Below are 126,207 nucleotides of genomic sequence, written 5' to 3'. Positions count from 1 at the left end.
TAGAATGCCGAGTAGTGTGTAAACTGTAAACATTAGAGAATGATGCAATGTTAAAAAAACAAAAAAACAAAAAAAAACCCTATTTAACTGAAAAAAAATAGGGGAATATTTTCTTCGCTACCAATGTCCTCCTAGACTATGCATGTATGCATGCATGCATTTTTTTTTTGCTTCAGTGTCTCCAAGTATCCCGAGGCTACACTATATCTCACAGAAAATGGATATTGTACTTTTCCCCTGGCGGACTGAAAGTGCAAGAGCTGCAGCCACTAGAGTGCGCTCTATAGGCAGTAGCAGTGTTAAGAGTCTTGCCCAAGGTCTCATCACTGAACAGGTACTGGCTTACTGAACAGCACCACTAGATATTCCCCAGTCTCCTGTGTGAGAGGCAGAACCCTTATTCAGTGATGAGGTCAGCCAAAGAAATAAAAAGCCTTTGTATAGAAAGACCTGTTTGCCCAAACATGCTGCAAGGATTTCACGAGCACTTCCAGCCAGGGTTCTGACATGTAAAGGAGGAGAGCTGCCACATCCAAATTACTTTCCAGTAGGGGGCATGGCTGTTACATCCCCTCTCCCACACAGGTACAGTGTGCAATGTTGTGGAAGGGAACAGGGCAGTCCTGACACGCAGTCACCTGAATAGATGCTTCAGATGAAGCAGTTTCCAAATCATGCTCAAATATGATCTTAACAGGCCCCAAAGCCCACCTCCATTTTTTTCTTCATTAAATAGAAAAGCTAGACTGAAGCACAAATACAGAAGAAGTCAATTTTGGCCACATATTTAATTAAATTTAAAAATGAACCACAAAATTAAACATCCCTTAGTGTTACAGAAACATTTTGACCAAAGGATTGATTTTATTCAAATGAACGGTATATGGGATTAACATTAACTTAAAGGGATACTGTAGGGGGTCGGGGGAAAATGAGTTGAACTTACCCAGGGCTTCTAATGGCCCCCCGCAGACATCCTGTGTTGGCGCAGCCACTCACCGATGCTCCGGTCCCGCCTCCAGTTCACTTCTGGAATTTCTGACGTTAAAGTCAGAAAACCACTGCGCCTGCGCAGCTGCATCCTCGCTCCCGCTGATGTCACCAGGAGTGTATTGCACAAGTCCAGTATGGTCTTTGGACTCCACAGTATGCTCCTGGGGCCATCAGCAGGAGCGAGGACACGGCAATGCAGGCGCAGTGGTTTTCTGACTTTAAAGTCAGAAATTCCAGAAGTGAACTGGAGGCGGGGCCGGAGCATCGGTGAGTGGCTGCGCAGGCACAGGATGCCTGCGGGGGACCATTAGAAGCCCAGGGTAACTTCAACTCATTTTCCCCCGACCCCCTACAGTATCCCTTTAAGTTACTTTGATGAAAAGCTAAAAAAAAAAAAAAAAAAAAAAATCTGAAGAAAACCCCTAATACAGTAGACAATCTTTTCTTGTATAACTTAAAACACTGTTTAATACTATCCTTATTGTGGGGTCTGCAGCATGATACACAGGAATTGACTTTGTAGTTAGTAACTGGGAAAATTCCTTTATTGGAGGTCTTGCAGTCAGAGTTTCTGGAGGTAAAACTGGTTAAGTGCTCAGCGGAAGCACTTTCAGGTAGATACAAGGGGCATTTTAACATTTGTTGGGAAAGACAATGGCGTTTCACTAATAGCCAGGTAAGCCCTGCCAGTGGCTGCCTCTAGATTGCCAATCCCATGTTTCTTCACACTGACAAGCCTGATCCATGACCACATAATTACGGTTTCTCCACACAATGTCTACATCCAGGTCTTAAAAGTAATGTGCTCTCATTTCAGGATTTACCACCATTCACTTTACTTCCAATTCTGTACATAAAGAAGCTGACGAATACGAGATGGATGAAGATAGGCTAACAATCTAGACGTTTCAGCTTTCCTTGGTAATTGAAAAGGAAGGCAGTGTTTAGGACCCATTATCCCTGCCAGGGCATAGATTTCAATTACTGCGCTGCACGCTCCAACTACTTTCCTGTTGCCGCAGCCCACTTGTTCTGCTGTCAATATGACAAGAGCTCCATGAGTCAGTCAGGAGCCAATTTAATTTCACTCACCACGGGAGTCAGGAGCCAATTATAATCAGCTACTGACTGGCTCATGGAGCTCTGTTGTCATACCGACAGCAGAGCAAGTGGGCTGTGGCAACAGGAGAGCAGTGAGAGACTGGTCTGTGGGGTTGTAACATCTGTGAGCCCCTCCCCCCACAAAAACAAAACAAAAATGTAGGTCCTTAAGGGGCCAGAGACTACTAGTAGAGGAAGTGGTTATAGAATTATCAGTAATTTTCCTGAAGGTTTTAGATCAGCCCAACAAAAAGAAAAAAGGACACATTCAAATAGATACTGGCAGTAGACACTCCTCTGGGCTACCCTGTACAGTTCATAGCAGGTTTATTACCTTCCAATATGACAAGGTGAAACATTTACAGAACCAAGAGGCAGGGATCCCAAGCTTCCAATCCATGAGTAGAGTACCAGCAGAAAAGTTGGACGTGCAACTTAGCTGGCACCAGGCATTTGCCAAGACCAGGTCCATGAGGTTTAGTGAATAGAAAGTACAGCTCTGCACATAAAGGTGTGAGCAGAGAACAAGCAAACACACCCTCATTACAATTAATCTGTGTGCGACACAACTAGTGTTAGTGCCTTGTGCATGCTGAGTAGTGCCTGAGTAGAAGTCTTTAGTTGCCAAGCCCAACTGGCAACAGGTTTAAAAATAAAATGACAATAACCCTAAAATCTGTGGCAATCTATTCCAGTTTCTCCTCTGTGCTAGACCAACTGACATTAAAACCTAAAAACAGGAAAACAAAAAAAATACAGAAAGCCTCAGTGAGTATAAGTGAGGAAGCCTCTGCACAGACCAAAAGTAATATGTTCCAGCAGTGCTCTGCCTACGCAAGGTTTCTATACATAATCGTAAAATTGACAAAAAAGGTTAGTAAATGCAAATTTAAGAACAGTTGAAGTATTTCTTTAAAAAAAAAAAAAATCCCAATATACACTGTTGATTAGCAGTATAAACACGTCTCTACTGTAGAAATTTAAGGTTCATAAATCGCATCAGCTTAATATAGTTCTCCCAGAGAGTTTCCAGGTCATGAACCAGTGGTGTTTAGCATAGTGAAAGTTGTTTCGGATGGGAAAATGCAGCTGTAACACTGAGAAGTGTAGTAATCTAGACAGTCTAATTGTTTGCTGCATCAGCCTGGCGAGACCAGCCATCTTCCTCAACCCCAGAGTCATAATCATCTTCTGGTGACTCCTTATTCTGGGCTCTGTAAAAAAGAGAAAATACACAGTCATTCTATTTGGCATAAAAAAAAAACAAAAAAAAAAAACTACCTCTACACAGTAAGAATTATCTTATCTCTTCATTCCTTAAAGAGACTCTGTAACATTAAAAAGATCCCCTGGGGGGTACTCACCTCGGGTGGGGGAAGCCTCCGGATCCTAATGAGGCTTCCCACGCCGTCCTCTGTCCCACGGGGGTCTCGCCGCAGCCCTCCGAACAGCCGGCGACTGTGTCGACTGTCAGTTCAATATTTACCTTTGCTGGCTCCAGCGGGGGCGCTGTGGCGGCTTTCCGTTCCGAACTATACGGAAATACCCGATCTCATTCGGGTCCGCTCTACTGCGCAGGAAACTTGCGCAGTAGAGCAGATCCGACGGCGATCGGGTATTTCCGTGTAGTTCGGAGCCGACAGCCATCAGAGCGCCTGCTCTTTAGCCAGGAAGGTAAATATTGACGTCACCGCTGCACGGACTCCACGGAGGGCTGCAGCGAGACCCGACGGATGGAGGACGGCGTGGGAAGCCTCATTAGGATCCGGAGGATTCCCCCACCCGAGGTGAGTACCCCCCAGGGGATCTTTTCATGTTACAGATCCTCTTTAAGTTACCTCCTCTGTAGTTATTTTCACACGCAGTTAACAGCCTGTCTAACTCTGGAGTTATTTTAAGGATTGGAGAGTTAACTTAAAGACAGAAGAGTTAACTTTAGGTTTGCCTGAGGTAAAATGTTTCCTGAATACTACATGCTTTATCGCCATGGTAACAACTCTAGAAACGTTATTAAAGACGGGAGATAAGCTTAGTGAATTGAGGCCCTTGTCTTTAGGACATAGATCTGAGCCCATACAACGGGGGAAGTCCAACTCCAGTCCTCAAGGGCAAAGGTTCTCACATTTTCACACAGCTTGAATTATTGGGACTGAATCAGTAAAGGTGCGGTACATCACGTAAAATACTATTCTCCGTATCCAATGCCATTCTAAATGCTGGCATGGACATGGCCCTTGAGGACTGGCTCATGGGGTCGCACTGACGTCATCTGGACTGTACTGCGCGCGCGTGCAGTACAATCCAGATGAAGTCAGCACGACTCAAAGCCGCAAGCATCTTGCACTGGAGGGGACCCCGGGCCACCGACGGGGAGCGGAGCTGCAGCAAAGGCATAGGACAGCTGCAAGGGGTTGGAGGAAGCCCCGGGTAGATTTTTTTTTTTCTTTTTATGTAGCTTGGATGTGTCCTTTAAACACACATTTTTTTTACAATTATGTATAATTTATTTAGTCAGTGTTTGCCTATTGTAAAATCTTTTAAAATCACTAATTTACATTCTGACATTTATCACATGGTGACATTTTTACTGCTGGAAGGTGATGTAGCTGCTGCTTGCTTTTTTTGGCAATTGGAAACTGCTGTAAACAGCCATTTCCCACAATGCAACAAGGTTCACAGACAGGAAACTGCCAGGATCATGGGCCTCAGTTTGTGGGAGGGGTTTCACCACAATATCAGCCATACAGAGCCCCCTGATGGTCTGTTTGTGAAAAGGAATAGATTTCTCATGTAAAAGGGGGTATCAGCTACTGATTGGGATGAAGTTCAATTCTTGGTCATTGTTTCTCTTTAAAGGGAACCTATAGGCTTGGTGCACACCAAAAACGCTAGCAGATCCGCAAAATGCTAGCAGATTTTGAAACGCTTTTTCTTTTTCTGTAGCGTTTCTGCTAGCATTTTGCGGTTTTGTGAAGCATTTTTGGTGTAGTAGATTTCATATATTGTTACAGTAAAGCTGTTACTGAACAGCTACTGTAACAAAAACCGCCTGGCAAACCGCTCTGAAGTGCCGTTTTTTCAGAGCGGTTTGCGTTTTTCCTATACATAACATTGAGGCAGAAACGCATCCGCAATTAAAAATCTGCAGCAGCCCGGGAGTATGCGTTTCTGCAAAACGCCTCCCGCTCTGGTGTGCACCAGCCCATTGAAATACATTACCCTAGCGGATCCGCACCCGCAAGCGGATCGCAAACCGCAGCGGAAACGCTCCGGTGTGCACTAGGCCAAACTGAGAAGGATATGGATTTTTCCCTATTAATAAGGATACCAGTTGCCCGACTCTCCTGCTGATCCTGTGTTTCTAATATGTTTAGCCACAGCCCCTCAACAAGCATGCAGATCAGGTTCTCTGACTGAAGTCAGACTGGATTAGCTGCATGCCTGTTTCAGGTGTGATATCCAGATACTACTGTAGCAAGTTGATCAGCAGGAGTCAAGCAACTGGTATTGTTTAAAAAGTAAATATCCATATCCCTCTTAGTTTAGGTTCCCTTTAAGTAAGCAGAAAACGTGTTTGAACATATCAACTTCAAGAGTTGACTTAGAATCATTTATATTCAAACCTCTGACATGCACCTTTGTAATGAGGTAAACCATGCTATTCATGTCACCAGTTTAATTTGTGAGACCAGTCTGAGCTTTTGTTGTGTACACAGACTTACCGTACATAACTAGGCTCTTTCTTCCCTTCTACCACATCCTGGTCCAGCTCCACACAAATGATATCAGAGTTTGGAACCTCAAACATTGGTTCAAGAAGCAGTTTTTCCTAATTATAATATAAAAAAAAAAAATATTAGATAAGGACCAAATATATATATATTTTTCCCCCCTTTTAAGAAGCTCTGTTCATTCCCAATAGAATCTGATGCTATTCAAACAAAACAAACAAAAAAAAAAAAAACAACAACTTTATAATGTATTTCCAAGGAAGTTCTCAGGGTTTTTATTTTTAAAAGCACTTAGTGAATGGCAGTCCAACTGCCAAAAAAAGGTGCGCAGCAAACAGGGATGCTGGCCAGCATCATTGTATACATTTTTTGAGAGAGTCTTTATAAAGAATAAAGGCCATGCTGAGAATCCCCCATGGGGAGATGGACTAACCCAAATCCTGTCTGTTCTTTCAGATTTCTGCTACCTACTGCAAGTGACAGCAACATAGGAGAAAAGTAACATATGGCTAATTTTACTCTGGAAGAATTGTACTTATTTGTATGGGTTTAAAATTTTAAGAGTCTCGCGACAGTTCCTCTTTAAAAGGAGGAACTCCAGTGAAAAACTTAATGAAAAAAGTGCTTAATTTTTACAATAATTATGTATAAAGGATTTAGTCAGTGTTTGCCCATTGTAAAAATCTCTCCTGTGCCTGATTTACTTTCTGACATTTATCACATGGCGACTTTTTTTGTTTTTTTTACACTGCTGGCAGGTGATGTCTGTGGAAGTAGCGGCTGCTTCCCTTTTTGACAGTTGGAAACAGCAGTTATGTCCCACAATGCAACAAGGCTCCCAGTGTGATGTCAGCACCTCAGTGCTGTGAGTCACTGACATCACACTGTGGGAGGGGTTCCACCACAATATCAGCCATACAGAGCCCCCTTGATAAGTTTGAGAAAAAAAGAAAAGATTTCTCATGGGAAAGGGGTATCAGCTACTGATTGGGATGAAGTTCAATTCTTGGTTACGGTTTCTCTTATTGCTTATGTTTGTATAGGTTTACTTTCTTTTGCTCTTCCAAACAGAGGTTTTGAAAATAAAAATATGTGCAGCAGTACATTAGCTCTTCCACTGCCATCCAAATGCAGAGCTTGCTTTGGCGATGTGGGTGTCCATCTCAATATTTACAGATCTAGAGAGTGCTGCCAAGGTATGTAAATTTGTCAACGGACTTCAGGATTTCTCCTTCGGAAGTGACAGTTGACTGAATACATCTCCCCTGGTGCTGACTGATATAAGCCCTCTGTATTCTCTGTACTGGCTGGGAGGCTGACATTTCTGCAGGCAGTGAAAAAGATTCATTCTGCTGCATCTGGGCCTCTGTGGCAGCATTGAGTGCACAGCCATCAGCAAACAGGAAGTTGCGCTGAATCTCTTTAACCTTGGTTTTGGCAATTAGCTTTGGAGGGTTGAAAAGCCTGCATCTGATCTTGATACTAGTGTTGTCATTACAGAAAGCATCCATTTTGAACGAAAACTTCATGCTGTTTGTCGTGTCACAAGCAACGTCGCATAGGTGGTGCATTGCAGTGCGGAATGCCACATTACAATGAAACGGTTACATCGCTAGGCCACTAGTGCCATCAGAGAAACTCACCATGATTGACCGAAGGCCTCTAGCACCAGTTTTTCTGTCCAGAGCCAGTTTAGCAATAGCTCTCAAAGCCCCTTCAGTGACATTTAGCTCACACTGCAAAACAAAAATTGTATTAATAGAGTACAATATCAGTCAAAGTTACAACACCCAGTGCAAGTCCAACAGTGTCAAATTTCCTTCCATGAGATGTAATGCAGGGAGACATTTCAATTATCAAACACATCATACCTAGAAAGCTGTAGACCAGATTTGCCTTCAGTATAGTTCATTCACCCTGAATGCTTAAAAGGTTTTGCTGATTTCATCCCTGGTAGGAGACATTAGACGCATGTACTCAAACATTTAAAAAGAAGCCTTCTGGAAAATTTGGGCGCAGGGCGAAGACGAAAATCGGTTCACACTGCTGTGGCAAATTTCCTGGCGGCATTACTTACAGTTTCCCCTCCAAGGCACCGCACAGTGAAGATAACTTGAAATTCGGCTTCCAGCCATTGCTGGCGGTTGAATTGCGCCTTTTTTATCGTACTTTGGGCCCAGTTTTTTGCGGGCACCCAAATTACTGAGCACCGCTGTAGCCATAATTCCTATTAGGGTGTATGTTGGCGTGCACATGTCCTCAGCAGCACAGCACCCCTTTTACCAGACCCTGCACATACACCCTTACCATTGCATCTGCCATGCACTGAAACTAAAACATCTGCAGTAAGACCCTTAATATCCAGCACAGGTGGGGGATTGCCGGATACCAGATACGTGTCAACTTGTCAGCTGCTTGAGAAGCCAAACTGGCGCTAAATTAACACAGCTAAATTAACACCCCCACACACCAGGGTAAAGCAGTGCACAGCAGAAACTTACTGAACCTCTGTGCGCCATCTACTATACTTCCTGCAGCTCCCTGCGTCTTTTCTGTACGGCTTTCAAAGTGTGCTTGGAACCCCATGCAACACTTGGTGCCGTGTATGCATGCTGGAAACTGCAGGAAGTGTAGAAGACTGCGCCCCGAGGTTCAGAGTTGCTACTGCTGTGCAAAAACTCTGCAAATGCCATAAGTTCTGTGGGGGAAACCACACACACACAAACCTTATCCATGCTGAACAGGGCTTGGTATTGTGGAACAACAGCATTTCGTGGTTCTGTGAGGATGCGCACTAGAGTCGGCTCGTCGAGGCTGTGAAGAGGCACCACCACAGGCAGACGTCCCACAAACTCTGGGATCATGCCAAACTCTATGAGGTCTCTGGCCTCCACATGTCTCAATAACCGGTCCTTCTCCTCAATGTCCTGTACTGCACTCGTTTCAGCACTGGCATTTGCTAGGTCCGCTGCTGCAGCTGCCCGACGCCCTTTACCCAAGTTGGAGGGTATGCCAAATCCCAGGTACTGCAGGGAGGGGAAAAAAACAGATTAAAATTTGACTGTACAGACATTCTTCTGAACCTAAAAGAAAAAAATTTGCGTTGCATAAAACAGCTGTTTGTAATCATAATTATTAGCACGTCTTGCTCTCCCTTGCAGCCATTCTCCGTGACCTTGCTGCACGTACTTACTCATGCACCATGCCGTAAGTCATGGAGAACAGGTGTGATTGCTTCGCTGCCACAAGTGCTCTGCAGGAGCCTGTCAGCAGCTATGTGGACCTAAGCAATTGAGGGACCACCCCACCACCACCTTTAGAGCTAGATCTGTCCAGAACAATCCATAATTTGACAGAAATTGATCGAAAGGCCAAGTTGGGGCATTGATCTCCAGCGGACTCGATCACAGTGATCGAATGTGCTGGAGAAAAAAAACATTTGCGTATGGGCAATCGGCTATTATCAAAGTGTACCTTCTCATTCTTTCTCCTGCTTATTATCCGGTCCAAGCCACTGAAAGCTCCTGAAGCTACAAATAGTATGTTTGTTGTGTCAACTTGTACGGTTTCCCCTCGCAGTTTCCTGGAATTTTTTTCTGGGACATTTACAACGGTTCCTTCCAGCAGCTTCAGCAAGCCCTGAGAGAAAGCAAAGTCATGGAATTACGTAACTAATCCTTTTGCTAGAAAGGGATGGTAATAAAAATTCCTTTAGAAGTCACATGAAGAACTGTATAATCATACCTGCTGTACGCCTTCTCCTCCCACATCCCTCAGCTGGTGAATTCCAGGAACGCTGCCAATTTTGTCAACCTCATCCAGAAACACAATACCTGCAACATGAAGCATGTGTAGTATTGTCACAGACATTTAGCTGGAAAATATCAAGTATCTGGACCTCGTTAGACACCTAGTAATGCCTGAGGAGGAGAGTGCTATTCCCAGACTGGAAGAAAATATTGCTGAGCGGCAGTCTATGAATGCTTCCTAGAGAAAGCAAAAAACCATTGGGCTCTATTCTCAAAACTTCTCATAAATTACTTATCACCTAAGAGATAAAAATACCCTTTCAGCACATTTACAAGCAAAATAATCACTCAAAGAAAGTGGTTCCAGATTAAGGTAAATGTAATATTGCATTGAAGTAAATTTTAGCTCTTTGGGAGCTAAACAAATGCAACATAGATAAGGTAAAGAGGAAAACTGGTGAAAAAGCTTTGGGACTCATGCCCATTGTGTCAAATAGACATGCATACACCCCAATACTAAAGTTGGACCCAGTAGCAAGGTCAAGAAAGTCTCCAGGGCCCTACAAATGAAAAAAACCACACACACACACACGTCCTTCAAGGGCCAGATCCTTCCACCCACTATTACCTGTAATATCCTGACATTTACCCCCTCTTCACCACTCCAAGACAAATGGAAGGGGGCTGATGCTGCCTCCTGCACCAACTGCCTGGTGGGCAACAAGACTTGATCTCCCATGGTCCCCAGCATCAACAGTTAGCTACTTAAAGAGACACTGAAGCGAAAAAAAATGATGATATGATTTGTATGTGTAGCACAGCTAAGAAATAAAACATTAAGATCAGATACATCAGTGTAATTGTTTCCAGTACAGGAAGAGTTGAGAAACTCCAGTTATCTCTATGCAAACAAGCCATTAAGCTCTCCGACTAAGTTAGTCGTGGAGAGGGCTGTTATCTGACTTTTATTATCTCAACTGTTCCTGGACTATTTACTTTTCCTCTGCTAGAGGAGAGGTCATTACTTCAGACTGCTCTGAAAGACTCATTTTGAATGCTGAGTGTTGTGTAATGTGCACATATTATAGAATAATGCAATGTTAGAAAAACACTATATACCTGAAAATAAAAGTATGAGAATATTTTCTTTGCTGCTAATCATCTAGTAATTATTCATAGTACACAACCAATTCACTATATCATTTTTTTTTTCGCTTCAGTGTCTCTTTAAACAACATGTGTAAACCGCTTTTCTCCCATAGGTCTCAAACAGCACTGGAACCGAAAAGGCTGTAATGTTAGAACTGGAACCATATCGCTTTGGGGCAAACACGACAAGTGGCCGTTAGCTGAAGGTAAATGGGGAAAGTAGTAAACCCCCCCCCCCCCCCAAAAGGGGGATGTGTCACAAGTGTCAAATACAGTGCAATAGTTTAGATTCCCAGGTTTTTAGCGCATTACCTGATTTTTCAGCACTCCCAGAATGTATTATAGCTTTCTAGTTTACCCCACAGCATGTCCTCAGCTTTGTAGTACGTGCTACCCCCTGGGGAGGCAGAGATCACCACTAGCCATTATTTGGAACCACCTACGATTGCCAATACAGACTGATGTCTCTTGTGGCTGCTGGCCAAGGGTAAAGTGGATCAGAGATGAACTTTTATTCACTGCATAATTGTGTTCCTTACATATAGTTTATAGGGCATTCCTCAAGCCAAATACTTTGTTTTAATACTCTAATTTCCTATAAACTAAACAAGCATCGCCTACAGCTTTTCCAAAACGCCAAGGCACTCAGACCCATGCAGCAAGGGCTTATGGGAGCTCAGTCTGGGCAGGAGGAGGTTACTAGCCAGAAATGTCCGGGGGGGGGGGGGGGGGGGGGAGGGGGGGAATTAGTGAATTTTTCACAGGCTGAGGGGTGGATGCGCAGTTTCAGATTACCTGTGTAATGATGACAAACCAAACATGGCCGCTTTCATTGTATTATTACAGGAATAAATCATCATAAACTGTTGAAGCTGTATGCAGCCAGATCTGCTGTGTAAACCATCTAAACTTTAGATAACATATATAGACAAGTTACTTGTGTTATAGTTTTTCATCTCGGATGCACTTTAAGGTAATCTTATAAGTGCATTAAGACCAAGGAGCGCCAGGCAGTCTTGTCACTCACCTGACATCTGTTCGAGCATGGCCTATTCTCAAAGAGGCAAATCCCGAGAACAAGACCTTTCCAAGTCCACCTCTTCCAATCTGTTGCCCAATTGGCAAGATGGATGAGAGGTTGGGTTCTCAGGAATTGCTGCTTAGAGAGGAAGCCACACAGAAGAGATGGCTGGATTAGTAGCAGTGTGATCCTGCTAGGTTATTCAGACAGCCCCTAAACTGCCTCTTTAAGGATATATTTGCCCATTTAAATTATTTTTGTAAGATAACTAGAGTTTAACTCTTTCTGTACTGAAAACAATATAATGCTGGGCATACACGGCTCGATTTTGCCGATCGATTCCCTGCTTGATTCCACAGGCGATTCTCATCTTCAGCTGGTTTTTCTCATCTTTTTCCATTGTGTTCAATGCCGAATCGAGTGGCGAAACGATCGAGTGGGAGATCGGACATGTCGGAAATTATCGAGCCAGCTAAACGGCTCAAACGAACAGTGTATTCCCAGCATTAGACTCCCATCTCTGCTGCAAATGTTTAATGTCTTAGATGTACTACACATACAAATCAGTTTATTTTCAATTCAGATTCCGTTTCAGTGGTGTAAGTATAGGTTAAGGGACTGGAAACCGAATGGATTATTAGGCATAGTCATTTTACATGCAAAAATTTAGCAGATACCAGTAGTGACATAAAAAGTCGAGGTTATGGGATGTACCTTGCTGAGCCTTCTCCACATTATAATTGGCATCCTGAACCAGTTTGGCCACCACCGACTCTATGTCTTCTCCGACATATCCAGCTTGAGTGAGCGTGGTACAATCACATATCGCAAACGGCACATCCAAGCATTTAGCGAGAGTCTGTGCAAGCAGCGTTTTACCTGCAACAGCAAATTAATGTCAGTGGTGTACAAAGGGACACGCTGTACTGGGAAGTGGCTATGGCATGTAACCGAAAATCACAGAAAAATTCAAAGCCCCATAAAACACTATGAACTAGTAGTAGCTATAATTATAAACACACAGAGTAGGTTACTAAAATAAAGTTGAAATGTGTGAAACTTAGAACTTCTTAATCCTTGTGGTTTTTAGGTTTACACAGTTTTCTCTTCATGACTAAGCTCACACTGCATCTTTTCTCATGCTTAACATCTGTACACTGGGCATTTCTGCATATTGCAAAGAATCCCCATATAGCTGCATTAGCTACACAAAATGAGGATAATGTGTTTCAACACTAGACTGTAATTTTAGCTTCAAATTCTACCTCCCATACTGCATCAACGAAACTGCTAGTCCTGAAAAATAAGTTTACTCATACAAGGTATACGTTTGTCCCAGAGTAAAATTCACTATAAATGAATTACTTTTCCCATGTACCTGCTCCCTTCACTAAGTGATCCTGCCCTGGACAGAAGGTATAGCCCACCAGTGTAGGCTGCAAGTGAAGCCAGTGCACCATGTTATACATTTAACGTTACATGCCTAACCAAAACATACCAGGTACAGTACCTACCTTCCCCCCCCCCCCCCCTGTAATTCCTGTAATTTTTGTTGCTCTCCTGTGCTCACGTCATTCTTAATTTTTCATGTTTATCCTGTCCAAAATCCAAGATGGCCACCATCTGCTCGGGATCAGTGTCACTGTGTAAAATTCTCCATCAAATGTATGCAGCGGTAGATAAGACAAGCACTGCTGCTACATTTGATCTGTGTACAGTCAGAGCATTAGAAGAGTGCCCTTGTATGTTCCCGGCTCAGATGTGACGAGATAAGTGTGTAAAGGTATGTACACGTCCTAATTTTCTGCCCAACTTGTCCACCTACTTGTCGTTTGAACGACAAGTTGGACATGTATACGCACAGTCGAGCGACTGATTACAGCCGGTGTGTACGCACCTCAATTCTAGCCAGGACACCAATTAGCTGGGTAGATAAATCTGTTTACCGAGCTGCTCCTCTTCACAGGCACTGCTCTCTGTGATGCAGTTTTTTGCACAGATAGGGAGAACATGGGCAGAGAGGGGGGTGGGCTTGGGCAGACTGCTGTCACTGCTATAGAGCTTCCTGATAAAGCAGCCAATTGAGAGCTGTCAGTTTTTTCAAGCTCACAGGGCAGATCAGAATGAAACAGGGCAGGGTAAGTGTCTGTTCTCATGTCTCTACTAGTATATAGTATTAAAGCAGGGTGCTTTGACTGGTACACTTTAAGCAGGTGTAAACGTTCACAGGTGAATTTCAAAATATTCTGCTTTAACATGAAAGGCAATAACCCAGAACATGTAGGCCAAGATTACTGGTGTCACATGACAAGTTACAGTTACTGCAGCAGCAGTCAGCTTTGTTACCAGAGCCTGTGGGGCCTAGCAGCAGGATATTGCTCTTCTCCAGTTTGATGTCATCATGATTGGAGTCCAGCACTTCCCCTCCTCGCCTCTCCTGTGGCATCTGCTGGTTCACTTGCTGCTGCATCGAAGCTCCCAAAGCATTGCCATGTGGACTGATGCCAGCAATCTGCAGCAACTCTGATGAGAGAGCACAACACAATAAAAAGGGAACTCCCATCTCTGCATCTTATACAGCAACTCAAAGCTAAAGATGTAACTGTGCAGAAAAGCTCAAAATTGCCACTCTAAACTTAGAGCCCTGGTTTAGGCAGTTTAATTATGCATTACACAAGATTTACATGAATGTATAAAAATGTTTTTGCAAACGAAAACACAAACTCCTACTGCATATTTTCCCAGCTTCTTATGTCCTCCTCTAATCACCAGCTGTATATAGCTAGACAGGAAGGCATAGCTTCAGGTACAGCAATATAGTAGTACAAAGATGACCACTAACCATACAATATTAATTGTGCAAGATTACCACTGCTATGTCATTTGACAGCTGCGCTGTTCAGAGCAAGATTGGAAACAGAGTTGGAGTACAGGAGTCAGCAGTTTTTGGTACCTGTAGCCTTGTGGCTTCATAAACTGAGGAGTCCGATGATTTTTGCATAGACTTCACAGCCATGGTTCAGAGCATTCAAAAATCTGTTGGCCCTAAAGCCCCATACACACGCTCAACAGCAGTCTTTTATGCGGCACAATTGTTGAACAACTTTTGTTGTGAAAGAAGTTGAAACAGCTAAAGTCTTTTGCTATTGTTCAAAAAGCTAAGTCAATCCAACCATTGGATTGACTTCTTATCAGTCTTATCAGCTTTTTGAACAATAGCAAAAGACTTTAGCTGTTTCAACTTCTTTCACAACAAAAGTTGTTCAACAATTGTGCCGCATAAAAGACGGCTGTTAAGTGCGTGTATGGGGCTTTACACTACATGATATGGTAAGATTGTATAATGAAGATTGCATGATTAGTGGTCAGCTCTATCTCAAGCACCTGACAGGATCTTTGGCTCAGGTGAAACAGCAGTGCCACTAGCTCTGAAAAGCACACTGTTGCCCTTGTGAGCAGTGCACATCACTGTAGCATGGGCAATAAGTTGGCACTGCTGAACTAGAGTTCGATTGTGGAAGGCATGGCAGAGTCCCTTTAAAAGGCTAAATCTAGGCAAGCTGTCTCCCAAATAGTTTCCAGATCTGTTGCCTTCTGCTGCAATGCAACTATGAATTATGTCCAAATCTAGCTACTCTACATTATGGAGAAGGGGGTCCAGACATTAAAACCTCAAAGGATGAGCCCCATGGAGACGTTACACTTGTGAGTGACCACCCTTGCCACATCTACCCAAGCCTCATGCACATTTTAGATGGCCTTAGCCTTTACAAGGGAGGCAAAAGTACCAGTTATACAACCAATATACAAGAGTCGTAATAGGACAAATGCGAGTGTTAACATGGCTTGCAGACATGCTGTTAGTGTTACAGGGGATACACTACAAGAGCGCTGCATACACCGAAAACAATGAATCGCCATTTTCAAAGATATGGATTACGGCTCATAGCAAGTTTCCATGCTTTCTGTGATCATATTGCTTATGCTATATTCAGGTGTCACATGTTACAGACTGCACCGGTATAACAGATGGCTTGTGAGATTTACACAAGGGCACGGAAGAGAGCCTGGGCAAAGCAGTGCTGTATTATACTAGGGAAGAGAACTTACTTGTGAATCTGTACTCATCTTCCCGTCTTCTTATCTCTAACTCTACGGAGAGGGGATTGAAACAGTGACAGGAAGAGATCATAAACAACCTGTGCATAGATGTCAAAATCCCAAAGTCTGTAAGTCCAGCTATAAAAATCAGGGAAGTTTTTGTTTTTTTTAAACCCAAGTCAACAGTAACCCTCAGGACTAAATTCAGGAGCAGTCTCCCAACAACCTCTAATTTGTAGCTAGCTTGTGGAGCATATACTTATTTATTTTAATTTTTTTTTTTAAGTGGAATGGTTGGCGATCTACATTTTGTTTAAGGGTTAGAGCCTAATCAGGTTCTATTGCCCTCTACCCTGTCCCAATGCCACCCAGGACCACTGGATGATGCTCCTTCAGAAGTGCTTTGTTCAGTCAATTAGATAAACATATTGCAAAGAGGGTGAAGACAGAAGTCTAGCCATTATTGAGAAGAGTTCTATAGAGTAGTAAGGGTCTGCCAACATGGAACATTCCAGAAGAGAACTAAGGATTTCAAAGCCAGCTGTTGTCTAAATGGACGGCCAATTTTTTGTCTTTACATATAATGTTAGCACCAACTGTCACAGGAAAGTTAAGCAAAAGGAAAACCTCCACAGAAAGGATATAGAGTGGTAAAAACCTGAGTAGTAACTTCAGGCTAGGTAAGAAAAGACCATTCTGTTTTGTCCAGATTAAAGTCAACCATTATACTATGGGCATGATGAGCCACAGGGCAAAATATTGACTACTGGCTGATGCCCAAATCTGACTGAAGCAACTGGTAGAAATGTTGTGCAGTTTATCTTTAAAGCCGATGTGTAGATGGGTAATCTGCCAAATCATTTGACAATGCCAACCAGTCAGCTTCCATTTCATAATTCCCCCCCCTTCATGGATTCCACTAGCTACAAAGCCATTATGAGACTCAGAGGGGTTTATACGTTATCAGTTCTCTCTTGTAGAATCAGTATGCATAATGAACAGAAGACATTTTATTCTGAACAAAAATGACTATCCAAATGTTCATCATTATGCACAAACAGCAGAGACACCTTGTCTGACAAGAGGAAAAAGCAGAACTAGCGCTGCGTAATATGTTGGCGCTTTATACATACAATAAATAACTAAGTGGGAAGAAGCAGGGTATCCAACTGATCCATACAAAGCCAGCAGTTAATTAGTGCATTTACTAGTTATACAAAAAAAAAAAAAAAAAAAAAAAAAAAAGCTTATCCTGAAATAGTATGACAATTTTTTCATTTTTATTATTTTTGTACAAGGCAAAGTCAGGCCACAGCACAGAACAAAAGGGTCACTGACAGCAGACACGCAGGATGAGCAGGGACAGGGGTTAATAGATAGCCAGGGTTGGAACATAAAGCAGTAGGAGTATGTCACACACAAGGCCATGTACACCGGCAATGGGCTGAATGTGGATGAGAGGCAAAGCCACAAGTGCAAAAATTAAAATATGTAAAGCTTATCCTAGACAGCAGTCTCCATTTGTGAAGCTAACAAAAAAGGATCAGTGTTCATAATACTGCATGTTAAAGGAAGAAAAAAAAAAAAAAAAAAAAAAAAAAACCACATTAACCGTAGCATGAACACCTAAGCAAATTCACACCACATGACCCATTACTGTGTTATTTAAGACCAGGTCAAAAATGCAAACAGTGTGAAAAAGTAAGTACACCTATACCAATTAAAGGATACCCAAAGTGACATGTGACATTATGAGACGTGTACAGTGCCTAACACAAATAACTATGCCGTGTTTTTTTTTTTCCTCTCTCTGTCTGAAAGAGTTAGAGAGACACTGAAGCGAGAATAATTCTCGCTTCAGAGCTCATAGTTAGCAGGGGCACGTGTGCCCCTGCTAAAAACGCCGCTACCCCGCGGCTAAACGGGGGTCCCTTCACCCCCAACCCCCCCCCCCCGCAAAATCAACGACCAAATTGGTCGTAGATTTTGCTGCTCCTAGAGGCAGGGCTAACGGCTGCAGCCCTGCCTCTAGTCACGTCTATCAGCGGCGCATCGCTGCCTCTCCCCCGTCCCTCTCAGTGAAGGAAGACTGAGGGGCAGGGAGAGGCGGAGATACGCACTGACAGACGCGCGTGGGGCAGGGCTGCAGCGGTTAGCACTGCCTCAATCCGGAAGAGATCCCCCGCTACTCGGAGGGGATTTCAGGGGGGGGGGGGGGGGTGTCAGGGACCATCGTTTAGCCGCGGGATAGCGGCAGTTTAGCAGGGGCACACATGCCCCTGCTAACTATGAGCTCTGAAGCGAGATTTATTCTCGCTTCAGAGTCTCTTTAAATATCAGGTATGTAAGTGGCTGACTCAGTCAGGAAGTGACAGTGTGACCCTCACTGATAAGAAATTCCAACTATAAAACACTTCCCTAGCAGAAAATTGCTTCTGAGAGCAAGAAAGATACAAAAAGGGAATTTCTTATCAGTGAGGGTCATACTGTAGTTACTGCCTGTCTGAGTCAGGACTGAGTCAGCCACTTACATACCTGATATTTAACTCTTTCAGGCAGAGAAATAAAAAAAAGGAACACAGCATAGTTATTTGTGTGCTAGGCACTGTACATATACATATCTATCTCATCACGTCACTTCGGGTATCCTTTAAGAGTATGGGTTTGATGCACCAAACCCAGGACAACATCTATACAAAGGCTAGATTCTTGGTTTAAACAGCCCCAAAATGCTGCCTCAGCCGAGTTCCAACTGTTGTCCATCAATCTTGTAAGATACGCCCATTTCAACAAAAAAAATAAAGTAGTATGCAGAGAAGGAGGCACTCCTAAAATGTATAGGCAACGATGTGCTCAGGCAATCCGTTCAGCAAACGGAGATCATGCAGAGGAAGATGAAGCCGGCACCATCTATGTATTCATGCTCTTTTATTGCAGTATAAAGATAGCAGGCTGTCACACAAAGTGCGACGTTTCGGGGGGATCCCCCTTTATCAAGCGGATGACAGACTGACAAATATACAAAGCATACAACTTTTATATGTACCCACCCACATATCACCCAATCACAGGTCTGAGTATACAGACCAATCACAGGACCCAGTGTCGCATGCGGACCTGATGGAGAACAGTGGAAAAGGAGGCCAATAGGACCATGGCGCACTCACCCACACTCCGTAGTGGCTTAACACCGCCGCGTCCCACCACCCAGCGTACCGGACGCCATCAGCGGCAGACTCCGCCCACACTAGGAGGGCCCAGTCTCCGCATTGGTACGCGAACAAAGGCGGAGTGACGCCTAGGTTGCGCGACTGGGGTGGAGTTTGTGGGGGACGTTTGGCCGCCCTGGCGATACGCGTGCACGCCGCTTCCTGACGTGCGTGCGTTCGCCTGGCCGTTCGCGTCACTCCGCCTTTGTGAGTGCGCCATGGTCCTATTGGCCCCCCTTTTCCTTTTCCACTGTTCTCCATCAGGTCCGCATGCGACACTGGGTCCTGTGATTGGTCTGTATACTCAGACCTGTGATTGGGTGATATGTGGGTAGGTACATATAAAAGTTGTATGCTTTGTATATTTGTCAGTCTGTCATCCGCTTGATAAAGGGGGATCCCCCCGAAACGTCGCACTTTGTGTGACAGCCTGCTATCTTTATACTGCAATAAAAGAGCATGAATACATAGATGGTGCTGGCTTCATCTTCCTCAACAAAAAAAATATAAAAAAAATCTGAAAACCATAATTTTACAGCGAGCGAGGTTATTCATACGTAGAAATCACTCAAGGTAGTTAGCAGTGTAGCCAGGAGCAGACTTCTCAGAACATTCACCATAAGGACAGGCCGTATAATGTTCAGAGAAATTGCCAAGACACAAGGAGCTTCATCTTAGGTTCTACAGACCTAAGTTAGCATGTTTAATGTCAAAGGTCAGGCAGGGAACACACTTGACTGTTTGAGCACGTTTTCTGCACAGAAAAACTATGAACACTTGTTAATCAACGGGCCAATTCACACTTGGTACTAGACATACAATTCATGATAAAGTTTTTTTTCCATTCAGTGTCACGTTAAGGTGTATTTTGGCAGGAATGATGATTAGCACAAGTAGTATTAGGACGTACAGTACAGACCAAAAGTTTGGACACACCTCATTTAAAGAGTTTTCTTTATTTTCATGACTATGAACATTGTAGATTCACACTGAAGGCATCCAAACTAGGGTTGCAACGGTATGAAATTCCACGGTATAACCGTCAAAAAAAATACCACGATATGACGGTATTACAGTATAAGGTATTATACAATTATTTGGACCCGGGACCCCCTCCCCCCCCCTTACATTAAATAATGTGCCGGTCCACCCCAGTGTGGGGTTCCCCACTCCCTCTGGAACTGTAAAATGGCTCACCCTGCTCCTGCAAAAGTCCTGGTGGCGTAAGACATAGGTGTAGCCAGTAGTAGGTGGCCGTAGCATAGGTAGCCAGGGATAGGGTGTAGGCAGTAGTAGGTGGCCGTAGCATAGGTAGCCAGGGATAGGGTGTAGGCAGTAGTAGGTGGCCGTAGCATAGGTAGCCAGGGATAGGTGTAGGCAGGATAGGTGGCGGTAGCATAGGTAGCCATGGATAGGTGTAGCCAGTAGTAGGTGGCCCAAGCATAGGTAGCCAGGGATAGGGTGTAGGCAGTAGTAGGACTCGAGGACGCAGCATAGGTAGCCAGGAATACATGTAGCTAGTAGTAGGTGGCCGCAGCATAGGTAGCCAAGGATAGGGTGCAGGCAGTAGTAGGTGGCCGTAGCATAGGTAGCCAGGGATAGGGTGTAGGCAGTAGTAGGTGGCCGTAGCATAGGTAGCCAGGAATAGGGTGTAGGCAGTAGTAGGTGGCTGTAGCATAGGTAGCCAGGGATAGTGTTTAGGCAGTAGTAGGAGGCCGTAGCATAGGTAGCCAGGGATAGTGTTTAGGCAGTAGTAGGAGGCCGTAGCATAGGTAGCCAGGAATATGTGTAGCTGGTAGTAGGTGGCCGCAGCATAGGTAGCCAGAGATAGGGTGCAGGCAGTAGTAGGTGGCCGTAGCATAGGTAGCCAGGGATAGGTGTAGGCAGTCATAGGTGGCCGTAGCATAGGTAGCCAGGGATAGGTGTAGGCAGTCATAGGTGGCCGTAGCATAGGTAGCCAGGGATAGGTGTAGGCAGTCATAGGTGGCCGTAGCATAGGTAGCCAGGGATAGGTGTAGGCAGTCATAGGTGGCCGTAGCATAGGTAGCCAGGGATAGGTGTAGGCAGTCATAGGTTGCCGTAGCATAGGTAGCCAGGGATAGATGTAGGCAGTCATAGGTGGCCGTAGCATAGGTAGCCAGGGATAGGTGTAGGCAGTCATAGGTGGCCGTAGCATAGGTAGCCAGGGATAGATGTAGGCAGTCATAGGTGGCCGTAGCATAGGTAGCCAGGGATAGGTGTAGGCAGTCATAGGTGGCCGTAGCATAGGTAGCCAGGGATAGGTGTAGGCAGTCATAGGTGGCCGTAGCATAGGTAGCCAGGGATAGGTGTAGGCAGTCATAGGTAGCACAAGTGGAAAGAAAGAGTGCCGGCGATGTAATACTGCCTAAAATTTGCCCAGCTTACCAGTCCTGTTTGTAGAGCTTGGACCGGGCATTGAGTGGCAGCAGGATAATGAAGAATGGCATAGGGATATCAGAGAACATTCAGCGCTTCAGCGCGCAATACTGAAGAGGCAGATTTTAATTCAAAGGCTGTCTCTTGATTGGCCGTGATGGGCGGGACAGGAGCCCCGTTACTGAGCCAATCACTGCTCTCGCTCTTCTGCTGTGTGTGCGCGCTCCAGCCGATGGGGAAGCAGTCTCTGCGTTCCAGGTGCGTCATCATAGGACGCGCATCCCATCCGGCACCTGCGCAGTGCATCAGCAAGCCTCCCGCAACCAGGAAATGGCTTCGGGAGCTTGCTTTTCATGGAGGTAGACAGGGAAATGTGAACAGCGGCAGTGGCGGCGATGCGGAAGTGGCGGCGAAAGGCAGCGGGAAAAACCGGTATTTTGCAAATGTGCATGGTATGATTACCATGCACATTGAAACCGTGATATACCGTTATACCGGTATATCGCGGCAACCCTAATCCAAACTATGAATTAACACATGTGGAAGTATAGTACATAACCAAAAAAAATGTGAAACAACTGAAAATATGTCATTCTAGGTTCTTCAAAGTAGCCACCTTTTGCTTTGATTACTGCTTTGCACACTCTTGGCATTCTCTTGATGAGCTTCAAGAGGTAGTCACCTGAAATGGTCTTCCAACAGTCCTAGAGATGCTTAGCGCTTGTTGGCCCTTTTGCCTTCACACTGCAGTCCAGCTCACCCCAAACCATCTCGATTGGGTTCAGGTCTGGTGACTGGATACCAGGTCATCTGGTGTAGCACCCCATCACTCTCCTTCCTGGTCAAATAGCTCTTACACAGCCTGGAGGTGTGTTTGGGGTCATTGTCCCATTTGAAAAATAAATGGATGGTCCTACTAAACGCAAACCGAATGGAATAGCATGCTGCTGCAAGATGCGGTGGTAGCCATGCTGGTTCAGTATGCCTTCAATTTTGAATAAATCCCCAAGTGTCACCAGCAAAGCACCCCCACGCCTTCTCCTCCATGCTTCATGGTGGGAACCAGGCATGTAGAGACCATCCGTTCGCCTTTTCTGTGTCGCACAAAGACCCGGTGGTTGGAAACAAAAATCTCAAATCTGGATTCATCAGACCAAAGTACAGATTTCCACTGGTCTAATGTCCATTCCTGGTGTTCTTTAGCCCAGACAAGTCCCTTCTGCTTGTTGCCTGTCCTTAGCAGTGGTTTCCTAGCAGATATGCTACCATGAAGGCCTGATTCCAACAGTCTTCTCAACAGTTGTTCTAGAGATGTATCTGCTGCTAGAACTCTGTGTGGCATTGACCTGGTCTCTAATCTGAGCTGCTGTTAAACCTGCGATTTCTGAGGCTGGTGACTCAGATGAACTTATCCTCCGCAGCAGGTGACCCTCAGTCTTCCTTTCCTGGGGCGGTCAGCATGTGAGCCAGTTTCTTTGTAGCGTTTGATGGTTTTTGAGACCGCACTTGGGGAGACTTTCACAGGTTTCCCAATTTTTCAGACCATCATTTCAAGTAATGATGGCCACTCGTTTATTCTTTACGTAACTTTTTTTTTTCTTGCCATAATACAAATTCTAAGTCTATTCAGTAGGACTACTGACTTCTCCACAGCGCAAGTGATTGTCCCAACCCCATTTATAAGGCAAGAAATCTCACTTAAACCTGACAGGGCACACCTGTGCAGTGAATACCATTTCAGGTGACTACCTCTTGAAGCTCATCAAGAGTATGCCAAGATTGTGCAAGGCAGTAATCAAAGCAAAAAAAAGGTGGCTACTTTGAAGAACCTAGAATATGACATTTTCAGTTGTTTCACACTTTTTGGTTATGTACTATACTTACACGTGTTAATTTATAGTTTGGATGCCTTCAGTGTGAATCTACAATGTTCAGTTATGAAAATAAAGAAAACTCTGAATGAGAAGGTGGCCAAACTTTTGGTCTGTACTGTAGGTCGAAAGTCAACTGGTATGACAGTTTTAAGCATATGCTGCACACTACAGTATTTGTCATGATAAATTATACAAAATAGCATGAATAAAAGTCTCAATTGTAGTGATCTTTCTTGTATTAAGTAGCAATGTCCCACATCTAAAAATAGTGTGCAAAAAGCAGTCCTGCCTGTCCTTGAATACATTACATCATTGGAATACAATGAGCACAGATATCACAGTCTGATCTTTGATAATTATAAGTGTATTTAAGATTTAGCTCAGCTTCCCATTTTTTTTTTATGCATATGATCAAAATTTGCATTGAGTGGAATCCATTACTTGTCCACTTATTTCCAATAGATTTCACCATGAACTAGAGGAACTCTCAGAAGTAAAAGGAGGTGGGTGAAATCAGGTTACTGTGCTCATAGGGAGGGACAGACTGGCTGTTGACTTCTCAGCTACATCCTGACTTCCTCCTGTAAGTCATGACGTGGTACAGGGAGGAGTTTGGACAGCTGTACTCCCCATAGGATTCAACATTCATCTTACCAGGAAATAGGGCTAGAGAAGACAGCTTTAAAAATATTTATTGCAAGAATAGACGTGCAATGCACAAAATTGCATTTCTTCAACTTGCAAACTATTGTGCCAACTTTTGTCACCTTCTCACTGAGCTGCTTGGAGAGTCTTGTAGCCCTCCCAGCCTTGTGCAGGTATGCAAGCTTGTCCTTCACATCCTTGGATGTTTTTTGGTCTTGGGCACGGTGGCCAGTTTGGAATCTAATTGCTTGCTTCTGTGGACAGGTGTAACAAGCAGGGATTAGGAGCACTCCTTACAGCAGGTACTCCTAATCTTAACTTGGTACCTGCATATAGTGACGACACCAGAGCCTGAAATCTTGGATAGGAATTCAAATACTTCATTCTCTGACTACAATGCACATCAAGCTCTGACTTTAAGGCACTGGGTTTGTTATTCTGTCAATTACAGCTAAAATAATCCTACCATTACAATTTTAGACTGGTCATTTTTTGATCAGAGGGCAAACAAGCAAAAATCAGCAGGAGATCAAATACCTCTTTCCCTCACTGTACTGTCCTGTTACTATGTATTCACAGGAAGCAAGAAGGGCATTTACAGGAAACTTAACTCCGTGTACAGGCGTTTGTAAACCGACAAGGTGTTGTCATAGCTTAAAGTGAACCCGAGGTGAGAGTTATATGGAGGCTGCTATAATGAGTTCCATTTAAGCAATACCAGTTGTCTGGCTGGCCTGCTGATCCTCTGCCTCTAAAGGAGCGTGCACACACCGGATTCCCGCAAACGACGTTCTGCCGACAGATTGCCTGTGTGTACACAGTCTGTTGGCAGGCTGATGAGGCTGGTTTTGACAGATCCGCCGAGCAGACCCTGAACAAGCATGCAGCAGATAGGTGTTTGACAATAATGACAGATCTAACGAGATTAGCTACATGCTTGTATCTTGTGTACTTTAGACACTACTGTAGCAAAATAGTTCAACAGGGCTGCTAGGCAACTTTTTTTTTTTTTTTTTTTTTTTTTTAAAGGAAAAAAATATGGCAGACTCAATATTACCCTCACTTCGGGTTCACTTTAAGGATAGTAAAAAATTCAGTAATACTTTAATTGTTTGTCAGGTAGCAAAAATGAATGAATACATTTTAAGTATACAGATTTACTGTATGTTGTGTGAACACACTGGATAGTTAAATATGCAAAGCATGATCTGGCATCAGCAGCGATGCAACAGCTAATATAAAACTTGAGTCCATATCTTGTCATACTTGGCAAATAGTTGATTCTGAAACAATCCAACAACTCAAGATCTGCCATACAAGACCCGCTCATGCTCACCTCTTGATGTCAATGAAGACTGTTTTTCCACCTCTGCTTGTTGTCTGACATTCACTGGGATGTTGTTGTGTATCCGCTTGTAATGATTGTACACCGCTACAGCAAGGACCTTTTTTGCGTATGACTGGCCCACTACATATTTGTCGAGGTAGCTATAAATCTGTAAAGGAACAACATTTCAGTAAGATGTACTACATATGCCAAACCTCTGCTTACATTTTGGGATAGTATGGGCTCAGGAGAAGATTGTGAATGGAAAGGAGAGAGCCTTATCCTACACCTAACCAGCATATTACTGACCTACAACCTGGAAAACCCAACCTATATTTGAATTTGTACCTAAAACTTCATCCATAATTCAGCTTTAACCCATTAGCAGCTTCAAATGAATTATCTAGTTTGAGATAAGTGCACTGCTTTTGACCTCAGCCAGCAGAACTTGTGCTGTAAATTCTTGGAATGCTTTGATGTCTCTCTGCTAGTAGAGGATGTAGAAAAAGCAGAAATTAGTCTCACACTGCCTCCTAGGGACAACTGGCCATAAATACACATTACAGCAATACTAAGTAGTAGCAAGAAACTATAACAAAGAAATAAAATATATGTGCTAAAATAAATTGGCCTGGAGCACTTGCAAGCCTCTAAATTGGCTGTTAAAGGGTTAATACAAGCATCACATCTGCTTGAAAACAGCTACCACATGTATGGGCTTTTAGCTTTTCAGAGTAATATCACCTTTAAAAAGGGAAACCAAAAACGCAAAAACGAAACAATTGCAGCTATCCTACTCCTAAAATTAGTTTTCTAGAATCCCCAGTTAAGTTTATGTTTAAAACCTTTGAAAGTAGGTCATAGGTTTTATTTTTTCAGCTTTATGACAGTCTTTCACACAGTCTGGCCCAGTGCACACCGAGCGGTTTTTGGAGCGATCCGCCGGCCGCATCCGCCTCTAAAAACGCTTGTCTAATGTATTGCAATGGGATGGTGCACACCAGCGGTTTGCGGTTTTTGCCAAGCCGCAAACGCGCCTCCTGCTGCGTGTTTGCGGTTTTCGGAAGCGTTTCGTCCTCAATGTAAAGTATAGGAAAAATGCAAACCGCTCTGAAAAACGCTAGTTCAGAGCAGTTTGCCATGCATTTTTGTTACAGTAGCTGTTCAGTAACAGCTTTTACTGTAACAATATGTGTAATCTGCTAAACAAAAACGCACCCAAAACCGCTAGGTATGTTTAGAAAACCTCTCTGAATCGCTCTGAAATCAGCTCCCAAAACCGCTAGCGTATTGCGGATCTGCTAGCGGTTTTGGTGTGCACTGGGCCTCTGTCAGTGTCCCGGAGCTAAAATATATAAACTATTGCCCTGTATCTATTCCCTGCACTCAGAAGCGGTTCTCTTCCAGGAAAGGTTTATGGTAATCCCTCATTCAGCAAGGGTTAACCTATAGCCGGAATTGGTCCCAACTTTGCATACCTAAATGGTTAACGCTTTAAGACAGAACAGAAAAAAAAAGGGAACAGTTTGTATGCTTTGCTCTGTACATGAACATGTTTATCTCATGTCGCCTCAGGTACACTTTAAACCACACTTCTGATAAGCTGTAGCCACGTGCGGTTTTCAAATGGCTGACTGAAGCAAAGTGCAAAGAGAAGAAAGGTCCAAATACAATAATCACCAGGGAGAGAACCAGTCCACACTCGAATCTACCAAAGGTGCATGGCTCGAACACATGGATTACAGCGCAGGAGATTTGGGCGCAGTCTGCGCCACCATAAACCGTAATAGGAATTACGGCTATAGCAGAGCAGTCAGTGAGTAACTTTGGCGCCGTCAGAAGATGGAGCTGTTACTTTTAAAAACACCAATTCGGCCACCAGCAATAGTTGGAAGCCAAGGAAGAGAACTTCCTCAGAAAAGGTCCCATACCGGAAAAGGGATAAAGCAGCAAAACATGCAGCCTTACCCAAGCCTTTCCACATAAGTGTTAACACACTAACTTGAAAAAAAGGACTCCAAGCGCAGCGTCTGGATAGCATTACTGCTTATATTATATGATTACAGTAGGTATTAAGCCCAATCTACACGATACTTTATACGATCCGATTAAATCAAACCTGTCCGATCGAGATTCGATTCGCCATTGCAAAACAATGGCATATCGAATCAAATACCGATCGGACATGTTGGATTTAAAGAGAGACTCTGAAGCGAGAATAAAACTCGCTTCAGAGCTTCTATTCAGCAGGGGCATGTGTGCCCCTGCTAAAACGCCGCTATCACGTGGCTAAACGTCTTACCCCCCAAATCCCCTCCGTGGTGCCCAGGGATCTCTTCCTGATTGAGGCAGGGCTAATGCACGCAGCCCTGCCTCCATGCGCCTCTATCAGCACGTATCTCCGCCTCTCCCCTGCCCCTCAGTCTTCCTTCGCTGAGAGGGGCTGGGGAGAGGCGGCGATGCGCCGCTGAGAGGAAGGACTGCAGCAGTTAGCCCTGCCTCAACAGCAGCAAAATCTATGACCAAGTTGGTCGTAGATTTTCCGGGGGGGGGGAGGAGATTTGGGGGGTAAGGGACCCCCGTTTAGCCGCGGGATAGCAGCGTTTTAGCTTAATATAAGCACTGAAGAGAGATTTATTCTCGCTTCAGTGTCTCTTTAATCGGATCGTAAATAGAATCGTAATCGAATCGTATAAAGAATCGTATTGTGCAGATGGTGCTTTAGTCTACCACTTCTCTTGCAGTATTGTTGTAACAAACAAATCTCATGAGGTTGTGCTTTTTTTGTAGCTACTTTTCACTCATTTCTAAATTTCTTCAACATCTACTTTGTCAAAAATTCCTACGCAGTGCCCACCCATCACATAGAACCTAGTATACTTTGAGATCTAGCAACAAAAAGGGATGGTAGGCACAGAAGTGAGCAACAACATAGTGGCACTAGCATTTTATTAATATGCCACAATGCTGCAATATTCATGCTAAAAGAAAGTATAGGGACCAAGGCACCTTCTTTGGAGGAGGAGGCGGCTTCTGTTGGAAAGCTAGTTTCACAGCTTCGGCAGCAGTCTCTGGTTCGCGGTTTATGGATTTCTTTGAATCTGCTTCTGACAGTACAACGAAAAAGTGGTGGCATTTCTCACACTTTACAAAACGAGTAGAGGCTGCAGGGAGATTGATGAGAAAAAAGGGGAAAAAAAAAAAAAAGTTTATTTATTACAAGTACTTTACTAGTATTTTATGACAAGCAAAATAGACTAGGCAAAGGTAAAACTAGAAATTTAGGAATAGGAGACTGAAATAAGCATGTAAAAAGAGTACATATCAGTAACTAAGCTGACTACCGGAGGATTGAATGGATTCCACACCTTATCAGGCAAGACTCAGGGGGAGGATTTAGACACAGTGACGGGAAAGCAGAACCAGGAAATGATTGTGCTAGTGGGTTACCCACATATACCGTAATTTGAAGTTACTGATTTATGCAGCGTTCTGGCCTCCCAGAATGTCTGGATGAGGTAGAGTGGTTGACAAGAAAAAAGGCTCCAACTATCCCAAAATACTATGTACTATGTACTATGCACATAAGTGTAGATTCAATGTGTACTACAGGTACTTCCATTTTAGCAAATACACAAAAACACTAAAAGGTAACTGGCAGCCCAAATACATGCACACATTGCACCTTTGTGCTTTGTGAGTTTAAAGTGGGGAGAAAAAAAAAACAAAAAAAAAACCACCACCCCATCTACTCAGCAGCACTGAAAAGGCGTGGGGGTTTCTTTAACACTTTCACAGCATCAGAACTTTGTTTTTCTTACCCAAGCCTCATTTTTAGCTGCACAGAAGCTAAGCTCCACCCCATCAGAGAAATCTGCCCTGGCATTTTCCCCCCGATGTTGTGCATAGCATGATGGAATGTCTGATTTTGTTCTCCTTGCCTAGCACAAGCAGCTGGGAGGGGTGATCAGGACACAGGAGAGTTAAAACTGTCTCACATTCCCCCATTACCTCCTTTCAACCAAAAATATGTCTGCCCCCAGATACTGCATTTTCTGGCGTACAAGACGACCCCCCAACTTTTCCAGTATAAAATAAAGAGTTTGTGATTTACTCGCTGTGTAAGACCACCCCTCTTCCAACGCACACCAAATAACAAAAAAAAAAAAAAAAAAAAAAAAACTGGTGGTATGTATGTATAGATATTGTACGTGGTACCCAGTACATACCAGTATACAGGCAACTGACTGGTTGAATTCGTCAACTCTCCCCTAAGCGTATTGGTCAGCTCTACTAGTCTCCCTATTTAGCAGAGCGGTATGGAAGAATAGATCGTGCTTCGCCCATAAAACATGCCTCTTTCACCCATCTGGCCCACCCTTTTATCTTTTCTCTGCCCCAGATCCCGCACATCTGCGCTGCTTCACTACAGTCCTAAGCAGCGAGATCTGGATAGGGCGGGCCAGGCGGGTGGAAGAGGCGTGTTTTATGGACACAGTGCAATCTCTTTCTTCCATACCCTGGACGTCCCCCACCTTGCAGCATGAGTGGTGAGCTTAAATCTCTCCCCCCCCCCCCCTCCCAGCATATGAGGTGACCGCCAAATCTCCAGCACCCGGTAATTAAACAGCATGTCGCATACGCGCATCACATATTAGCATAGCACATCTCCCAGCATCAATGACACCAGACGCATAAGACGACCCCTAACTTTTTAGAAGTGAAAAATGAAATACTTAGTTACAGCTAGCAACGGCTGAAACTAAACTTCCCAAAAGCAAATATACTGTAGTAATTGAATGTATTAAAAAAAAAAAAAAAAAAAAAGGGGGGTAGGAAAAACACATTTCTATTGAATGTTATGTCAGTTTTATTCACCTTTACATATTTAGTAGGTGTGAGCTATTTATAATATATAGTATATATATTTATAGTTTCTGGGGGACAGTGGGATACACACTTATTTACGCAGTAGGAACAAGGCATAAGATCTAGCAGCAGAGTGGATTTCTGCTGTGACAGTGGCTGCTGCCCAGCTTGATCAGGGTTTTGAATCCCAGTTGAGAATAGGATGCCGGAACATAATGCAATTCAAGGGGATGCAGCTTCCGCCCCCCCCCCCCCAAGTTGACTAGAATGTCACAACTGCAGATCACTCTGCTGCAAGGAGACTTCTGCTAGCTTTCTACAGAGCAATACAAGCTTTTCTTTATTGTTCTTTTAAAAGCAGGGCTGTGGAGTCGGAGCAATGTTGAGTACCTGGAGTCGGTTTCATAAACTGTGGAGTCGGATGATTTTTGTACCAACTCCGCAGCCCTGTTTTTAAAGGAACTATTAATATTTAGTAGGCAAGACCTGGTTTACTGATAGTATATAATGGAGAGGGAAGCCCTGGAAGCAAGCAAGGATTTAAAGGACAACTGAAGTAAGAGGAAGATTGAGGCTGCCATATTCAAATCCTTTTAAGCAATAACAGTTGACTGGCTATCTTGCTGATCCATTGACTCAACTTTAGCCATAAACCCTGAAGAAGCATATGCAGATCAGGCGTTTAACATTTGTGTCAGATCCGACAAGATTAGCTCCATGCTTGTTTATGGTGTAATTCAGACACTCACTGCAGCCAAATAGATCAGCTGGGCTGCCTGGCAATGGTATTAAAAAACAAAAACACACACAAACATGGCAGCCTCCATATTCCTCTCACTACAGTCATTTAACTATGGCGAACATTTTTAAAATTTAAAATGTGCAAACATATACAAAGTACATTTTTTTCCAGAGGAAAATGAGCCATAAATTACTTTTCTCCTATGTTGCTGTCACTTACAGTAGGTAGTACAAATCTAACAGAAGCGACACGTTTTGGACTAGTCCATCTCTTCATGGGGGATTCTCAGGGATTTATTCATTTTCAAAGGCACTTAGTAAATGGCAGTTGCTCTGTCCAACTGCCAAAAAACAAAACAAAAAAAACTGTCTAGCGAGCAGGGAAGCTGGCCAGCATCATGGTTTAAATCTTTTTTAGTGAGTATCTTTATAAAGAATAAAAGCCTTGCGGAGAATCCCCTATGAAGAGATGGACTAGTCTAAAACCTGTCACTTTCAGATTTCTACTACCTTCTGCAAGTGACAGCAACATAGGAGAAAAGTAATTTGTGGCTCATTTCTCTTTTTTTGGGGGGGGGGGGGGGGGGGGAAAGAAGTACTTATGTTTGCTCATATTTTAAAATTTTACAATTTTTTTTTGCCAGAGTGCCCGTTTAAGCCTGTGTAGGTGCATAGATTCAGGCAAGCCAAGCTACATAAGAGGTTCAGTTCAAATTCTTATAATGTACATCAATAAATATGACCACTTTTAGAATGGGGATGGTTCATTTTTGGGTTTAGTTGGGTCTATTGCAAACTGGACTTGGCTTCCTATGAAAACCTGTGTTAGGTGTAGTGAGAAGCAGATTTGTGACGATGCTCAAATCGGCATGGCGGAGGATAATGCAGGCAATGGCTACTTACAGACAAATGTCTCTACATGGGTGCACAGGTCCCCACACTTTGGGCATCTCAGCTGATTTCCTCCTTTTCCTGAACTCCCAGAAGATTTCTTACCACCACCACCTTCACTGGATGCTTTCTGTAAGTAGAGTTTAGAAGAAAAAAAAAAAATATAAAAAACAAAAAAATAAAATAAAAATAGATGGCTTTCCTCCACCAATAAGGACATGGAACTACTACTTCTAGCTTACCTTGTTACCATCACCTGATCCATCTTTGCTGGCACCATCTTTAGCAGCCAAACACACAGCAGTTTCAGAGAAAGATCTGAATGGCGTCTTTTGCAGATCAGGAGCCTCAAATGTTCCTACTCTTCTGAAGACAGAGAGATGCCCACGGCCACACACTAAACCTATTTTGGAGAAGACAAAAACACATTCAAATGAAAGGAAAACCACCACAATACAATTTTATGTTCAAGGTCATAAACAGGGAGGTTTTTCTATGTAGGATCGCAAAAAAAGCAAACACAGATTTGGAGTGTCAGCACAATAATATGTGAAGTAGGAAGGAATGTGCGCCTTTCACACATACCCTGGCCTGCTGTTTCCAATCCCAGCTATAAATCATTAACAAACCTTTACATTTATAAATAATGTAAATGAGGCTCGTGTTAAATTAGGTTACCTGTCACAATGATAGAGATATGGTTGACCACGGAAGGTTACCATCCATGTTGAAATGTTTAGTAATGGCATACAATATAGGCTGCCAAATCGTCCCACACTGTACCAAAAACAGCTGTCAAAACAAACAGCATGCTTTGTAAACATGACCCACTTCTAGGTGCATTCTATACTGAGCAATCACAGAGGACTTGTGTTTTTTCTTCTCCTATGGGGAATAAAAAGCAAACATGCATCCCATTTCTGGGAACACCTCTCACCCAGGATGCAGTCAACCTTTTACCACTAAAAAAAAAAAAAAAAAAAAAAAAAGGGGGAGGAGGAGAACAGGGAAAAATGGGGAGTGTCATTTACAGAGTTAGCAAATCATAGTTCTGTTGTGTAATAAAACAAGACCTATGCAAATAAGTAATGTATGCAATACATGATAAATCAGTAATAAAACCCACTTCAACTCAGTGTGAGAGGGTTACAATGTCATTGTTGGGAACATCACAGACTGACCACATCCTGAACAATGGCTAAACACTATGTAAACTTGCAATGCCCCCCAAAACTCAGGGAAAACTTAGGTAAGGCAGGGGACACGTGTCAGTTTTCTGCACACCATGAGAGTTTGTATGCAGAAAAAAACATGCACTTTTTTTTCACCGCAGCTAATGTAATTGATAGAGAAAACTTTGGCCTCAATTCACCAAGATCATGCTGGAGATAGAAACCTCAATTCACTAAGCTTATCTCCTGTCTTTAATAATGTTTCTATAGTTATCACCATGGTGATAAGGCATGTAGTATTCAGGAAACATTTTACCTCAGGCAAACCTAAAGTTAACTCCTGTCTTTAAGTTAACTCTTCAATCCTTAAAATAACTCCAGAATTCTAAAGTTAGAGACACTGAAGCGAAAAAAAAAAAAAAATATATAATGATTTGGTTGTGTACCATGAATAATTAAAATACTCATTTTTATTTTCAGGTATAGTGTTTTTTCTAACATTGCATCATTCTATAATATGTGCAGATTACACAACACTCAGCATTCAAAATGATTCTTTCAGAGCAGTCTGTGAACTAATGACCTCTCCTCTGGCAGAGAAAAAGACATTTGTTCACTAACAGTTGCGATAATAAAAGTCAGAAGACAGCCCTCTCCACCACTTTGAAAGTCGTAGAGCTTAACCTCCTTGGCGGTCTGATTTTTTCCAGATTTTAGGGTCTAAAAGCGGTGCAATTTTTTTCCACTCTTTCAGACCCTAAAACCTGAAAAAAAAAAAAAAATCATTCTGGCAGGGAGATCTGCAGCAAAAAAAAAAAAAAAAAAAAAATGTACCTTCCTGGGCTCCTGTGCTGCAGTTTTCTCTTTGTCCACAAGATGGCGCTAATATACATACAAACGAACTTCTCTATATTTCTCTAATATAGAGAAGTTTGTTTTCAATATTAGCCCCGCCCCCTGATGACGTCACGCTGCCACCACCGCTCTGCTGCCACCACCACGGCTGCGCTGCTCCAACTGGCTGCCGGGTCCCCGGAAGAATAGCGGGGACATGGGGGATCCCGGCGGCCAGGGAAAGACCCCACACTGCTGTGGAGAGAGGCTGGAGTCCCGCTGCGCAGCGAGATCGCGCGCGGGACTCCACAACTACAAGTAAGGCTCTAGAATGCCTACCCCGACCTGAGCTCGGGATCACCGCTAATAGCTTATTTTTTCTACCCCGAGCTCAGGTCGGGAAAACCGGCAAGGAGGTTAATGGCTTTTTTGTATAGAGATAACTGGAGTTTAACTCTTCCTGTACTGGAAACAATTAGACTGATGTATCTGATCTTAGTGTTTTATTTCTTAGCTGTACTACACATACAAATATAGTTTTTTCGCTTCAGTGTCTCTTTAAAGACAGGCTGTTAATTAACTGGTTGTGAAAATAACTACAGAGGAGGCAACTTAAAGTGGACACACATTAAAAATACAAGATTTCAGAAATAAAACCTATTTTTTAAATTATAATAATAAATAGCAGCCTTTTTTCAGCTGCATGATGACAAATATAAAATATTTTACATTTATTGGAGGAACCCCTCCCTTCTTTTCAAATTGCCGGGATTTTTCCGGCAAGCTGGTGGAGTAGATGGTGTCCAGCAATGGAGAAATTGCTAATGGCTGCCCCCAGTATAACCCTAGATACAAAAGAGGAGGGTGAAAAGCATGCACCGAAATGCTCATAGGTTTGAAGGAGTGTTTATATTTGTATGTGTCAGAGTGGTGCAACTAAGTATTTTTAATAAAAAAAAATGTTTGGTTTGGGTCCGCTTTAAGGAATGAAGAGATAAGATAACTCACTGTGTGGTGGCAAGTTTTCTCTTGCCTTATCTCCAGCATAATCTTAGTGAATTGAGGCCAATAAGGTAAGAGATAACTTGAGAGTTATCTTATCTCTTCATTCCTTAAGTTTCCTCCTCTGTAGTTATGTTCACACAAACAGTTAAAGGGACTCCGAGCTCGGAATAAAAACGAAATTGGTACTCACCTGGGGCTTTTTGCAACCCAGCGTAGGTCGGGAGGTCCAACGGCGTCCCATCTGGCTCTTCTCCCTGGGCCTGTCCAGAAATGGTTTAATCGCGCATGCGCAGTACTGTCACGCAGGCCGCTGTGATGACGCGAGGCGGCCGGCGTGGTGACGATAGATCAGTATCTGCAAAAGATCTGTTCCTGCCAAAAATCCATTCCTGCAAATTGCAATGATAGTCTATGAGATCTGCAGATCATCATACACACATGATTTAACTGACATTCATCTGCAGATCAGATCCACCAGGATGGATTTTCAGATCTGCAGATGATTGCTTGATCTACAGATGAATGTCAGTTAAATCATGTGTGTATGATGATCTGCAGATCTCAGACTATCATTGCAATTTGCAGGAATGGATTTTTGGCAGGAACAGATCTTTTGCAGATACTGATCTTTTGTGTCTGTACAGCATCTGTGTGTGCAGCTTCTTGCAAAGATTTTTTTCTGATGTGGAGTTCAGCTCCATAGAAAAGACTATGTAGAGTATGGCTCTCATACTACATGAAGGGTGGTAAGATTGGTCTGTGATCTTTCATTTTCAAAAGACTATAGTCTGATGTGTGTATGAGGCTTATGAAAAGCAAAGTTCAATCAAATTAGGCAGGCACTAAGTTTGGTGAACTGGGATAATGTACTACAAGGGAAGGACACTGAAGGGAAATGGCAAGCTTTTAAACGTATTCTCAATCAATATTGTAGTATGTATATCCCATATGGAAACAAAATGTCTAGGAATAAAAAAAAAAAGGCCTCTATGGATGAATAAAAAGGTTAGGGATAAAATGAAGAGGAAAAAGAATGCCTATAAGGTCCTAAAACAGGAGGGGACTGAGGCTGCACTAAGCAATTATAAGGAGTGCAATAAAAATTGTAAAAAAGAAATTAGGCTGGCAAAGATCGAAGCTGAAAATCAAATCGCTAGGGATATCAAATCTAACCCAAAAAAGTTTTACAAGTACATCAACTCTAAAAAAAGAAAGGTTGACTGTATAGGAATCCTAAAGGATGAGGGTGGGAACTCAATGGTGGATGACCAAGGTAAGGCAGAGTTATTAAATGCTTTCTTTGCTTCTGTCTTCACAAAGGAAACAGCACTGTTGCAAATTACAGAGGCAGAAGAGTCTCAATCTTCTAACTGTAATATTAAATACTTAACGCAGGAAGAAGTAAAGGCAAGACTAAATAAATTAAAAATAGACAAGGCACCTGGCCCGGATGGCATGCATCCTCGGGTCCTAAGAGAATGAAGTTCATTTATAGCTAAGCCCCTTTATCTTATCTTTTGTGACTCTCTTGCAACTAGCAGAGTCCCAGTGGATTGGCGTACAGCCCACGTTTTCCCATTATTTAAGAAGGGCAAAAAATCTGATCCAGGAAATTATAGACCTGTAAGCTTAACATCAGTTGTATGCAAACTATTTGAGGGGTTACTAAGAGATACTATACATGACTTCATAGTAGAAAATAATCTTATTTCTCAGCATCAACATGGGTTTACTAAAGACAGGTCCTGTTTGACTAACATGCTCAGCTTTTATGAGGTAGTGAATGCTAATATGGATATTGGGAATGCTGTAGATGTGATATACTTGGACTTTGCAAAGGCCTTCGACACTGTTCCCCACAGAGGTCTGGTGCAAAAGTTGAGGATGCAAGGACTGGGGAAGAGTTTGTGTGCATGGATAGGGAACTGGCTAATAGACAGAAAACAAAGTTGTGGTCAATGGATCGTACTCAAAATGGGAGACTGTTAGCAGTGGGGTCCCACAGGGGTCAGTACTGGGTCCAGTGCTCTTCAATTTATTTATTAATGACCTAGTAGATGCAGTAGTGAGTAATGTTGCTATTTTTGCAGATGATACAAAATTGTGCAGAATCATCAACTCTCAGGAAGATAGTGTCATATTGCAACAGGATCTTGATAGGATGGCTATATGGGCACATACATGGCAGATGAAATTCAATGTTGACAAATGTAAAGTCATGCATTTTGGTCGTACCAATGGTCTAGCACCATACAAAATAAATGGGATACAGTTGGGAACAACAAACTTGGAGAAGGACTTAGGAGTACTCATCGACAACAAGTTAAATAATCGTACTCAATGCCAAGCCGCTGCAGCTAAAGCGAACAAAATTTTGGGATGCATTAAAAGGGAAATAAAAACTCGAGATGCTAGTATAATATTGCCCCTGTTTAACTCTCTAGTAAGGCCACATCTGGAATATGGAATTCAGTTCTGGGCACCACATTACAAAAAAGATATTGCAGTTTTAGAGCAGGTGCAGAGACGAGCTACAAAATTGATACGTGGGATGGAAGGTCTCGCTTACCAAGAAAGGTTAGATAAACTGGGTTTATTTAGTCTAGAGAAAAGACGCCTTAGAGGAGATCTAATTAACATGTATAAATACATCAGAGGGCAATATAATAGCTTGGCAGATGAGCTTTTTGTCCCTAGGCCTTCTCAAAGGACTAGAGGACATGAGCTGCGCATGGAGGAAAAACGTTTTAGCCATTTATTTAGGAAAGGGTTCTTTACAGTAAGAGTGATTAAGATGTGGAATGCATTGCCACAGGAAGTCGTTATGGCAAACTCTATACCTGCATTTAAAGGGGGCTTAGATGCTTTCCTTGCGTTGAAAGACATCCATGGCTACAATTACTAGGTTATGCCTAATGTTGATCCAGGGATTTTATCTGATTGCCATCTGGAGTCAGGAGGGAATTTTTCCCTTTTGGGGCTAATTGGACCATGCCTTGTGGGGGTTTTTTCGCCTTCCTCTGGATCAACAGGGGTATGTGGGGGACGGGCTGGAGTTGTGCTTTGTACTGGTTGGACTCGATGGACGTGTGTCTTTTTTCAACCAAAATAACTATGTAACTATGTTTTAAAAGAACAGGCAAATGTTTTGTGATTCATGGGGGCTGCCCATCTTTGTCATGGGGCAGCCATCTTTTTTGGTTGAAAGGAGGTGACAGGGAGCAGGAGACAGTTCCAACTGTCCTGTGTCCTGATCACCCCTCCCAGCTGCACTTGCTAGGCTTCAAATGTCAAATACAAAATGTAAAAAAAAAATAAAAAAAAAAAATAACCAAAACAGAACATCAGAAATCCCATCATGCTTTGCACAGCATCAGGGGAAAAATGCCCGGGCAGTTTTTCTTCTGTGCAGCTAATAATGAAGCTTGTATAAGAGAAACAAAGTTCTGATGCTGTGAAACTGTTAAAGAAACACCAGGCCTTTTCAGTGCTGCTGAGTCAATTTTTAGTCTGGAGGTTAACTTTAAAGAGAAGAGTTAACTTTAGGTTTGCCTGAGGTCAAATGTTTTCTGAATACTACATGCCTCATCACCATGGTGATAAACTATAGAAACGTTATTAAAGACAGGAGATAACCTTAGTGAATTGAGGCCATGTGCAGAATGTCAGTTTTAACAGAAGTGATGCATTGGGGGCCATGAAAGAACGGAACGTTTCTTCACACTATTGAAGAAACGGACAGTTCTAAATAGAAACTACACTTTGGGGGTGCGGTCGGTGGGGCGGGGCAGAATTTGGAGGCATGAACCGGGTCTACAGTGCACCTGAGTGGGCAGGTGGGTAACAGAGGGTTAAAACACCAGGCTTCCGTCTTCTTCATTGCAGCAGGGCGGTAGGGAGTGTTTCTTCCGCCTTCAATTATATCCCAAGTCGCATCACGTGACTACACGTCCTCCAACCCAGAAGGAGGAAACGTGGTAGTCACATGACGCGAATTGGGATGCAACTGAAGGTGGAAGACAACAGAAGCCTGGAAGAAACCCTACCACCCGGTTGCAATGAAGAAGACGGAAGCCTGGTGTTTTATCCCTCCCTCACCCACACAGCTGCTGTAGCAATGGAGTGAAAATGGATCCGATCGGCCAAAGGACCTCCAAGGCTATTGTTGTCTGTTTACTGCCCCTTTAACCCCCCCCCCCCCCCCCCCGGCAGTATTCCCGAGCAGAGCTCGGTCTGAGATTCGAGCGGTAAGCCCTGCCTTATTTGTACAGTTACATAATTTTTTTCATACATACAATTCAACAAATTTGATTTCCAGTCTTATTTATATGCAGAATGTCTACCAGGCTTTTATTCTGATATATCTTGGTAAGTTATGACTTAAGAATTGGAGGCCTAATATTCTTTGGGGGAGGGGGGGGGGGGGGGTGTTAGAGGAAAAAAAAAAAAAGCCCACACAAACACAAGCCAACTCATAATTCCAGACAGAAATGCACCGCCAGGGAGGTTAAACCCCCACCATTCCACTGCTTGTTCCTTCTCAACCTGTTTGCCAAAATAGGGATTTTTTTGTGGCCACGCACCCAGAACAGTGCTCAAGCAGCATCATTCTACTGGGCAAGCGTGGACATTCCTGCGCATGCCCAGTCCAGATTCATTCATATATTTTATGGATTGCACTATTTGGGTACATATGTCTTTCTGCTCCTTGCCTTGACAAAGGGGACCCCAAGTGGCCCCGAAACGATCATCGGCCTTGCAGGTCTGACACAGATTGCACATGTATGTGATGGGACAATAAATGTAGCACTGATTGTTCCTGCAAGTCTGTGTGCGGACTCCTTCGTATTATTGTACAGATGCATTCATACACGCTGCTGCAAACTAGAAGAGGGTCACAGCTAGCTACTGTATTCAATTCACTTTATTGTCATTGTGTAACACAACGAAATTACTTGTAGGGTCTAGGATGAGGGAAGCCCCTGGACTACCTAGGCTTCCATGTAAGTATGCTTCTTTTGAAAGTCACAAGGTCACAAAACTATCATACCACATACAGCAAGGATATCTTCAAAAAAAAAAAAAAAAAAAAAACTGGATCTGCAATTTCCAATCACCATTCCATTCACACAGATTTAGTTTAACACAACAGTAACTATTTTGTAATGCAAAACCCAATTGTAAACACAGTAAGGCCCCATTCACACTTCAAAGCGCAAAACACCGGCGTTTTGCGGGAGTGATTTTTCCGCAATGTCACGTGGGGGGAAAAAAAAAAAAATCACTTGACAGTGCAGCGATTTCTCCGCGATCGCGTTTAGTGCTTTTATAGCACTGAAACACGATCGCAGGGAAAGTCTGAAAATGGTGCAGGCTACGCGTTTGCATTTCGCGATTTTGGGCGATTTGCGTCAATTAGAGCAAACCGCCCAAGAATGGGCCCATAGGGTTTTTACACTAGCGCAAGCGTTCGAGCATTTTGCTGAAAATCGCCAGCAAAACGCAAGAGATTGCAGTTTACTTCGTCACATCAAGTCCGGTTTTTCATGCGTTTCCACACAATTTTTCCTTTTTATGATGTGTTTGCATTTGCGTTTTTTCCAACTAACAAACATTTGTGTGTACAGTATTTGTTTTAAAATCAAAAGCAACGAAATAATTTAGCACCACATTTATGTGGTGACAATTTCCAAGATAATCATGTTGTCCTTACAATGTAGCCAGTGGAAAAAGCCCCTAACCCCCCCCCAAAAAAAAAAAAACACTCTACAATCTTGGCTTTTCAGCTCCTGATGTAAATACAAAATGTAGTGTTTTTTTTGTACATCTTCTGCTGTAAGATGTACAAAGGTTACATCTGTCTGATGTCATCTTAGTGCTGATACCGTACAGTGGTAAACAAATGACAGCTCCAGGGACACACCACCCACATGACTTTGTATTCATAACAGACAGCAAAAACCAAGCTGTCCTGAACAGCACTGTTATCTTGAGCCAACTGTGCAGCATGTCCTGATGTAGTGGACAGCAAGCCCAAGCAACTGAGCTGCTGACTGGTTTTTATGCTGTCTGTAAGGGTCCATTCACACCAGGGCGATTCCCCCTAATCCCTGATGCGCTAGCGCAATTGTAACTATTTGGCAGTGATCTCACTGCCATGATTGCCGCTGATCGAAGGAGTTTCCTGATTAACGGCAATCATAAAACGTGTTGCCTGTAGCATTTTCTCACGATTCTGGAGCAACTGCAATACAGTGCTTATAAAAGTGCTGATCGCAATCGGGAATTGACAGTGTACAGTGATTTTACAGCACTAATTGTGGTAAAAATCTCCAGCACAAGATGGTAGCAATAAGTGCCCATTCGATTACAGTAAGGCCCGGTTCACAGAGGGGGGGGGGGGGGGGGGGGGAACTACGTTCCTGGTTCAAAAGGGAACCGATCCAATGTTAACTGATCGTCCAGTGATCAGTCTTTTTTTTTTTTTTTTTTGACGGATCCGTTTGCCACTTCAACGCAAGTGTGAACCGGGCCTTACCCCCCCCCCCAAGTTCCAACACAAATATCTCCCATAGGCTTTGCCTCCCAAGAGTGATAATGAGTTAATACCATGGAAAAGGAATAAGTGGAGGCGAAAAACAAACCAAAAACCCATACACACCTAGTTTCTTATATTACACTGCACAACTCCTAAGCAGCAAATGAAACAGCAGAAAGGGATGCCACATCCCTTAGCCAACAGTTTGGCGCTAGTCTCCTTGAGGTAACCCAGTTAGGACACTCATAGCGAAAGTCCACAAACGTGATTGGGTGGACAGTATCCTCCAGAAGTTTGATAGGTTGCTTAATAACTAGACCCACACTACTGGGCCAATCACAATGCTTCAAGTTGTAGAGGGTACTGTGATTGGAGAACTGTTTCCTATGAAGTTTCCTCTGAGTCATCTCCCGTAGACTAGAAAATCGAAAGAAAGACCCACACAGACTTGTATGGAACAGTCTACCCCTGCCTTGACAAAGGGGCTGCCTTGACAAAGGGGACCGGATAGGCCTGAAACGATCATCTGCTAAGATGGTTCGATATCTTACGTGTGCATTGTAACAATAAAATTTACTTTGTTCCATACAAGTCTGTATCCAGATCACTCTCAATTTAATGTATTACGCTGCTATGTGGGTCCAGCACCAGCAACCACCCTACTACGGGTGTGCGATGATTCTTTCTGCTTGAATTATCACATTCATATGAAATCGGAGCTGGTAGACTTGGGCGCAGGATACAGACTGTATATGGCTGATCCTGCTTTTGCACAAGCCCGGGTCGAATTAATTACTATTCCCCCTCAATGCCGCCATGGATAGTGAGGTAAAGAAAAGCGATTGCTGGAGGCCTAATTATAGTGTTTTAAACAGGGCTGTGAAGTCGGAGCAATTTTGGGTGCCTGGAGTCGGGAAAAAAAAAAAAGTGCACCGACTCCTAATGAATTTGTAACTGTAATTAAAATAGAAAATGTTCTATTTCTCAAATAATAGTCATTAAAAATAATGTATATACACAGTAATAGCTGTGTTCAGTCCACAAAAATGAAATAAACCAATCAAAATTAGTTACTTGTGCAGCTTCAATAAAGCAGTCCCAATATTTTTAAAGTCAGATATACATATCTGATTGTGACTGACTGACTGACTGACTGACTGACTGACTGTATGTATGCATATATATATATATACATACATACATACATACATACATACATACAGTGGAGGAAATAATTATTTGACCCCTCACTGATTTTGTAAGTTTGTCCAATGACAAAGAAATGAAAAGTCTCAGAACAGTATCATTTCAATGGTAGGTTTATTTTAACAGTGGCAGATAGCACATCAAAAGGAAAATCGAAAAAATAACCTTAAATAAAAGATAGCAACTGATTTGCATTTCATTGAATGAAATAAGTTTTTGAACCCCTACCAACCATTAAGAGTTCTTGCTCCCACAGAGTGGTTAGACACTTCTACTCAATTAGTCACCCTCATTAAGGACACCTGTCTTAACTAGTCACCTGTATAAAAGACACCTGTCCACAGAATCAATCAAGCAGACTCCAAACTCTCCAACATGGGAAAGACCAAAGAGCTGTCCAAGGATGTCAGAGACAAAATTGTAGACCTGCACAAGGCTCGAATGGGCTACAAAACCATTAGCAAGAAGCTGGGAGAGAAGGTGACAACTGTTGGTGCGATTGTTCGAAAATGGAAGGAGCACAAAATGACCATCAATCGACCTCGCTCTGGGGCTCCACGCAAGATCTCACCTCGTGGGGTGTCAATGGTTCTGAGAAAGGTGAAAAAGCATCCTAGAACTACACGGGAGGAGTTAGTGAATGACCTCAAATTAGCAGGGACCACAGTCACCAAGAAAACCATTGGAAACACATTACACCGCAATGGATTAAAATCCTGCAGGGCTCGCAAGGTCCCCCTGCTCAAGAAGGCACATGTGCAGGCCCGTCTGAATTTGCCAATGAACACCTGAATGATTCTGTGAGTGACTGGGAGAAGGTGCTGTGGTCTGATGAGACTAAAATAGAGCTCTTTGGCATTAACTCAACTCGCTGTGTTTGGAGGAAGAAAAATGCTGCCTATGACCCCCAAAACACCGTCCCCACCGTCAAGCATGGGGGTGGAAACATTTTGCTTTGGGGGTGTTTTTCTGCTAAGGGCACAGGACAACTTAATCACATTAACGGGAAAATGGACGGAGCCATGTATCGTGAAATCCTGAACGACAACCTCCTTTCCTCTGCCAGGAAACTGAAAATGGGTCGTGGATGGGTGTTCCAGCACGACAATGAACCAAAACATATAGCAAAGGCAACAAAGGAGTGGCTCAAGAAGAAGCACATTAAGGTCATGGAGTGGCCTAATCAGTCTCCGGACCTTAATCCAATAGAAAACCTATGGAGGGAGCTCAAGCTCAGAGTTGCACAGAGACAGCCTCGAAACCTTAGGGATTTAGAGATGATCTGCAAAGAGGAGTGGACCAACATTCCTCCTAAAATGTGTGCAAACTTGGTCATCAATTACAAGAAACGTTTGACCTCTGTGCTTGCAAACAAGGGTTTTTCCACTAAGTATTAAGTCTTTTATTGTTAGAGGGTTCAAAAACTTATTTCACTCAATGAAATGCAAATCAGTTGCTATCTTTTATTTAAGGGTATTTTTTCGATTTTCCTTTTGATGTGCTATCTGCCACTGTTAAAATAAACCTACCATTGAAATGATACTGTTCTGAGACTTTTCATTTCTTTGTCATTGGATATATATATATACACACACATACAAACTTACTTGCGGTAAGGTCTTTTCCAGGAGTCGGAAGGACAGCAACCCTGAGACTTGTCTCCCTCCATTTCCAACTGGACAGGATACTAGTTAAAAGAATTAACATAATTGATTAGGCAGGCAGGCACACTACATAAGGCAGCATTCCCTTACCCTCATCAGTAATAAAAAAGACCACACAGAATGATGCTTCAAATAATTTTTATTAACAATACATCAGGGTGGGTAGTAAGGGTGCTGTCCTTCCGACTCCTGGAAAAGACCTTACCGCAAGTAAGTTTGTCTTTCCAGGACGTCTCAGGACAGCAACCCTGAGATGATAAACAAGACATAATTAGGGAGGGATTACAGCCTGCAAAACTCTTCTACCAAAACATAAGTCAGAGTTAGAGGTTAAATCAAGTCTATAATGCTTAAAGGTATTGTGGCTTGACCAGGTTGCCGCTTCACAGATTTATTAATAGTAGCCCCTGCTCTCTCTGCCCAGGAAGTAGAAACCGCTCTGGTTGAATGACCTTTCGCTAGTCCTGATAACTGCTTGCCCTGGTGCAAGTAAGATAAAGCAATAGCTTGTCTGATCCATCTTGCTATCGGTTTCTTTAGAAGGCGGCTTTCCGGCAAAGAGAACCAACAAAGCATTGGACTTCCTCCAATTCTTGGATCTCTGAAGATATTCAATTAGACACCTTCTTAACACCTAGACAGTGCAACCTTTCTTCCTTTTGATTTGATGAATTACTGCAAAAAGATGGTAAAAAGATCTCTTGAGATCTATGGAATTTAGATACAATTTTAGGTTAGATAAACGTTTGTACATTTGATCAATAGGAAGAAGTCTTCTTGTTCCTTGGTAATGCCCATAGCCCTATGCATAGCTTCAAATAACTCATTCATAAATTCTGTGGAAAAGCAAATTTCTGAGACTTAACGCCTTTACCCTCAGATGCGTCTACTTCGCCCTGTGGTAACTCTTCCAATAATAGATATCCACTCTCCCTTTAGATGTCAAATTTATCTGAATCAACCTCGACTCTCTACCTCTTGAGGAGGTCTGTTAGGAGGATTTAGAAGGACCAGCAATAGGTGCATCAGAAGTAGAGGGGGTAAATGTCGGTGTAACATCTGAATTAGAAAGTATGAAAGCAGATTCTTCAATTTCTTTAATAGCAAAGGACATCTCTGATCTCAACCATCCCATCAAATCTTTAAGCTATGTAGGGGATTCATCTTTCACTACCTTTTCGGTGCATAATTGACACAGGTGTTCTGCAGAATCAGGCATACGGTCACTGCACATTTCCTAGATTTAGACACCGCTTCAGAAGACGCTGCATGCTTATCAGGTTTGACAGCTTAGTCTTATCCAACTTGCCATTCTTGGAATCCGTTTTAACAGCTTCCTAACAGTTTCTCCTTTAAAGAGAAACCATGACCAAGAATTGAACTTCATCCCAATCAGTAGCTGATACCCACTTTTACATGAGAAATCTTTTCCTTTTCTCAAATGGATCCTCATCAGGGGGCTCTGTATGTCTAATATTGTGGTGAAGCCCCTCCCACAGGAGACTGTGAAGACTATTTTCCTGGCAGTTTCCTGTCTGTGAACCTCGTTGCATTGTGGGAAATAGCGGTTTACAGCTGTTTCCAACTGCCAGAACAAGCAGCATGTACTTCCAGCTACATCACCTGCCAACCGTAAAAACGTCACCATCTGATAAATGTCAGAATGTAAATAAAAGAGAGGGCAGCTTTTAAAATGGGCAAACACTGACTCAATTTATACATAATTATTGTAAAAATGAAGAATTTTCACTGGGAGTTCCTCTTTAAGTGGAAGACAACACCCACCGCTATGATAGCTCTAGGCTAGGATCACAGTGGATAAGCTTATAATGCAAGCATAGTAATGCAACATTATGAGTGTGAACTGCACTGGAGACCAGACATGGCCTTTTTACAAATCTGCATGCCGCTTTTTAGAATAATGCAATCAGGTACAACCCAGCACTGTGCACAGACCCATAGATTTATATGGGCAGTGAATTTCCATGCTGAATAAATCTGCCACACGACTGAGCACTGCCCTTTGTGCAGATTCAACAATTACTTATAATACTGGAAAAATCTGCTGTCCACATTGCTTAAGATTCCAGAATCTTGAAACCCTCTGCTTTACATTCACCTTTGCCAGAATATAGAGAGGGGATAAAACATACAGGGGAAATTACACTCTAAATACTAAGAGTGTATCAACCTGAAAAATTGTCAATCTCTACAGCCAGTAGAGGTTTAAGTGCAGGCTTGACAAATCAAACAAAATTCAAAACAAATGCAATGCAGATCTGAAACCAATGCAGATCTGAAACAAATGCAATGCAGATCTGAAACAAATGCAATGCAGATCTGAAACAAATGCAATGCAGATCTGAAACAAATGCAATGCAGATCTGAAACAAATGCAATGCAGATCTGAACCAAATGCAATGCAGATCTGAACCAAATGCAATACAGATCTGAACCAAATGCAATACAGATCTGAACCAAATGCAATACAGATCTGAACCAAAGTAATGCAGATCTGAAACAAATGCAATACAGATCTGAAACAAATGCAATACAGATCTGAAACAAAGTAATGCAGATCTGAAACAAGTGCAATGCAGATCTGAAACAAGTGCAATGCAGATCTGAAACAAATGCTATGCAGATCTGAAACAAGTGCTATGCAGATCTGAAACAAATGCAATGCAGATCTGAAACAAATGCAATACAGAACTGAACAAATGCAATACAGAACTGAACAAATGCAATACAGATCAGAACAAATGCAATGCAGATCTGAAACAAAAGTAATGCAGATCTGAAACAAATGATATGCAGATCTGAAACAAATGATATGCAGATCTGAAACAAATGATATGCAGATCTGAAACAAATGCAATACAGATCAGAACAAATGCAATACAGATCTGAACCAAAGTAATGCAGATCTGAAACAAATGCAATACAGAACTGAACAAATGCAACACAGAACTGAAACAAAAGTAATGCAGATCTGAAACAAATGCTATGCAGATCTGAACCAATTGCAATGCAAATCTGAACCAAATGCAATGCAGATCTGAACCAAATGCAATGCAGATCTGAACCAAATGCAATGCAGATCTGAACCAAATGCAATGCAGATCTGAACCAAATGCAATGCAGATCTGAACCAAATGCAATGCAGATCTGAACCAAATGCAATGCAGATCTGAACCAAATGCAATGCAGATCTGAACCAAATGCAATGCAGATCTGAACCAAATGCAATGCAGATCTGAACCAAATGCAATGCAGATCTGAACCAAATGCAATGCAGATCTGAACCAAATGCAATGCAGATCTGAACCAAATGCAATGCAGATCTGAACCAAATGCAATGCAGATCTGAACCAAATGCAATGCAGATCTGAATCAAATGCAATGCAGATCTGAATCAAATGCAATGCAGATCTGAACAAGTTTGAAACAAGGAACTCCTTGAAACTACCCCGAGATTCACTTCCTGAAAATTTCCATAGATTGTCAATCACCATCGCTGCAGTTCAGGCTTGACATATCATCTTATTATAACCCTGGGGAAGCCTATTGCTGCAATGGCAACAATTCACCTTCGCCTCCTGCTTTGCACCCACTGCTAGATTGCATGGACACAGAGGACAAGAGAAAGTATAAACTTATACCAGGGAAACATCACTCTCAAATCAACCATGTGAGTGCACATCCCTGCATTGATTGTCAGTCTCTACAGCTAACATAGGTTTACTGCAGGCCTGACCAAATCAAATGGGAAGCAAATGACTCCTTGCAACTATCATTACCCTGAAAGTTTCCATTAGCTTACTAGATTATAGAGGAAACAAGAGAGAGGGTAAAACACACAGGGGAAAATCACACTCTAATGTGAACTATATGAGTGAATATCCCTGCTGCTGGAACAAGCTTGGAAGCTCTTGTCTGTGATCCCATCTTTCCAGCATAGGGGAGAACGTCAGGAACAGTACCATTTCTTATGCTGTCTAGTTCTCCTGTAATGGACTCCCCAACCAGCACCAGTCTCCCGACCATGGCTTGTGGCCCAGGGATTTCATGCATGAGCAGTGCTGCCAAGAGGACAGCCATCTGGCAAAATAAACTCAGCAGCTATTCCTCTTGGGTGTTTCCAGGATGGAAACCCAAGTTAAAATTGAGGAACCAGGGGAGGGTGCTTGATAACCCTCAAATAATAGCCGGTATAAAGACATAACCAAAGACACATACCAGAGAGGGAGTGGAGCTTGACTCCTCAGAACTATGGGAGCAAGAGCCTGCGGACGCTTCCATGGTCAGCATACACAAGACTGACCAGGATGCACAACCCTTGAATAGGTCACCTGAAGGTTTCCGCTCAAACATAATGAAAAGGTTTGCTTTACCTTAGAAATCCACCGCCTTACCGAGCAGACTAGCTCAATCAGCGGCTAAATGCGGCGAGATGTCCGCTGGGATGCACGCCGAGCCATGGAAAGCATTCTACTTCCTCCTTGGTCACGTAATGTGGAAGTCACATGTCCTCCTGTGCGCATCCTTCAGCGGAAACCGCTCCGGCGTGTAACACAGACTGGGGGAGAAGCCGATGCAGACATCAAGCACCCGCGCTGGCTCGCCTGACCATCGCTGACATAGGTGACACTTGTATGCCGCGGCTCCTGAAATCTATTATGGTTGGCCAGCTCTCCCCACACAACCAGCATCCTGATGGACAGGAAAACAACTGATGAGGGTAAGGGAATGCTGCCTTATGTAGTGTGCCTGCCTGCCTAATCAATTATGTTAATTCTTTTAACTAGTATCCTGTCCAGTTGGAAATGGAGGGAGACAAGTCTCAGGGTTGCTGTCCTGAGACGTCCTGGAATATGAATATATATATATATATATATATACACACACAATGTGTACACAGGAATCTCATATATACACGAAACAACATCTATGCTGTAAGTATAAAGCCAGATGTGTAGCCGTGTCACTAATAGAGATGGTCAATGAGATGGAAATAATTATGCACTGATGCTGGTTTATGCAAATGAATGCACGCTTTGCTCATGAAATCAAATAATTTGATAGGTTGTTAAAATTTGGTTTGGCGACTACAAATTAAAGGGTACCTGAGACGGATGAAAAGAAAAGTGTTATCCATACCTGGGGCTTCTTCCAAATCCCTTTAGGCTTATCAGTCCCTCGCTGTCCTCCTCCACCACCTGGATCTTCTGCTATGAGTCCAGGTAATTTAGCCAGTCAGAGCAGTCTGGCTACGTGCCGCTTCCACAGCCAGGAGCATTATGCACCTGCGCAATAGTGCTGCGCAGGTGTAGTACGCTCCCGGCGGCGGAGTGTGTGCATGCGCACTACACCAGACTGGCTCAAGTACCTGGACTCATAGCAGAAGATCCAGGTGGCAGAGGACGACAGCGAGGGACTGATCAGCCTGAAGGGGGCTGGAGGAAGTCCCAGGTATGAAAAAAAAAAAAAAAAAAAAAAAAAAAAAAAAAAAAAAAAAAAAAAAAAAACTTTAATTTCATCTGTCTCAGGTTTACTTTGTTACAAAGCAGTACTATACTCTACATATGCACTCCCCACAGAGCTGCAGGGAATCCACTGAGAATGTTGTGCACATTGAACACAGAGGTGTTGTCTATCACCCATAAACATGGTTCAGATTGTGCATGAAGAATGTGGAGGGGAATGAGGAGATTGTTCCTCTATTACAGAGTACCTGCACATCATTCTTACATGCACCCACAGTTACATTGCCTAGGGCCTGATAGATGTTCTTTGTTCCGGTCGGTACCTTTTATAAGTACTCTTACCAAGGACTAGTTTTAGTCTAAGGCTACTTACACACTAAGACGTTGCGTTTTAGGGGACGTTCTGGTCGCATAACGTGCCCCTAACGCAATGCATGGTGGTGCGGGAGAGGACGTTAGAGTGAGCCGCGTTAGGCGGCTCTATCCGCATAAGGTCTCCCAGAGTGGCGCTGATTGGCCGGCGGGACCACGATGCGGAGCGAGACACTCGGCATCACGTGGTCCCGCCGGCCAATCAGCGGCCGCCAGTGCAGTGCATATTAAGTAGCCATGTGCGCGGCTACTTTAGCGGCATCTCCCCGCCTCCTCTCCGCCCCCCACTGAGCATGTGCAAACAGTCTAACGCGGCCAAAGCTGCGTAGAACGCACAGCATGCTGCACTTTCACTACAACGTGCAGCGTTACATGTAACGCAACGTGGGTACTGTGAACAGCCCACTTGTGCTACATTGCTGTGCGTTGGGGGGAGCGTTACAGGTTGCACTAACGTGCACCTGTAACGTCCCACTGTGAAAGCAGCCTAAAGGGAATAAATATAGTAGTCTACATATACTCACTTCAGTTGTCTTGTAAAATTCCTAAGTGTTGGCAGTTAACCCTCCTGGCGGTATGAAAAATTCCGCCAGGAGGCAGCGCAGCAGTTTTTTTTTTTTACCTTATATCATGTAGCGAGCCCAGGGCTCGCTACATGATAACCGCTGCTCAGCGGCATCCCCCCGCCCGCTTCGATCGCCTCCGGCTATAGGCGATCAGGAAATCCTGTTCAAAGAACGGGATTACCTGGAGGGCTTCCCCCGTCGCCATGGCGACGGGGTGGGATGACGTCATTGGGAGTCCCGATCCACCCCTCGGCGTAGCCTGGCACTGATTGGCCAGGCAGCGCACGGGGTCTGGGGGGCGCGCGCCGTGCCGGATAGCTGCGATCGGGCGCGGGGCGGCAGTGATCGGTGTGCTGGTGCAGCTAGCAAAGTGGTTACCGCCAGGAAGGTTAAGAGACGAATTTCACGTTACATACTGTTAAACAAAATTGTAATATGCAAATTAGAGTCGGAGAAATCTTAAACTGAGGAGTCGGAGGATTTTTGGACCGACTCCACAGCCCTGGTTTTAAAAAGCAACTTCGGCTCAGTCTTCTGACTGAGCCGGTACTCACTGAGCCTGATACAAGTAATTCCTATTCAAGTCTATGGATGCGCCGGCACTGCTCCGAGCTTTTCTCACACAATGTAAGGTGAGAGTGTACAGTTTCCTTTCAGACCGAGACAACTCATCCAAAATACCACCACAAAGCCATCAATTATTACAGTGATGCATGAGCTTCAAGGGGTTTCTACAAAGTTTTTTTTTTTTTTTTTGCCACAGACACATACTCCATATATGCTCATACCAGGCCTGTTTTTCAGCAAAGTCTAGGTGACCTAGCTTGACCTCCCAAACTAGAAACTGAATGAGAACAATCATAGTAGTCATAACTTCAGAATTGCCAGGTCTCTGAAAACACAACTAGCCCAGGTAAATCCCACATGAAATCCTGATACCAAACAGTCCATGTTGCAGACTCAAACAAGTCTGTATGCACAACCCATGGCCTACATGTCAAACTCTGGCCCGTAGAACCATCAAATTTGGCTCACAAGTGGTTCCTCCACTTTGCATCATTTGACCCATGCGAAATCACCAGGAACGCAGTTTTGGGGAGAAAGGGGGCCACTAGAAATCAAGGAACTGTACACAGAAGGACCCATAGACACCAGGGAAATATATGGGGAGGGGACCATTAGACATCAGGGAACTTTATAAGTTTCCACTAATGAAGTGCGATTTCTTTTCAGAAATAATTGAATTCACATGCGAATTTATATGCGTTTTCATGTATCTTTGTAAGTTTGTGAATTTAACCATATCATTGCCTGTGTGCTTTTACACAAAAACAAGCAAATTCACACATAGCAAAAACGCATGTGAATTTTCTATTAATTACATTACATGTGAATCGCAGATTTTTCCTGCACAGTAAAACGCTCAATTTTCCTGACAAGTGGAAACAGGCCCCTTATCCATTATTGGATATGCGAATCTGCATGCAGAAAACACATGTAGATTTAATACCATAATTCCATCACTGCTACACAGCAAGCTCTCCCAGCTACACATACCTGAATCCATCTGCAAATAGGTAACAGATTTCTTAACCAACAGAAGACAGTGTGTTAGACTTGGTAAACTCACATCAAGCACTCTGACAGTCAGTACTGGTGCACCCCAGGGCTGTGTGCTTTCCCCACTGCTCTACTCACTTTACACCAATGACTGCATCTCCACAGATCCATCTGTTTAAGCCAATGGGTACCAGATTAAGAAAAAAAGTCAGATACTCACCTAAGGAGAGGGAAGGCTCGGTCCTAATGAGCCTTCCCTCTCCTCTTCCGGTGCCCTCGGTGCTGCGCTGGCTCCCCCGTTCGCGTCCGCCGCCGCAGGGACTTCGGAGGTCTTCGGGAGCACTCGGGCTTCCGAAGACGGGCCGCTTCATACTACGTACGTGCGAGTGCGTCATAGAGGGCGCTCGCGCATGCGTAGTATGGAGCGGCCGCGTCATCGGGAGCCCGAGTGCTCCCGAAAGCATGCGGAAATGGCAGTATTTGACCGAACTGGTCGAATACTGCCACGGGGGATCCTGCGCGGGACCGGGCACCGGGAGGGGAGGGGGAAGGCTCATTAGGACTGAGCCTTCCCTCTCCTTAGGTGAGTATCTGACTCTTTTCTAATCCGGTAAACATTCACTTTATGGTATAGCCACAGCAATGCTGACCAATTTAAAGGCTTTGAGCAGTTTGATAAAGGTGTAAACCGAAACAGCAGTCTGTCACTGCTGCCACTTCGGTGCTATTAAAAAAGAGCTTTGATACAAGACAGCGGTGCCGGTCCTTTCTGTTTTATCTGGACTGCACTTCCCAGGAGGCACTGGGGAGAGACCTTGGGCACGCTGCATACTCTTTTTTGGAAACGGTGCTCCCTCTCTTTTGTTTATGACCAATTTAAAGGAATCATACCTACTTGAAGTTTTTTATGCTATGAGTCAATGAGTGTTATTTTAATGCCTAATGAATGTCACACAAATGGCACATACATACTATATATGATACTCACTGTTATTATTTCTATGTAACTTTATCTCCTATGCATACATATAGCATATACCACTGTAACTATCTTCATTTACTGTCCCTCAGTACCTGCGTGTACTTGTCTGTATGTTTTCTTTTGAAACTCAATAAAATTGAATTGTTAAAAAAAAAAAAAACATTCACTTTAATGTTCTGAAGTTTTCAGACGACACAACAGTAGTTGGTCTCATACAAAACAGGGACGAGTCTGCATACAGGCATGGGACAGCTTTCCTCCTGGTGCAGCAGCAACAACTTGGAACTAAACGCTCTCAAAACTATGGAGATGATAATAGACTTTAGGAGACCTCCCCCCCAAGCACCTCCCTTTAACCATAAATGGATCCACAATAACCCAGGTAGAGTCATTCAAGTTTCTTGGGTCCATGATCTCAAACGACCTAAAATGGGACAACAACACTGCCACTATTGTCAAGAAAGCACAACAGATGATGTACCATCTACGGCAGCTGAAAAAGTTTGGCCTACCTCAAAATCTAATGGTGCAGTTTTACACTGCAATCATCGAATGCACCATATCATCATCTATGACTGTATGGTTCGGCTCCTGCTCAGCACTAGAAAAGTGGAGGCTGCAGCGCATCATCCGATGAGCGGAAAGGATAATAGGCTGTAGCTTACCTCCCCTGCAGGATCTTTACGCTAGCAGGTGCAGAAAGAGAGCGACCAAAATTGCCTCTTACCCCTCTCACCCAGCTCACTCCATCTTCCAGCGCATGCCTTCAGGAGTAAGATTCCAGTCAATCGCTACCAAAACCTCTAGACACAGGAACAGCTTTTTTCCTGAAGCAGTAGCCATACTTAATGCTGAACCACGTTAGAGCTGCTAGGACTTGATAGTAATCAGCACAGAACTGTAAGGGCCTGTTTCCACTACAAGCAGATTCTGCATGCAGAAAACTGACTCCGATGTATGCCTATGGGAAATCTGCATCAGGAAAATCGCGTTCAGTGGAAACAGGCCCATAGACATTCATTGGAGTCAGTTTTCTGCATGCAGAATCTGCGTGTAGTGGAAACAGGCCCTTAATGAACAATTCTCACATTGCTTACTGCCACTATACTTGCATAATGTCCTTGACTTGTAATATACACACTGTCTGTCCTTGTATTGTTTTTGTTTGTGTTTGTTAAGCAACTGCCAAGACAAGTACCTTGTAGGTGCAAACCTACCTGGCGAAAATAAATTGATTCTAAATTGATTCTGATTCGCTCTAGTGTAAACAGGCCCTCAAGGTGGCCACTAGATATTGATTGGCCTGGGACTTGTCCCAGTGCTCAATTTCAGCCCTTGTATTTGACACCCTTGACCCATGGGGACTGGACTCCAAGTGCAAATATAGTAAAAGTTTTGCAAATGAAATAAATTGATAAGCAGAATTATAGGTATATAAAAAAAAAAAAAAAAAAAAAGTTATTTTTTTTGCAAAATTTGGGTATAAGTTGACATGTACAATTCATACACAAATAAGTAACATTTTAACAAACAGGAGCATGTCAATAGATGGATAACATGGAATAATGTAGAAAAACAGAATTACAGATTGCCCAACAAGCTCATAGCGAACCAGAACTCCTGTGAGTGAGTGCTAAATGAACTAAAAAGCTCCCTTCCACTATGAAATGCAATTGCGATCACGATTCTGATCACGATTGCAATCTCATTTCAATTTCCACCATGCGATTGTGATTGAGCAACTATACTCATAGTACAGCTCAATCACATACAAAACATGGCTGGGCAACAATTGCACTTTGACCAAAATCGCATCGCAATCGGATCGCACTAAGGGCCCTTTTCCAATTACCAGCGATTCCCCGACATTTGCAGCCACGATTCCTATGTTAAAAAGCAAACCATAGCAATTGTAAAAATCGCTAGCGGTTTGCGTCTTTGCGATTCAGTTTGCGATGGTGGAAAAGGGCCCTAATGGAAATTGCTGCTGCAGTTTCCATTAAGTTTAATGTACCTTGCAGTTTGCGATCAGAATCGAACTCGCAGGGTAGTGGAAAAATGAAAACGCAAGTGTTTGCCTGTATGTATGTTCTCTTCAGCCTTCCCCTATCTGCACCAGACTTGCACCGCGTCATATTTGCGCTGATGTTTCATACAACTACAACCTCGGTGCGTTCTTGCTCTAGAAATAAAGTTTTCCGCAGTAAATAGTGTGGCGGTGGCGTCCTCGGTGAGAGGTGAGGCCTCCCGGAAGCCCCGTGTCAGGGGTGAAGTGACAGCCGGTGACAGGCTCACCTCTGTGCAGGCAGCTGCTGAGAAGGATCCGGGCAGCGCAGGCACAGCTGGAACCAGACATGCTCCCGGGCCGCGCTCAGGCCGGACAGGCGACACAGTGTACAGCGGCAGCCTCGTCCAGAACCACAACAAGCAGCGCTCAGGCCTCGCACGGATCCGAACGCTGACTGGGCCAGAGGACCTTTGATGGCGTGACGGTCACGTGACCCGGCGGAGGAGTGGGAGGAGCTATATTATGCAATACCTGGCCGAGGTTTACGTACAAGCTGTGCTGTGCTGATAGAAGCGTCAGTCTAGTGCTGTCACTGCATACACTGGCCCCTCATGCCTGTGGCCTGGCTGCATGTACAGTATAAATAACTAACTAACTAACTACAGCAACCTACAGAATACAGCAACCTACACTAGCCCAAAACAATGATTCATACAACCAATAATGATCACTTCAGGCGACAGTCTGAAGTGCCTTCCCAACATAACGTCAACAATTCAAGTGAACCCGAAATGAAAACAGTCTGATATGAAAAACAGTTGTGTGTCTATAGAAATAATTCTAAATCGGACTTTTAACAACTTTTGTAAAAACAATTCTCTTTCAAAATCTTTAGCATGTCTCTGCTCAGTAATTTCAGGCAGCGTGAATTATGTCACAAATGAAGGAGCCAACTGGTGGGCTGTCATTGGGCTCTATTCTCAATGAGTTTCCGCATGCGGTAAAGTACATGCGGGAAGTTTGCACCCAAAATACCGGCAAGTTGGGATTCTCAAAATGTTCCGCATGTTTTTTCCGCATGCGGAAAAAGTGTGATAAAAGTGCGGGATTCATGCGGTAAAATTTCCGCAAAAGTCGGTATTTTCCGCAATAAAAGATCAATTCTCAAAGATGTTCAGGCGCATCATTTCTTCGTTAATTACCGAATTTTTATCACCTACAAGAAGTAGGTGATATATTCCGCATCCCATTGACTGTAATGAAGTGTGGAGGCTTAAGGGCTGTGCTTGGTGGACTTTAACTTTTTTTTTTTAAACACTTTTTCATGCGACCTTTTTACCGCATGATTCCCGCATGAATAATGGCTGTTTCCGCATCTTTTTTCCCGCATGCGGCAAACATGCGGAAAATGTTAGTGAATGCTAAAAAAATGCGGAGTTTACCGCTGGCGGGAATTTACCGGTAAAATTTTGCGGTACTTTTGGCTCTTTGAGAATAGAGCCCATTCTGGATCTCAAGCCCTAGCATCCTATTTCCTATTTTTTAAAGCATGACAGTAAATGCTAATTAGCTATGAAGAATGTTTTGTGCATTGCATTTTTTGCAATAAATATGTTTAATGTTCCTGACTGGCTGCATCCTGTAGCTCCTTTTCCAGTTGAGATGGCAGTCAGGTCCTTTTTAGACATAGGCAACCCAGGTAGATGCCTAGGGTGGAAGATTCAGAAGGTGGTACCACAAAGCTATTTTTGCCACGCTGTGCTTTACTGGATTCTTATGCACTAGTGCTAGTCCAATAAAGCCTCGTACACATGGAGGCACTTCTGTCACCCTGTAGGGATTGACACTCGATCCCTTGAAGACGGTGCAGTGCCATTGCTTTACAGCTGCTGCTATTCAGGGGGAGATCGAGCAATGGAATGGTTTGCCATGGGCGTCAGAGATCACTAAAGATCTTGCAGATGTTATGTAGCTCTGCTGTACACACGCCAGATTCACGCTAGATTCTTGGTCGAGATGGTCTTTATCTGCCGCCATGGCCAAGGTCAATCCAGTGTGTGTGTATGTTGCTTAAAAAGTACAAAATTAGATACTTACCTAAAGAGAGGGCAGCCTCAGGATCTTATTGAGGCTTCACTCTGCATTCTAATGTCCCCGTTGCTGGAAGATTAGTGACAAGGCATTGTTGCTAATCATATTGGGGCCGCACAGCTCCTCCTCTTGCAGCGTGGCCGCGAAATAGCCTACTGAGCCCATCTGCTGATGCACTGTAAGCCAGAGCTGTGGGCTCCGTACTACTGCGAATGCGCGGCCATGCTTGCCTGACGGGGAGGAGCGTGGCCCTGATATGGAGAAGGTCCACGCTCAGCGACTGGGGACACCAGACCACCAAGGGAAGCCTCAATAGGATCCTGAGGCTTCCCTCTCTTCAGGTGAGTATCTGATTTTGATCTCGAACTGCGGGTTGGGATCAATTTAAAGAACACATCCAAGCACATCAAAAATAAAAAAATCTACTTACCTGGGGCTTCCTCCAGCCCCTGTCAGCTCTTGCTGCAGCTCCGCTCAACGCTGGTGGTCCTGGGTCCCCTCCGGCACAGGATTCTTACTGCGCCTGCGTGAGCAGCTCTCAGAGCCGCAGAACTACTGCGCCTGCGCTGTACTGTCCAGATGACGTCAGCGCGACCAGTGAACTGCACCATGGAGCGCAGAGGAAACCAACGCGGAAGCCGACCTGGCAAAGTTGGCTTCTCCACCAGAGGGGACCGGGAACCACCGGAGCTGCGGCGAGGGCACAGGACGAATGCCAGGGGCTGGAAGAAGCCCCAGGTAAGTGGATTTTTTATTTTTAAATTCCTGACCATCCCTTTAAGAATTGGATGAATGGTTATTTTAACACCTAAAAAGATGCAGCTGATTAGCATAACAAAGGAGGCCTGACTGTGTACATGTAATTAAGGCGCCGGGAAATTTGGGTGCTGGGTGAAGCCGAAAAACGTCTCACCCTGCTCCTGCAAAAGTCCTGACAGCGTTAAATGGAACCCGAGGTGAAAGGGATATGAAGGATGACGTTTATTTCCTTTTAAATAATGCACATTGCACGGCTGTCCTACTGATCCATAATACTTTAAGCCATAGAACCTGAACAAGCATGCAAATCAGAGGTAAGTATAAAATACAGTTCCACTGTGCTTCACATCTGAGGTGTTAAGCCAATAAAGGTGAGTCCCAGCACCTGAAATGAAAAAAGCTTACCAGCCACTAACAACCCACATTATAAGGTTGTATATGTTACAGCCAGAATCCGAAGTCTGGCCACTTCGGGTTCTGGCCGATCAAAGCTAGAAATGGCCGGCTGAAGCAGCCAGTGTGCGAAACGGGGACTTTTTGCGGACTTTGGCCGGCCAGAACGCATTCTGGCTAGATGTGGCCGGCCAAGTCCCGAAGTCCCCGCTGCCTTGCTTACCGCTCCTCGCATTGTCTCGCCAGCTGTTCTCCGGCGCCACCTAGCCTTGGCCCACAGTGGTGTATCCCTTGCCATCCAAGTCCTGGAGGGACTGGGATGAACATCAGGAATACTGCCCTGGCTGGTTATTCATCTGGAGCTCGCCTCCTCTGCCCCGGGGGAACGGGCACGCCTCCAACTGCTCTGCATCCAGTTGTACCACGTGGCTGTCAGAGCACCGCCACTAAGGACGAGAGACTTTGGCGCCCACGTGCTGCACAAACTTGTCTTTCACTAAAGAACATGCCTGCTGCTGCGGCCCGGAGTGCTGACCCATCCATCGCTGCTGCCCGGACTGCTGCTGTGCTGAGAAGAACGGAGGTTAGCCTCCCACGTGCAGCAGGCTCACACAGGCTCTGTGCCTGCTGTCTCCCAGTCTGCTCTGCCGCCTCCCGGTCGTCTCCTTCTTGAGGAAGCAAAGTCACCCTTCTTGCTGCTGAGCCCACCAGCTGGCCCTTCACCCATCTAGATCAAGGTGAGGAACCACTACCACTAATCAGTTGGATCCTCGATCCTAGGACTTAGCCCTGCCTGCTCCATACCATGCTATAGAGAAATGCATCCTGTATGTATTTAGAGAATGTAGCCCGTCCAATTCACCCTCATCTGACTAATCACCATTGTAATTTGATCTCTCAGTTGTGACAGCTCAGGAATCTCCTTTGCCACAGCAGAGCAGCTAATTGGTAAACACAGGGTGATAACAATATATCTGCTCCCATGAAAGCAGGATGTAGACACACTGCAGATGTATTGCAGGATTTATATCAGCTGTTACAAAGAAGTGTTTTTCTTTAAAGATTATGCTGTTTCGTATCTTTCAGAGCGGAGAGGTAGTTGAGTGGCATTCATGGTGCTGGACAGGACCCGGGATGTTCTGGGATTTGTGCCTTTTGGACTTTGGCCGACTGACTTTGGCCGTTTCTAGAACTGGCCGGCCAATGTCAGAAATTCCCAGCATTTTGGACTTTGGCCGACGTCAAATCGGCCAGTTCTAGAAACGGCCGGCCAATTCTAGAATTGGCCGATTTCTGGTTTTGCCCGTAACATATACACAGCATAAGACTCCCAATGGTTGTGAAGCTGTTCCAATCTTTAATTGCATGAAGTCATCCTCCAGATAGCATCAGTGTAAGATCAATGATGTTTCATAAAAAATGATAAAAAGCAGTAGTACTAAGTGTAGAACGCTTTATTAAGGGTAAATGAACCACCCTATACAATAAACCCTGTGTCCTCCTCTCCTGTCCCTTTGCGCTACAGCGCATGTGTGGCACACGGACGGCAGTTCGGACAGGAGGAGGACGGGGGCGGGCGTGTGCGCGCAGACATGCGGCAGTGACAGGGGCGGGAGAAGAGGGGGGTTGAGAGGGATGCCTAGATCCCGTTATTGTACCGGGCTTAGGCCTACTAGTAAAAACATAAAAGGAATACTCACATACGGGGCCCAAAAATATGGGTACCCCGGATTAAAATAGCGAGTGTATACTGGCTAGTAGTGGGTGCAAGAGTATAAGGTGTCGCTCGTCTCCGCCTTGGGAATCTTACACTGATGCAATCTGGAGGAAGACTTCATGTAATTAAAGATTGGAACAGCTTTGCGCCCATTGGGAGTCTTAGGCCTCTTTCACAGTAGGACGTTGCGTTTTGATGTGACGTTAAAGTCGCCACGCAAATTACAACACAATGCCCCAAAAAAGTCGCAACGCAACTTAATGCCCCGTTACAGTTGCATACAGTAGAGCATACAGGCAATGAAAAGCATGTTTCCAGGTCATTACTGAGCATGTGCAAACAGTCCAATGCAGCTAATAACGTGTATAACGCACTGCATGCAGTACTTTCACTTAACGTGCAGCGTTAGTCACCAACGCAACGTGTGCACTGTAAATGGGGCATTGATTTTTCATTGCAGTGAGTTATTCTGCGTTAAATGTTGTTTTAATGTGCGACTTTAACATCGCACTGTGAAAAAGGCCTTAAGGTGGCCACTAACGGTCCAATTTCTAGTGAAAAATTGTTGGAGCGATCAGATACTCTGATCGGATTGGTTGAAAATAATCTCAGTTGATGGGCACAATCGATTATGAACGATTATAAAAAGAATCGTCCAATTGGATTTTTGTCAAACCAAAATTTGGATTTTCTTGGTTGGTTGTGATAGATAGGAAGCAAAGATCGATTCGTTGATGGTGTAGTGAACAAATTTTCTTCCGATCGGAATTTCTGATCGCTCAAACGATTTTTCGCTAGAAATTGGACCGTTAGTGGCCACCTTTACGCTGTGTGTGCTTGGATGCTGGGCTCACCTTTATTGGCTTGACACCTCAGATGTGAAGCACTTTGGAACTGAATTTTATACTTACTTGTGACCTGATTCTATTGAATTATTACTCGAACATTGGATGTTGATTTCTCTCAGCTGCGGTCTTTTGATGATAAACATTGGCGTTATTCTTCTTTCATATTTCTAGATTTCCAGGACAATATTCCAACCTATAAAGACCCAGGCTGTTCATAAACAGGATTAAGTTTTAATAAAGTGGCTACGCACCTCTCATAACAATTATAGGAAGAGTGAGCTCAGTGAGTTTGGCCCAGTAAGGTGTATCTTTCTTGCCTGGTAATAAGTTAGTGTATCTTTTATATACAGGATCTTCTCAAAAAATTAGCATATTGTGATAAAGTTCATTTTTTTCTGTAATGTACTGATAAACATTAGACTTTCATATATTTTAGATTCAAATACACACAACTGAAGTAGTTCAAGCCTTTTATTGTTTTAATATTGATGATTTTGGCATACAGCTCATAAAAACCCAAATTTCCTATCTCAAAAAATTTGCATATTTCATCCGACCAATAAAAGAAAAGTGTTTTTAAAACAAAAAAAGTCAATATTCAAATAATTATGTTCAGTTATGCACTCAATACTTGGTCGGGAATCCTTTTGCAGAAATGACTGCTTCAATGCGGCGTGGCATGGAGGCAATCAGCCTGTGGCACTGCTCAGGTGTTATGGAGGCCCAGGATGCTTCAATAGCGGCCTTAATCTCATCCAGAGTGTTGGGTCTTGCGTCTCTCAACTTTCTCTTCACAATATCCCACATATTCTCTATGGGGTGCAGGTCAGGAGAGTTGGCAGGCCAATTGAGCACAGTAATACCATGGTCAGTAAACCATTTACCAGTGGTTTTGGCACTGTGAGCAGGTACCAGGTCGTGCTGAAAAATGAAATAATCATCTCCATAAAGCTTTTATTATATTCCATTACTCAAATTATAATTAGAGGGACCCTGAGCAGTCAAGAACCGTGCATGCTCAGAATGCTTACGGTGACAGGCACACGAGCGAGATGGGCATGCTGATGGGCCGCACATGTGCAGTAGCCCAAGACTTTCACCAAAGTCGCCACTCTAACGGAGCCGCCGGGGGCAGAACAGAGGAAGCCCAAAGGACGCCGAGGGCCTTCATGGACTACGAGGGGATGGAGGAAGTCCCAGGTGAGTTAATTTACCTGATTTATGGTACTGTTAAGGGTCCCTTTAAAGGGAACCAGAGATGAACGATTCACACAAAATAAACATATCAGTTGATAGCTTGTAAAGAATAAATGCTCTACCTGATAATTTCACCACTCTGGTGTGCCTTTTTGAGTGTTTTTTATCCATTATTGCTCCAGGAAATATCCAATATGGCCGCCGGCTCATATCCCTTCTGCTTCTGGGGTATGAGTTGTTCTGGATGTGCTGTCTAGGCTATATGAGACTATAGACAAGCAGGGCTGCTGCAGCCTTTCATCTGTCTGCTTTTAACTTTTCTGTTTCAGAGCTTCTTTCTCGGCAGCAGCAGCTCCTCCCATGTCAACAGCTCTGAGTAGGAAATCTGAGCTAGGAGGGGGCAGGCTTGGGCTTGAAAAGACTCCACAGAAGAGTGACTCAGCTATAATGATTCCAGGTCAAACTTCGACTGAATCAGTCGGTGGATTCTTATCACAGTTGATAACAGATAGATTAGACTGAGAAGAATAAAAGTAAAAGCAGGGTAGGTGTTTACTGTCATGTTCCCACTGATAAATGTAATAAAATACATGAGGATGCTTCTCTCTGGCTCTCTTTAAAGAGAGTCTGAAGCGAGAATAGATCTCGCTTCAGACCTCATAGCTAGCAGGGGCATGCGTGCCCCTGCTAAAACGCCGCTATAGCGCGGCTTAACGGGGGTCCCTGTCCCCCCAAACCCCCTCCGTGCAGCGGGGGAGCGCTTACTGGTTGGGTCAGGGCTAACCGCCGCAGCCCTGCCCCATGCGCGTCTGTCAGACGCGTATCTCCGCCTCTCCCCCGCCCCTCTCAGTCTTCCTTCACTGAGAGGGGCGGGGGAGAGGCGGCGATGCGCGTCTGATAGACGCGACTGGAGGCAGGGCTGCAGCCGTTAGCCCTGCCTCCAGGAAGAAGAATACGAGCGACCATTTTCCGACCAACTTTTGCGGGGGGTGGGTTGGGGGTGAAGGGACCCCCGTTAAGCCGCAGGATAGCGGCGTTTTAGCAGGGGCACACGTGCCCCTGCTATATATAAGACCTGAAGCGAGATTTAGTCTCGCTTCAGTGTCTCTTTAAGCAGGCAGATGCCCCACATAACAATTCGGTAGCATGTTACCCAGGCCTGGGCACACTATCATATTGCTTGCATTGCAGGTGGACATACATTTTGTACAAATGCTTGGAATGTTTGTAGCTCTCTTTTACAGATCTGACCTTAGTAGCGATCCCCATGGACACTAACATCTCTTTTGCCTCCATGTTCCTGTCACTAACCACCTCCCTTGACCTCACTCTTTGGTCCACCACTGCAACCATTGCTAATGACCACACACGATCTTCACCAGATGCTGTTCCCTATCCAACCTTACCAACTCTTCCCTCCCATTATCGGATCAATCAAATTCTCTCTCCTTCCATCCAGTCCCTACACACACCACTTGCAGACCTCTACACACAGGTTCAGAAACACTCGCAACATCGACCTTCAGACACTAATATCCTCTCTGCATCTCTCTACTCCTCTTCTCTTCCAAACTTCTTGAGCGCCATGTTCACTCAGACTTAGTACGTCACCTCACCGCAAATTCTCTGTTTGACTAATTCCAATCTGGATTCTGCCACAGCCACTCAACTGAAACTGCCCTACTCAAAGCAACCAATGACCTGGCAACTGCTAAATCTAAAGGCCTCTATTATTATCCTCCTACATCTCTATTCCGCTTTTGACAAAGTGAACCATCCTCTCCTTCTCCACATCCTCTCATCAGTGGGCATCCAGGGTATTGCTCTCTCCTGTCTTTCCTCTTATCTTACAGATAGGACCTTCAGAGTCACTCACTCCAGCACCACCTCCCCTCCATGTCCCCTCACTGTTGGGAGTTCCCCAAGGCTGCTGGACAAATGATGATCATGCTGCTTTTAAACCAATAAAAGAGCTTTATATACACTTCTGATGGTGCTGACTCAACTGTGGAAAACAATGTAACCCTTTATATTCATAAATACTTAACAGATACCAGGGCCGAATAAACCTAGAGAAACGGGGAGCGTTGCCGGAGACAGGCACTACTACTCAGGCGATGGCCAGGCTGCGTGTGTCTAACAGCGTGCGCACGTAGCCGGGAGTGCTCTGCGCATGCGTATGGTATCGATAAATCATGCTCATGACGTCATACGCATGCGCTGTGCGCTCCCGATCAAGGGTGCACACTGTAGGAGGCACGCAGCCTGGCCAGCGCTGTGCAGTACTGTCCAACTCCAGCAACCCAGAAGAGGCTGCTGGAGGGGCATTTAGGTAGGATGGGGGGCAGAGAGAACGGGGAAGCAGTAGGCATTAGGACCGGTGACAGAATATATCCGTTCCCCGTTCCTCTACATTTTTTCGGCTCTGGTATCCTCAGCAGTATTTGTGTACTGCGAATGTTGCTATGGTAACGCACGGTAGTAACATGTGTTACCGAAGCAACGATTGTAGTACTCAAGCTGTAATAATAATAGTACTGCGGGTCAAGCTAATAGTGTAACTTGCGGTACACTGTGTGCAGTAGTAACCGTAATATTGCTGTGCGTTGTTAGCACTCAATTGTTTATCTCATCAATTTGTTATTATTTCAGGTTAGCTTCAAGTACCTACTGTATTTTGCTTTAATTTCACATTTCACAGGATTGCCACAAGGGGGAGCACAAGTACTACAATTGAGAACTTTGCCACTATCTCTGCCTCAAAAGCATGCAGTTAAAACTTCAGGCAGATTTTTTTTAATGGAATAAACAAAATGTACAAAGGACTATTATCACAAAAAATTGTATAATTTAAAATACATTACATTTCTCCCATATTAAAATGGGGCATACATTACTTTTCTCCTTTATTGCTGTCAATTTCAGACAGATCTGAGATGTTTTGGACAAGTTCATTTCCTCATGGGGGATTTTCAGTATTTATTTTATTCTTTACGAAAGCACTCCCGAGAAAAGATCAATACACAGATGCAAGCCGGCCCCTGTGTTAAGCTTGGAGGTGTAATCTCCACAGTCAGCATACCACATAAGCTGACGTGAAGGAGGTACACACACCAGCACAAGGGATCAGGATATCCCCAGTTTAGTGGAGGAGAGGACTGACTCCAATAGGAGATTGTGGTGCACAGAGCCGGTGCAGATCCGAACAGCCACAAACAACACTTTCGTAATAACGTCTCAGCGCAAAGTAGCGCTGAGCGCATAAACCAGGACTGAGGAGATCAGGACAAGTAGACAGAATGAACGCTTGCTAGCTAGCGGCTACTTAGCGACAGCAAGCGTCCAAAACCAGACAGACTGGAATGAGGCAGCCAATGCGTTGCGGCGATGGCGTGCCTCACAAAGACAGGACAGGATAGACAGGAAACAGCAGGATCAAGATAGATGAACGTAACACAGATAAATATACAATAAGTATGATTTCCTAGCGTATTACAATTACAGCTATCAATGAAACTATTTGTAACGTCTGACTAACATATGTATATATCGGCAATGAACCGATATATGACATAAGCAGGAACTCTGACTAAGACTGGAGTAATACAGGGGACAGGACTCAGAAGGATTCGCTATCTCTTCGCAGAGATGAACGCAATCCACAAACAGGACCAGGAACAGGATACTACCTCAGCACCGGTGCTCACGATACGCGCAAACTACCAAAACGTGCTGGAAGGCTGACTGAACACAGGAAATAAACAGTTCGTGTACGTATATATCAGCGACACTGATGTATCAACGTAACACGAATACAAAGAAAATAACAAAATGCGCAAGTATGCGTATATATTGGCGATGAACCAATATATGACACAAGACAAGCAAGTAACAACTTCTAGAACAAGAGCAGAACTAGGAGGACTCGCTGACCCCTTCGCAGGAGTCAGCGCAGTCCACACGGACCAAGAACGAGGTGGGGCACGAGCAGAGTAACAGACTGAATCTGAGACTATGGTAGCCCGTGAGACATTGCAGGAAGCAGATCTTTATACTGAGGTCATCCAATGGGAGCAGACCTGCAGATTCCCACACAAGTGAATGGTAATTAATCACAGGCTGATAGCAGGAAAAGGCAGACAATGATATGCAGCCTGCAGGAAAGGGACTGCCCCTCCACTGCAGCAGACAATGGGTATCATTCATAAAGAGGCTGTCGGTAGTGCGGGAAAACACCGTTCTTCTCCGCAACCGGTACTTTAGACTTCTGGGTGGGCATTCATAAAGAAGTGTGTAGGTGCGGTCGCAGTGCGGAGATTCCCCGAACTAGGCTGGCGGTAGGCAGGCGGTAGGCAGGCGGAGACACGGAAGCTGCCGAGTTGATACATTTCTCCGTGTTCCGCTCTGCTGCAGCTGCCTGGGAGGTCTGTGTGTCTCCATTCACTTGCATTGGTATCGCCACATCAGAGGGAGCGGTACTTCCCGTCCTCATACCGCTGGCGGTATTCTTTATGAATTAACATTTTGCTACATTTGTTCCGTTAATCACCGCACAAGGCGGTGATGTATCACTCTGCTCGGTATGTCTTTTTTTCATGCGGAAAGAGCCTTTATGAATGCTGACTTTGCCGAGTGGTCGGTAAAGTCAGCTGTTTTTAGCATTTCCGCATGCGGAAATGCTTTATGAATGATACCCAATGTCTGTTTACACAAAAGCATATTAAACTGTCATTAACCTCAGAGCGACTGCAGATGGAATCAGCAACCAGTTCAAGTGCAAACCAAACTATGCAAGCAAATGCATGTAATGACATTAGAACTGCTTGGCTTGCAATACCACTGCAGTCAGCAGTAAACGCTGCAGAAGCAATCATAACACCCTGTACCTGTCTGAACACTAATTTGGCAGTTGGACTGAATGCAATTCAGTTAGGGCCCGTTTCCACTAGGAGAGGTGCTACATAGCTGCATTGCACCGCGGGTGTCCTGAAACACATGCACAGCAATGGAAGAGTTTCCACTGCATGCATGTTGTGCGGAGCGATCCGAGAATCTGCAGCATGCTGCAGATTCTCGCACGGCTGCATCTGCCCACAGCCGCGTACCATCTCCTCCATTGACTTCCGCATCGGGAGATGCGGAAGTGATGCAACCGGCAGCGGAAGTGATGTGATGCGGCTAGGTAGCTGTATTCGCATCACTTAGTAGTGGAAACGGGCCCTAAGTGGACAGTTAAAAACAGCCGTTATTTCACTCGATACAATGAGGGTCACAGACAGGGTCATGGCCCTGACCTCAAACTGTGGAAGGTGTTTCACAACAATATCAGCCATACAGATATCGCTGGTGATTTATTAGAGAAAAGGTAAAGATTTCTTGTGTGAACGGGGGTATTGGCTACTGACTGGGATGAATTTTAATCCTGGAGAAAAGTTCCTCTTTAAAGCTAGGAATCCATCTCTACACTCTACAAACCTAATGTTTGTCCTCAACTAACAAAAACAAAGCCTAAGCTCGGGTACAAATCAGGTACTTACCTAAAGATAGGAAAGCCTCAGGATCCTATTGAGGTTTCCCTTCCTGCTCTGATGTCCCCGTCACTGAGCGCGGCCCCCCCAGAAGATTAACGACGAGGCATTGCCACTAATCTTATCGGGGGCCGCACAGCTCTTCCTCCAGTGTGGCCGCACAATAGCCGATCGAGCCCGCCCACGCATGCGCAATAAGCCAGAGCCACGGGCTCCGTGGTACTGCGCATGTGAGGGTGGGCTTGCGCTGCTACAGCGCAGCCACGCTTCAGGAAGAGGTGCTGCATGGCCCCGATCCTGACAGGGGCCAAGCTCAGCAACAGGGGAGAACAGTAGTGAGGGAAGCCTCAATAGGTACCCGAGGCTTCCCTCTCTTAGGCTCCCTGCCCACTACATGCAATTCCAATTCCGCTTTTTAATCGTTTTTTACATCCGATTCCGATTTTTAATCTTTACTGCATGCTGCGTTTTTTGATCTGTTTTTCTGTTGAATGTATTCAGGGAAAATCGGAATTGAAGATCGGAATCAGAAACGGAATCTGAAAACAGACTTGCAGTGTGCAGGGAGCAAATTTGTAATGAAAAAAACCTCCCCTGGGTGGTACTCACCTCGGGTGGGGGAAGCCTCCGGATCCTATTGAGGCTCCCCCCGTCCTCCTCGGTCCCACGGCGGTGGCGAAAATCCTCCCGGAGCGGCGGCAATGTAAATATTTACCTCCTTGGCTCCAGCGCAGGCGCAGTATCTGCCCTTCCCACGGAGATAGGTGAAAATAGCCGATCTCCGTTGGGCCGCTCTACTGCGCAGGCGCAAGTCTCCTAGCGCAGGCGCAATAGCCTCCTGCGCAGGCTATTTTCGCCTATCTCTGAGTGGAGAGCCGCAACAGCGCCCCCGCTGGAGCCAGAAAAGGTAAATATTGCACAGCCCGACAATTGTCACCTGTGCATTCCGTGGGCTGCAGCGAGACCGCCATGGGACACAGGAGGACGGGGGAAGCCTTCACAGGGTCCAGAGGTTTCCCCCTACTGAGGTGAGTACCCCCAGGGGAACTTTTTTTCAGTACAGGTTTTCTTTAAGATAAGTATCTGATTTTGATCCCGAGCAGAAGCTTAAATATCACAATAAATTTACAGCAAACACCACAAATACCACTTCCAGACTAAATATATTTAAAAGACCCCGATGGCTCAGTTCTGTGGCTTCATTTCTTATTGAGATGGACACCCAACAATGTTTGGGTTTTGGTGTGTACTGTGGATTTAACAGATTCTGGCCAAAGAAATTCTGAGTACGTACTCTTGGCAGTTTCCTGTCTGTGAACCCTGTTGCATTGTGGGAAATAGCTGTTTACAGCTGTTTCCAACTGCCAAAAAAGCAAGCAGCAGCTACATCACTTGCCAGCAGTAAAAATGTCACCATGTGATAAATGTCAGAATATAAATCGGGGATTTAAAATATTTTACAGTGGGCAAACACTGACTAAATCATTTATACATAATTATTGTAAAAATGAAGCATTTTTTTATTACATTATTTTTCACTGGAGTTCCTCTTTAAAGAAAACCTGTACGGAAAATTAAAAGTCAAAATAACCATACACAAGTCATACTTACCTGCTGTGTAGTCTACTCCTCAATCTCTTTCTCCTCTCCTGTGTCCTGTATGTCCACTGTGATCAATGGAATTCTCCGTCCTCCATTTTGAAAATGGTCATTACCCCATAACAGCTTCCTGGTCAGCACACAGTTAAACTGTAATATCGCCCACTTGAGCCATAGGGAAACATGGACACATCAGTTCTCCTCTCAGCTGTAACTGACAGCAACTGATATATAACTGGCAGCAACTGATATATTTCAGTTCTGACAAAATGTTGTCAGAACTGGAAGGGATTATTGTCAGAAGAAAATGGTGAGCTTCTGAGACGAAGTGATGGCAAGGTAACTATGTAATGTTCATTTGAAGTTACCTCGTGTTTATTTTAAATAATTTTACTCAGTACAGGTTCGCTTTAAAGCCCCATACACATTCTAGTTGCTAAAGTGGTAATGACCACTCCCCTTGCCCCATGCGTGACAGCACTCCCGCTCCATGGAGACCCCTGCATAGGAACCGAACAATTCTGCCAGCCTTGGCCCATTCATGTCTCCCAAGGGAACAGGTACCGATCAGGTGACATGCCTCTTACATGTGTACAAAGCTTTAAATGACCTTCTATAAACACAATAGCCCATGGCTTGTCACTATAAGATTCACTGTAGGTCATTTACATCAGCAGAGTCTGCAGGCAGGGAGCAGGAAAACAATTATTTTCATAAATACATTTCCCTGTCTGACGCCGAAATCTAACTTCCCCCTCTCATACCTCTAATTGTACCCCCACCCTCCAGATCACAGAACCCAATACTGTGCATGCGCCAATTGTTAGAAATTGTACTGTGCTTGCATGACAGCACATATTGATGGGCAGCACTAATTGACAGTTCACCGGGTCCTACTTGTCTACACTGTGCATCTCCTATCACAGGCTAGCAGCAGAATGCATCGCTAGCCCAACATTTCTATACAGAACTGTGCACTTACTGTCACCTAAGGGATTGAGACCCGCTCCCTGACAGGCGCCATTTGTCGTACTGTTAGAGTTAGGCCCCATTTACACATCAGTTCCTCTCAGTTATAACTGAAAGGATAACTGATTTCCAAAGTAATGCCCATGTTTCCCAGTGGCTCAGTTCACACTATACGCGTTTTAACTGAAAGATTTTTCATAATGCACTGCTATGGAGAAGAAAAAAACGCGTACCAACTGATTAAGTGTAAGGGCCCGTTCACACCTAGAATCGCAAAACTCCGTTTTGCGGGAGTGATTTCTCTGCGATTAACGCAGAAAAATCCCTGGACACTGCGGCGGTTTTGGAGCGATCGCGATTAGTGTGCTTTGCACGCTAATCACAATTGCTAATCGTGAAGCGCAAATCGGCGGCAAAGCGCTGCATGCAGCACGTTTGCGGTTATCGCTAACCGCAAACGCGGCAGTGAGAACACTGCCACTTGCTACAATGTGTAGCGTTTTTTACAAAACTGCTAGCGATTTGCCATTAGCGGGAATCGCGCGATTCCCGCTCAGGTGTGAATGGGCCCTAAATGGGGCCTTAGGCACCAGAAGGGGAAGACAGTGTAAGGCAGAGGAGAAAAAGGTTAGGGTCTATGTTGAGTAATCTGCAGTGTTTCAAGTGGGAAAATGCTACATATTCAGCCAATAGGGCCTATTTCCACTGCAGCAGAATCTGTTTACCCGCAAGCTATTAGAGGGGGGAAATGCTGCCTATTCCACCATTTGCCATCCAAATCACACTCCAGCGCGATTCGGTCGGCATGCTGCAATTTATCTCAGCATGCACCTGATTCCCTATAGCTGTGAATGGAATGGCTACAGGGATTCTGATACCTACTCAGTGTTGGGCATCAGAGTGGGAGGGGGGTTGTGATAATGGGCATCAGAGGGGAGGTTTGTGGCAAAGGAGAAAGGTATTAGTGTTGGGCATCAGAGGGGAGGTTTGTGTTGGTTGTCAGGGAGGGGAGGTTTGTGTTGGGCATCAGAGGGAAGATTTGTGGTGAACATCAAAGTGGAGGTTTGTGTTTGGGCATCAGAGGCAGGGACGGATCAAGACCAAGTTGCGCCTGGGGCAAGGTCAGGTTTTGGCGCCTAAAGGTCAGGTTTTGGCGCCTAAACTGCCATTCATTTTGCCGCCTTTTTAAGAATTCAACAAACTGCGCCCGGGGCAAGATACCCGCTTGCCCCCCCTAGATCCGTCCCTGTTTAGAGGGGAAGAAAAGTGTAAGGCAAAACAGAAGGGGTTAGTATTGGGCATCACATGGTAGGACTGTGTTGGGCATTAGAGTGGATGTTTGTGTTAGGCATTAGAGACCCTGCAGATGTCAAAAGCATAAGGCGGCACAAGATGGCATATGGTATCTGGAAAAATGTATGCATTTGCGATAGGACAATCCTGCATGTACAGGTGGGAGGCTGGGAGCCTGCTTTAGGCCAGAAACCCACTGGGAGCGCTTTGTAAGCGTGAGTGATTTGAAAAAGCTCTTGGTAATGCAATGCTATGGGGGATTTTTATAAAATCACATCACTCAAGTGGGATCACACCCATAGCATTACATTAGCAAGAGCTTTTCAAATCACAAAGCGCTCAGAAAAGCTCTCCTAGTGGGTTTCAGGCCTCAGAGCTGAACTTTAGAGTTTTAGACCCATCTCTACTAAACAGTTCGAGGATCAAGTCTATATATAATCATATCAACAGCTACAGTATACATTATAAGCCAATGGGTTTCCGTCAGTAGAGCTACACTGCAGAAACATCTCCACTGCGGGCAGAACAGGGAAGAGAAACTTGGCACGGTTGCCATGCACATGATGCTATGGAACAATGTGATCGCCTGATATTCAGCACTGCACTTTCTTCCTGCTCCCCTGCATCATCTCTCAGCGAACCACAACGAGGAAGTGACTGTCTCCCATGTGATGCTGCTGAGGGGAGGCTCGGTGCTCCGCCCACTTCTCAGTCGGGTCATATGATTTTAGCGTCATGAGAGGTCCTGCGGCCCAGCAGCACCAGCAGAAGCATCTCGCATAGAGGGGATCGCTGTGTCTGTGGAAGGGGAGCAGAGAGCGGGGGATCCGGGCCGCGCTGTGCTGCAGGGGGAGGTAATGTCAGTGCCTGGTGACTGCACAGCCTGCTGTGTATGTACCGCACAGGGACATATAGTGTGTGCAGCTCTCTGTGAATGAATGTGTGCAGTGACAGAGTGGCCACTTCCCCAGAGGATACCTTCACATCGGGGGCATGTGACCTTTGCCATGGTTGCCAAATACAGAACTTTATAAGACTATAACCTTTGTGGTTGTTTCACGAAAGTCTGCTCATGTTTATTTTTTTATGCAAGGGACTGAAAGTGAAGTTTTATGCTCTTGTATATTAAAATGTTACTCTATTTAAACCTTCCTTTATGTTTTAAGGCCTCATTCACAGTGGACCGTTGTGGAGCTGCGTTATAAACTCTTATAATGCAGCTTACAGCACTGCAATGAAAAGCCTATGGGACGTTCACAGTGCGATATTAATGTCACATTGTAACGTGCAGTGTTATGGTAACGCACTGCTGTGTTACCTCTCAACGCACACGTTGCCAGGTACAGGAAAGAATACTTCTCATTGCCTGTATGCTTTACTGTACCTACTGTATATGCAATGGTAGCGCAGCATTAATGTGCAGTTCCACTTTTTTTTGCGTTGTAATGCTGCGCTGTGACTTTAACATAGAGGGGCATTTTAACGCACAGAATCGCTTGGCAATTGTAAGTATGTGATGTTCAATGTGCAACCAATGCTATCCAGCAGACTACAGTATCCCAACACGGTGCATTACCGCATAACGCATGCTCAAACAGTGGCAGCGAAGCTTACTTTTCATCTTTTAATTAGGGCAGCAGTGGGATTCCAGATAGTCTGCTTGTTGCCGCTGTGCACAGGCGCACTAGTGGATTTTTGGCTCGGGCTCCGGTAGAAATACTAAAAATTGATCAAGTCCGCTCCACTGCGCAGATGCAAGCTGTCTGCGGAGCAGTGCTTTTCAGCTCTGCTAGATTTGGGCGCAGTCGGCGCCTACATAGACTTCAATAGGAATCATTCCTATTGAAGCGCTCAGTGAGTAGCGTCGGCTCCGTCAGAAGACGGAGCTGAAGTTGCTTAAAAACATAATAATTCGGCCTCCAGCAATCGCTGGAAGCCGAATTATTTCATTCCCCCACTATCCATGTCGGCCTGGAGGGGGAATAGTAATTAAATCGGCCCGGACTTGTGCAGAAGCAGGATCAGCTATATACCGCTGTATCCTGCGCCCAAGTCTACCGGCGCCGATTTCAAATGTACGCAGCTGTCTGCGCTTGTGCAGTAGAGTGGACCCAATCGGGATCTGCTTATTCCACCAGAGTCCAAGTGGAAAGCTGCTAGTGCACCCGAGCGCAGCAGCAAATATTATTGTCATTGTGGTTTGTTTGGTAGTGCCAGCGCTGGATCAGGCTGGGGTGGGGGCGCTTCCCCCGTCCTCTTCAGCCAGCCCGATCCAGCGATCCCGAGGTAAGTATCAGGTTTTTTAAACCAAATTTAAGGTTACTCTCTTTAAGCCTTTGCGATCAGCAAAATGCATGCACTTGCAATGTCCTCCGCTTCCGGGGTCATGCCTAAGAGCTCCCAGTAACTTTGGCCAGTTGGCATGCACAGTGCGGCTGCACGCGCCCCACGTCTCGCTCCTGCAGAAGGGAGCATTCTACCCCTGCACACGGGAGTGCAATGGGATGCTGGGCCGTGCATACACAGGAAGCCCTGACTCCCAAACTTAGGCCCAGTGCACACTGGGCGGATCCGCCGGCCGCATCCACTTGAAAGTCCGCGTGGCTAATGTATCTCTATGGGCTGGTGCACACCGGCGGTTTGAGGTTTTTAGCAAGCTGCAAACGTGCATCTTGCTGCATGTTTGCGGTTTGCTTAAAACCTCAAACCGCCAGTGTGCACCAGCCCATAGAGATACATTAGCCACGCGGATGCGGCCAGCGGATCACATACAAAATCCGCTCGGTGTGCACCCGGCAAATATCGGCTCTCTGCTCCCAAAACCACTAGCGTTTTGACGATCTGCTAGCGGTTTTGGTGTGCACTGGGCCTTACTGAGAGCCGTCGTGGATGATCCAGAAGGTGGAGGACGGCGCTGAGGGACAGATCAGGCTAAAGGGGGCTGGAGGAAGCCCTAGGTGTGTATGAATTCTTGCTTTTAAGTCATCTCGGGTTCACTTTGAAACCTGTAACCCACTAGCAGCACTTTTCTGAGCGCTTGTGATTTGAAAAGCTCTTGCTAATGTAATGCTATGTGTGTGATCCCACTTGAGTGATGTGATTTTATAAATATCCCCTATAGCATTGCATTAGCAAGAGCTTTTCAAATCACTGGCACTTACAAAAGCGCTGCTAGTGGATCCCATGCCTTATGCTTTCTTACTTATGACCTGGCCTGGAAAATAATGCCAAAAGTGTACCCGTCCCTTCCTGCTTTGAATTTCTAACTCTAGCCCTACTGTAAACCTTACACCTACCCTTACCTGTCCCTTCGTGTCATAAATTCCTAAATCTCGCCCAACTGTAATCCCTATTCCTAGCACTACTTGTCCCTTCCTGACATAAATTCTCGAAATCTAGACCTACTGTAATCCCTGCGTCTAACCTTACCTGCCCCTTCCTGCAGTAAATTCCTAAATCTAGCCTTTCTGTAATTCTCTACGCCTAACCTTACCTGTCCCTTCTTGCCGTAAATTCCAAAATTCAGCTCTGCTGTAATCCCTATGCCTAACCTTACCTGTGCTTTCTTGCCCTAAATTTCGAAAACTAGCCCTACTGTAATCCCTACGGCTACCCACACCTGTCCCTTCTTGCCCTAAATGTCTAAATCTAGCCCTACTGCTATCACTGTGCCTAACACTGCCTGTCTTTTCTTGCCGTAACTTTGGGCTCTGCCTATGTCCAGCACGCAAATACACTTTGCATTGCAGTAGCTGCAATTTACATTTTTGCCTGTTGTGCCACCTAAACAGTTTAGACAGTTCTAAATGTCACATAGGATAACCATGCCAAATGTCATAACTGTGCGTGCATGCGTGTACAGAATCTGACTACTACAGGGTCCTTTACATGAGGAGGACTCTAGTGCTGTGTAATGCTTGATGTACTTTTACAAAACCTGACAATTAACTGCTTAACCTGTTTGAATACAGTTTTGATAATGAGCTCTCAAGGGTCTGCCGTGGTTAGAACTCCTGTGATGTATAGTTCCACTGCAGATGTCCTGTAACTCATCTAAAGGGTTTGTTTTGACAAAACATAAAAATCCAGCGTGACAGTTATACACTGGAGTCTTCATTATCCTCGGCAAGTGTGGGTTGTTTTCCTGAGCTCAGTGTACCTGTGGCATGTGGGGTATGGAGTTGGGCCAGTAGTTTCCTGCTAGGCGCATTACATGAGCTGAACAGTGACCTCTGGGGTGTAGCAGTTTGCTTTCATACATTCTGTGTTTTGTAATGTTTCCGTTACTTCTGCATTGAGTTTCCTGTTGTGAATGTAATGGACTGCCATCTGTTCTGATCCCTGCTAATGCGCAGCTCTTATATACGCCTATTTTATTTGCTTTTAGGTGGCACTTAGTAAAGATGTAATGTCAAGGCTATAATATAGGCTTATCCCTGTGTACATTTATTGTTACTGCTTGCAGGAATGCAATAAAGTAGGGCCTCATACAGTGTATATAGCCGTAACCACTTCACCCCCAAGGGTTTTTACCCTTCTGGATCAGAGCAATTTTCACCTGTCAGCGCTTCATGTGCCAATAACTTTATCACTACTTGTCACAGTGAAATCATCTCTATCTTGTTTTTGTTGTTTTGCCACAGGTTAGGCTTTCCTTTGGTGGTACATTATAAGACTTATTTTATTCCAAATGCATTTTAACAGGAATCATAAGGGAAAAAAATATTTCTCAGGTTTCAGCCATTATAGATTTAAAATAAAGCGTGCTACTGTGAATAAAACCCATGTATTTTATTTGCTCGTTTGTCCCGGTTATTACATTTAAATTATGTCCCTAGTACAATATTGGCAACAATATTTTATTTGGAAATAAAGGTGCATTTTTTTTCTAGTTTTGCCTCCGTCACTAATTACAAGCCCATATATGCAAATATAACAGCAATATACCCTCATGCCATACCTAGAAAAAAAGTAACCATTTATGTATTTTTTTTTGTAGTTCATTTACAATGTGTAAAACATGGGTTTTCACTTATATTTTTTTTTCTTTTTGTTTACCACTAGGTGTCCTCACACTCACTCATGATTCGAATCGGATCATTTAAAAGATCCGGATCTTTGATCCGAATCTCGGATCATTTTACTAGGGAAGCATTCGGGGGTGTAATGACTAGCAGGACAGGACTTTCCCTGCGGTGGACAGAGAAGGGGAGGGGGGGGGGTGGACGGACAGAGAAGGGGAGATGGTGGGCAGGGAGTGGACAGAGAAGGGAGGAGGGACGAGCAGAGAGCAGAAATGTTTGTTTGCACACAATACCCACATGCTGCAATCATATGCTTTACATATATTTCACCTATATGTTCATCTGTATACTTTGAATGCAAACGTCTCACAGAGAAAGAAAGCATTCCCAGAAGTGAAGTGCAGCTGTTTAGAGCAGTGCAGGAGGATCATATTGCCCTGCAATCACAGTGCCTGCAAAGTTACTGTGCTGTGCTGAGCTGAGCCAAAAGTTTCCAATGTGTTCACAACTACGGAACAGACAGCCTGTAATGAGCAGCACGTTATAGCCAGTATGTGTGCTCTACACATATCTGGCAGTGGCACCCATGTCCCCTCTCTGTCATCTACCTGTCCCTGCAAGCCTGGCTCCCCTCCAACAGAGCGATCCATCTCTGCTCTGCTTCCAGGACCCTGCTGCCCGCTGAGAGGGGGGCGTGTTGCTCCTGGCCCCACCCTCTTTGCGATCCGATTCACTCATTTTGATGATTCGACTCACAAAAAAGATTCGGATCAAAGATCTGAATCGTTCATGATCCGGACAACACTACGGTACACGCGGCGGGGGGCGTACACTCGTGGACAGTAGCGGCGGCAGGGGAGGGGGTTTCAAAAACATCCTGTGGTCCGCTAAGAGGGACCAACATGACGTTTTAAAACAACGGGCGGTTAATGGTAAAAGGACCACTAGCTATAAAAATTGTAAAACTCAAAATGCATGTGTATGCTTGCATATAAAATATACATTTGTCCCAGAGTTAGAGCACTATAAATTACTTTATTCTCATGTTGCTGTCACAGTAGCTAGTAAAATTCTGACAGGTCTGACTCCTAGTCCAACTCCTCATGTGGGATTCTCAGGCCTCTTTTACACTATACGCTGAAAAACTGATGCGTTTTATCTCTCCACTAGACCTAAGGCCCATTTAAAAACGGGCGCTAGGCTGTGGCCGTGCCCCCCGCACTGGCCTCTCTCGCTCCTTTGCCGCCCGCCGCACATGCATGCGCACCTGCTCGAGTGCACCCGCTGCCCGCGCACTTGCCACGCGCTCACAGGCCCGGCCCCCTTCAGGACCCGTCGTCCTCTGCCGCCCAGCTCTCTTGAGTGTCTCTGCGTCCCTCCCTGCACATGCGCAGTGCAAAAAAGCACTGACACAGGGACAAAACAGGACGCAGAGACACAGGGAAATTATATAAAGGGATAGCGGTGCAACAAACTTTCAGTGAAAATGCCTTAGGGTCTGTTTCCACTACACGCAGATTGGATGCAGAAACACTGACTCCAATGAATGCCTATGGGAAAATCTGCATCAGAAAATTGCGTTTAGTGGAAACAGGCCCATAGGCATTCATTGGAGTCAGTTTTTCTGCATCCAATCTGCGTCTAGTGGAAACAGACCCTTAGAAAAATATGGACAATTACTTTAAAAATCAGTTATCCTTTCAGTTATAACTGATAGCAACTGATTAACCTCCTTCGTGTTGAATTTCCCCAGGATTTATGTGCAAAAGGTGATCCAATTAATTTTCATAACTTTTTTTTTTTTTTCCTGTAACCTGCCAAAATGTGTCAAGCAAGGGTCTAGTATACAGTGCAGGAGAGTATTGACGTGTATGCACATCAATACTGTTCACAACATGTTTTGTATTGATACTGCTAGGGAGGTTAAAGAGAACCTGAAATGAAAATAAAAAGTCAAAATAACCATACACAGGTCATACTTACCTCCTGTGTGGTCTACTCCTCAATCTCTTTCTCCTCTCATGCGTCCCATTTGTCCGCTGTGATCAATGGATTTCTCCGTCCTCCATTTTAAAAATGGCCATTAACCCCTAACAGCTTCCTGGTCAGCACACTAATATCACCCACTTGAGCCGTAGGGAAACATGGACATTACCTTGCACATTCAGTTGTAACTGACAGCTGCCGATATATAACTGACAGCAACTGGTATATTTCACTTCTGACAAAATATTGTCAGAACTGGAAGGGATCGCTGTAAGAAGAAAATGGTGAGTTCTAATAGGAACTGACCATGATGTTAGGATGTAATCATTTGCAGCTACGTCATGTGTTTATTTTACATAATTTTCCTCGCTTCAGGTTCCCTTAAGGGCTCGTTTCCACTATCGCGAATCTGCATGCGTCCAACGCATGCAGATCCGCACATGTAATGCAAGTGGATGGGCCTGTTTCCACTGTAGCGTTGTTGAGGTGCGTTTTTTTCAGCGTGAAAAAAACGCACAAAAGAGCCAACGATTTCGCCTGCGTCGGGAATCCGTGCGAATCGCCGCTAATGTATTTAATAGTAAAAACGCATGCGTTTGTTACATGCGTTTTTACCCGCGATTTCGCGTGCGATTTCGCACCTTTTTCAATTTTATTTAGCCCTGGCAGTGTCATGGTTAATTTCGCATGGCACCCTGCCATGCGAAATCGCAGGCGAAATCGCGGGTAAAAACGCATGTGGAAACACATCCGCATGCGTTTTTACAAGCGTCGGAATGCGGCCGAAATCGCGTCGCAACAGTGGAAACAAGCCCTGAGTGTAAAGGGGCACTCAGTATTTTCTTTTTTTCTAGAGCTTTACTGAAAGGCAGTTGCTCATTCCAACTATAGTTTGCTAGTGGGTAGGGATGACCACAGATATGCAAATTATTCAGAGTTGATGCAAATGTATGCAAATATTATCTTATCGTATGCAAATATATGCAGCCTTAAATGGACCAATCAATTTAAACCTGGGTTTAAATTGATTGGTCAATTTTCAAACTGCATACGCTTGCATAATTTCAGAACAATTTGCATCTCATTGATCATCCCTACGAGCGAGTAAGGAGGCTGGCATTTGTGTTGATGCTTTCCAGGAATTGTAAAGCATAAAGGCAATGCTGAGCATCCGTCATTAGGAGATGGACCAGCCCAAATCCTGCCAGATGTGTGCGCTACCCTATTAAGTGACCTAGGAAGAAAGTGATTTATAGTGTATTTTATTATGGAAGAAATGTACTTCCTTTATGTATGTGTTTAAATGTATTTTATTTTTCACAATAGTGTTGCATTATTTTCTTTAGCCAGTAGGTGTGCATCATGTCCGGGCCAGATGCTAATAAGATCTACATGTGCTTGACCTTTCAATGGGCACTGGCTACGGTCTGCTTCCAGATAATGCACTTAGAAATCATGGAGGTTGTTTTTTCCAGTTTCTTTTGGTGGCTCTAATGTTACTATGTTGCATTGTAGTAGGATGTACACCTTGGGTGGATATTATGTTGATGTGAGCCAAATGTTACTGTGCTGCATTGTAGTAGGATCTATACCTTGGGTGGATATTATGTTGATGTGAGCCAAATGTTACCGTGTTGCATTGTAGTAGGATGTACACTATGGGTGGATATTATGTTGATTTGAGCCAAACCATCAAATGGATAAAGGAATTCACAAATGGGAAGTGGATGACACAGAATGTGATTAGATTGCATGTAACATTGTGGTTCTAATACAGTTGTATAAGGAAAGGTATAGAAAACTGCACATAGTACCGTGAAACCCCCATTATCCGGCTCCGATGGGGATTGGCTGATGTCGGATAAGAGTGCTTTCTGGTTGCTTGAGATTCAATGTTATAAATAGGCCTAGCTTATAAACAGTTCTATACCCCCTATATATTGTACATTCCATAAACTCTGTTTTAATTGCTTTATTTCATCATTAATACAAAGTAAGACAGACTTATTTACTGTATAAAGTAGTGTACGTGTGCATCCTGCAAGGCCAGTTTTTTTGTTTTGTTTTTTTCTCCGGTTGCATCAGAGTTCTGGATAGCAGAGTTCTATATAACGGGGTTGGGGGTAGTGGGGTTTACTGTATGTTCAAAATACAGCAAGGCAGCATAAACTGCACAGCTATGACAGCTGATATCACTGAATTGAGTGGGAACCTGCCAGAATATGAGCAGTTCTTATCTCATATCAATCTTATAAATGCTTCCCATTCTGGGATTTATTTATTGTATTCATAAAGTGCCAACATATTACACAGCGCTGTACATTTAGTTAAGGTTACAGACAATATTTAGGGGTGACATACAGCAATAAGACAGTACAGGAATACATGCAAGCCAGATCACACAGCACCGTATGATTAGGGAATATCTCTGCCACAGAGTCATTTTGCCAGGTAATGTACCATACATACTGCTTGGGCATACTGTACACGGCTTTTAGATCTTGGCAATTCTCCTTGTGCACTATTTTTGCTACCTGAGGCAGGGTTCACACTTACTGAATGTTTTTTTGCATTACAATATGCGTTGGCAGTCTCATGTGAATTTTCACCTGCTTTTTATACCGCATCTGATAAAAGTCAATGGGAATTTACATGCAATGTACAAATTTATGCTAAAAGATGTAAGGGTTTTTATCGCATGCGAAAACACGAACGCAATTTTATGAATTTTAGCATAAGAGCCATACTCCATTGACTTTCATTAACTGTGCGGCGAAGGCGTATTCACATGCGGATCTTAATAAGCGTGAACCCTGTACTATACTTTATCTTGTCAATATTTTGAATACTATATTCTTTACAGTATTTTAGCTATCAGAAATCTTATACCGCTCTACACATCTGCTTTAATTGTGTATTTTCCAAAACGAACGGGTTATAAGCGGTCAGTACTGAGTATACCATTTTTTTATTTTTCTACATGTACAGTCTTAATAAAATATATGTATGGTATATCTAGTTAAAGGGAACCTTAACTGAGAGGGATATGGATGTTTCCTTTTAAACAATACCAGTTACCTGGCAGTCCTGCTGATCTCTTTGCCTGCTCTAGTGGCTGAATCGCACCTGAAACAGGCATGAAGCTAATCCAGTCTGACTTCAGTCAGAGCACCTGATCTGCTTGTTGAGGGGCTGTGGCTGAAAGTATTAGAGACACAGGATCAGCAGGAAAGCCAGGCAACTGGTATTATTTTAAAAGGAAAATGTATTGCTGATATTGTGGTGAAACCCCTCCCACATTATGATGTCATGACCATGGTCCTGACCGGTTCCTGTCTTTGAACCTCTTTGCGTTGTGGGGAAATAACAGCTTGTTCCAACTGCAAGTAAGCAAGCAGTATCTCACTCTGTGCATAGAACTCTCAGTAAGGCCCAGTGCACATCAAAACCGCTAGCAGATCGTCAAAACGCTAGCGGTTTTGGGAGCAGAGAGCAGATATTTGGCCGGGTGCACACCAAGCGGATTTTGTATGCGATCCACCAGCCGCATCAGCCAGTGAAAACGCTTGGCTATTGTATTTCAATGTGTGGTGCACACCGGCGGTTTGAGGTTTTTTAGCAAACCGCAAACGCGCAGCAGGAGGCGCGTTTGCGGCTTGGCAAAAACCTCAAACCACCGGTGTGCACCATCCCATTGCACTACATTAGCCAAGCATTTTTCCAGGCGGATGCGGCCAGCGGATCGCTCCAAAAACCACTCTGTGTGCACTGGGCCTAACAAACATGTACAGATCACCTGGCAGAACTAAAGTGATGAATCTCAAAATGGAAATCGGGGAGAGGAAATATTTTACTTTGACTAATCTAAAAATTCATATTTTTTTAAAATAAGCAATTCTATTAATTGTTTTCACTACAGTTCCTCTTTCAGTATTCATCTGTAACTGCATTGAGATGAGATTACAGGACAGGAAGTTAACCTTTTGGAAACTGACGCTCACTCTATCACATGCCATCAGGCCTGATAAATATGTAAATGTTTAAGAGACTTATCAGTGAATATCAGTAACCCTCCTTTCCATAAGCCATTTTGTAATGTAAGTTATGCTGCCCTTTGATCAGCTTTACAATTTTCTGGTTATTGACCAGCCTTTCTCTCTTGTCTGTGCTTGTGTCCGCTGTAGGGCAGATAAGGGACTTCTCAGCAGGATATCAGCAGATAGGCTGTGTGTGTGTGTGATTGTACTGGAGTCTCCTGAGACTGACTCATCACACACTCTCTGTCCTCCACCCCACAGATCTGCCAAGTGTTCTCTGCAACATGGGAGCTATCAAAATCTCCCCCGACTACAACTGGTTCCGCAGCACCGTCCCACTGAAGAGGGTATGTGATGTTTAATTTTGTATGTCATAACTTTTTTTTCTTTATTTTCTGACTGTTTGAATTGATGCTCAGATCTCTTGAAATAATTACAGATCTGTTCACTTTGTCAACCATAAAGCACAAATTACTTTCATTAACATGAAGCTAAGCTTGTGGATTATTGAACCGTTCTTGTACATGTGCTGGAAACTGCGTTTGGCTGAGTCATAATGATGATGGTAATATGGCTGGACGGTAGGCAGGTGAGGCTTGGGGCCTGTACAAAACATACCACAGTTGTTTGATTTATGTTTGGTGACAGCTTTAATAAGGATCAGTGTACATCAATGCTGTGGATGAGTAACCTGTTTGGAAATGGGAGTGGTGGGGAGGAGTATGAGGTGCACCACTATGGAGAAAACAAAAACGACGAAATATTTATAAAACGCTTTTCTCCCTTAGGACCTTCTATTGGTAGACCGCAATAGCCTATCAATAGAGGTTGGCTGTTTGTGATCCAACCCACCAGATTGCCTATAATGATCGTGGCTGATCATCTGGTGTCTGTGTGTAGCATTAGGCCTCGGAAGTCTTTGCTAGTAGCGACATGAGAACTTCTGAAAAGCTAACAACCAGAGCCAGATGGGTACAGTTGTGTTTATAGGTTTATGTAACCAGAGTGTGTCAGGTGTACCACACTCAAGCATAAATGACTGATTGGGCACAACAGATTTTATTTTAATGAAACCCAAAGTTAACTATAAGGCATCACAGAATAGCCGAACCATTAAAAAAAGATGGTAGTGAGGAAAATATTGAGATGGTCCATATTCAATCATTTCCATTTCCTTAGTTCTTAGTATTGTCTTGGCATCCACAGAACCCCTAAGGGCATGTTTTCCACTGTCTGATTTCCCAACACTGCATTCATGCATGAATTCATATTCTTCCATAATCAAATACACTATAAATCACTTTCTTCCTAGGTCACTTAATAGGGTAGCACACATCTGGCAGGTTTTGGGCTGGTCCATCTGCTCATGATGGATGCTCAGCATTGCCTTTTATCGCTTTACAATTCCTGGAAAGCATCTAAAAAAATTTGTTTTACAGTCCTTTGAAAACCATTGGGCTGCTTCTACCTAATGCGGCAGCATTTCAGCATACATCGTCAAAATGGCATACATTTAAAATGAGATTCGCCTCTTTAGTAGAATCAGTATCCTCTTGCCTGCTTGCTTTTCTGTCTGGACTGTGGACTCCATTCTCGCTTCGCTTGGACAACATTTTACTTGATGACTATTTAGATAGTGGACATTGCACAACAGGACTCTCGCCAGCTCAGGTTGTTGTTGTTGTTATTATTATTATTATTATTATCCATGGGGCTGTACAAAGTAGGAAACAAACATTGGGTTTGTGATAATGCAGACACTGGTATACACCAAATATAGACACTGAAGCAAGGTTGCAAGGTTAGTGCTGCTGGTGGGTATTATGGGGTTCATTTCTTTTCTGCATGACTTTGCACATGCTCAGTAGCATTTATATGCTATTTAGATGGGTAAGCTGAAACAATTGAACGTGAGAAATTGCGTGCTTTCATTTCCAGTTGAAAAAAAAAGTGTCTGCGGCCATTTTCTGGATGTAGCATGTGGTTTTCCATGGGGAAACATAGTTCCATTCTCAACAAAGCAAATGTATTTTAGAGATGTATGCGTGTGTCTGCAAATGCTGGCTGCTAGTGGAAATGTGCCCTCACACTCCACTTTTTTTAAATCACAGTTTGAACACTGATAACAGCCATTTTCAGATCTTTGGATGATCTCCATTATGATCAGGGCTGTGGAGTCAGTACAAAAATCATCTAACTCCTCAGTTTATAAAACCTCCTACTCCAGGTACCCAAAATTACTCAGACTCTTTAGTTTTTTACCAGGGCTATGGAGTTGGTACAAAAATCATCTGACTCTGACTCCTCAGTTCATTGAAACCACCGACTCCAGGTACACAAAATAGCTCCAACTCCACAGCCCTGGTTATGATTTTAAGACGCACACAATTACATGGTAAAGGAATTGTGAGCACATTCCCCAATTACAAGGAAAGGTTTTTGCACAATTTCTTAAATTTTCCTAATAATGGCCAATACTTTTCAAAATCTACCACGGTATGTAAATGTATGAGCATAACTGTAGGGAGATACAGTGGATAAAAACTACTAAATTGGGTGCATGTGTCCTGGACAAATATCCTGAAATTCATCATTCTCTGTTAGTATGCAACAAAGATCAAGAAATCAGGTGACGCATGAATGAATCATGTTAACATGTTAAAAAAAAGTAAAAATACTTTATATTTTTTTTTAAAATACCATTTTAAATATATTTCTGCATATAAATACTTCTATAAAACTATAAAAATCTGTTTTTCACAGAAATCCTAAAATTTACATAGGAACCTAATTAAACAAATAAGTCCACAATGTTATGATGTTTAATTTATTTTAAATTATTTGCTGAAGACAGTTATCCAGAGTATCTGTGTGACTAAAATATTCTTTGTTTTCGGGAACTGGTATGTCAGCCTTGGGCAGCCAAACGTTTTAAATGACTGTTGAGCAGTCCTGCACATTAGCTGGGAGGAATTTTAGCCCATTGCTCCTCCCAGAACAGCCTCAGCTCACTGATGTCAGCATAACCATGAGCTGCTGCTTTGTCTTTCCACATCATTTCTTTATGATTACGGTCAGGACTTTGATTCAACAATTCCAGAATATTGTCTTCTTTTTTTTTAACCATTCTTTGGAATTTTGAATTATTTTTTAGGAAGGATGTCTTGCTTCATGACCTTGTTTCTCTTAGGCTAATTTCACACCAGGACGTTGCGTTAGAGGGGGCGTTAAGGTCGCATAACGTCCCCCTAACTCAACGCCTGGTGGTGCTGGATCTGGACGTCAGAGTGAGCCGCGTTGTGCAGCTCACTCTGGCGTCAGTGATGCCGTGATGCGCACTCTTGTGCGCATGCGGCATCACGTGGTCCTGCCGGCCAATCGCCGCACAGAGCGGCTGCTCCAGGATGTAAACTCTGCACGTCACAACGTGCAGTGCATAATAATTAGCCATGTGCCTGGCCGCTCTCCGCTCCTCCCCAACATTACTGAGCATGTGCAAGCAGTCTAACGCGGCTCAACCGCGTCCAAAGTACTGCATGCAGTACGTTGTCTTGTGACGCAGCGTTACAATGTAACGCAACGTCCGCACTGTGAACAGCCTCATTGATTTTTCATTGCTGTGCGGTGGGCTGCGTTACAGGCTGCTCTAACGTGCGCCTGTAACGTCCCACTGTGAAACCAGCCTTAAAGCAAACTTGTGAGCACAAAAAAAAGCTCGATACTTTCCCAGGTAGTGGGAAGTTTCTGGATGATCCAGATGCTTCCCAGGTCTTCCTTGACCCCACCTGCTGCAGGCCAGGATCCTTTTCTTTGTAGCCATGCCCTCATCTGTGTAGGAGTGTAGTCCCACTGCACAGGCGCGCCAGCATGGTCCACACACAATTAACAGCCACTTGTGCAGTGGAAAAAGCCATACACAAGTGGCTTTGTGCTTCTGTCTGGCGCAGGCTGTAGTTGCACGTCAGATATTTTTAGTGTCCTAGACCTGGATTTAACAGATTTGCCATTCGCACGAAAATAAGCGCTCAAAGATTTGCTCCAGAGTTTGAGGGTTTCTTACAAAAAAAGTGTTTCTGTCAAGGATATTTCAGAGCTTTCAACAGGAAGTGTTTACCAGAAGTGCAGTAAAAACTCCTCAATCCTTACTCCAACAAGCTAGCTGAGCGTAAAGGCTGGTAGGTTAGGTAGCGCTCAGGTAGGTAATTGAAATGCTTCCCGGTTAGCCCTTTAACAGCTCACCACTGTCAATCACTTTCTCCTGACAGATGAAAAGGAGCTAAGATTCAAAAGGAACATCCCCCATGGCCTGTCAAGGATGAGGTGGAATCGAATGTCATCTTTCACCTAGAACTAATAAAAGTTTCTATCATGTTTCCATACTTCGATTAATACCAGTCGTATAAAAATTAATAGGATTGTCGCCAGACTCAACATGAATGTGTCAAGACGACAGTCTACCTTGTAGCACCTTCTGCTGCTGAGATGTGGATATCTCTGAAGTACAACATAACTACAGTGTTTGATGTGTAGACATTTGAGAGATCATAAGTCAGAATTTGTTGTCATGTTCACTATCAGGTTCATCATCAGGGAATTCTATTTCTTCATATTGAAAACTGTTTTCCCCCTCTGAGAGGGGCGGAACTGTATCAGCTGTCAGTCTGTCTGCCCATCTCTCATTACAATCTCCACCCCGGGAAAGAAGTTTAAAAACACACACACACACACACACACACACACACACACACACACACACACACACACACACACACACACACACACACACACACACACACACACACACACACACACACACACACACACACACACACACACACACACACACACACACACACACACACACACACACACACACACACACACACACACACACACGACTGAGTTGGATGTGGCACCCATGCTGATGTGAAACCATGCATGGCTATGGGGATTCTGATGCGTTCTGTGAAAAAATGCAGCCATCACTGGGTTTTTTTTTTAGGCCACATGCAGTTTAGATGCAGCCTACTATTTTCAATAGGCTGTGTTTCTACATCTGAAATGGCATGTGAAAAACGGCTACAATTCGGGGCTAGTGGGAAACAGGCCCTAATAGATTTTTATTTATTTAATTTTTTAAGGTTCTTTAGAAATCTCCTTTTGATCTGAGTGATAAAACACTGCCTCGAACCCTTGTTGTGAATATCACATGAAACTTTGGATTATTTTCATTGATAAATAAGTGAACAAGAATAGTTTTAGGAGTTCTGCGTAAAAATCACATATTCGGTCAAACAGTATTATTTATGCAGAAGTACTTAAGAGTTTGTAGACTTAGAAGCCGCAGTGTGTGTCTGTGAATACGTAAAATGTATCTGCATGCATAATTCATTCTTATATCAGTATGTGTGTTTTCAGGCTTTCACCTTTTACAAACTATGCAAAAGAGATCCGGTATAATAAGTTTCTGGCAATGCCTGTAAAGTTTTTGGTTTTTTGACTGCGTCAGACACTGGAACACCAAAATTACTGGCCTGCATGAGTTAGGATTTCCATACGCATTACTGAGTTGTCATTCATACTGCCATGGTCTTGCCACCCTTGGGGCATTCAGGCTTGTAAGAAAGGATGAACTCCTACTGCGCTGGACGTTTTCATTTGTCTTTGTAATGAAGGCAGTACAGAGAGCAGGCAGCTCCTGCTTTTATCATCTATCATGGATGGTCAGCTGATGCTTCCACAGATGTAAATCAGCTGTCATCTCATGTCTGTAGTCAGCTAGGCGAAACACATACAGCTCTATGAAGGCAAGCCGTGCAGCTGGTTCAAGCGGTTCCTGAAAGATCCAGGCTGTTTACTGGAGATACAGTAAGAAACAATCATTACTGCACAGCTCCTTTTTTGAACCTGCAGAAAATTGTCCCTTTGCTGCTGGTTGTTATTTAAAGGGGCACTATGGTTAAATTCTTTGTTTTTAAGTCACTGTAATATTTGTAGGTGTATGTAGAGCATAGTAGGTTACATGTAATGAGGCAGGTGACATTTTTTTTTTTACACTGACATACTGCTTATTTACTTTTAGAGTCACGTCGGCAGATTTAGCTTACCGACGCGACTCAGGGCAATCCATTTAGTTGTAGGAGGCATCTGTACCTGCTGAGTTATTTGTCGTTACTGGTTACTCCTGTGTGCTGCGCTGTATGGATTGTTCCTAATCCCAACCGCACAATCCGCACGTTACACAAATCCCCCATCCGCCGTAAAGAGCAGAATTTCATCTGCTGCGCACACTGGACTACATCATCCCTCCTCGGTGGGACGCAACTGCCGTGTGAGGAGGAACGCTGCGCAGCAAGGACCCCTGTAGCGAAGCTGGCAATGAAACGGACACCTATTGTTGTCCGTTTCTATGGTTACCAGCCTTCGCTGTTTGAAGTTCCTAGTGTAGCGGCGCCGGCGGCTGGATAAAGCGGACACAAGCGCTGTAGCTGTGTCCTGCTGTTTATTGCCTAATTGTGGGTTTTATTTCAAAGTATTTTGAACCCACTGCCGGTCCTTGCTGCGCAGCGTCACCAGTGACGCTGCGTTCCTCCTCACACGGCAGTTGCGTCCCACCATGGAGGGATGATGTAGTCCAGTGTGCGCAGCAGATGAAATTCTGCTCTTTACGGCGGATGGGGGATTTGTGTAACGTGCGGATTGTGCGGTTGAGATTAGGAACAATCCATACAGCGCAGCACACAGGAGTAACCAGTAACGACAAATAACTCAGCAGGTACAGATGCCTCCTACAACTAAATGGATTGCCCTGAGTCGCGTCGGTAAGCTAAATCTGCCGACGTGACTCTAAAAGTAAATAAGCAGTATGTCAGTGTAAAAAAAAAAGTCACCTGCCTCATTACATGTAACCTACTATGCTCTACATACACCTACAAATATTACAGTGACTTAAAAACAAAGAATTTAACCATAGTGCCCCTTTAATATTACTAATACCTAGGATTAAAAGTAACCTGATTTAATGGACAACTGAAGTGAGACGTATATGGAGGCTGACCTATTTATTTCCTCATAAGCAATACCAATTGCCTGGCTGTCCCGCTGATCCTCTGCCTCTTATGTATTTAGCCATAGACCCTGAACCAGCATGCAACAGATCAGGTGTTTCTGGCATTATTGTCTAGATCTGAAAAGATTAGCTGCATGCTTGTTTCTAGTGTTATTCAGACACACTACAGCCAAATAGATCACCAGAATAGCCAGGTAACTAGTATTGTTTAAGAGGAATAAATATGGCAGTATTCTTGTTACTACACTTTGCAAGATGAGCAGAAAAACAATTATGAAATTTTGACTTAATAAGCAAACCGCATCTTAATACAAGCACACACATTTACATGCTTCACATCTTAACTGAGCCAATGATTTGAGGATTGTGCATGATTGTGGCAGGATTGTGCTTAATTGTACACAATCTGCAGTGTGTAAAGACTGCTCAATGTCACATTTGCATGAAATCCCCAAAAGTGGGCAAAATCAACTGTCATTGGATAGGTTCCTTCTTAAAGCCACACACAAAAAAGGTTGGGGTAAGCCAACAGATAGTAATGATCAGGTTAATTATGTTCAGGACCATGGAGTCGGTACAAAAGACTCCTCAGTTTATGAAACTAATGACTCAACTACGGGTACCCAAAATTACTTAGACTCCTGGACTTCAACTCCGATATTTTTCTATAAATGTTTTTGGATTGTAGAACAAATCAACTGAGTTTCCTTTATCGTTGAGAAATTCACTTTGATATGAGTGATTTGAATCACAGGTTTCTGGAACAAAAAGTATATACTAGTATAAGTCTAGAAATTTTAGATCTGATTCACTTCATAAAAGTATAGTGGTCGACTTATACACGAGTCACGGGCAACACTGAGCACACTGAGTATTGTGTGTACTAATCGTGACATTCCCATTTGCAGCAATGTACCCTGTGGTAAGTGATACTTTGAGGAAAGGAAATGCCAAGAAAACACAGGTCTGAAAGTCCTGGCCACAACCATTAACAAGGAAAGGGGCAGGGGGGAATACTGAGCTGCATAAAAGGGAGTGAATAATTGCATCACTTGGGGGCCTGTACAATACAATAACATTTGTAAAGCGCTTTTCTCCCATAGGACTCAAAGCGCATAGTTGTGTCTCAGATCAATACAGGGTTGCAGGCTGGGTTGTGTTACAGAGGAGATAGTCAGATGTTCATGAATGCCAGACTGAAGAGGTGGGTTTTCAGTTTAGACTTAAATGCTTCTAGGGATGGAGCTGTCCTGATTTGGTGTGGCAGGGAGTTCCAAAGTGTAGGGGCAGCATGACAAAAGGCTTTGTCTCCAAAGGTTTTGAGGTGGACTCTGGGGGTGACCAAGGTGTTGCGTCCTTTTGATCTAAGATTGTGGGGGGTGTGATGCAGTTGCAACAAGTCCTTCAGGTATCCAGGGCCCAGATTGTGCAAGGATTTGAATATCGGTAAGCCAATCTTAAACAAAATTCTCAATTTTATCGGTAGCCAGTAGGTATTGGCTGCACTTAAAGGGAACCAGAGAGGACGAAGAAAAGCTTGTATACATACCTGGGGCTTCCTCCAGCCCCATACGCCTGGATCGCTCCCACGCCGCCGTCCTCCACTTGCTGGAACTGCCGGTACCGGGTCCCGTCATTGCCGCAAGTCGGCCGGCGGACGCGGCCAATTCTCCGCATCACAGGGGGCTCCCTCCATACAGCTACGCGTGCGGCTGCCTACTGCGCAGCCGCATGCGTACGGGTATGGAGGGAGCCCCTGTGATGCGGACAATTGGCCGCGTCCGCCGGAAATGACGGGCCCGGTACCGGCGGATCCAGGAAGTGGAGGATGGCGGCGTGGGAGCGATTCAGGCTTATGGGGCTGGAGGAAGCCCCTGGTATGTATACAATCTTTTTTCTATTTCAACGTAGCATTCCTCTCTGGTTCCCTTTAAGGGACAGGAGGGGTTAATGGCTAAAATACTGTGTGCTGTCATTAACCTCTCCTGAGCCCCAAGTGCAGCCATTAATTTTGCTGGGTAGACTTATACTTGAGTCAATAAAAAAATATATAGTTTAAGAGGATTGGATATTAGAGTCAACTTATACACAAGGTCAACTTGTATTTGAGTATATACGGTAGTTCACCTGATTGAAAACTGTGTAGTTACTTTTTAGATCCATTATTCTTTGCTTATGGATGTGACGCACACAACAAAACAAAATGTTACTTTTGCAGAACTACAGTATAGAGAAGCAGGGACACTGACAGGGGCGTAGGAATAGGCCCTGCAGCCCCTGCGCCCGCGGGGGGGCCCGGCCCCCCCCTGGGGCCCGCTTGGGGCCGTTTTGTGGGTGCTGGAGGGGTGGCAGCATGAGGGGAAAGCCTTGCCCACAGTCGGCGGGGAGAGGGGTAGTTCCCCCCTCTCCCTCACCTCGGGGCTCTCCCCTCTGTGCTCCCCTCCAGCTCGTAAGTGTCTGTGGGGCTGTGGTGGGCAGCGAGCGGCGGGCAGATACATACCTGCTTCCGTGCGTTCCATCGGAGACTTCTCCCTCTAGCGGCTGACGTCACTTCCGGAAGTGACGTCAGCCGCTAGAGGGAGAAGTCTCCAATGGAACGCACGGAAGCAGGTATGTATCTGCCCGCCGCTCGCTGCCCACCACAGCCCCACATTACTGCTGCCCTCATTACGATTTTCAGGTGTCTGCTGCCCTCATTACGATTTTCAGGTGTCTGCTGCCCACATTACGATTTTCAGGTGTCTGCTGCCCTCATTACGATTTTCTGGTGTCTGCTGCCCTCATTACGATTTTCAGGTGTCTGCTGCCCACATTACGATTTTCAGGTGTCTGCTGCCCTCATTACGATTTTCAGGTGTCTGCTGCCCACATTACGATTTTCAGGTGTCTGCTGCCCACATTACGATTTTCAGGTGTCTGCTGCCCTCATTACGATTTTCAGGTGTCTGCTGCCCTCATTACGATTTTCAGGTGTCTGCTGCCCTCATTACGATTTTCAGGTGTCTGCTGCCCACATTGCGATTTTCTGGTGTCTGCTGCCCTCATTACGATTTTCTGGTGTCTGCTGCCCTCATTACGATTTTCAGGTGTCTGCTGCCCTCATTACGATTTTCTGGTGTCTGCTGCCCTCATTACGATTTTCAGGTGTCTGCTGCCCACATTACGATTTTCAGGTGTCTGCTGCCCTCATTACGATTTTCAGGTGTCTGCTGCCCACATTACGATTTTCAGGTGTCTGCTGCCCACATTGCGATTTTCAGGTGTCTGCTGCCCACATTGCGATTTTCTGGTGTCTGCTGCCCACATTACGATTTTCTGGTGTATGCTGCCCACATTAGGATTTTCTGGTGACTGCTGCCCACATTGCGATTTTCTGGTGACTGCTGCCCACATTGCGATTTTCTGGTGACTGCTGCCCACATTGCGATTTTCTGGTAACTGCTGCCCACATTAGGATTTTCTGGTGTCTGCTGCCCACATTACGACATTCTGGTGACTGACTGCTGCCCACATTAGGATTTTCTGGTGACTGCTGCCCACATTACGATATTCTGGTGACTGCTGCCCACATTAGGATTTTCTGGTGACTGATGCCCACATTGCAATTTTCTGGTGACTGCTGCCCAGATGGCGATTTTCTGGTGACTGCTGCCCACATTGCGATTTTCTGGCCCACATTACGATTTTCTGGTGAACACTGCCCACGTTACGATTGTCTGGTGAATGCTGTCCACGTTACGATTTTCTGGTGAACGCTGCCCACATTACGATTTTCTGGCCCACATTACGATTTTCTGGTGAACACTGCCCAAGTTACGATTGTCTGGTGAATGCTGTCCATGTTACAATTTTCTGGTGAACTCTGCCCACATTACGATTTTCTGTCCCACATTACGATATTCTGGTGAACGCTGCCCACATTACGATTGTCTGGTAAATGCTGCCCACGTTACAATTTTCTGGTGACTGCTGCTCACGTTACTATTTTCTGGTGACTGGTGCCCACATTACGATTTTCTGGTGAACTCTGCCCACATTATGATTTTCTAAAGGCCCACATTACGATTTTCTGGTGAACTCTGCCCACATTACGATTTTCTGGCCCACATTACGATTGTCTGGTAAAATGCTGCCCACTTTACAATTAATTTACAGTGAAACGCTGCCCCATTACGATTATTTGGCACCTATGGGGGGGGCCCCATCCAAATATTCGCAGGGGGGCCCAGTGATTTCTAGTTACGCCCCTGGACACTGAGTACTGAGTGGGGTCCTTGTACAGTTCTCAATGTTGCAAGACTCTTCTGCTCTGCATAACCTTGGTTACTCTGATACTAACTGCCTTGTATAATGATGGGACCTGTGTTTACCCACCCCTATCTACTGCTGAAAGGTCTTGCAATGTGCATATAATCATTGCAACTGGACCATAAAGCATTGGAAGATAGTGGCTTAGTGCAGAGCAGGATTATCCACCAGGCAAAGTGGGTGGCAAAGGGCCCTCTTGCTACATTCTCTGACCTGTCTCCAAATCATACATTTCAAGTGGGATTAGGGGCACTAGCCCACTTTTCTCCTTGCAACCTCAACAACATTGTGAGATTAAGAGGAGTGCTGCAATCATTTATACTTTTCATGAGTTTTAGAATTGATTTGAATTTTAAAATACAATCGACCAAGAAAACGGAAATGTAAAATCACTGAAGAAGAAAAAAGTATTAAGTGTTTTTGCTGATCAGTTTACATACTCCAGAGCTACTGCAGAACTATAAAAGCGGGTAGTTTTTGAATTTTTGATAAGTTTTGAATTTGCACTTTCTGTTGTCTTCAATGGTCTGGGATTAAAATGCATCATTGTTGGCATAACAGAAGCAAAGATGACTCCTTTGTCATTTATTAACCGATCCCTCTTTACGCATGCTTCATTGATGAGGCTCTGCAAACATACAGGCATGGATAATAGATGCTGTGTCAGAGGAGATGAGGCCATGTGGGTGTTGTTTGGCAGCTTTTATGCTCTTGTGTACACTATACTGACCAAGCCTGAGCATTTTCTTAATTATTAACCCAATGTTTAAGCACATTCACATTGAAACCTTGTTTTCTTTCTTCTCTTTTTTTTTTTTTTTTTTAGTCTTAAAATGTGTTTAAACTTGAACTCCATAGAAGTATGAAAAAAAAATAAGTCCAACCTCAGCTAGAGATCTAAAAATCTAACAGTCCAACGAGCAGAGAGCCCTAATGTTTGCTTTTTTGGTTTGCTCGTTTCAAATTGCATATCTAAAAAAAAAATGAATCTCAAATTTTACCAAATGAATCTTAGCTGAAGACATTTACCAAGGTCTTCTTATACTCCTCTTCATCATCGGAGACCATATCGACCTCCATGGAAAAGGCAGAAACACCATTTTCTAAAACCAAGAAATTATACACCCAGATACTTACCAGTGAGGGGCCAACCTCTGCCTCCCAACAGGCCGCCACACAAAAACCCACCCATAATGGGAGGGATTCCCAGGAAAGACTTTCACAAACAAAAAAAAGAGAGAAGTTGGGAAAGTAAAAAGTTCAGAGAAGAGGAGGAGGAAGACGTGACAAAAAAGGACAAAAAAAATTGATGGAACAGGAGGTGTTGGCTACAATTTTTATATGAGATGTGCCATTAAACAAGAAACCTGCTCGTAAGTAGTGCAACACTGTGTGCAGCTTTATTTCTTACGTCAGTGTGCACTATTTTTGCTTTTTAACTCTTTTATGCAGGAAGGAGCTGTGCCGGGCTCCTTTGTGGAGGAAAATGAGATGAAAGAGAAGTTTCACGCTGTGGAGCGCACACGAAGTGCTTACGTCACCAGTCAGGTGACTAGGAAGTTATGTCTATACTCCATCTCGCGCAATCGGTTGCTCACAAGAAGGTATCAAGATTACAGCAAGTTTTCCAGTCCTTTGTGCGGATACTGGGAGATCTTTTCCGCGCCACTGGAGGCTTATAGTGGTTGGTATAACCCACGGAGGTACTGTAATAATTGTTTGCACCAATTGTTTACACCACCAATATAAAGAGGGCTACTCTCTATTTACCAAGGTCTGTAGAGCAGCTGATTCCTGACTTTCATTATGGACTGCCAGAGGTGAAGATGGTCATGGATATGATTGTTGCACGCAGGGCTATATTTATGCAAATGGATGTAACCTACTTTACCTTAGTGCAAAAGGAACTCTCCTATGTGTTTACAATGGAAAAGCTCAACGCGCTTCAGGCCAAACAGCAAAGGACTAAATCTTCCTTGAAAATCTGGAGAAACTATTTCGCTTGTCAATTTTCCTCACAGTAGATCCAAGTTCTGAGTGACATTACACTTACCTCTTAGTATTGTTTGGAAGATACTGGAGCCTATTTGGGTATGCTTAATTAGTTACTGCAAAGCATGCAGTATATCTACTCCCTCCAGGACTTTGTCTAAAGTCCCAGGGACATAGGTATGAGTCTGCTGCTGTGTGCGCACGTTCTCTCACGCGTTCTTGTCGCTGCCTGTTAGTACAGAGATCATTGAATGGGAACACCGTTCCCATCCTCTTAATTTGCTTCTCTTAATTCTCTAAGGAAGTAATGCACCTTTTAAAATAATATATTAGCAAGTTAAACGTGAACAAAAAATGTAACAGTTTTTCCAACTGTGGACTTGAATCAGTTTAGAATGTTTTCTTTTGTCTTTCAACCACTCCTGATCAATGGAATCTAGAAGAAATCATGAGCTTTATTGGATATTTGAAGTAACCACTGGTATTTCTCTATAGTAAATCAGGTGCTCTATTGGATTTCGTACAGTTCTTCCTTGTTGCTGTGGGGCCAGGCGTATAGGGGAGTGCAGGTTGTACAGGAGGGGCCAGGCGTATAGGAGGGATCAGGCGTAGAGGTGGGGCCAGGCGTACCGATAAGGGGTGAAGTGATTACGGTACATATAGTCTTGTGGTGCTTCATAGAACTAGACTTATGTTTGTAATTGATGAACTTCTATTGCTCTCTCCTCAGATAATTGTGGATGATGATGACAGCAAGGTGTGGTCTCTGTATGACGCTGGTCCCCGCAGTGTGCGCTGCCCCATCATATTCCTTCCACCAGTCAGTGGCACAGCGGATGTCTTCTTCCATCAGATCCTGGCGCTGACTGGCTGGGGTTACAGAGTGATTGCTGTAAGTATGGAAGCTCTTTGTTCTGATGCTGGGAAAGTTTCACTTGTCACCTCTGTCTCCTCCTAATACAGGCATCTAGAAATTCCTCACCCGCTCCCAGTACACATCTTAAAGAAGAACTTTGTTGTATAGAGCTGCCCGGACATTTTTCCCCTGATGCTGTGTAAAGCATGATGGGATTTCTGATGATGTTGTTCTCGTACTACTTTTTTTTTTTTTTTTTTTTTTAAATTTTGAATTTGAGTTGAAGCCTAACGCGCGCAGTTGGGCGGGGGGGTTGCTGATCAGGACACAGGACAGTTGGAACTGTGTCGCATGCTCAACTCCTTTCAACCACAAAGATGGCTGCCCTCCATGAAATCACTAACATTTGCCTATTCTTTTAAAACAGGGTTGGTAAGAGATTATATTACCTATCTATTTTAATTAACATAACTAATGTAACTTAATGATGGTTGGTTTGTTTAGGCTGACGTTCCCCTTTAATGAACAGAATTGCTTATATTTTACAATATCACTTATAAATAATTTAGTCAGTATTTGTCCATTGTGAAATCCTACCTCACCTTATTTACATTTTTAACAATGATCAGAGATGCTGGTATCCAGAGAGGGACATAGGCCCATGCAGCCGCACAGGGGCCCCACGTCCTCTGGGGCCCATGCAGCTGCACCACAGTCGGGGCCACAGGTTCATGTGTGAATTATCACCCAGCTCATTGTGTAGTTTGTGAGCATATCTGAGGGACAGTTAAGTGACGACACTTATACACATCAATACTAACTCCTTTCAACGGAGCTGCACTTATGATTGTTCAAGCTGTGTACACTAAACTACCTACATACAATGAATAGCAGCTTTACATATCATGTGAGATCTTCGGAAGATGATTAATATTAAATATGTTTATAATTTAGCACTGGCAGTCCTGCTGATCTATTTGGCTGCAGTAGTGTCTGAATAACACCAGAAACAAGCATGCAGCTAATCTTGTCAGATCAGACAATAATGTCAGAAACGCCTGATCTGCTGCATGCTTGTTCAGGATCTATGGCTAAAAGTTTTAGAGGCGGAGGATAGGCAGGTAACTGGCATTGTATAAAAGGAAATGAATATGGCAGCCTCCATATCCCTCTCATTACAGTTGTCCTTTTAAAGGAGAATTTTTCAGTGTTACAAGGCAGCGTTGGGCTGGTGCCATTATAATAACTAGGAACAGAAGCTATTTGGATTATGCATGCTTGTGACTGTAACAATCCTCACGCAGCATATTGCATGCTAAAAGAAAGCAGCCTTTGTGCAGCTGGCCTACATGCTAGCGGATTTTCCAAGCTACTGTTTCCTGCACAACGTCAAGACCTCTACAGGGACCTTCTTGTTCTCTGACTTTCTGTATGTTAAGTAAGGTTTACACCAGACATAGCCATACATGCTCATGCAGAACCTGGCACATCCTATGAAGTTCTTTATTTGTCCATGTAAAATAAAACCAACGTTCGGAACCATGTGGGGTACTTTTATCAAGGCAATACTTGCTCTAGGCAACAGTCTGTCCGCTGCAACGCTGGCAAATGCATCTCTCAGCGCTCACATAAAGTGATGTGCCCTGAGCGAGCGGCAGAGGCCATTCTTTGCTATTCGCTCAGGGCACATCACTTTATGTGAGCGCTAAGCGGTGCATTTGTCAGCGTTGCAGCGGACAGACTGTGGCCTAGAGGACGTATTGCCTTGATAAAGGGACGCTGCATGGTTCTGAAAAATTGGCTTTATTTTAAATTGAACAATAAAGAACTTTATAGGATGTGCCAGCTTCTGCATGTATATTCTATAGGGACGTCATCCCCTTTCTACTGCTGTTGCACTCCAAAGTCAATATAGGGTTTGATCCTATTGTGAGTGCGAGACAACCTGTGTATGTTAAAAAGCCGTCAAGCTGTCCTGGAATAATGAAAGGTCCACATTAGCTTATAATTTGATGTTTCAACAGTTAAAGGAAATCCTGGCTTGCTTTTAAAGTCCATCTGAACCCCAAGCTGAGAAAGATACCTTTTAGCAGCAATTAGGTTATTGGTGTATACAACAACTTTATTCAGGTAAAAAGAATGCCTGTTTCATGACTCAAATATTAGAGGAAAGCTGCACTAGAGCTCTCTCCTTCCTCTGTGGATTCAGGCAGGGGGTAGCCAGTCTAAAGTGATTACTTTAAAAGTAAGAAGAACAAGAGATGCCATTCTACATTTCCTAGAAGTGGAGCTGGAGGGCATTGTATGGTCAGATTGAGCAGAGAGGTAGGTGAGAGTACTCTGCAAAGGAATTGTGCAGTGCTGGAATGTGTTCTGCAGTGTGATGACACAGAAGTGCTCTGCTGCACAGGACAGGGGGGTGGGGCTGTATGATTGCAATAAATATGTTCTTGTACATTTGGATCCACCCATGACCACAGCCACATTCTGTTGCATGGCCATACCCATTTCTATGGTGCAGCGCTACGCGTGCACCACTGGTTTCACTGGGGGAGATGGGGCCAAAAACTGTGTTTGTCCCAGGCGCTGAAAACTAGCTACGCCTCTGTTGGGAGAATGCTGTTGTCTATGCATATGGAGATAACTAAGAATAAAACTGAGCTACCAAGATTTACAGTTCATTTTTTTTTTTTCCTGTAAAAAACTTCCACACTTGTGTGTTCCAGCTGCAATACCCGGTGTACTGGGATCACCTTGAGTTCTGCGATGGATTCAGAAAACTCTTGGATGACCTCCACTTGGATAAGGTGAAGTTATAATGTTCACTTCTACTAGTTGAGTTCAGTTATTTGGAAATATATATATGTGTGTGTGGGGGGGGGGGGGGGGGAGTGAGTGAGGGGTTATTGACAAAAGACATAGCTCTCTGTATTAGAGCTGGAAGAGGGTCAAGTTATTCTGGAAAACTACTATAAATTCTGTTATTAGTAAGGCTGGTTCCATTCCTCGGCCCATTGGCGATGTGGATAGCAACAGTGGGTCCGATATGTTATCTGCTGTTTCTGTCCACTTCCAATTTGGTATCCGTTGGTGTTCATTGAACAGCAAGAGAAACCATAGTGGGTCCATCCTTTGTGTTTTGCTGCCGCAACGGGGCATGCATAGGTTCAAAACCAGCATGGCTGAATAGAAAACATAGGATCTGTTCACATTTCCATCTATCCGTTGGTCTCCATTGTGGAAAATTGTCCAATTTTGTCACTAGTGTGAACCCAGCTTTAGGTAGGTATCACACTTGAATCTGCAGAAAAACGCTGCCATGTTGGCCAGAAAAGGATTAAGATAAAATGTGGCACTAGGCAAGATAGCAGTTTTTGCCAACTGCTGATCATCACCTGTTTTTTTTTTTTTTTTTTAGTAAGATCTAGTGGGGGCTACTTTCTAACCAGGTGTTTTCCTGCGCATTTTTGCAGTGCAGGAAAACTGCTGCAATCTTAGCAAGTTCGACCCCTGTCTTATGCTACGTACACACATGCGACAACGATCGTTCGTTAAGAACAACGAACGAACTTTTAATTGATGAAAGAACGACCTAAGTAAAGGTAGTTTTAAAATGTGTGTAACGATCTGATCGTTAGAACGAACGTTACATCACAGAAAGCAACTATTGCGCCTGCGCATAAAAATGAGAAGTTCCATGGAGAAATAGTGAAATGCGCATGTCAAGCCTTGTGCGAACGATCGTTTCCAACGATGTACTACTTTTGCAAACGATCGTCGTTGGTTAAAATCCGCCGAGACAGAACTTTCTTTTGTAGCGATTTGGCTCGTTCGTCGTTTGCCTTAATAGTCGGTGGTTCGTTTTTTGTAACGATCGTCGTTGGTAAAGATCGGGGAACGATCGTTACAAACGACTATAGTCGCATGTGTGTACGCACCTCTAGTGTAACTGGATATTCTTCAAAATGACTTGCTAATACAGAATGACACTGAGTTTTGCTGTTTCTGTTCAGGTTCACCTGTTTGGAGCATCTCTAGGTGGTTTTCTGGCACAGAAGTTTGCAGAGTACACACACAAGTCTCCCAGAGTGCAGTCCCTCATTCTGTGTAACGCCTTCAGTGACACATCCATCTTCAACCAGACGTGGACAGCAAATGGGTGAGAGGAGTGTGGCATATGCTGCCTTGTGCATCTGTCCCCTTGATATACTAATGTTCAGAAAGTCAGGGACTGAACAAGATGGCAAACTTACAGGAGTTAAAGGAGAGTATTTTCTCTTGCAAATAAAATAATTATTCATTGTAGAACTTGAGGAAGATTCTGAAAAGTAAAAGTTACTGCAGGGAAATGGGTGTAAACCTTTTTTGTAGCAGTCACAGTGCTTGCAGGGCCAATCATTAGCCAATGATTTACTCTGAAGTAGAGTGAATTGGCCGGTGGATGAAAATATTATTATTATTATTATTATTATTATTATTGATTTATATAGCACCAACATATTCTGTGACGCTGTACAACAGCATACAGGGTATGGCAGTACAAAATAAACAATACAACAGTTAATTCAAGACAAGAGTGGATAACCGCTAATACAGTGAACAATCAACTACATATTTTTACACAGGGGTGGGAGGTATGTGCACCCATTACACAGCATTGAGAGACAAAAGGGGAAGAGAGCCCTGACCAAAAGCCCTTACATTCTAAAGGTTTAAGGGCCCATTCACACCTGAGCGGGAATCGCACGATTCCCGCTCACGGCAAACCGCTAGCGGTTCTGCAAGAACCGCTACACAATGTAGTGAGTGGCAGTGTTCTCACTGCCGCGGTTGCGGTTAGCGATAACCGCAACCGCGCTGCATGCAGCGGTTTGCCAGCGACGAGCGTTCCGCGATTGTGATTAGCGTGCATAGCACGCTAATTGCGATCGCTCCAAACCCGCCGCAGTGTCCAGTGATTTTTTTCCGCGCTGAGCGCGGGAAAATCACTCCCGCAGAGCGCCGGCGGTAATCGCCGGCGTTCTGCGGTTTTAAGTGTGAACGGGCCCTAAGGTATAGTAGGTAAAGTGAAGCGGTGTGTGGAGTGGTAGAAAAGGTGGACAGTGTTCTAGGTAGGAGAGTATGCTTGCCTGAAGAGGTGAGTTTTCAGATTGCGCCTAAAAAGAGTAAAGGTGGCCACACACCATACAGTTTTTTTGTTGTTTGTTTTTTTTTTTGTTTGTTTTTAAGATCTGTTCAATTTAAGAATTGCAATGAATTTTTCTGACTGATTGTAACATTTCAAAAATATGACCAATGTACCACACACACATGTTCAATTTTTCCCCAATTATGATAAAAAGGATTGGAAACTCTGAGAATTTCTAGGATGTGTATATTAATACATTGACAATCTAACACACACCATACAATCTTTAGAAAGATTGAAGAAAAATATCTGGCATTCCGGATCGATAAAAATTGAAGAAACCGGGAAATCCGATCGGATTTTTCAGTCGAATTGAAAAAAAAGCTTTTGATTTTTTAATTTTTTTTTTTCGATAGATCCGATCTTTTTTATCGAATTGCCGTAAAATCGGATAATTTTATTGTATCGTGTGTGGCCACCTTAAAGGGAACCTTAACTGAGAGGGATATGGATTTTTCCTTTTAAACAATACCAGTTGCCTGGCAGCCCTGCTGATCTAATTCACCAAAGTAGTGGCTGAATCACACACCTGAAACAAGCATGCAGCTAATCCAGTCTGACTTGAGTCCGAGCACCTGATCTGCATGCTTGTTGAGGGGCTGTGGCTAAAAGTATTAGAGACACTGCATCAGCAGGAGAGTCAGGCATTGTTTTAAGAGGAAAAATCCATATCCTTCTCAGTTTAGTTAAAGGTTCCCTTTAAGTGTGGTTGAGTGGAAAATGTGTTGAGAGACAGTAGAAGGGAGATTGCGTGTAGGAGGTATGTGGAAATAAGTTTATTTAGATAGGAAGGAGGTAGGTTGTAGAGAGTTTTGTAGGCGAGAGTCAGGATTTTAAATTGTATCCTTTGTGTAACTGGCAGCCAGTGAAGGGACTGACAGAGGGGGATTGGGCTGGAGAAGCGGGAGGAGAGGTGAATGAGATATGCAGCAGAGTTAGTAAGGGACTGTAAGGGGGCTAATTGGTTGGCAGGGAGGCCGCAGAGCAGAGAGTTGCAATAGTCTATATAGATGGTATCAGTGAAGATCACTGTGTTCATATGATGGTGCACACACAGGGATTGGGACTGGATCCCCTTGGGCGACATTGCTGGTCTGGGCTGCACAGACACATTTCAGCTGTGTAGCTGATGACACGCTGTGTTGCTATGCGGGGGGATGACGTAACGCCACGTTCATAATGTCACACGGGTGCGGCGTGAGCAATGGGATCGGCCATCGCGGGGGGTGAGTTGAACCCACCGGGTGGATCGCTTGGGAGTCAGAGGTCACGAGCCTCTGTACACGTTTGATTATCAACTGAGGCGGTCGTTATTGCCCGCCTCAGCCGACTTTAGATATGCATGTGTACAAGCCTTAAGACTGTTAGCAGGTTAAGGAGCAGCATTAGAGCAAGATTGGGGAGGTGGGGGTTGTGACCTGATACCACTGTGACTGCCACAGAGCTGGTCCCCACATAGTGATCTGACACCAGCTTTCCAGTATACAGTATACACAAGTATGGAATTGTACTGCCTTGAATAAGTGGCATTTTTATTAGGGATGCTCATTCGGATTCCGCGGAAATGCAATTTCCGAAATTCCGATCGGAAATTGCATTTCCGCATCGGAATGCGGAAATCGGTAATTCTAGTGCGGTAGGCGGATTTCCGCCGGAAATCGCGGAAATTTCCGCCGGAAATCGCGGAAATTCCACCCGACTTTAACATCGATTTTCTAAAAAACTATAAGGTCTTTTTGAAAACTTTTTTTTGCATCTTGTTCACAAGATTCTGTTTAATAAACCCTGCAAATTTGGTGTTTCTAGGACTTAAGGGGGCTTTTCTATCAACCTCTAAAGTCGGCGGATTTTTACTGTAATGTAAAATGCAGAAAATCTGCATATGCCTATTTTCTGCATTTTACATTACAGTAAAAATCCGCCGACTTTAGCAGTTAATAGCAAAGCCCCCGTAAGTCCTAGAAACACCAAATTTGCAGGGTTTATTAAACAGAATCTTTTGAACAAGTTGCAAAAAAAAGTTTTCAAAAAGACCTTATAGTTTTTGAGAAAATCGATGTTAAAGTCGGGCGGAATTTCCGCGATTTCCGGCGGAAATTCCGCATTGGAATGCGGAAATTGGTAGCGGAAGGCGGAATCGGTAATTTGGCAATGGCGGAATGCGGATTTACCGCGGAATCGGAAATTGGCATTCCGACCATCCCTAATTTTTATTGTACACATTGTCAAAATGGCCCCAGTTTAGGTTTATTTTTGGTCTGATTTTGATTAGCTATTTGACAACACCATCGTTATACATATACCTGTATCTGTACTGCTATATAGGAGTATACAGCCAGAGCCCTACCACTCAACCCACTTCTAATGCACATGATTTCCCAGTAGAGTTTTTGGTTGTGACCCTAAAAGCAGTGGATTTCAGTGGATGCAAATAATTTTGGACCGTCCAAACCAAAAGGATTAAACTGCACGTCCTCAGGGCCGCTATGATTTTCAGCCTCTACACTGTGTTTTGACTTAGTAAAACTGCCTACCGTTGACATGGGTGGAGGGGACAAGACCTGTTTTTTTGGAAGCCTGTTTCACACTGTTGTAACCACCTGTCAACTTCACAGACAAGCAGAATCTTTGTCCTAGAGTCACTACATACTGATTCATGACTTTCATTTAGCAGGCAGGGTAGGAGATCTGATACTGTGGACTGCTAGCTTGTTCCAGGTTCTTGACTCCTTAGGTACTGAATCACGGATTATGGCAGTATGATGACCTTAGGGTGTGCAATTCAATGTCACCATGAGGGAAGATGTACCGGTAGCATTTTGACAGATGGTGGGACTGAAGCAGGTGCTGTGAGGAAACACTGCTAGCCTCCACAACTCATTAAAGAAGCTTCTCAGTGTTCCTTCACTTTAAATTGGCCTTGAACCCACATTTACCGGTATTATTGTAGTAAAAATAATTCTTCAGTTACAACTGTGTTGGCATATATTCTTTTTCCAGCTCACTGCAAGGTGGTGCTAGTTGCTCGCAAGATTTTAGTGTTTATTTTTCTTACCTCCCTAAACGGTGTATCAGAATATAGCAGATTTCCTCAGCAGCTGAGGAATAAAAAAGGTGGGGCTAAAGCTTTCAATTTGATTTTTCTCCACCCCCCACCTTTTGTTAAGGTTATAATAAATGTTAACATGTAAATATTACTGTTTTTTGGAAATGGCGTAAATAAACTCTCTTCAGATCCACTTTAACTAGTTTTGATATGACAGGTTCACTTTTTAAGTAAGCTGGCAGCTCTCCTCTGTCATGGAGCAAATGCAATTTGGATATCAGACCCACAGCACTTTTGTTTATTCAGCCTTCATTGAGATCATGTTATGTGGAGATGGGTAGTAAAACTAAGGCATAGATGGGAAAGGTGTATTTTTTTTTTTCTTAAATTATATAAATATCTTCTCAGGCGATCTCTAGTCACACTGTTCTGTCTGATGTTTGGACATTGCTCATGCTGTATCATGTGATTGTAAAAGAGCTTTCCTGTCATTAGTGTGACCTGACTGACACTCTGCCCTGTGTGGGTGGGTAAAATGCACTCATCTTGGTGCCTTATTTAAATCCTTCTCTAATGTTTTGCAGCTTTTGGCTCATGCCTGCATTTATGCTTAAGAAGATCGTTTTGGGAAACTTTGCCTCTGGTCCAATGGATCCGGTCATGGCTGATGCCATTGACTTCATGGTGGATCGGGTATGGACTGTTTCATTACACTTCAGTTTGTCTAAGAGCAAAAGGAACACATTTTGGCTTATTCACCTACAAGGGAGAGATTTCATTAATGATTTGAAGTTTTCAGCACGTTTTCTATGAGGGCTGGTTCACACTTAGCTTTTTTTTTTTTTTTTTTCCAGCGCTTTGCTGATCGCTGGCAGTCGGCAAAGCGCTGCTACTAATGTATCCCTATGGATACATTCACACTGCAGTGTCTGCGATTTCGATTAAAGCAGATGCGCTGCATGCAGTGTTTCAGGGACGATCACGCTGTGATTCTCGTTCTATTGAACGGGACTCGCAAGTGCAAATCGCGAGATCTCAGCTGCCAAATCAAGATTGCGGACCCGATCGCGGGGAAGCGCTGAATGTGAACCAGCCTTTGGCTTCTTTCAAACGGGAAGCTGACAAGCGGAAAATTCCCCGCCTGTCAGCTGCTCTCCTGCACCGGCTGGACCTTTGCTAGCACTCGGTACCGCCACTGGACAGGTGGCCCTCCCATGGAGTCACATCTGAGCGTGTCTGCAGCTGTGCTCAGATGCAACGTGTCGCGGTTCTCTGCCATGTAGTAACACCACCAGGTGTCAGCATTTCACATGCGTAGTATTACAACCGTTGAAAATTGGCTGCATTTAGATTCACCCTAATGCCGCTTGTGTGCAGCAGTTGGGACTAGGGATGGTCGGAATTGCCAAATTCCGCTTCCGCGGAAAATCCACTTTCCGACATTGCCGATTGCCGCTACAGATTTCAGCATTCCGATGCGGATTTTCGTGGAAATTTTCTCCAACTTTAAAGAGACGCTGAATCCCGTTTAACACGCTACGGGGAGCGCTTCCGTGATGGGTAGAGCTGCAGCTAAAAGCGCGTATCTCCGCCCGCCCCACTCAGTGTTCCTTCACTGAGAGGGGCGGGGTAGAGGCGGAGATACGAGGCTGATTGACGTGCATGGAGGCAGAGCTGTAGCCGAAAGCTTAGCCTCCCTGAGCAGCAAAATCCACAACCAAGAAAGTCGTGGATTTTTCAGGGGGGGTTTGGGGGGTAAAGACCCCTCTTTCTGCCGCGGGATAGCGGTGTTTTAACAGGGGCAAACATGCCTCACGTAAATAAAAGGTAAAAAGCAGTTTTAAAATTGGCTTCAGTGTTTCTTTAACCTCTATTTTCTCAAAAACTACAAGGTCTTTTTGAATTTTTTTTCCCCTCTTGTTCCTACGCTTTTGCTTAAAGGAGTTGTCAGGGGAAACTCCGTACTGCGCCTGCGCGATCGGCGCTGTCAATCACCGCCAGAACTACTGCGCCTGCGCGGTCCGCTCCGGCCCACGTAGCGGTTATTGACAGTGCCGATCGCGCAGTACAGAGCGATCTCCAGGTCGCTCTGACATCATCGCCAGGGACCGGGTCGGAGCTTCAGCAAACGGCTGCGGGCAGAGCTGTGGCGAGGGAGGTCCTGGGAGCTTGGGGCTGGAGGAAGCCCCCGGTAAGTACCATTTATTTTACTTTATTTCCCCTGACAACTCTTTAACATACCCTGAAAATTTGGCGTTTCTAGCACCTATGGGGCTTTGATATTAACCTCTAAAGTCAGCGGCATACCGCATATTGGTAATGCGGATTTTCCACATTTTACATTAGTCAATGGCCGCCGACTTTAGCGGTTAATTGCAAAGCCCAAGTAGGTGCAAGAAACACCACATATTCAGGGTATGTTAAGCAGAAAAGTGGGAACAAGAGTAAAAATAATCTTTCAAAAAGACCTTGTAGTTTTTGAGAAGATCCTCCTACCGGACTTGTATTACCGATTTCCGATGCAGAAATTTAACTTCCGATCGGAAATGTGGAAATTGCATTTCCGCACAATCCGAATGAGCATACCTAGTCGGGACGCTTAACTGCACAGCATGAGTGCAGTTCAGCCTCCCATCAGAAAGAGGCCTTACAGGAGTAGGGGGTTGATTCACAAAAGGCCGGTAACATTAGCATGTGGTGGGCAATACTGTAGTGGGCTGTACTGAAAAAAGTAACGCTCGTTGTGCCGATAGCGTGATAAGCATTACCATAGCAACACATGTGCATGCAGTACAATGGTAGCACATGTTGCGCTACTTCATAACCTGAGGTGCACAGTTTATGTACCCTGCTATGGTAACACTCGTTGCGCTATCGGCACAAGCTTTACTCTTTATAGTACAGGCCGGTAACATTGCTGCACAGTGGGCAATGCCTTTTGTGAATCAACCCCTATGTGTGCAGACAGATAAATAGTTTGCCTTCTATTTATTATTATTATTTTGTATATATTTTTATAGTGCTTACATCTTCTGCTGCACATACACAGTATAGTCTTGTTACTAACTGGTCCTGAGGGGGGGCTCACAATTTAATCCCTACCATAGTCATATGCTCATACTAGTCTAGGGCCAATTAAGGGGGAAGTCATTTAACTTCTCTGTATATTTTTGGGATGTGGGAGTAAACCAGAGTGCCCAGAGGAAACCCATGTAGACACGGAGAGGGCATACAAACTCTGTGCAGATAAAGCTCTGGCTGGGATTGAACGCCACCGTGCTGCTGTGCTTTTCAGGAAAGCTTCCCTACATTACACTGCTGTTCTTCTGCCTCATTTGCATGGATTACATTTTTTTTTTTTTTTATTTAACTCCTCCAGTATAAAAAAAAAAGGTGAAAGCAGGAAAGCTTTTAGTATGCTTAGTACTATATGTATCTATTTTTATGTCTGTTCAGGTATGCTGTATGTGAATAGTATTCAATGCTACAGTCTTCTGAGCACGACACTGTGTCTAATGAATTCCTATTTTCTCTTTTAGCTGGAGAGTTTGAATCAAAGCGAACTAGCATCTCGTCTCACCCTAAATTGTCAGAACTCCTATGTGGAACCACATAAAATTAAAGACATGGCTGTTACCATAATGGATGTGAGTGTCTCTTCTTACTGGCTCAACAAATACTGAAAATCTGGCTGCAAGTAACCCTAGAAATCACTGCTGGATGACCGTTTCTGCATATACTTTACTCTGTGAGGGCCTGAGCCCACTGACACAGTTGTGTCCGCTTGTCTGCTTTTCAGCATCTGTGACAACTGAAAAGCAGACGCAACTGCATCAGTGGGCTCAGGCCCTAAAATAAAAGATAGGGGTCTGTTTTTCCTGGATCTTCTATCCTGTTAGCTTTGATATTTGTTTAAAGGGAACCTTAAGTGAAACTATATGGAGGCTGCCATTTTTATTTACTTTTACACAATACCAGTTTCCAGGCAGCCCTGCTGATCTATTTGGCTGCAGTAGTATCTGGATCACACCAGCAACAAGCATGCAGCTTATCTTGTCAGATCTGACAATAATGTCAGAAACCTCTGATCGGGTCTATGGCTGAAAGTATTAGAGGCAGAGGATCAGCAGGACAGCCCGGTAACTGGTATTGCTTAAAAGAAAATAAATATGTCAGCCTCCATATACCTCTCACTTCAGGTTCCCTTTAATGCTTGCTACAGATATTATCTGGATTTTGACCAGCCTTTCTCTTGCTCTGCAAGAAGCCTTTAGTGGACAAACGGGGACTTTGCATTGGGATAATTCAATTCTTAAGAATAATTATGCATCAGCCTTCTGAATCTGATTAGCTGCATGCCAAGTCCTGGACCTGCCCTGGTGAGTCCCACATTTTATGGGGCCAAGCTTTGCTCCCGAATTTGGTATCAGTGATCACATGTAATACTGGCCACACTTGGATGGGGTGGGTAGCAGCTATCACATGAAATAAAGGCCACACTTGGATGGGGTGGGTAGCAGCTATCACATGTAATATTGGCCACACTTGGATGGGGTGGGTAGCAGCTATCACATGTAATAAAGGCCACACTTGGATGGGGTGGGTAGCAGCTATCACATGTAATAAAGGCCACACTTGGATGGGGTGGGTAGCAGCTATCACATGTAATACTGACCACAATAGGATGGGGTGGGTAGCAGCTATCACATGTAATACTGGCCACACTTGGATGGGGTGGGTAGCAGCTATCACATGTAATACAGGCCACACTTGGGTGGGGTGGGTAGCAGCTATCACATGTAATACTGACCACAATAGGATGGGGTGGGTAGCAGCTATCACATGTAATACTGGCCACACTTGGATGGGGTGGGTAGCAGCTATCACATGTAATACTGGCCACACTTGGATGGGGTGGGTAGCAGCTATCACATGTAATACTGGCCACAATAGGATGGGGTGGGTAGCAGCTATCACATGTAATACTGGCCACACTTGGATGGGGTGGGTAGCAGCTATCACATGTAATATTGGCCACACTTGGATGGGGTGGGTAGCAGCTATCACATGTAATAAAGGCCACACTTGGATGGGGTGGGTAGCAGCTATTACATGTAATACTGGCCACACTTGGATGGGGTGGGTAGCAGCTATCACATGTAATACTGGCCACAATAGGATGGGGTGGGTAGCAGCTATCACATGTAATACTGGCCACACTTGGATGGGGTGGGTAGCAGCTATCACATGTAATAAAGGCCACACTTGGATGGGGTGGGTAGCAGCTATCACATGTAATACTGGCCACACTTGGATGGGGTGGGTAGCAGCTATCACATGTAATACTGGCCACAATAGGATGGGGTGGGTAGCAGCTATCACATGTAATACTGGCCACACTTGGATGGGGTGGGTAGCAGCTATCACATGTAATATTGTCCACACTTGGATGGGGTGGGTAGCAGCTATCACACGTAATATTGGCCGCACTTGGATGGGGTGGGTAGCAGCTATCACATGTAATAAAGGCCACACTTGGATGGGGTGGGTAGCAGCTATCACATGTAATACTGGCCACACTTGGATGGGGTGGGTAGCAGCTATCACATGTAATACTGGCCACAATAGGATGGGGTGGGTAGCAGCTATCACATGTAATACTGGCCACAATAGGATGGGGTGGGTAGCAGCTATCACATGTAATACTGGCCACACTTGGATGGGGTGGGTAGCAGCTATCACATGTAATAAAGGCCACACTTGGATGGGGTGGGTAGCAGCTATCACATGTAATACTGGCCACACTTGGATGGGGTGGGTAGCAGCTATCACATGTAATACTGGCCACAATAGGATGGGGTGGGTAGCAGCTATCACATGTAATACTGGCCACAATAGGATGGGGTGGGTAGCAGCTATCACATGTAATACTGGCCACACTTGGATGGGGTGGGTAGCAGCTATCACATGTAATATTGGCCACACTTGGATGGGGTGGGTAGCAGCTATCACATGTAATATTGGCCACACTTGGATGGGGTGGGTAGCAGCTATCACATGTAATACTGGCCACACTTGGATGGGGTGGGTAGCAGCTATCACATGTAATACTGGCCACACTTGGGTGGGGTGGGTAGCAGCTATCACATGTAATACTGGCCACAATAGGATGGGGTGGGTAGCAGCTATTACATGTAATACTGGCCACACTTGGATGGGGTGGGTAGCAGCTATCACATGTAATATTGGCCACACTTGGATGGGGTGGGTAGCAGCTATCACATGTAATATTGGCCACACTTGGATGGGGTGGGTAGCAGCTATCACATGTAATATTGGCCACACTTGGATGGGGTGGGTAGCAGCTATCACATGTAATACTGGCCACAATAGGATGGGGTGGGTAGCAGCTATCACATGTAATACTGGCCACACTTGGATGGGGTGGGTAGCAGCTATCACATGTAATACTGGCCACAATAGGATGGGGTGGGTAGCAGCTATCACATGTAATACTGGCCACAATAGGATGGGGTGGGTAGCAGCTATCACATGTAATACTGGCCACACTTGGATGGGGTGGGTAGCAGCTATCACATGTAATACTGGCCATACTTGGATGGGGTGGGTAGCAGCTATCACATGTAATACTGACCACAATAGGATGGGGTGGGTAGCAGCTATCACATGTAATACTGGCCACACTTGGATGGGGTGGGTAGCAGCTATCACATGTAATACTGACCACAATAGGATGGGGTGGGTAGCAGCTATCACATGTAATACTGGCCACACTGGGTTTGGGTGGGTAGCAGCTATCACATGTAATATTGGCCACACTTGGATGGGGTGGGTAGCAGCTATCACATGTAATATTGGCCACACTTGGATGGGGTGGGTAGCAGCTATCACATGTAATATTGGCCACACTTGGATGGGGTGGGTAGCAGCTATCACATGTAATACTGGCCACACTTGGATGGGGTGGGTAGCAGCTATCACATGTAATACTGACCACACTTGGATGGGGTGGGTAGCAGCTATCACATGTAATATTGGCCACACTTGGATGGGGTGGGTAGCAGCTATCACATGTAATACTGGCCACACTTGGATGGGGTGGGTAGCAGCTATCACATGTAATATTGGCCACACTTGGATGGGGTGGGTAGCAGCTATCACATGTAATACTGGCCACACTTGGATGGGGTGGGTAGCAGCTATCACATGTAATATTGGCCACACTTGGATGGGGTGGGTAGCAGCTATCACATGTAATACTGGCCACACTTGGATGGGGTGGGTAGCAGCTATCACATGTAATACTGACCACACTTGGATGGGGTGGGTAGCAGCTATCACATGTAATACTGGCCACACTTGGATGGGGTGGGTAGCAGCTATCACATGTAATACTGACCACACTTGGATGGGGTGGGTAGCAGCTATCACATGTAATATTGGCCACACTTGGATGGGGTGGGTAGCAGCTATCACATGTAATACTGGCCACACTTGGATGGGGTGGGTAGCAGCTATCACATGTAATATTGGCCACACTTGGATGGGGTGGGTAGCAGCTATCACATGTAATACTGGCCACACTTGGATGGGGTGGGTAGCAGCTATCACATGTAATACTGGCCACACTTGGGTGGGGTGGGTAGCAGCTATCACATGTAATACTGGCCACAATAGGATGGGGTGGGTAGCAGCTATCACATGTAATACTGGCCACAATAGGATGGGGTGGGTAGCAGCTATCACATGTAATACTGGCCACACTTGGATGAAGTGGGTAGCAGCTATCACATGTAATACTGGCCACACTTGGGTGGGGTGGGTAGCAGCTATCACATGTAATACTGGCCACACTTGGATGGGGTGGGTAGCAGCTATTACATGTAATACTGGCCACACTTGGATGGGGTGGGTAGCAGCTATCACATGTAATATTGGCCACACTTGGATGGGGTGGGTAGCAGCTATCACATGTAATACTGGCCACACTTGGATGGGGTGGGTAGCAGCTATCACATGTAATACTGGCCACACTTGGGTGGGGTGGGTAGCAGCTATCACATGTAATACTGGCCACAATAGGATGGGGTGGGTAGCAGCTATCACATGTAATACTGGCCACAATAGGATGGGGTGGGTAGCAGCTATCACATGTAATACTGGCCACACTTGGATGAGGTGGGTAGCAGCTATCACATGTAATACTGGCCACACTTGGGTGGGGTGGGTAGCAGCTATCACATGTAATACTGGCCACAATAGGATGGGGTGGGTAGCAGCTATCACATGTAATACTGGCCACACTTGGATGAGGTGGGTAGCAGCTATCACATGTAATACTGGCCACACTTGGGTGGGGTGGGTAGCAGCTATCACATGTAATATTGGCCACACTTGGATGGGGTGGGTAGCAGCTATCACATGTAATACTGGCCACACTTGGATGGGGTGGGTAGCAGCTATCACATGTAATATTGGCCACACTTGGATGGGGTGGGTAGCAGCTATCACATGTAATACTGGCCACACTTGGATGGGGTGGGTAGCAGCTATCACATGTAATACTGGCCACACTTGGGTGGGGTGGGTAGCAGCTATTACATGTAATACTGGCCACACTTGGATGGGGTGGGTAGCAGCTATCACATGTAATATTGGCCACACTTGGATGGGGTGGGTAGCAGCTATCACATGTAATACTGGCCACAATAGGATGGGGTGGGTAGCAGCTATCACATGTAATACTGGCCACACTTGGATGGGGTGGGTAGCAGCTATCACATGTAATACTGGCCACAATAGGATGGGGTGGGTAGCAGCTATCACATGTAATACTGGCCACAATAGGATGGGGTGGGTAGCAGCTATCACATGTAATACTGGCCACACTTGGATGGGGTGGGTAGCAGCTATCACATGTAATACTGGCCATACTTGGATGGGGTGGGTAGCAGCTATCACATGTAATACTGACCACAATAGGATGGGGTGGGTAGCAGCTATCACATGTAATACTGGCCACACTTGGATGGGGTGGGTAGCAGCTATCACATGTAATACTGACCACAATAGGATGGGGTGGGTAGCAGCTATCACATGTAATACTGGCCACACTTGGTTTGGGTGGGTAGCAGCTATCACATGTAATATTGGCCACACTTGGATGGGGTGGGTAGCAGCTATCACATGTAATATTGGCCACACTTGGATGGGGTGGGTAGCAGCTATCACATGTAATATTGGCCACACTTGGATGGGGTGGGTAGCAGCTATCACATGTAATACTGGCCACACTTGGATGGGGTGGGTAGCAGCTATCACATGTAATACTGACCACACTTGGATGGGGTGGGTAGCAGCTATCACATGTAATATTGGCCACACTTGGATGGGGTGGGTAGCAGCTATCACATGTAATACTGGCCACACTTGGATGGGGTGGGTAGCAGCTATCACATGTAATATTGGCCACACTTGGATGGGGTGGGTAGCAGCTATCACATGTAATACTGGCCACACTTGGATGGGGTGGGTAGCAGCTATCACATGTAATATTGGCCACACTTGGATGGGGTGGGTAGCAGCTATCACATGTAATACTGGCCACACTTGGATGGGGTGGGTAGCAGCTATCACATGTAATACTGACCACACTTGGATGGGGTGGGTAGCAGCTATCACATGTAATACTGGCCACACTTGGATGGGGTGGGTAGCAGCTATCACATGTAATACTGACCACACTTGGATGGGGTGGGTAGCAGCTATCACATGTAATATTGGCCACACTTGGATGGGGTGGGTAGCAGCTATCACATGTAATACTGGCCACACTTGGATGGGGTGGGTAGCAGCTATCACATGTAATATTGGCCACACTTGGATGGGGTGGGTAGCAGCTATCACATGTAATACTGGCCACACTTGGATGGGGTGGGTAGCAGCTATCACATGTAATACTGGCCACACTTGGGTGGGGTGGGTAGCAGCTTTCACATGTAATACTGGCCACAATAGGATGGGGTGGGTAGCAGCTATCACATGTAATACTGGCCACAATAGGATGGGGTGGGTAGCAGCTATCACATGTAATACTGGCCACACTTGGATGAAGTGGGTAGCAGCTATCACATGTAATACTGGCCACACTTGGGTGGGGTGGGTAGCAGCTATCACATGTAATACTGGCCACACTTGGATGGGGTGGGTAGCAGCTATTACATGTAATACTGGCCACACTTGGATGGGGTGGGTAGCAGCTATCACATGTAATATTGGCCACACTTGGATGGGGTGGGTAGCAGCTATCACATGTAATACTGGCCACACTTGGATGGGGTGGGTAGCAGCTATCACATGTAATACTGGCCACACTTGGGTGGGGTGGGTAGCAGCTATCACATGTAATACTGGCCACAATAGGATGGGGTGGGTAGCAGCTATCACATGTAATACTGGCCACAATAGGATGGGGTGGGTAGCAGCTATCACATGTAATACTGGCCACACTTGGATGAGGTGGGTAGCAGCTATCACATGTAATATTGGCCACACTTGGGTGGGGTGGGTAGCAGCTATCACATGTAATACTGGCCACAATAGGATGGGGTGGGTAGCAGCTATCACATGTAATACTGGCCACACTTGGATGAGGTGGGTAGCAGCTATCACATGTAATACTGGCCACACTTGGGTGGGGTGGGTAGCAGCTATCACATGTAATACTGGCCACACTTGGATGAGGTGGGTAGCAGCTATCACATGTAATATTGGCCACACTTGGATGGGGTGGGTAGCAGCTATCACATGTAATACTGGCCACACTTGGATGAGGTGGGTAGCAGCTATCACATGTAATACTGGCCACACTTGGGTGGGGTGGGTAGCAGCTATCACATGTAATACTGGCCACAATAGGATGGGGTGGGTAGCAGCTATCACATGTAATACTGGCCACAATAGGATGGGGTGGGTAGCAGCTATCACATGTAATACTGGCCACACTTGGATGAGGTGGGTAGCAGCTATCACATGTAATACTGGCCACACTTGGGTGGGGTGGGTAGCAGCTATCACATGTAATACTGGCCACAATAGGATGGGGTGGGTAGCAGCTATCACATGTAATACTGGCCACACTTGGATGAGGTGGGTAGCAGCTATCACATGTAATACTGGCCACACTTGGGTGGGGTGGGTAGCAGCTATCACATGTAATACTGGCCACACTTGGATGAGGTGGGTAGCAGCTATCACATGTAATATTGGCCACACTTGGATGGGGTGGGTAGCAGCTATCACATGTAATACTGGCCACACTTGGATGAGGTGGGTAGCAGCTATCACATGTAATACTGGCCACACTTGGATGGGGTGGGTAGCAGCTATCACATGTAATACTGGCCACACTTGGATGAGGTGGGTAGCAGCTATCACATGTAATACTGGCCACACTTGGATGGGGTGGGTAGCAGCTATCACATGTAATACTGGCCACACTTGGATGAGGTGGGTAGCAGCTATCACATGTAATACTGGCCACACTTGGATGGGGTGGGTAGCAGCTATCACATGTAATACTGGCCACACTTGGATGGGGTGGGTAGCAGCTATCACATGTAATATTGGCCACACTTGGATGGGGTGGGTAGCAGCTATCACATGTAATACTGACCACACTTGGATGGGGTGGGTAGCAGCTATCACATGTAATACTGGCCACAATAGGATGGGGTGGGTAGCAGCTATCACATGTAATACTGGCCACACTTGGATGGGGTGGGTAGCAGCTATCACATGTAATACTGGCCACACTTGGATGGGGTGGGTAGCAGCTATCACATGTAATACTGGCCACACTTGGATGGGGTGGGTAGCAGCTATCACATGTAATACTGGCCACACTTGGATGAGGTGGGTAGCAGCTATCACATGTAATACTGGCCACACTTGGATGGGGTGGGTAGCAGCTATCACATGTAATACTGGCCACAATAGGATGGGGTGGGTAGCAGCTATCACATGTAATACTGGCCACACTTGGATGGGGTGGGTAGCAGCTATCACATGTAATACTGGCCACACTTGGATGGGGTGGGTAGCAGCTATCACATGTAATACTGGCCACACTTGGATGGGGTGGGTAGCAGCTATCACATGTAATACTGGCCACACTTGGATGAGGTGGGTAGCAGCTATCACATGTAATACTGGCCACACTTGGATGAGGTGGGTAGCAGCTATCACATGTAATACTGGCCACACTTGGATGAGGTGGGTAGCAGCTATCACATGTAATACTGGCCACAATAGGATGGGGTGGGTAGCAGCTATCACATGTAATACTGACCACACTTGGATGGGGTGGGTAGCAGCTATCACATGTAATACTGACCACACTTGGATGGGGTGGGTAGCAGCTATCACATGTAATACTGGCCACACTTGGATGAGGTGGGTAGCAGCTATCACATGTATACTGGCCACACTTGGATGAGGTGGGTAGCAGCTATCACATGTAATACTGACCACACTTGGATGGGGTGGGTAGCAGCTATCACATGTAATACTGGCCACACTTGGATGAGGTGGGTAGCAGCTATCACATGTAATACTGACCACACTTGGATGAGGTGGGTAGCAGCTATCACATGTAATACTGGCCACACTTGGATGGGGTGGGTAGCAGCTATCACATGTAATACTGACCACACTTGGATGGGGTGGGTAGCAGCTATCACATGTAATACTGGCCACACTTGGATGGGGTGGGTAGCAGCTATCACATGTAATACTGGCCACACTTGGATGAGGTGGGTAGCAGCTATCACATGTAATACTGACCACACTTGGATGAGGTGGGTAGCAGCTATCACATGTAATACTGGCCACACTTGGATGGGGTGGGTAGCAGCTATCACATGTAATACTGACCACACTTGGATGGGGTGGGTAGCAGCTATCACATGTAATACTGGCCACAATAGGATGGGGTGGGTAGCAGCTATCACATGTAATACTGACCACACTTGGATGAGGTGGGTAGCAGCTATCACATGTATACTGGCCACACTTGGATGAGGTGGGTAGCAGCTATCACATGTAATACTGGCCACACTTGGATGGGGTGGGTAGCAGCTATCACATGTAATACTGGCCACAATAGGATGGGGTGGGTAGCAGCTATCACATGTAATACTGGTCACACTTGGATGGGGTGGGTAGCAGCTATCACATGTAATACTGGCCACACTTGGATGGGGTGGGTAGCAGCTATCACATGTAATACTGACCACACTTGGTTGGGGTGGGTAGCAGCTATCACATGTAATACTGACCACACTTGGATGGGGTGGGTAGCAGCTATCACATGTAATACTGACCACACTTGGATGAGGTGGGTAGCAGCTATCACATGTAATACTGACCACACTTGGATGAGGTGGGTAGCAGCTATCACATGTAATACTGACCACACTTGGATGAGGTGGGTAGCAGCTATCACATGTAATACTGACCACACTTGGATGGGGTGGGTAGCAGCTATCACATGTAATACTGACCACACTTGGATGGGGTGGGTAGCAGCTATCACATGTAATACTGACCACACTTGGTTGGGGTGGGTAGCAGCTATCACATGTAATACTGACCACACTTGGATGGGGTGGGTAGCAGCTATCACATGTAATACTGACCACACTTGGTTGGGGTGGGTAGCAGCTATCACATGTAATACTGACCACACTTGGTTGGGGTGGGTAGCAGCTATCACAAAATGATCACAAAAACAAAATCACTTTTTTGATCATATAAAGACCATTGATTAATCTATTCAGCGCATAAAAAATATTTACATACGCCAGTTCGGTGCAATATACAACAATATGAAACTAACCAGTTGGCTAACAATTGAGAAACCATTTAATGCCATCGCATACAACCATTACTGAATACAGCCATTTGTCACATGGACAATTTCTCCTGTCACATGGACAGTTTCTCCTAATTTGCAAATCCCTACATTTTAGGCATAGGCGCTTTTATAAGATTGATATTTTCTTTATCCCTTAACCAAACAGTCCTTTGCCTAATCAGTTCCTGTCATTCTGCCTAACTAACTTTTTTATTTTTTTTTATTTTTATGGCAGGTGTTTGATCAAAGCGCTCTTTCAACAGATGCCAAAGAAGAAATGTACAAACTCTATCCTAATGCCAGAAGAGCCCATCTGAAAACTGGTGGCAACTTCCCTTATCTATGCAGAAGCGCTGAGGTCAACCTATATGTACAGGTAATTTCCTTAACACACCAGTCATGAATCTAGGCAATAAAAAACTGATCATAAGATTGGAAATAAAAAGGTCACTTTTAGTTAATATTGCAAGTCTGTTTGCTCTCTAATACTAGGGATCCAGGCATCAGAACACATTTCTGCTTTTCCTTGTTCCACGTGTCTTCCTGTTTTATGTTTTTAATGTGATGGGTGACATCACTGACCAATATGCAGCTTAGAAGTCTAACCAACTTTTACTTTCTCTTCATCAGCCTGTGTCACAAATCATTTTACAAGCGCCTTTTAGAAAGCTGCTGTGTTGTTGTTTGTTTGTTTGTTTTTTTAGATGCTTAATTTTTTATCAAACTGGTTTGACAGGTTTGCTTTAAAGCTGGACCCCAGGCAATATTCCTTTGAAATTCAGAGAGGTTACTCCCAAAATATTTTTATTCTTCTAATTCTGTCCATCTATTGTTTCCATGGTCAAGGAATGCAGCACAGCTGATACAACCCTTCTCTGTAATTGCTCTTCTCTCCAGAGCAACACAGTTTTATAACCTGCTGGATGTATGATGTGTAGTTGCCCAAATGGTGTAAGCATACTGCTATTCTCTCCTGTAAATAGTCCAGCATTGAACACCGTGAGACACACAGTAGAGCTTGTGTGTCTCTCAGTCCTGAACTTCCTTTTCTGTCCTTGGTCTATGTCACATTAGAGATTTAGGCCTCAATTCATAATGGGCTGTCCGGGTAAAAAAAAAAAAAAAACATTGCTTCTGGTATTTTACACTTTTTTTTTTCTTTTTTTTTTTTTTCTTTTTTCCTTTTTATGTTTTTTTTTTTTTTTTTCAAAATTCACTAAGAATTCCCCACTTGCAGTAGTGGTTTGGTAATATGCCAAAACATTTTGCTTCAATTCACTAAGCCCTATTCAGTGCTGTGGAGGAGTGCTGGCGGGAAGCTGAGTCTTCTACAAGTGGTCTGCACAAGCCAGGCATGGGCAAACTTGGCCCTCCAGCTGTTAAGGAACTACAAGTCTCACAATGCATTGCAGGAGTCTGACAGCCACAGTCATGACTCATAAAGGCAAATGCATTGTGGGACTTGTAGTTCCTTAACAGCTGGAGGGCTGAGTTTGCCCATGCCTGGCATAAGCTGTTCTTTTTTCTATGCATGCCCAATATTTCTTTGTGTGCATAAATGCCACTAGAGGGCTCTCCTCTGTGTATCAGTATATAGATTTGCACATTTAAAAAGATGCAGAAAATCCTTTTTTAATGTCTCCTTCTTCTGAACGCGTTCTTTATTTCTTAGGCCCTGCCCACCAATGCATCCCCTCTGCTTGCCCCCATAAATCACACAACGGTTCTAGCGACACGCAGCATGTCTATTGCCGGCTGTTTACATGGCTACTGTCACTCTCTGCCACTCCCCCGCCTCCTCCATATCGCCGCTCCCTGCCTGCGTCCCTTCCCTCCAATCAGCGGAGAGGGACAGTGGCCATGTAAACAGCCGGCTATCGACACGCTGCGTGTCACTAGCATGGCATTTAATTTATGGGGGCAAGCAGAGTGCAGGGTGGGTCTGGGGGAGAACAATATAGCAACAGAGGCTGGGCATTATATGCAGACCCAGCCTCTGTGTGCAATTAGGATTTTTAAAACCCACCTCGGGTTCTCTTTAAGCATCTTTGTAGCTGTGCCTAATAGCAGCAGGAACAGTTCCAGAATCCATTTTTTTTAAATGTGCATATAATAACCTATTGGCTTTCAGCCTAGCCATGCCAGAACCTGTACACTGTTAATTGCTGTGACTGTGTCACAACTGAAGAGATCTGTACAGGCTCATAAATCTGGTATTAGTTGTAGCTGATTACAACATGTCTCTTTTGCTGGCCATACATTTTATAGATGGGCATCAATCGACCATCACATAGATCCCTCTGTGATCGAATCTGATCAGATAGGGGTCACCTGCATGTGTCTTCCCAGGTCTGGTGCTTTAACTTCTTCCGATCGCCGGCAGTTCGGGAATGTGTCGCTAGTGGCGTTTGATTCGGTGGCAATAGCAGCAGTACTCTCACCTGTCCCAGGTGCTGTTTTTTTTTAAAGAGAAACTGTAACCAAGAATTGAACTTCATCCCAATCAGTAGCTGATACCCACTTTTCCATGAGAAATAGTTTATTTTTCACAAACGGATCAGGGAGCTCTGTATGGCTGATATTGTGTTGAAACCCCTCCCACAGTGTATCAGGACCATGGTCCTGACAGTTTCCTGTCTGTGAACCTCATTGCATTGTGAGAAATAACAGCTGTTTACAGCTGGATCCAACTGCTAAAAAAGCAAGTGGCATCTTCTTCCACTGACATCGCCTGCCAGCAGTAAAAATATCACCATGTGATAAATGTCAGAATGTAAATCAGGGAGAGGAAAGATTTAACAATGAGCAAATACTGACTAAATCATTTTATACATAATTATTGTAAAAATTAAGCACTTTTGTCCATTGATATTTTCACTGGAGTTCCTCTTGAACTTCCTCCAGCAGGTCTCCTCCTCTGTGTCCCTCTTCTCTTCCTGTCATTTGACAAGCTGAAGTTCAAACAGTAGAGGGCAGGCTGCATACACACCACCCTCTAGTATTCGATCTTCGGTTTGTCACATGACCAGAAGAGAAGATGACACACGGGAGGAGACCCGCCGAAAGACGTTAAAGCACCAGACCTGGAAGGACGCCCCAGTAGACAGGTGAGAGTGCTAATGCTGCTATTCTGTGTCTGGTTACCAAATCAAACCAAATCTGTGGTTGCCAAACGCCGCTAGCGACATGCTCCCGACCTGCCGGTCTCCGTGTTCTCCCCAGAATTTTTTCCAGCCGCGTGGCATAGAAAAGTAGCCAGGTGGGGAGGGAATGCTGGGCCGGCGCTTCTCTGCACAACTCAGAAGAGGAGGTGAGCTGATGACAGCTGGGTGCTCACCAAAACTAGCCGGGTGGAGCATCCGGCTAAAAGAGCCTGGGGAGAACACTGACGCAAAATTTTCTGTCTTGTCCGGTCCACCAAATTGATCAATTTCGGACATAAATCAGTTGCACAATCTTTGTGTTATCGATTTCTCAGTGATGGAATCTGCCGTATATCGACGGTAAAACAGAGTAGTGTATGGCCCTTTTTTGTCGGTATGTGACCTAATTAAGCTGGTCTTTCTGTTTGTTTTTTGGCACCAAAGTAAGCTGCTCAGTGTGGATTGCCAGCTTATCCTGAAAGGAATCTCAGATATTTCTCCTGCTGGCACACAACCTTCAGATCACTATGTTCTGACCCTTGGCTATAACACAGTGACTGGAAGAAGTATAAAAATAATAAAGATCTAGGACTTCCAGTTATACTTGTTCCAGATAAGTGTTTCGAGATGAAGAGAAAATGTGCAGGATATCGACCTAAATAAATGAATCCATCTCACTCATGTAACATGATTATTACATCAAAAGATATAAACTAGATGTCCAATTCCAGCCTCTCAGATCTTTAAATCTCACCTCAAGAACTTTGTTTTTTATTTTTCCCCATCCCTTCATCTAAATTACAGATTTTGTCATCTCCTCCTAAAACCTCCCCCCTTTACTCATTGAGATCCCTTGAAAGTTCCAGTGAGGTCACACTAGGTCACCAGCATTTGTCCCCGTCAGCTTCCTAAAGCATTCCGGTGGACCACTACAGCATACGTTGATCTTTTGCACCTTCTTTCTCTGCCATCGATTGGGAAAGAGACATGGCAGCACAGACTTCACATTGGGGTGGGGGTTTCAGGACAGTAGCAATTGGTGTTCCTGTGACCACCAGCATCCGTGATCAAGCTAAAGAGAGGAAAAACCTGCCAATAGAGACACAGGAGCTGGCCATACACTGTTCAGTTACTAATTTTGTTTTTGATCAATGTTACGATAACGCAATTAATTATTTTACAAACGACTAAAGACAAACATTGTGGATCAGTCTTTAGATATATTTTAGCTCTTAATATCGGGATCATAATATGACTAGACATTTTTGGTTTTTTTGTACAGTGTATGGCCAGCTTAAAACTCTAAGCCAGGGGTGTCAAACTCAATCATGTAAGGGGCCAAAATCTACAACATAGTCTAATGCCTGGTACACACATCCAATTTTGATTGGCCAATGTATTCCACTTCAATGTAGTATATGAGCTTACCTGCAAAATTTGTTCATAGTATTCAAAATCTGTTGACCCTCATGCTACATGGAGGTGGTACAATTGGTCAGTGATTGGCCAGTCAAAACTGCATGTGTGTATGCATCCTAAGTTGGGGCTAAATTGTTTATTAAGCCCTAACATTTATTGAACAATCTCAAACGAAGTGGCGTAACTATAGAGACGGTGGTTTGCATTGCTCCTCCCCCTTCAGCAAAGTAGCGCAGTGGAGCAGTTTAATATTTACCTGTTCCCGTGCGGTTTCTGGTCTCCTCTGATCTCCCTGACAGCCACACGCTCTGTTGCATACCTCTGGCTCCTGAGGTATGTCCTGTGATGGGGGCGCAGAAAGTATGGAAGCCCAGAGAATGCAACTGCCAGGAAAAAGACAACGTAACGCTGGAACAGGCAAACAGTTTACTGCTCCACTGTGCTACTCTGCTATGTATGGAGATGTAGAGTGGAGGGTGTAAGCGTGTGTTGTGATTTACCAGTTACAGGGGGGAGGGGTTTGGGTGCTTGGACCCAAGGAGGGGGCCCCATGCTAATTTCTTTTGGGGGTGTCCTGTGGGTTATTGCTACATCCTGGCTCAAACTGAAAATGTTTCATTGAGGGGGAGGGAGAGTAGAGAAAATTCCCTCCAGGGCATATTGGTGTATTTGAATGATGTTAGCAGACATGGCAGTGTGGCACAGGTGATCGGACTATGTACCTGAACAGAGAGTGGCAGCTGAGAGTGTCTGCAGGTGAACTGTTTAGTGTGCACCTTTCACCAAGGGGTTCAGCTGTTGGCTACAAATGAACCTATCTGAATCCTCTCCTCTCCCATGGCAGCACAATCAGAACATACTAACTTCATATCTGGCTTTGCTTACAGATTCACCTACGGCAATTTCATGGCACCAGATATGCCGCAATAGACCCGACCATGGTGAGTGCTGAGGAGCTGGAAGTGCAAAAGGGCAACCTTCCACCTAGTGAAGAGCCACAGGAGACTGGAGCTGCACCCTAGACTGTGGACACACACCATGCTTCCGGTATCTGCCAGCAAACTGACTGCCACAAGTTCCACTATATTTTTTAATTCTAGTGGAAAGTAATGAAACCTACCTGAAAAAGCCTTCAGCCCTTCCTCAGTATGTGTATACTGGAGGCATTAGGAGATGCTGCTCACAGGACTGCTGGCCAACACCAGTAGATGAACCCTTGTCTAGCTGAAGAAAACCTCACTGGTCAGCTGTGACCATGAATTCTGAAGTGGGCTCATGTTCTTCTCCTTCAAGTGATCTATGTTTTTAGAACATATGCAGTCATACTGTTTGCAAATCTGAGTATTTGAGGGTACTGGGTAGCTTTGTGAGTGTGTCGCACATGACTTTCAAGGCTGAAGACTGTATGCTGCAGATAAGCGTGGGATTTCACACTCCTCAACCCCAAGTACTTAATGTCTGATCTTATGGACCAGCGGACCGGTCTTTTTTTCTATGACAGTGTTATATTGGCACTGTGGTTTTTTTTAGTTTGTTTGCAGCATTCTTACAGCTGTAACAAGCTATATTATCAATACATTAACTTGTCATTATACATTTTCAACCACGTGATGGAGTATGGAGGATCTAAACATGTTTCCACTGGACTGACCAGGTCATTCTAATTCAGGAAGAGATTGTTGTATAATACTGTATATTTAAAAAAAAAAAATCCATATCCTGCAGTGTCCCATAAAGGAGACACGCCAGAATCCATACAGGTTCAGTGCCTTATTTTTTTTCCTGTTGCATCTACATTTTGTATCTAGAGTGTACATAATTTAGCTGTATATGGTTTTGTTGCTTCTGTGATTGTTTTGTACTACGTTTGTTCGGTCCTCCACTTTTTTTTTTCTTTGGTAATTTTGAAGTGCCAATAAGCAAATCAATCTGTAATGCTGGACTCTGAACTACCATGTTTTTTTTTCTGTTTAATCTTGTATACGGATTATCTTAAAAAGGTTTTCAACGGAAAAAAAAAAAAACATAAAACAATTTTCACAGTCTGATTTTGTTTGGTTCCTTTGAGTAAAATTGTGATACTGCAAGTATGTCTGTAGCACACAAGATCTAGCTTAACTACTTTAGGACCACAGTGATTGAAATCTACGCCGTTTTGGTGGTTACCTAGCTGGTAGGGTGTAGATTTCAATCAGCTGACACTGCGCGCATCGGCCGTTTTTGTCGCACCCGCCGCTGAATCCCTGCCGTGTCCCACAAGTGTATCACTCACTCTGCCGTCTCTATGACAGTAGAGCCCTGTGAGTGGTTCAGGAGCCGATTTCATTGGCTCCTGGCCCTGTCTTTCAATGTAGGTAGATCCCATTGGCTTACAGTGAAAGACAGGGCCAGGAGACAAAGCGGCTCCTGACCAGCTCACAGGAACTTTGCCATCATAGAGACAGCAGAGTGGGTGGCCCAGGTTCCTGACGTGAGGCGGTTTCGGCGGGTATGTGCAGCAATTCGTTGTTATCCATCAGGATTCCATAGTTTCTGTACCAGCGGTCTCTGGTCCTTAACCTCCTTAGCGGTAACCCCGTGCTGGACACGGGGTAAGCCGCCGGAGGGTGCCGCTCAGG

General features: G+C 44.4%; 2 protein-coding genes across 4 annotated transcripts; one reads left to right on the top strand and one right to left on the bottom strand.

The window, feature by feature from the left end:
* Positions 1–1,363: 1,363 nt before the first annotated feature.
* On the bottom strand, positions 1,364–55,680 carry CLPX (caseinolytic mitochondrial matrix peptidase chaperone subunit X). Of its 2 annotated transcripts, XM_068274983.1 has the most exons (14): positions 55,479–55,680; positions 32,041–32,201; positions 31,811–31,928; positions 28,307–28,461; positions 25,307–25,466; positions 15,855–15,896; positions 14,091–14,267; positions 12,459–12,623; positions 9,570–9,658; positions 9,300–9,464; positions 8,552–8,851; positions 7,469–7,561; positions 5,817–5,923; positions 1,364–3,308 (listed from the first exon to the last, which is right to left on the bottom strand). In XM_068274983.1, the coding sequence occupies exons 1-14, from the start codon at positions 55,537–55,539 to the stop codon at positions 3,218–3,220; spliced, it is 1,884 nt and encodes a 627-aa protein (XP_068131084.1). In that variant the 5' UTR covers positions 55,540–55,680; the 3' UTR covers positions 1,364–3,217. The 2 variants fall into 2 exon arrangements, with proteins under 2 accessions (XP_068131084.1, XP_068131085.1); XM_068274984.1 differs by lacking the exon at positions 15,855–15,896.
* Positions 55,681–72,314: 16,634 nt separating this feature from the next.
* Positions 72,315–125,637, top strand: SPG21 (SPG21 abhydrolase domain containing, maspardin). 2 transcript variants are annotated; one of them, XM_068272425.1, is made up of 9 exons: positions 72,315–72,439; positions 82,894–82,979; positions 96,732–96,893; positions 99,584–99,664; positions 100,871–101,016; positions 105,676–105,784; positions 108,631–108,738; positions 119,263–119,403; positions 124,477–125,637. In XM_068272425.1, exons 2-9 carry the CDS (start codon positions 82,917–82,919, stop codon positions 124,609–124,611), a joined length of 945 nt encoding a protein of 314 aa, XP_068128526.1. In that variant the 5' UTR covers positions 72,315–72,439; positions 82,894–82,916; the 3' UTR covers positions 124,612–125,637. The 2 variants fall into 2 exon arrangements, with proteins under 2 accessions (XP_068128526.1, XP_068128527.1); XM_068272426.1 differs by lacking the exon at positions 72,315–72,439 and adding an exon at positions 78,351–78,378.
* Positions 125,638–126,207: the final 570 nt, after the last annotated feature.

Source organism: Hyperolius riggenbachi, chromosome 3 (genome assembly GCF_040937935.1).
Source record: "Hyperolius riggenbachi isolate aHypRig1 chromosome 3, aHypRig1.pri, whole genome shotgun sequence".
NCBI lineage: Eukaryota > Metazoa > Chordata > Amphibia > Anura > Hyperoliidae > Hyperolius > Hyperolius riggenbachi.
Note: the sequence above shows the minus strand (reverse complement) of the source record. Positions and strands in the feature narration are given on the sequence as shown.

What these genes read in the sequence shown, in the direction of transcription:
- SPG21 (XM_068272425.1), top strand. Translation starts at nt 82,917, where the DNA reads ATGGGAGCTATCAAAATCTCCCCCGACTACAACTGGTTCCGCAGCACC. An exon ending in GCACCGTCCCACTGAAGAGG is followed by an intron (nt 82,980 to 96,731) that starts GTATGTGATGTT and finishes CTCTCTCCTCAG; the next exon opens with ATAATTGTGGATGATGATGA. An exon ending in TGGCTGTTACCATAATGGAT is followed by an intron (nt 108,739 to 119,262) that starts GTGAGTGTCTCT and finishes TTTTTATGGCAG; the next exon opens with GTGTTTGATCAAAGCGCTCT.
- CLPX (XM_068274983.1), bottom strand. Translation starts at nt 55,539, where the DNA reads ATGTCTGGTTCCAGCTGTGCCTGCGCTGCCCGGATCCTTCTCAGCAGC. An exon ending in CCATGTAGAGACATTTGTCT is followed by an intron (nt 28,462 to 31,810) that starts GTAAGTAGCCAT and finishes ATCTCCCTGCAG; the next exon opens with CCTCTACTCGTTTTGTAAAG. An exon ending in GAGGAGAAGGCGTACAGCAG is followed by an intron (nt 9,465 to 9,569) that starts GTATGATTATAC and finishes GCTTTCTCTCAG; the next exon opens with GGCTTGCTGAAGCTGCTGGA.